This window comes from Triticum aestivum, chromosome 3D (genome assembly GCF_018294505.1).
Source record: "Triticum aestivum cultivar Chinese Spring chromosome 3D, IWGSC CS RefSeq v2.1, whole genome shotgun sequence".
Lineage (NCBI taxonomy): Eukaryota > Viridiplantae > Streptophyta > Magnoliopsida > Poales > Poaceae > Triticum > Triticum aestivum.
This window is the reverse complement of record NC_057802.1, coordinates 441,656,528-441,800,706: the sequence shown is the minus strand read 5'-3', so window position 1 is coordinate 441,800,706 and position 144,179 is coordinate 441,656,528.

Sequence of the window (144,179 nt, the reverse complement as noted above, 5' to 3'; positions counted from 1 at the left end):
TCTCTTGGCCAACATTCAGTACAGACTGAATGGAAAATTTGTTTGTGAAGTCTACAATTCCTCTTGCAAACGTAAGTGGTTTCACCAACAGCTGGAACCATGGGAATGAACCACACATGATGGAGGAACATCCACTGCAATATGATTTGGTCTTCTCTTGATCACACGGCGAGACTATTTTCGAAATACAAACTTTAACTTAGGCAAAATGATGCCCATTGTATAATCAGACCAAAGCAATGAAGCACCTAGTGTTGGCCAATAAATAGTACAGTACTACTTTTCTGCAGTCCATGAAGTGACTATCCAATCTTTCTGTGTCTATTTTCAAATGGCACTGCATGCAGTGACTATACATTCTCTTGTGCAGTTCAACCAAAATTGCGGTCACTTTGTGTGTTTGCTAAATAGCAATGGGCAGACATCTCTGTCTGCACAAATATCAAGCAGCTAGTAAACATATACCCCACCTTGTATTTTCAGTTTAAACATGTCTCTTCCGCTTAGATCTGTCATGTTTTGCACTAGACAATTTGATACAGTCATGTTTTGCCCTGGACAATTTCATACTGAATTGATTTGCTTGTTCAGAGCAGAAATATAGCGCCTATTCTTCATCAGACCAAGGATACCCATGTTCGCAGTGATGGAAGAGGTGAAATTGATACAACCAAAATTGAGCATCCAGTCATTGAATCATGTCCTGCACCTCCAATGTAGGTCCACCCTGCCAATAAATTCACATGCAAACCACTAGTATTACTATCTAATGACAGTACAAAAAGAGTAGCAAGATAGTAGCAAACCATGTACCTTCTTAATGAACAGCTCATAGTGCCACCAATTGGATATAAAAGTTTGGGAGAAAACATGCTCCTAATGTTGAACTAGTTGGACTTTTTGTGCAGTTCCACTAAACTCGAGCATCCCTGTTTGCATAGATATTGAAAGTGTGATTACTATAAAAGTGGCACTAGTTGAAGCATAGACTCACAAATATAAGCATTCCAATTTCTTAATGGGAAAAGGTAGCAAGACTGTTTCTAACCACCTTTTTGAAGGAATAAATAAGGCAACAGAGGCTGACGTCAGAAAGGCATATATAGTTCTTTCTGAAAGAATGATTGATTCCTGACCTTTCCTCTTCTTTTAAGCATATTTTGTGCAGTTCAACTAAAATAAAATTCCATCACCGCCTTGACAATTCAGTGACACTGTACAAAAGGAAATGACTTAACATTACATCATGATGTCAGGTATGTAGTCGACAGGCATTAGAGACAAACTTACAGACCTCCTCCGATAACATAATGAACATTAATTTTAACAAAGGTGTGACTAGCTTTACCGGGATAATTTGAGTGAACTCTATACCCTCTGTACCTTAATATAAGAGGTTTTTGCGGTTCAGTTTAAAGTACCCAAACATCTACTAGTATTTAGAAAAATAGGTAGTAGTTTTCTTGAGCACATATCTGGGAAAGCTTGCCACCCTTTATTTATGTCCATACGCTAATGCAACACCATTCGAAATTTCGAATACTACAAATATACACTAATCCAGTGGCTAGTGCAACAGTAGAGTAGTTATTTTATTACAGGGTACAGTACAATGGTTTTACTGAACAGATTTCAATAAACTCTGGCACTCGAAGATTTCTATAAGAATTAACAATACAAAATGTAAAGGTAACACGTTTCAGCATTGGTATACTAGCTGTGCATGAGCATTAACCAAATACAAAAGTCTGAAGGTAACTAGCATTATTAACTAATGACAGTATAAAAAAATTGCAAACCATGTACCTCCAAGGTAAATATCATTTCGAACTCGGGGGGACCTTAAAAATTGCTATCCCAATCTTGATAATCGATCAAACATAAAAACTTGATCGAACAAATCAAGAGAACAGCCGGAGGAGGAGGTGCCCACTCTTAACCTTTCCTCTTGTCTTCATAATTTTTTGTGCAGTTTAACCAAAATAAAATGACATCATCGGCTTGGCATTTTGGTGACACTGTACAAAAAAATTAACTTATCTCATGAAAGTGAGGTATGTAATCTATAAGCATTAACAGTGCAAAAATCTGAAGGTAGTAACAAGTTTCATCGTTGGTATACTGGCTGTGCAACATCATTAGAATGCCTTAGTTGAAAAATCTTTAATACATCCACAATCAATAGCTAACCCTGAAATAATCCAGTGACATTAAATGGCATTGCTTAAATTTATCGGTGGCATTAGACTGAGTGCGGCATTAGTTAAATGTGGCATCACTTTAGTAGTAGCATTGCTTGACTTGACTGTTGGCGTTATACTAACAGCAAAAAAGTTAGACTAAGAGCATGCGAGGCCCATTCGGACAGTGGGCGCACCAGTACGATGTACCTCCACGGACGCATAGAGTGGTGAGGGAGGTATGGTTTCCCAGAGCAACAAATATCCAGGCAGCATATGTGGATTACGTCCCATTTTTGTTATGTTTAGCCACCTTTTTCCTATGTGAGGACAACAAACCGATCGACCTGGTCATTCTCTATTGCGTTGTCATGCCTTTCTACCCTTCTTCAACCAAGAGACACGAGACTCGTTCCTTAGCTACTGATTTTCCCCTTCTCAACCTAGATGCGGGTTTGATGCCTACTCTCTTGGACAGTACAGTCTCCCTTCCTTTCCTTATTCAACCCAGACATGGATTAGTCTGCATGAAGTAGGGTTTCCTTTAATAGTGCAAATTAAGGTTTTCGTCTGCGTGACCAGCAGAGCAGAGGATAGCAAATTGGGAAGATGGTGGAGTGGAAAAAGATCCACATGCAGCGACATGGCAGATGGGGCAATAGAACAAGGGTATGGTTCAAAAAGAGGTAGCATACCTGAGGGTCGGCGGGAAGTGGCTTCGCTCGTGGTCATCGTCCTCCACATGCACTCTGACAGCAAGCTTGGGGACGGAGGCCATCCCGCGCGGGCGATAGGTCTGAGAGGACGGCCTTGTCGTCAGTGCGTGACCTCGCTCGCCGATGACGAGTGCGTCAACACTGCACGTCCTTTTCTTCCCTGGTGGATCTGTGACCACCGGTGAGGATGGAGAGAGAGGCCGTCTTTTTTAGATCTGGAGAGGGTGATAGTGTGAGAAGCAAGTGGGCAGCCCTTAGCAAGAAAGCTCTGAAGCTCCAGCCTATATATCTTTTTTATACTACTAGTACTAGAGGTGGAGTAGTGGTAGAGTAGTTTATATTTTCTCCGCAAACAGTACCAGTTAGTCGTGCTTCAAAACTGAACGACACGCCATTAAAAAAATAAAGTCGAGAAATAATGCGGCACCTCGGGCCAACGCGGCCAGATCGCATTTTGCACGAGAAATTACACATGATGTTTCGTTGACATGTGGTCCCGTTCCAACATGTCAGTGAGACGACGGCGAGTCCTTTTGTACAATTTCCGAAAGGACGTGTAGGCCGGGGCGCCTCTTCGTGTACCGTGGCAAACTGGCAACCGTCCATCGACTCTTCGCCTTCCCCTCTCGATTTGGAACTGTTGTCGCACGCTCTTCCTCCCTCCTCCATTTGCCTTCACCCTTCCTTCTGCCATTGTTCGATCGTCTTCTCCATGGAGGGAACTAGCCAGAAACGACCCCGTTATTCTTGCCCCGATCTGAAAGATGACATGGTGAGGGAACTCATTGATCGGTGCGACGTCATCACCTCGGCTAGCATGGCAGGTTCGTTCAAGCCCATTCTCGACTCAACTAATAACATCATTACAAGGAACCCAAGGGTACAGGAGCGGTTTGATCTCCCTTATCTTCTTCGCTATAAGCCTGTTCGCATGGGCGCGGACGACGGAGGCCTCGCCTTGTGCAAGTTGATGCCGCTTGATAATGATACGTGTGATGTCAAGATGCCATCGCTTAAGGGTAAGTCCTGGGCTGGCACAAATGGAGATTGGGTTGTTTATATTGGGTACAATTGCGAGTGGGAACTTGTGAATGTGTACACTCGTCAGCGGATTCCACTTCCAAAAATCTCCGAGTGCCCTGAGGTTGAGCACACAGGTGATCTACGTACGTTCAAATACGATCATGGTGACTGTCGTCTACTGAAGATAGCAATTTGTCGAGTTCCCAACTGCTCTTGGAATTACAAGAACTATCAAGTTGTTGCTATCTTCGACAAGCTTGTTGCCGTCCTTCGTGGTTCGACCGGATGGATATTGCTCAAAAATCAGTTTCTATACACGGATGTGTACTGTGATGCAATTGAATACGAGGATCTTGTGTTTGCTGCCACCACTTGTGGCACTGTTTTTGCATGGGATCCTCGTAGTTTCAGTACGTTTGTCTTCCACCGTAATTATAATTGTTTCATCCACATGCATGCGGGTTAGCAAGTTTCCCTTTACTAATTAACCTTCTTCTTGTGTTTCCAAGGTCCTGTGAACATTCCACCACCTATAATTGAAAAAATTTATAAGCAAGGGGGAGATGACGATGGTGATGATCACGAGCATGAGGAGGAGCAGAACTTATATACTCAGTGGCGCCTGGCAACTAATTCCGATGGATCACCTCTTCTTGTCTGTATACAGTGCACTCAGACTGTTACTACTGAGGAAGCAGGTGTTGTCTCCCATGGTCGCCCTCTCTTGACCTATTCCAACACCCGTTGCATGGTATTCAGGACGGATACTAGTGTGCTAGCACAAACACCTTCTCCCTGGTTCAGTATTGATAGTCTTGGAACAAACTCGCTCTTCCTTGGACCAAACTATCCAATGATGGTGAAAGGCGATCCAGCTGCTGTTGACACAACGTTACTACCATTTATGAGAAGCAACTGTATCTACACCTCGGACATTTCAGTGGTTCCCTACCCTGGTCCTGGTATATGCCACTTCAGCCTGGATGATCAGTCCTGCGTTGCTCTCGATATTGACAATAGCTGGCGCTTCCCAGAGCACCTATGGTTCAAAGCAAGCGTTTCCAACGCCGAGGATTGGTTGAGTTGAAGTTCATTTCATTGCTTGTTATTTGTTGTGTGATGAAAACTTTAGTATTTGCTAGAATGTTTTGTTGGAAATAATCTATAATCCAACATGTATCCTCGTTGTCGTTGTGTGTTGATGACTTGTTGTATTTAATGAATGGTACATTTCAGTTGTGAATGCATGTCATAGACTCAATTTATGGATGGTTTTCGAGTCACTTCTTGGAGTGTGAGTACCGTAGTAGTATAGCCAGCATCCGGTTAGTATATTAAGTTGCCACATCACATAGAGCCAACCTAATATTGGAGTATGCTAGCCCTCCACCGGCGCGCCGCTTCAAATGGCGGAGGAAGTGAGAGGTCGCGTCACCTTGTGTCCAGATCTAAGATGCCACGTGTACCAGATGAATGACTCCAAGTTCGACCACCGTGATGTTAGGTGCGAGCCCAGGAACACTGTTGGAGAGACCCCCCTCATAATATTCCTACATTGGTTGTTTGATTCATAGGATAGAATGCTATAGGATTTTTTTCCTATGTAATCATCTTTTAATTGGCAATCTAGCATCCACTCCAACTTTTTGTTTCACTTCCTTTGTTCCTACGAAGAGAGTACTTGCTCTAAATGATGTGCCGCTGCAAGAGCGGCCTATATTTATTAACCATGCTCTAAAAAGGTGGACCAGCTTTGGCTATAGTAGTACTGTACTAGGTTAGTAGGTGACCTTGCGCTTGGCTCTTCTCCTCTTCCGGAAGTCGAACAATAATGATGGTACTACAGTAGTACTTCTGGCAATCTGACACCAAATGAACTGCTGCACGTCCACCGCTTGTAAGCAAAAGTTTCTCCTCGTGCTGCGAGCCACCGCGCACGCGTTGGCGAGGGAGAAGGCGTAGTAAGCAAGCTTCTCGTCGTTCTGCGAGTTGATGGGACACATCAAAGTTATTTATTAGTACTCTTGGAGTAAACTCGCTCTTGGAGTAAACTCGCTCTTCCTTGGACAAAACTATCCAATGATGGTGAAAGCCGATCCAGCTGCTGTTGACACAATGTTACTACCATTTATGAGAAGCAACTGTATCTATACGTCGGACATTTCGGTGGTTACCTACCCTGGTCGTGATATAGTAGGCCGCTTCAGCCTCGATGATCAGTCCTACGTTGGCCTCGAGATTTACAATAGCTGGCCCTTCCCAGAGAATCACTTGTGGTTCAAAGCAAGCATTTCCAACACCGAGGATTGGTTGAGTTGAAGTTCATTTCATTGCTTGTTATTTGTTGTGTGATGAAAACTTTAGTATTTATAATCTATCCTCGTTGTTGTTATGGGTTGATGACCTGTTCTATGTAATAAAATGATATGCCTGTGATAAACTTACTAAATTTATGAATGGCTATCGAGTCGCTTCTCTGAGTGGGTGCTGCGACGAGGCAAAAAATATTTTCCGAATACATAATTGTACGTGCATTGCAACAGGTTATCGGATGAGGCCAATCAACAATAGTACACTATTTGTACTAGCTTCACATGCTGCACTATCTCTACGTCTACGTACGTAATACAACAATTTTTAAACTTGAGACCAACCCCCCATCCTCACAAAGAACACTTTTTAATCTAGCACAGACTCCAGGAAATTTGGCCACAGTGTGAGGTGGGCCATATGTTAATGTGTTCGCTGTACGTAACCAGCACCTCGAATCCTCGATACTACTACTATAAGTAGTACTAGGAGTAGTAGGGTGGCATGGGCCAGAACAAGCATTCACGTCCAGGAGTACGGCACACACCACCAGCACGACTTCCATCTGACACCATATTTCTTGGAGTCCGTGCTACAGCAATCTCTTCAACCTAGTCGTTTCTCTAACTCAGCCATCGCGCGGCGGGCGAGGTGGGGGTTTGCCGATAGTCGGTTTCCTCAACTGCGGTCCCACTTGTAAGGCCAACTCCAATGCACAACCCCAAACGGACCTCTGTTTTGCCCGGATTCTGTCCGTTTGGGTAGGGCAATGGGGTCGTGTCCGGGCCATTTCTCGGATGCAGTGGTCGTGCGCCGAACGCGCGACCGCATCCCGGCCGCGTACATTTTTCTTTGCAAACACATATCTTTTTTTCATCATTGATTTTTTGGTACATGGAAATACATCACCAAAATTTTGACTAGAAAAGCAAGACCAAAGAAAACAAGAACCACAAGAATACATTTTAGAAGATATCCAACTTCCATAACTGTTCCTGTAAGTTGGATTAGTGCCTTCTCGATGCATTCATTATTGATCTGCGGAGGCCCAATCTTGCGTGCTTCTTTCTTCTTCGAGTGTAAAGAAGTAGACGTGTCTAGCCTCTATTCTATCAACAAGTGCACTAGTCTCATCTCTAGCCTCTATGCTAGCTAAAAGTGCTAGAACATCTACTAAATTGTGCTCTATCAATATATCATTGTACTCTTCTTCCCAATGCCAAAACTTGCATCCATTCTACACAATAAAATTTTAAGTTAGCACAACTAGTCTAATCTGAGAGCACAACCGAAGATTTGCTTGAGTTCTTCCTCCTTTTGCCAACACGTGGGACATCCAGCATCCAGGTCGTGTCATGCAAGAAAATAGAGTGGTAGGTGAAGCCACGTGATGTGCATCTTGGGTTAAACTGTAAATATAATCTTACTACTCTTGAGTAACTCCAAAAGTGGCCACCGAAGATCTTTATTGGATTTGTTTTTCATCACCAGCACGTCGAGGTGAAAGATGTGCAGGTTCAGTGGGTCCTCTTGCGTTTTCACTGACATGTGGGACCGCATATGAGCAAACAGACGATGGGCTCCGCACGTTTGCTGGCTGGCTGAGAAGAGAGATAGAGGAGAGCCGAGCACGGACTCCAGGAAATTTGTTCTACGTACTCGATATAGTGGAGTAACCAGCACCTCGATATAGTGGGGTGGCATGGGCCATAACTAGCATTCATGTCTAGCAGTACGGCACACACCACCCACACGAGTCCCATCCGACACCAATTTTCTTGGAGTCCATGCTAGCTATAGCCATCTCTTCTCCCTCCTGTTTTCTCAACCATCGCGCGGTGGGCGGGGTGGGGGTTTGCTGATAGTCGGTTTGCTCAACTGCAGTCCCACTTGTAAGTGAAAATGCAACACAGCACACATTCCCCCTTGAGCGGCGTGCCAGACAAACCGTGTGGGGGTGCGACGCGAACACGGCAGGCTTTTCCTTTTGAACTTGTAACTTGTAAAATTTGGTTCTGCTCCATGGGGCGACCGATAGATAGAAATAACGATTTTCCCTAGAGTAATGAGAAGTTTGGTTCTGGCACGGTTCATGCATGTAGTACGTAGGAAAATTATGAAGTTGATGCAAAACGTAAGATAATTACTAGTAGTACCATATACTACTACATGGATTTGACAGAAAGATAAAGATACATACGGATCCATCAACGACATCCTCACGCCCTAGTGCACCGGGTCACTAACCGACGTGTGAGGAGCAGCGGCGTTGGCGGCAAGCTCAACGTGCTTCTAAACAATGTCGTCCAAGGTTGCCCTGCGGTCCAAGAAGGCCAGCGTCCTATCGTCCTCCTCTTGCATGTAGTAGTCCTTGTGGACGATTTGCGCGTAGACGTGGGTGATTATGTCGATGGTGTCTTGCTGTGCCAGGCGCTGCGCGGCGAGCGCGACCTCGAGGTGGACATTCTCCGGCGCGACGGCGAGCACTCGCAGGGCCACCAGTGCGTCGAAGAGGTTGTCACCATAGAGGCTGTTGAGGGTGGCAGGCATCGCAGAGCCTGGGCGCGTGGGCTGGAGGCGTATGTCAAGGTCGTCCGCGAGCTTCTTGACGACGATGAACTTGTCGAGGAAGCCGATGAGGACCTCGTCGAACAAGTGGACGAAGCTGTTGTCCAAGCGGCCCCTCGCCCTGGCGGCCTCAAGCACTACCTGGAGACATTCCTCGGTGCCAGGATCCAGGCCGGCGTCGTGGACCATCTGGCACAGCCGGCTGATGCTCGCGCTCATCGCCTCCATGGGTCTAGCTTCTAGTCAATTGATCTTGCGATTGGAGTGATCACTCTTGCCCTTAGGTGCGTAGGTGCGTAGGATTTCGTAGATTGGACTGGCCGGAGCCTTTATATGAGAAGTGCAGACTGCGTTGAATTCACGTGCGTGTTGGCCATCTAATCCTCGCCCCTCTACTGCACCTGCCTTTGGCTGTATGACAGGTTGGCCAGCCACCCGTTGGACCCACGTGTCATACACCCAAAGGCAGGTGCAGTAAGTCAATGAAGCTGCGTCCCCCTCCGTGCCCATGCATGCTTTCATTGACTTGAGACTACCAAACATCACATGCGGTGGTTAGTTCATTGCATGTAATCCTATTAAGTAGCAAAAAGACATTAAGTTACCTCGCCGATAGGAATAAAACAATACACCATGTATTTATTTACAAAGGGAGTATAGCCAGCATCCGGTTAGTATATGAAGTTGCCACATCACATAGAGCCAACCTAATATTGGAGTATGCTAGCCCTCCACCGGCGCGCCGCTTCAAATGGCGGAGGAAGTGAGAGGTCGCGTCACCTTGTCTCCATAAACTGAGATGCCACGTGTACCAGATGAATGACTCCAAGTTCGACCACCGTGATGCTAGGTGCGAGCCAAGGAACACTGTTGGAGAGACCCCCCTCATAATTTTCCTACATTGTCGACGACGAGGTGCCTATGGTGACTTCGTAAATTTCAAGATGATAGTGCCATGCGTGTGTGCGTTCATAGGGGTGAGTGTATGCGCGTGTATATGAGCGCTTGCATCTGTACTGTGTAAAAAACGTAAATGCGTGTCAAAAAGAGACTAGTCAGTATACTCAATATTGTGCACCTCGGAGAGGAAAGCGATAGAACTAGTACGTATTTATTTACGGTGCAGATTCACTCATTTTACTCCATATGTACTCCGTCTCGGTGTAGTCTAGTCACTTGTTGAAATCTCTAGAAGGGCAAATACTCCTTTCTGGTTTACAGGGCTATACTAGCAAGTAGTTGTACGTACTAGTACAATAGTGGGCTCACATAGCAATTTTGTCTCATGCAAGAGCCTGGCTATATGCGTGCTCCAATGTTCGCAACTGCAACGTTCGGTTTGCGCTTGGCTCTTCGCCTCTTCAAGAAGACGAACAATGATGTTACTACTACTGCTTCTACAGTGTCAAATCCACTGCTGCATGTCCGTCCACCGCAAGCGGGACGGATAGCTTGTTGTAGAAGTACTACTAAGCAAAAGCCTGTCCTCGTTTGCGAGCAACCGCGCGCATGGGTGAGGGAGAAGGCGTGTAGTAAAATCAAGCTTCTCCCCGTTGTACGAGTTGACGCGACACATCATAGCACTGGCCCCACATGCTTGCCTCTAAACTTGGCTGAAAGACCCGTAGTGTACAATATATTTGCTGCAACCTCTAACATTTACCCGCCACAAATTAAAATATATGTGGCCGTATGCATCGTTCTGATGCAGAGGCCGGGGAGTCCCCCCTTTTCAAAAATAACAAATTAAAATATATATTCCTGTCTTGACCAGATGAGCATGCAAACTACAATCACCAGGGTGTCAGGTAGGGCCAGAAGACTAATTTTTTTAAAAAAACTTCGAGACGGCCACATAGCATGGAGCCGACCCCAACGATTTTAAGCTTACAGGCACGGTACACGCTATCCTAGACTACTCTACACATGAAACTGCCACACGAGTGTCCGGGCTGCGCTTGGCTCTTCACCTCTTCGGGAAGTCGAACAATGATGGAGTACTACTGCACTGGAGGAGTACTACAGTACGCTTCTGGCCATCTGACACGGATTGAACTGCTGCATGTCCACCGCGTGCGGGAGGGAGAGCGTGTAGCGAAAGCTTCTCCTAGTCTTGCCAGCCACCATGCTCATGGGTGAGGGAGGGACGCTCCTGCCTTTGCGTGTATGACAGGTGGGCCCGACAGGTGTGTGGCCAACCTGTCATACATCCAAAGGCAGGTGCAGTTAAGTCCGTGAGAGAGCGGATAATCAAACTTGTCGTTGATGTACGAGTTGACGCGACACATCAAAGCACTGCACTCGATATATTTCAATAATTTGCGTTTACCGATGCATTAATTACAACGCATGCATGCATGCCGTGACTCTCCTTTTGATACTTGCATGTGTTAGTTTAATGCACCTTGAAGTAGTATAAAATATGTGATGGTAAAGCTTTGTAATACCCTGGCCCAAGTCGAGAGATGGTTGTGCACGAGGAGGGCGAGATCATGCAGACCGAACATGACCCGGCGATGGAGCTCTCTAAGGTCTCGATGGACCTCACCGTGCTCCACTGCCCCTTGTGCCTCCGCCCCTTGAATTGTGATTTCTCAACGAGTTGTGCTAAACTTCTTGTGAATTGTGGTGGTTTTCAATAATGAAAATAGGAAGGGGCAAGCCCTTCTTTGATCAAAAAAAAAATTAATCGTCCTTATATATTCACCAGTCTTGCTATAAGTCGCAGTAGATGCTATATAGGCCCGTCGGATCTTACATCAAGATCCGTGCTTTCAAATTTTCCTTTTTCTCTCTTAAATCTCAGTCGAGTGAGACATAGCCACGCCATTAAACAGAGGCTCGGGCGCCATTAATGGAGACCTTGGGAGAGAGGTGGACGGCAGATGGAGGTCAAAGGGCTCTCCTCCCGATAAGCACGCGCAAGGGTCTGATCGCACGCCTCTCGTACTCAAATAGCTACCCTGCACGGCGCCTCCTAGCTAATAAAAAATGGGGACGCGTGGCGGCACGTAAATGGTACTAGTAAGTAGAACGCCCACGGTTTCAATAATACTTGTGTTTCTGATTGTAACGTGACAACACTTGTTCCAAAATGACTTTGTTGATTGTTAATGTGTGCGCCTTCGCAAATCGGACTGCAAATTTACCACAGCATGTTGGTGCCATGTCATGGCACCAAGCCAAGTTTCATTATTTTCATGCGTGTTTTGGATTTACAGGAATTAAAAAACTAAGTTTCTCAATGTTTCCAACCCAGCCACGACGCCCAGAATTTTGAATTTGTTATTCCCATTTCTTGCATGGAACCTAGAAATTTACCCGAGGACACACATGTGATTTTTCAACCAACTTTGGTGCACTGGAACATGTGCTTGTATTTCAAATTTGAATTATGCACACAAAGGTGACACGTTCCCTCCCAGAACCACGAGCCTTCTTGAGAGAAGCTCTGATTTGCAAGAAGCTTATACCAAAAAAAATTCCTATTCGGCCATTTTTTTTACCACGGCATGGTACTGCCATGACATGACACCATGAGAAGTTTCATGATTTTAAAACCAAGTTTCTCAATGTTCTCGACCGAGCCACGATGCCTAGATGTTTGAATTTTATTCTCATTTTTTGCATGGGACCTACTCCCTCCTTCCATCTATGTAGGGCCTAATGTGTTTTTCAAGACAGCCTTTGACTATTGACAAGATTAATAGCACATGAGATGTATACTATGAAAATTATATTATTGGAAGCTCCTTTGACATACAAATTTGAAGGTATGCTTTGTGTAAGTTGCATGTCATATATTATTGCTCTAACGTTTGGTCAAAGTTAGCCTCGAAACATGCATTAGGACCTATATAGATGGAAGGAGGGAGTAGAAATTCACCCGAGGACACAAATGTGATTTTCAACCAACTTTGGTGCACGGGAGCATGTGCTTGTAGTTCAAATTTGAATTATGCACATTAAATGAACAAAAACTCAAATAATGTGTAAATAAGGCCAAACGAAGCCGGAATAATTCCAAAATTTAACAGGGCACTCATGTAGTTCTATGTTGCCTTTGTAAATAAACTCAGGGGGACAACTATATCGTTTCGCACTCAAAGGTGGCACGTTCCCTCTCAGAACCATGAGCCTTCTTGAGAGAAGCTTCAGTTTGCAAGAAGCTTATACCAAAATCTGTTCCTATTCGGCCAATTTTTTTACCACAACATGGTAGTACCATGACATGACATCCATGCCAATTTTCATGTTTTTCAGACGTGTTTTGGATTTTCAAGAATTTTAAAACCAAGTTTCTCAATGTTCTCGGCCGATCCACGATGCCCAGATGTTTTAATTTTATTCTCATTTCTTGCATGGGACCTAGAAATTCACCCAAGGACACAAATGTGAATTTTGAACCAACTTTGGTGCACGAGAGCATGTGCTTGTAGTTCAAATTTGACTTATGCACATTAAATGACCAGAAACTCAATTAATGTATAAAAAACGACAAACGAACCCGGAATAATTCCAAAATTTAACAGGGCACTAATGTAGTTCTATGTTGCCTTTGTTAAGAAACTCAAGGGGGGACAGTGTATATCGTTTCACACTCAAAGGTGGCACGTTCCCTCTTAGAACCACGAGCTTCCAAATAGGCCCAATTTTTTACCACAACATGTTAGTGCCATGACATGACGCCATGCCAAGTTTCATGATTTCCAGGCGAGTTTTGGATTTACATGAATTTAAAATCAAAGTTTCTCGATGTTCTCGGCCGAGTCATGACGCCCAGATGTTTGAATTTCTTTCTCATTTCTTCCATGGGACCTAGAAATTCAACCAAGGACACACATGTGATTTTTCAACCCACTTTGGTGCACCGGAGCATGTGCATGCAATTCATATTTAGATTATGCACATTAAAAGTCCAGAAACTCAATTCATGTATAAAAAGGCCAAATGAACCCGAAATAATTCCCAAATTTAACAGGGCACTCATATAGTTCTATGTTGCCTCTGTAAATAAAATCAGGGGGGAGGCAGTGTATATCGTTTCGCACACAAAGGTGACACGTTCCCTCTCGGAACCACGAGGCTTGTTGAGAGAATCTCCGGTTTTGCAAGAGGCTTATACCAAAACTTGTCCCAATTCAGCCAAAAATTATATGTATGAAAACATGGTTTAGATTATCCCAAACATCTCGCTACCTAGACCAATAATGTACTATGATTTGAATTCAACATAAAATGGATATAAATATTTGAATTGGAGAGCGCATGGTACATGTAGTTCATAGTGCAATATGATTACTGCTATATGTATGTTTTTTGTTATCAAGATAATATTTAAATTATTGTATAACTTGACAACAATCGTATTCAAATAAGGAAAATTGATTCAAATTTAGTCCATATGGTAGACGACAATATATATGTTCACATGGTGGAGTAAAATGTTCATATATGATGGAAGATCAAAATGTACGACTACATCAATTATAAACCGCAAGGTCACCTAACGATATATTTGAATTCAACATAACGTGGATTCAAAAATTGAAATTCGAGATCATGGCATCTGTAATCATATAAAAAGGGATATTACTCTTTGTTTGGTGGGAATTGATTTTTTTTGTTGTTGTTGAGGGAAGTGCGAATCGATTTGGTACTGTGCAGGGTAATCTTGTTCTCCCGATTTTTTTTACATTTTTCTTGTAGTTTTTTCAATGGCATCTATAGCAATATAGTAAAAGGGGACATGACTCTCTTGTGTCTTGTATGAATTGTTTTTTTACACGTTAAGTTTGTTCTACCGAACAAGGAATCCGCACCTTGTTATCCCGAAATTTTCAAGCTCGAGTATCTTTTGTCTCACCTGCTTTGAAACTCCCGCTTCTTCAACCCACGCCGCGCCTTGTTATCCCGAAATTTGGACGCGCGCGAGAACTCCCTCCTCATCCGAAATCGCTCCCGCAGCCCAGACACGTGAAATCCCCCTTCTACCCCTCAGCCGGAAATGAAGCTCCATGTCGCGGTGTCAAAACCGGTGGGGGTACGCTGGTAACTTACCCTACATTTCGGACAAGCGCGTCCCTAAGCTTGGCTCCCCCCTCCCCCTTCGCCCCCCATTCATACACCGAGGCCGCGAAAACCCGCGAAACCCCACGCTCCTCCGTCGGCCTCCCGACCGCCGCCCAGCCGGAGACTCTTCCTCGACTAAGTCGTCCACCGCAACAGCTCGCCGTCCCTCATCCACCGCACCGGATGAGGATCCGTTGTCGATCTCGTCGTCCCGCCGGATCAGCCGCCCCGTCCTCCACCTCCAAGGAGCTGCCCCGACGTTCGCCTCGTCTATCGCGCCACCTCAATCCCCACAACGCCGTCTTGACCTGCCCCACCGGAACCGCAGCACCCTCACCAATTCCTCCGATGAAGCCGAAGCCAACTCGGCGCCACCAAGGAGGTTCTGCACTCACCGCTGCATTTTATCTTTTATTCGATCTCACAGGGCTGCCGGTGCTCGATACCGAGCAGACATTGCGCGTCTCCATCGATGGCGCCGTCGCCGGCCACATCATCCACGGCGTCTCTCCCCCATGTCGTTGCTTCCTCGGCGGCGACTTCCACAACGGCACTAGCTGCAGCTGCTCCGGCTCTCGCTCGCACTGCGGCTCTGTTCTTGCTGTCGGTCGCGCTGCTGCACTGCTCCTGCTTTCGTTCGTGCTGCTGCTCTGCTCTTGCTCTCGCTTGCGCTGCTGCTGCTGCTGCACGACCTCCGGCAGCTACAGGAGTTGCTGCTTTAGCACTTGCTCGCGGTGCTACTGCACGACTTGCTCTCTGCTAGTGCGTTCCCTGCTCGAGCGTCTGCTGATTTAGATCACTGCTTCTCTGCTACTAGTGCTCGAACGCCCTAAACATCTATTGCAATGCTCTGTTACTAGTTCAATTGGTTTCGACAGTAAAATTCAGTTTCGGCTGTGAAGTTCATTTTCTTCAGTTAAGTTCAGAGTGAACAGTACTTACAACATCTGTCGGAGCGGCCGTGGCGCAGCTGATGCGTTTTGCATCTAGCACTTTTTGGTGATGTATTTTACATCATCTATTGCAGATGATATTAGGGTCCCACTTCAGATTAACGTTGTCTGTCTTGTCATGCTTCAGCCTCGTCGCCGTACACCTTAGCGGAGCTACTCCAACGACAGAACCGTCCATAACAGCGGAGCAGTACCCTCGGCGCCGTTTCCACAGGCCTCAGATCTTCTTCCCCGCCTCCGACAGTCACACCAGCATCATCACCATCCTCCACGTCCAACCCAATGATGCCGAGGTCCACAAGGCTATGCCAAAGAGGTTGTACACTCGTCGCATCACTTTGTTTCTCCATTCCTCTGTTCTTCCAATTCATGTGAGCCAAACACCTAGGTTGACTGAAATCCTATGTTTCCAAATGCTCTATTTTGCACGTGCATTCCTATCCCATTCCTGTGTTTTTCCTGTCCATGCGTTTATAGAATCCTCCAATTGTAAGGAGCCCTTACAGATTTACTTCATTTTCAGATAGGCGTCAAAGAAAACTCTGTGTGTTATGTCCTGCTCCTTCCCTGCCGTCATCCACCCCACCTGAGGTGCACCATCGACAGAAGCATTCACTGCAGCAGAGATCCCCCTGCAGACTTCCTTTCGCCGCCTCAGATCATCTTCCCCGTTGCCGGCAGCCACGCCAACTGCATTACCATCATCGACTGAACAGATGAACCTGAGGACTACACAGTTCCGGAAGAGAGGTCGCAGTCTTTCGTGTTTGCTTACGTTATACATCGGTTATTATTACCTGCTACTTTATCGTTCAATCTTGAGTTTTGAATTGCCCATGGGTCTCATATCGAGCCAGCAACGAATAGTATCTGTCTACTATCTGGTTCATCTGGGGTCTTCTATGTGGTTCATGTTGGGTGGGCAACAAACAATAGATGATCCATTGTCTATCTTTTTAAACTGAAGCTATAATCTACCTCCTATCATTAGTTTTGGATCCATCCACTCGTTTGCTACCATCAGTCTTGATTTTTGCATGCACCCCTTAGGCCTTACAAAATCTAACTATTTTTTTATTATGCATGTCAGATATTGTACACAATCGTACTGAACATGTAGAGAAAAAGAGAAGACCGTTGCGTGCGAATATAATGTCATGCAGACGCCGCTCCATGGTGGGCGAAGTGGGCCCCCCTCCTGCATTTCCAGATTGTATTTCAGAGGAAGATAACTGTTCAGATGGAGATTCAGAAGGAGCCGACCACGCCTGTTTACCACCTGAGGTGTTTGCTCTAACCTGGCATGCTGATGTTGGTCATATCATGCATATGGCGCCTTGCATTGCTTACATTATACATCTTATATGTCATCAGCTTAGTTTAGATTTGCTTTGTGTGAATGCCACCTGTTTGGTTTCTATATCATACTCCCACCATTCCTAAATATTTGTCTTGTAGAGATTTCAACAAGTGACTACATACGGAACAAAATGAGTGAATCTACACTCTAAAATATGTCTATATACATCCGTATGTGGTAGTCCATTTGAAATCTCTAAAAAGACAAATATTTAGGAACGAAGGGAGTATATGGGAATTATGCAATGCCATCTTCTTTAGCCAGGCACCATATACGTGAATCATGCAATGCCATCCTGTTTAGCCAGTCATCGTATATGTGAATTGTATTGTGCCATATTTTTTTCCATAATGTATTCCATTTGTCAACAATGTTTATACATTCATCTACTCTTCCTGTGCATCAGCCATTTGAGTCGGTCATGGGAAAATCTGGAGTAAAAACAAGGTCTTCTGAGCAGTCAGTGCTACCTGTCGATGCAGATTTCTTGCTGGTTACAGATAGCTCCTCAGAGGAGGATTCTGAGAGAGATGACCAATCGTATCCCCCCTGAGGTGCATGCTCTAACTTGGCTGGGTTATATTGCTCATATCATGCATATGGTGTCTTGCATTGCCATGCCATCTGCTTAGATTAGACATGCTTTGTGTGAATGCCTCCTGTTTGCTTTCTATATTAGATATGTGAATTATGCAATGCCATGTTTTTCAGCCAGTTATCATATATGTGAATTATGCACCGCCATGGAGCTAGGCATCATATATGTGAATTATCTCATGCCATCTTTTTTTTCATTACGTATTCCATTTGTCGACAATCTGTGTATATTGAACTACTCTTCATGTGTATCAGCCATTTGAGCCAGTTATGGAAAAATCTGGAGTGAAAACAAGGTCTTCAGAGCAGGCAATGGTACCTGTTGAAGCATATATCTCGATGGTTACAGGGAGCTCCTCAGAGGACGATTCAGAGATAGATGACCAGTCCTATAACCCACCTGAGGTGTATGCTCTAAGTTGCAATGTTTATATTTCTCATATGATGCATATGGTGTCTTGCATTGCTTAGTTTAGACATCATATGCACAATATTGAATTCTATCTGCTTAGTTTAGAGATCATTGTAAGTGCATCTAGTGCCCCTTAGTGATTTTGGTGTATTGAAGACTTATAGGTTAAGGGACTAATGCGTTTGTGAGTGTACACAGATCTATAAGTCTATGAGGAGTTTGATAATTACAGAGAATGTTGACCCCTAAAAATGAAATTCTTCGACTGAAGACTTTCTGAAGACTTTGAAAGTGAAGAAATTGGTGTGACCTTGAAGACTTGGTATTCATTTGAGGAACATGAAGCGTGAAGACTTTTGTTTTCGTAGTTTCATTCTCTTTCTTGAGTCATAGGAAACACCGTACTGTTAAAGGGGGTCGAGGAAATACTAAGGAAAAATTTCCATGTGATGCTCAACTCAAATCCTACACCTACCAATCCCTTCGAGTGAAGCCATTGGAAATCTCATACAGTTCAGTCATATTCTTCAGTGACAGAGACGAAGTTCTTCTGGTATCTGAGGAATTTCTTCTGACTGAGGAGTTAGGAATTCGCCAGTGCGGATTGCCTACACAGTGAGGAACATGATAGCCCTGAGGAATTTGATACTCAAATTTCCGACCGTTGCTGTGCTATGCGCCAGCTGTCCCAAAATATCTACCCACCTAACGGTCATATCATTGAAGGGCATTTATGTCTTATCATGCGGGCTGCTCCCTAGGCTATAAATAGCCGCCCCTACAACCACTAGCTGGTTGGCTGCTCCGAGAGAAACTGACACTTGTCATTTGAGAGCATCCCATCCTCCGAGGACTTTGAGCGAAAATCATCAAGTGAGGAAAAACCCCAAACCCAAACACCTACAAACCCAAAGTGATTGAGCATCACTGAAGAGATTGATCCTGCGTGGATCCGACGCTTGTTACCTTTGAAGACTGTGCTTCTTCCAAATGGTTAGGCGTCATGGTCTAGATCATCCAAGAGAAAATTGTGGATCGCCGACTGACCGAGTTTGTGAAGGTTTGGAAGTCACCTGAAGACTTACCACGAGTGATTGGGCGAGGTCTGTGTGACCTTAGTTCAAGGAGAATACGGTGAGGACTGTGTGTCCGGGACTGGGTGTCCTCAGGTTTAAATACCTAGCCGCTCCAACCAGACGTACAACTGAGACAACAGTTGGAACTGGTCTACCAAATCATTGTCTTCACCAAGCCAACTGGTTCTATTTCCTCAACTCTTCCATTTCCTCATTCCTGTGTTGTGCAATTGTTCATATCTGTGTTTGAAGACTTTGACTGAAGACTTTCTCAATTTCCTCAGTCTGTTTGTCTTCATCCTGTGTTATCCTGTGTTTACGCTTTCTGTACTCTGTGCTTGTTTTCATTTCATCATGATGACTATGCTTGTGCTCTGCTATGCATACTCTTGAGTACTTATTCCGCTGCAAGTAATTCTCTGCTTTCCTCACCCACAAATTCCTCAGTGAAGAATTTATTAAAATCACCTATTCACCCTCCTCTAGTCGATATAACGCACTTTCAATTGGTATCAGAGCAAGGTACTCCCTTGTTCTGTGTGATTTTGGTTTAACCACCTGGAGTTTTAGTTATGTCGACCATAGGTATGAAGAAAGTGACATGTCCCATCTTTGACGGTCATGATTATCCCAAGTGGAAGGCCATGATGAAGAAGCGCCTCATGGCGATGAACAGCGAGCTGTGGACCGTCACTGAGATTGGTCTTACCGATCTGTGCAAGACGGCGGAAGCTGATGACACTCGCAAGTACACTCTTCTCAACCTCACGGCGAAAGGCGTCATCTGCTCCTGTCTGTCTCAAAATCAGTTCAGGAACGTTATGCATCTCGATCAGGTGAAGCTTATCTGGGACCGTCTCTCTAATGTCTATGAAGGTCATCGAACCCGTCATGATCCTTGGTTTGAGGACTTCAAGGAATCTCTCAAATCAATGACATTCGAACCAGAATCATCATCCTCCTCACCATGCCTTATGGCAGATGGTGAAAAGGTAACTGAATGCTATCTGTCTGAATCTAGTGATGATGAATCTGATGATGAATTAGGACCCAGTTATGTCAAGCTTGTTTCCCTTGCTGCTAAACAACAAAGAGCTTTGGAAAAGGTTCAAAACATGCTTAGTAAGAGCGATGATATGTTGGGTGAAGAAATGGATCAGTCAAAAGCTTTGGCTGAAAGTCTTCAGAGACTTCATACTAAGTATGCCACCCTTCAAGATCAACATAACACTCTCTTATCTGATCATGAGAAGCTTTCTTATGAATTTCTTCAAAGAAAGCAAGATCTTGAGAAGCTAAGAGTGAGTTATGAAGATCTTCAGAAGGAGCGCGATTTATTACTTGCTCAACAAATCAGCGCTGCTCATGAAGAATTTGTTCCTCCATGTTTGAAATGCATTGAACGTGAATCTGCTAATTCTTCACCTGAATGTTCAAATGCTTCTAATGCTACAAATTCTTCAACTGTCTCTGCTATCACTAATTCCTCATCTGAGGACATTACTAGTATCACTAACGATGCAGGGCTGAAGGAATTGTACATGATAGGCATGTACAAAAGCCTCAAAGGGCATCAGACTCTTTGTGATGTGCTTAAAAAGCAGATCCTCAACAGGAATGGTTCCCTATGAAGAAAATTTGGGTTCCCAAAAAGTGCCTTGAAAGTCTTCAGGTGAATGTCCTCATGACACCACCTGTGAAGAAGAGGAACCTCAGATCAAATTCTTCATATGGACCAAATTCTTCATATGGATCCAGGTCCTCATACGGACAAAATTCCTCACGTGGATCAAATTCCTCAAAAGGATCAAAGTCCTCATATGAACATCATTGTGCTAACAACTCTGTTTCGCAGGGAAGAGCCAAGGGCTATGAATATGAGCATTATTCTTCTAATCATTATGTTCATAAGTCCTCGAAGAATTTCTCTGCTTATTCATATGCTTACCCTTACTCCTCTTATGTGAAACGAAATGGATTGGCCTCTATGCCACTTTTCTCGTATGGAGCTCGCAGAGTGATGAACTCTTTGTCACCCCTTCAGATGTGGGTGGTGAAGAAAAAGAACTAATCTCTTATGCAGGGTCAGGTCTCCAGATGTACTTTAACGTCTGAAGAATTTGCTGGGGACCTGACAAACTGCCTGAAAGGACGCAGGCTAATCCTGAAGAAATGAACTTTCATTTCTCACGTCCTCATACTGCTTTATCTGTTCTATTGCTTGATGAAATTGATCTGATGAATTGATGTCATATTCTTCACTAATGAAGTATATGAAGTTCGTAAGCTGCACTAATTCATCTGCAGGATGATCAACCCAAAGCCACTGAGTGGGTCCTCGATAGTGGATGTACAAATCACGTGACTGGTGACAAGAATCTATTGATTGATGCTCCCTTATCACCATCGCATCTGAAGCATATCATCTTCGCTGACAAAGGCAAAAGTCAGGTATTGGGTCTAGGTAAGGTTGCGATCACAAAGGATCGACACATGGACAAAGTCATGCTTGTCGAGTCCTTAGGATACAACCTCATGTCTGTCTCAATGCTTTGTGATCTTGATATGGTAGTTGTCTTTGGCAAGTATCGTTGTGTTGTGGTTATGGAAGCTGACAATTCCAAAGTCTTCGAAGGCTTTAGGAGAAGAGACTTGTATATTGTTGATTTCTCTACAGGACCGCAATCAGCCGTGTGCCTACTTGCAAAAGCTTCAGAAGGATGGCTATGGCATCGACGACTTGGTCATGCAGGCATGAGGAATTTGAACACGCTTGCGAAGAAGAAGCATGTCATTGGCATTGAGAATGTCAAATTCCTCAAGGATCACCTATGTGGAGCTTGTGAAGCTGGAAAGATGACCAAGGCTAAGCATCCAGCGAAGACTATCATGACCACTACTCGAGCATTCGAATTGCTTCACATGGACCTCTTTGGTCCTAACCATTACTCAGCTGTCACAAATGACGCATCTCTCTATGGCCTTTTTATTGTTGATGATTACTCTCCTTACACATGGGTACACATTGTTACTTACAAACATGAAGTGCAGGAAGTCTTCAAACGATTTTCCTCGAGGGCTTCAACCAACTTTGGTGTGAAGATCAAGCACATCAGAAGTGACAATGGAACTGAGTTAATTCTGGTCTTGATGACTATCTTGATGAACTTGGTATTACTCATGAGTTATCTGCTCCTTACACTCCTCAGCAAAATGTCGTCGTGGAGCGCAAGAACAGAACTCTTGTTGAGATGGCTCGCACTATGCTTGATGAGTACAAGACGCCTCGTCACTTCTGGATTGAGGCAATTTATACCGCGTGCCACATCATCAACAGGGTATATCTTCACAAATTCTTCAAGAAGACTGCCTATGAACTCCTCACTGACAAGAAACCCAATGTGAGTTATTTCAAAGTCTTCGGTGCTAAATGTTGGATTAGAGATCCTCATCACAATGCTAAATTTGCACCGAAAGCACATGAAGGTTTTATGCTTGGTTACGGAAAGGACTCGCACACCTACAGAGTCTTCAACACCGTTCTTCACAAGGTTGTTGAAACTGTAGATGTGCGGTTCGATGGAACTAATGGCTCGCAAAGAGAGCACCTACCCTCTGTGATAGATGAACCAGCACCTGAGGAAACTATCAAGTTCAAGGCTACTGAGGATGTCATTCCTACCGATGAATCTGCTGAAGAATTCATTCCAGAACATGAAGAACGTTGAGCTAATGCACCTGAAGAAATTGCTAAATAAAATGGTGCTGAAGAAAATGCTGATCAAATTCCTCGACGACAACCTACTCATCCTCGCGTTGCAAAAGAAGTGCAAGTTGAGAAGATCATCGATGACATTGAAGCACCAGGTCCTCTCACACGCTGAAAAGCTTCACATTTATCTAACTTTTGTGGGCACTATGCTTTTGTCTCTATCTCAGAGCCCACTAAGGTAGATGAAGCATTTCTGGAGCCTGAGTGGATTCAGGCCATGCAAAAGAATTACATCAGTTCAAGCTCAACAACGTTTGGGAACTGTTCAATCGTCCAGATCCTCGCAAACACAATGTCATTGGCACAAAGTGGATCTACCGCAACAAGCAAGATGAAAATGGCCTTGTGGTGAGGAATAAGGCACGGCTAGTAGCTCAAGGCTACACACAGGTTGAAGGAATTGATTTCGATGAAACTTTTGCACCTGTTGCTAGACTTGAAGCTATTCGCATATTACTTGCTTATGCTAACCATCATGATATCACCTTATATCAAATGGATGTGAAAAGTGCATTCCTCAATGGTAAGCTTGAGGAAGAAGTATATGTTGCTCAACCCCCAGGTTTTGAAGATCCTAAGCATCCTGACAAAGTCTTCAGACTCAATAAGGCCCTCTATGGCCTCAAGCAGGCCCCTCGGGCGTGGTATGATACTTTGAAGGAATTCCTCATGAAGAAAGGCTTCAAACCCGGTTCACTCGACCCTACTCTTTTCACTAAATCATATGATGATGAATTGTTTGTATGCCAAATATATGTTGATGACATCATCTTTGGCTGTACTGACCAACATTATAGTGATGAATTTGCCTATATGATGAGTGAAGAATATCAAATGTCTATGATGGGAGAGTTGAAATTCTTCTTAGGTCTTCAAATTCGTCAACAGTGCAATGGCATATTCATATCTCAGGGCAAATACCTCAAGGATGTACTGAGCAAATTCGGCATGCAAGAGTGCAAAGGCGTTAATATTCCTATGCCCACTAATGGCCATCTGTGCACTGATGAAAATGGTATTGACTTTGATCAAAAGGTATACCGCTCCATGATTGGTTCTTTATTGTACTTATGTGCATCTAGGCCAGATATCATGCTTAGTGTTTGCATGTGTGCCCGATTTCAAGCTACACCGAAGGAATCACACCATAAGGCTGTGAAGCATATTCTTCGATATCTAGCTCACACACCAACACTAGGATTATGGTACCCCAAGGGCTCGGCTTTGGATCTCGTTGGATATTCTGACTCTGACTATGCTGGTGATCGTGTGGATCGCAAGTCAACATTTGGTACATGTCATTTCCTCGGACGATCTTTGGTCTGTTGGTCCTCGAAGAAACAGAACTGCGTATCACTGTCTACTGCTAAAGCTGAGTACATTGCTGCTGGTTCTTGCTGTGCTCAATTGCTGTGGATGAAGCAAACTCTCAAGGATTACGTGGGTGATTAGATAAGTATATCGTGGGAAGCGGAACGGTTTGAGCGGCAAAGCCGAAAATTTGGATAAGATAAGTTAAAAGTTCTGTTCGCAAATTCTTCAGCTGACAAGGACACGGTGAAGATTTTGAACGAGTTTCAAATAGAACGCACATGAAGAATTTGTGAATAGATTGGGTTGAGTATAGCATAGAGGGGGAAGGGTCCGATCACATTCACTTAGCAGAAATAGCAACTTGAAGAATTAGCCATAAGTGAATGTTGTAGAGGACATAAACTCATATATATATCTATGTAGCCAATGAAGAGAAACGACGAAAACAGTGAAGATTTTGCAAAGTTGAAGAATATGAACAACTGAGGAATTTCAAAACTGAGGAAAAACTCAAATTGAAGATTTTCAACTTTTGTGGTGGCGTGACCCACCGTATAAGAATGATGATTTCAGACACCGCGTACAATTGTCGTAGGGTTCTGAGAATCAAATTCTTCATTAATTTCTTCACACTTAGAGTGTTATTCTTCATTGATTGAAGAAAAACGTTTCTTCATGTGTTGCACATCTAAGTCATCAATTTTGCATTAGTGTTAGGATGAGTGTCCTTTTCAAAGAACATTCGAAGATTCTAGGATATTTAGCTCACACCGCAACTTGCTAAATCTCTTCTCATCCAAGGGCTTTGTGAGGATATCGGCTAGCTGTTCTTCAGTCTTCACATGCTCAATAGCAATGTCGCCCTTCAACACATGATCGCGAAGAAAATGATGACGAATCTGAATGTGCTTTGTCTTTGAGTGCTGAACTGGGTTGTGGGCAATCTTGATGGCACTCTCATTGTCACAGAAGAGAGGCACATTCTTCACGTTGACGCCGTAGTCCTTGAGAGTTTTCTTCATCCACAGCAATTGAGCACAGCAAGAACCAACAGCAATGTACTCAGCTTCAGCAGTAGATAGTGATACGCAGTTCTGTTTCTTCGAGGACCAACAGACCAAAGATCATCCGAGGAAATGACATGTACCAGATGTTGACTTGCGATCAACACGATCCCCACCTCTCAGTACGTGGGTGACACATGTCATGCGAATGAGAAGGGTCAAGGGCACGTTTGTCCAATTTCTTCTGGCGAACCATTTTTCACCGTGGCTATAAATACCCCCTCTCCCCTTCCTCACTTCTTTTACTCCGCTCGACCTCTCTCCAAGCTCGACCTTCTCAAACCCTAGCACCGCCGCTACATCATCGTCGCGGTGAGGAAGAGCTTCACTGCCTCGACCTCGTCGCCGCCGTACTCATGCCGGCCGTGGAAATCTTCACTCCGCCGCCGCCGTAGCCGTCTTCCTCCGCCAAGTTAGGGCGTGGAAGATCTACACAGACGAGCTTCACTTCTCCTCATCCCAGTTCATCGTGTTATTTGTTTAGGGTAATTAAAAGTTACTTTTACTGCCCACTTTGATTCAAATGTTTACTACAAAATCTTCAAAGGTGTTTTTTCTTCAAATCCTCACACACTAAACACCTCACATGTCATCTGCTCTTGATTCGTATCTCTAAGCATCAATTTTCTTCAAGATTCCTCAATTGTGTGGATCTTCGATCTGTACAACTCTGGAACCTAAGATAAAGAACGCTTAGTGAAATTCTTCAAGACTCATCTGGTCAAATTCCTCAAACTTGTTCTTATTGAAAAACCTTCTGAGAACGCATATGACCTCTCCAAATTCCTCGCAACTATACTCTGTTCACAGGTACTCATGTCTGTTGCTGAATCACTAGGTTCTCATCAACTTAACTCATTTGCAGCGTTCCTTGAAGAAAAGTTGCATACTTCTTCAGAGAGTTCGATTGTTCAAATTCCTCAAGTGAAGAAAATGGCTAATGAAAAGAGGCCACAGAAAGGAGGAAAGAAACCTGAGGTCAATACTGCCTTTGAAATCCCTGAGGACATTTATGCAGGGTACTGCACACCCCCTGAGGAAGATAAAAACCAGTGCAAGGTACGCATTCAGAGGATAGAAAGGAGATGGGCAAAAGAGTGGAGGGAGTACAGGTATGTGACTCCAAAATACATGAAGAAATTCGCTGTTACTCCTCCATGCTCAAGACCTCCATTGGCACCTGGCCAAGAGGCAGATCCCACTAGCATCAAGTGCGGTGAGGATTTTCCTGAAGAATGGGCCAAGCGCCAAGCCAAGTTGGCCAAACAGGCAAAAGATGCAGTGAAGAAATTTAACGAAGATTCCACTGCTGCTGCTGCTGAGGCCTCTGTACGGCCGAAGAAATCCATGGCAAAGAAGCCTGCGCACAAGCCAAGTGCCTCTTCGTCAATGCCCTCACGGCCAATTTCCTCAGCTCAGCCCTCACGGCCAATTCCTCAAGCTGCTCCGACAAAATACTCAGCACCTGTGCATCTTGCCACATGCCAAAGGACTACAGGCATCTCTATTGCCTCAGGAGCTTCAGCTAGTTCCTCAGCTGCACCAAAGTCTTCAACAAGACCCTCTCTACTGAAGACAAAGACAACTGCTGGACGAGGCTCTTGCCCAAGTCTTCAGAAGAAGCAGGTCGCCTTCCAAGTACCGTCTGATGAAGACAAAGCTGATGATGAAGAACTTGCTGAAATCATCAGAGACAGGCAAGTCAGGGCCGCTAGAGCCAAGGGCACAGAAGTGCCACTGCTTTTGGATCCAAAGCTGATCCTCGACTATATTGATCTCTGGCACAAGGACCCAAACACTCCTATGCCTAATTTCAAGTTGACACCTGGCCAAAGTCACATGCTGACCCATTTCATCAGTGAAGAAAAATGGAAATATGAGAAGGCCAGGCAACTCAAGAAAGCACAGTACAGGAAGGAGAAGTTCCTGAAGAACAACGTTGTCTCTATGACAACTGATGAACTTGTAAAGCTCCAGTCTGAAATCAAAGTCCTCAACGATGATTTCAACGCTTACTATGCTGATTGGAAAGGAGCCAAGGTCAGGTTCGTCAATCTGACGAAGACACTCTGTCGGAGTAATTGGCCACGGGTAGCCTAACCGACTACCCCTGGCTCTTCAGGAGATTTATCAGGCCTTTGGGCCTTCAAGCACTCCCAGCATTTGGGCCGCCTTCCCCGGCGAGCTACCACTAAAGCCGACTCCCGGAAGGCGACCTAGCCTCACCGACTCCAAGAAGCCGGCCAAGAATGACGCCGACTTCTAGAAGCCGGCCAAGACCACAACCGCTCCTACATAACGACGACCTGACGGGGCATGGCCACAGCGCGGCCCACGACCCCCGAAACCCGAGGCAGGCATGGCTACAAGAGGCCGTACGGGAGGGATGTCTCCCGTGCGGCCCGGCACTGTAGCCACGCCAGCCGCGACGTCATCCACGACCCCCTCCTGTACGGCCCAAGGACCACGGGCCCCTTCAGCCAAAGAGAGGCGTGAAGGCGGCCCGGCTTTTCCTAGTCGGCCAGGAGCACAGCCGGCCTCCAGAAGCCGGCGACTCCCTTCCTCGAAGCAGGAGCCCCATTAAGGAGACAAGACGAGGTGAGGCTACAGTGATAGCCCCCGACGCAGATCACTGTAGCCACGCTTACCTTGACAAAGCCCTCATCATCAGAGGCGCGGCTACAGTAAGCAGCCGCCGACAAGACCCTAGGCGGTGGGGCCGGCCTGTCGACCGAGTAGCCGGCAGCCGGCGGGACCCACCAGCCGGCGGGACCCAGCAGCTGGCGGAGAAGCCGGCAGGCGTAGACACTGACGGCTAGGGCCAGTTCCCAGTCGGATTACCATTGTACCCCCGGGGGGTAGGCCTATATAATCCCCCGGAGCACCCATGCAAAGGGTTCGCACCTCTGCATGTTTGGCTCCCAAGCATAGCACACACACACACCATAGATAGAGAGAGGCAAGAGCTAGCCTTGTTCTTCCTCTCCCTTGATCCCAACAGCTCTAGGAGCGATTGTAGCTACTCTTTATCGATCTAGTGATCATGCGGAGACCCCGCAGAGCAGGACTAGGGGTGTTATCTCCTCGGAGAGCCCCGAACCTGGGTAAGATTCGCCGGCGTGCATGTCTTCGCCTTATCCCGTTTCCAGGCACCGGCGACGTTTTATTGGCTCCCATAATGATAAGCCATCCCTTGGCATATGTCGCACCAACCACCCGACATTTGGCGCCCACCGTGGGGCCAGGTGCACCGTTGTCCGGAGACCTGTTCTGGACGGGAACCCTCTTCCTTCCCCGCGAGCGCAGCCAGCCTGCTGCGCCCGATGGCGTTTGCCCCGATGCGCTGCAAGGCGTCGACGACGCCTGTGCAGCGAGCCGCCTCGCCGATCTGCTCGGCGAGACTCGCATCTCCGACGAGCCTGCGTCCGACGCAGGCACCGATTACCCCGAGAGCCGCCTCTTCAGCCTCCTCGACCAACTTCACGTCACCAGCGAGCCCGCTGCGGACATGGAGTCTGTCGGCTCCACCGACCCGATGCTCATCGACTCCGACACCGCGTCGCTCGACGCCTACCCCTCCGACGTGGTGGTCTTCGACGACCCACTCCCTCGAGCTGACAGCGGCAGCAGCGCCGTCACCGAAGTGCTGGTCATCAGCCACGTCTCCAACTCGGGCGGGAGCGCCCGCGACGTTCAGCAAGCGGCGATGCACGACCTCTCCATCCCCCTCCCGGCCGACGCCGACGCCGAGACCCTGGAGGCACGCCGCCTTGCCCTCATCGTGGAGAGCAAGAAGATAGCCTCGATGAGACGCCTCACCGAGGCCCACCAGCGCGAAGTCGACCGCGCCGCCTTCGGAACGCCGCCGCCCAGCGGTCCGAGCCGAGCCGGCTTCGTCCAGAAGCGCGGCGCAGCCGTTGCCAGCATGCTGGGCGCAGATCGCCCCGTCTACGCCACCCCGCTCGAGAATCTGCGAGCCGCCCAGGCGGCAGCAGAGGAGCTCAATGGGCTGGGAGCCGATGAGCTCCCCTACATGACAAGACGGATCCAGCAGCTGATCGACGCGGCTGCAGAACGGCACGAAGCCGGCGCCTGAGCTGATAGCCATCCCCCGCGCCGGGAACACGCCGCGACGTCCCGCTCGCCGACTGCGAGCGGCACGCGCCAGAAGAAGGACAAGGAGCCGGCTGCCAGCCGCAGCCGGACTCGCATCACTATCGAGCGCGACGCGGATGGCCGCCCTCGGGCGGTCGAACACCAAGGAAACCTACCGCCTCCCCCGCCTCGAAGAAAAAGACACCTCACTCCGCCGCCCATCACGCATCCGACTCTTGGCGACCGACTCGGCCGCCGAGAAGGAGTCGGCGAGAGTGACGCCCGCCACAGGATCGACCGCCTTGCTCAGTCCTTGGCGTTAGAAGAAGAAGACGATGTCGGCCCGCCATGCTTTGGCCCCCGCATCCGTGACGAGTCCTTCCCCAAAGGGTTCTCGCTTCCCAGAGACACACCCAAGTACAACGGCTCGGTGAAGCCAGAAGATTGGCTCATCGACTACTCCACCGCCGTCAGCATCGCCAACGGCAATCGGCGCGTCGCCATGAAGTACGTCCCCTTGATGCTGCAAGGGACGGCGCGCACGTGGCTCAACAGCCTCAAGCCGTACAGCATCAATAGCTGGCTGGACTTCACCGAGGTTTTCATCCGCAACTTCACCAGCACCTACAAGCGGCCTCCCAAGCCTCGTCAGCTCTCCCTCTGCGTCCAAGGGCCCAACGAGTCGACTCGCGACTACCTCACTCGATGGGCCGAGCTCCGCAACTCCTGCGAGGGAGTGCACGAGGTCCAGGCCATCGAGTACTTCACTGCCGGGTGCCGAGAGGGCACCCTCCTCAAGCACCGACTCCTCTGCGACGAGCCGGCCACCCTCGATGAGTTGCTGATCACCGCCGACAAGTATGCCACTGCCGACTCCTCCATGAAGACCGAGCTCCGAGTGGACGCCTCGGGGAAGGTAGTCGCTCCGGCTCCCAAGACGCCGGCTGGCGACCCACACCGGCGCCCCTACCAGAACGACCACAAGCGCAAGGGCCCCATGCCGACTTCCTCCAGTCGGCAGGTGGCCACAGTTGAAGACGAGCAGCCCGAGGAGCGGCCTGCTCCCAAGAAGAAGGGAGGCCGGCCGCCCTGGCAGCCGTCCTTCTCCTACGAGCAAGCACTTGATGCTCCCTGCAAGTTCCACAGCGGCGCGAAGCCGTCCAACCATACAACACGGAAATGCCACTGGCTCACCCGCATCACCAAGGGCGAAGGGAGGGTGTCGCCTCCGCCTCCCGGCCCGCCGCCTCCAGCTCCCCAGCAGCCGGCGGCCCGGCCGGCAGTCGGCGCCATCCAAGACGAGTTCCCCGAAGCGCGCGACGCCTACATCGTCTTCACGAGTCAAGTCGACGACAAGCGCAGCCGACGCCGGCAGCACCAAGAAGTAAACGCAGTCGTTTCTAGCACCGCCAAGTTCATGCATTGGTCGGACAAGCCCATCAGCTGGAGCCAGGCCGACCACCCAGAGGTGATGCCTTCGCCCGGCTCCTATTCTATGGTCTTGGACGTCACCCTTGCGACGGAGAGGCGAGCTGCCAGATTTTCCCGCGTCCTGATAGACGGCGGAAGCAGTATCAACATACTGTACCGCGACACCATGGACAAGCTGAACATCAAAGCCAAGCAGCTCATGCCGAGCCGCACTGTCTTCCATGGTATCGTACCCGGCCTATCTTGCTCTCCAATCGGCAAGATCAAAATGGATGTTCTCTTCGGAGACAAAGATCACTTCCTCCGGGAAGCAATATGGTTCGAGGTGGTGGATCTGGAGAGCCCCTATCATGCACTACTTGGCCGACCTGCTTTGGCCAAGTTCATGGCTGTGCCCCACTATGCCTACCTGAAGATGAAGATGCCGAGCTCGAAGGGGATCATCACGGTAGCCGGCGATTACAAGAAGTCCATCGAGTGTGCCATGGCCAGTAGCCGACTGGCCGAGTCCCTCGTGGTGGCAGAAGAGAAGAGGATGTTGGAACGGGTTGTGGCCATGACCGGCAAGCAGCCGGCCTTGTCCCCCAACCCCAAGGACTGTGATGCACAGGTCTCCTTCCAGCCTGCGAAAGAGACCAAGAAGATACCTCTAGACCCGGAACACCCGGAGAGGTTCGCCGTGATTGGGGCGAACTTGGACAGTAAATAGGAAGGCGAGCTCGCCGACTTCCTCCGTGAGAATCGAGACATCTTTGCATGGTCCCCAAAGGACATGCCGGGTGTCCCGAAGGATTTCGCCGAGCACAAGTTACATGTCCGAGCTGATGCGAAGCCGGTCAGGCAACCCCTCCGCCGACTATCAGAAGAGAAGCGAAGAATCGTGGGAGAAGAGATAGCCCAGCTCCTTGCAGCTGGCTTCATCATGGAAGTGTTCTTTCCAGAATGGCTAGCCAATCCAGTTCTGGTTTTGAAGAAGAATAACAAGTGGCGCATGTGTACAGACTACACGAGCCTGAACAAGGCCTGCCCAAAGGATCCGTTTGCTTTGCCACGGATTGACCAAGTGATAGACTCCACAGCCGGATGCGAGCTGTTGTGTTTTTTGGATGCATACTCAGGGTATCATCAGATCAAGTTGGACCCGGCTGACCGCCTGAAGACTGCCTTCATCACACCCTTTGGAGCTTTCTGCTACCTGACAATGACATTCGGCTTGAGAAACGCCGGTGCCACTTTTCAGCGTTGCATGCAGAAATGTCTCTTGAAACAACTCGGCAGAAATGCCCACGTCTACGTAGACGACATTGTGGTGAAGACAGAGAAGCGCGGTACCTTGCTGGAAGACCTGAAGGAAACATTTGCCAACTTGCGCCGATTCCAGATCAAGCTCAACCCCGAGAAGTGCGTGTTCGGAGTACCAGCCGGCCAGCTGCTAGGCTTCCTGGTCTCCGAACGCGGCATTGAGTGCAACCCTGTCAAGATCAAAGCCATCGAGAGGATGGAGATTCCCACCAAGCTGCGAGATGTGCAGAAGTTTACTGGCTGCTTAGCCTCCCTGAACCGTTTTATCAGCCGACTAGGAGAGAAGGCCCTCCCCCTGTACCGACTCATGAAGAAGTCCACTCACTTTGAGTGGAATGATCAAGCCGACCAAGCCTTCCATGAGTTGAAGAAAATGTTGACCACTCTGCCTGTCCTGGCCGCGCCGACTGAGAAGGAGCCCATGCTCCTCTACATCGCCGCGACAAGCCGAGTCGTCAGCACTGTTGTTGTGGTCCAGCGCCCGGAGGAAGGCCGAGCCCAGCTGGTCCAGAGGCCGGTCTACTATCTTAGCGAAGTACTATCTAGCTCGAAGCAAAACTACCCGCACTATCAGAAGATGTGCTATGGGGTGTACTTCGCCGCCAAGAAATTGAAGCCCTACTTCCAAGAGCACCCAATCACGGTCGTGTGCACTGCCCCGCTCGCCGAGATCATAGGCAGACGGGATGCATCCGGCCGGGTGGCCAAATGGGCCATTGCCTTGGCGCCCTACACGATCTTCTATCAACCCTGCACCGCCATCAAGTCGCAAGCATTGGCCGACTTCCTCGTCGACTGGGCTGAGACCCAGTACTTACCGCCGGCTCCCGACTCCACCCATTGGCGGATGCACTTCGACGGGTCCAAGATGCGCACCGGCTTGGGAGCCGGCATCGTCGTCACCTCTCCCAAAGGCGACAAGCTCAAGTACACGCTGCAGATCCACTTCGCCGCCTCCAACAACTGGCCGAGTACGAGGCACTCGTACACGGGCTCCGGCTAGCCAAAGAACTCGGCATATGCCGGATCCTGTGCTACGGCGACTCAGACTTGGTGGTCCAGCAATCATCGGGCGACTGGGACGCCAAGGACGCAAACATGGCAAGCTACCGATTCCTCGTCCAGCAGATGAGCGGATACTTCGAAGGGTGCGAGTTCCTTCACGTGCCAAGGGCCGAGAACGACCAAGCAGATGCCCTAGCACGGATCGGCTCCACCCGACAAGCCATACCGACGGGCGTCTCCCTCCAGCGCCTCCTCAAGCCGTCCATCAAGCCGTCTCCAGAGTCGGATTCCATCTTCGTACCGCCTGCGCCAGAAACAGCCGGATCCGGCTCAAGAAATCCCGCAGGCGGCGCGGGGACTTCGACGACTGCCCCGGGGACTGACGTAGTCGAACCCGGCCCAGGGACTTCAGAACCCGGCCCGGGGGCTGCAGCAATCGGCCCGGGGACTGCAACGACACAAGAAGCAGTGGACGACTCCAATGCAACACCCAACCCACCCACCCGAGTCATGGTGGCCACGTTAACAGCAGAAGAAGTCACAACTCCCTCATGGGCCTAGCCCATCCTCAAGTTCCTAGTCAGCAGAGAGCTGCCGGCTGATGAGATCGCAGCAATACTAGTGCAACGACGAGCCGCAGCATACACAATAATCAACAGGGAGCTTGTGAAGCGCAGCGTCACTGGAGTCTTCTAGCGTTGCGTCGAGCCAGAAAAAGGAGTGACAATCCTCAAAGACATCCACCAAGGCGAATGCGGCCATCACGCCGCCTCAAGATCCCTCGTGGCCAAGGCTTTCCGCCATGGGTTCTTCTGGCCGACTGCCTTGGAGGATGCTAAAGAAATAGTCAAGACCTGCAGAGGATGTCAAGTCTTCAGTTCCAAACAATACCTGCCGGCTTCTGCCCTCAAGACCATTCCCCTCACCTGGCCTTTTGCCGTCTGGGGACTAGACATGGTGGGCCCTTTCAAGACGGCCCGCGGCGGCTTGACACATCTACTCGTTGCCGTGGACAAGTTCACAAAATGGATCGAAGCAAAGCCGATCAAGAAGCTGAACGGGCCGACTGCCGTGACATTCATCACCGACATCACTACTCGGTACGGCGTGCCGCACAGCATCATCACCGACAACGGCACGAACTTCGCCAAAGGCGCACTGGCACGTTTCTGCGACACAGGGCATCCGACTCGACTTAGCGTCCGTTGCCCACCCGCAGTCAAACGGCCAGGTCGAGCGAGCAAATGGACTTATCCTCTCCGGCATCAAGCCCCGATTAGTTGTACCACTGGAGCGATCGGCCGGCTGCTGGCTCGAAGAGCTGCCGGCTGTCCTCTGGAGTCTGCGAACTACACCCAACAAGTCAACCGGCTTCACTCCATTCTTCCTTGTGTACGGTGCCAAGGCTGTCATCCCAACAGACATCGAGTTCGACTCACCTCGGATCACCATGTACACGGAGGAGGAAGCCAAAGAAGCAAGAGAAGACGGCGTCGACCTACTGGAAGAAGGCCGGCTGTTAGCCCTCAGCCGGTCCGCCATCTACCAGCAAGGGCTGCGCCGCTACTACAACCGCATGGTCAAGCCAAGATCCTTCCAAGAGGGCGACCTTGTGCTCCGGCTGATCCAGCAAACAGCCGGCCAGCACAAGCTCTCGGCCCCTTGGGAAGGCCCCTTCGTCGTCAGCAAGGCACTCGGCAACGACTCCTACTACTTGATCGACGCGCAAAAACCAAGAGCACGCAAGAGAGACGACTCCGGCAAGGAGTCGGAGCGACCATGGAACGCAAGCCTCCTAAGACGATTTTACAGCTGAAAAGCAGTATGTATCACGCTACCCCTTTTCTATTAAGTTACAAACCAACAGGCGCCCCGAACGGTACTCGGGGACTGCCTTTTATTTATCTATGAATGACGAGTGTCATATCCATGAATGTACTATTACATTTTGAACTCTTGTCCTGCACCGGGTCCGACTAGTCGGCCCGGGGACTGGCCGCCTTGAGCTATATTCTAAGTTGTTCCCGAAGTCAGCAAAGTAGTGTGCCGGCTCCCAAGTCCTCCCTTGTTGAAAGTCGCAGCTCAAAGAACTGACTGTCCAACTAGCAAGAGGAAAGACAGAAAAGACGCCCACACGAAAAACGGCTAAGGAACAACTAACCTATATAGCAAAGAGACGGCCTCCATATACGCCTGCCGGCTGTCACAACAGCCGGCTGGCCGGCTTCCTAAAAAGCTTAGCTTAAGTCTGACAGAGCTCAAAGTACTTCCCCCTCCCCAATCGGCCAGGCACTCCCCGGCTACAGTTTGTAGAACAACTGTTTGACTAGGGAGGCGGCAACCAAGGGAGGGCGGCAAAGGAAAAAAGCAGAAGGACAAAAAGCAAAAGTACAAGGAAAAGCCGATTGCATAACTTATATACATAAAGCCGCCTAAAGGCTGGCAACAGACTTGAGTTTCAATACACCCAGTGGGTGGAACTGTGCAGACTTAACCAAACATTGTTCCAAAGCAACAAGACAGGAAAACAAAAGAAAGAAGACCAAGGCATGACTTGGAGGCCGAGCTGGTCGGTGAAGGCAGCTCGCCGGCTGAGGGGGTGGCCGCCTAGCTGGTCCCGGCTTGACCGCCTCCCGCGACAGGAGACGCACTCGCACGCGACGTAGTGCTGGAGGCGCGGTCAGGTTGGCCGGCTACTCCACCAGCCGGCTCGGCGTCTTCACCTTCCTCCTCCTCCTCTTCGCCCTCGTCGCTGGAGTCGATCTCCTCCGCCGAGTCCTCGCCGTACGCCGGGTCCAGCCCGAACCAATCTTCCGGCTGGGCGACTCCATTGTCGTCCACCTCGGGGGCGAAGACGTTGGTGTCGGTGTACTCGGCGATCGCCGAAGCCCGCCGAATGATGGCCGGCCGCGCCGGCTCCAGCTCCGCGTCGGCTTGCTGCCGCCAGGTAGCCAGCTGGTCCAGATTCAGGCCTGGGTACCAGGCCTTGACGAACTCCAGTGCCCGCCCGGCTCCGGAGCGAGCCGCTGACGCCTTCCAAGCCTCGAAGCGGCCGACGGCCACCTCCAGCCAGTCGGCGGTCCGACTAGGAGTGTGCGGGATCACTTGGCCGGGCCAGAGGGCGGCCAAGACCTGCGACCCGGCACGCTGAAGCCGGCGGAGCAGCCGGTGAGCCGGCTGGATACGAGCCTGGATCGCCAGGAGCTGCTCCTCCAGCGAGCGGCCGGCGGTCGGCGAGATCTCTAAGCCGGCTGGCCTCTTCGCCTGGCGACGAGCTTCGATGGCCTGGTTGGCAGCAGTTGAGTAGGCAGGGAAGTACTCTGCGCGAAGAAGAAAAGAAAAGAAGAACCCCAAATCAGAAAAACAAGTCGAAGTAGCAGATGACAAGAGAGGATGAAGGGGTAGACGACTTACCGTCAACCAGGTCCTCAATTTGGCCATAGCCGGAGACCAGGGTCTGCCTGGCCTCGTCCCAGCCGGCCGCCTCCGTCTCAAGCTCGGCCTGGAGGGTGGCCTCGCGATCCTGCGCAGCCTTCAGCGCAGCCTTGTGGCTTTCCTCCTGGTCGGCCAGCTTCTTGGCCAGGCGGTCGCGCTCCTGCACCAAGGCGGCGAGCTCCGCGTCCTTGGCACGAAGAGCAGTCTGGGACTCCCCCAGCTGTGCCCTCAGACTGGCGTTGGCCGCTGCAGAGATAGAAGAACAAGAAGAACGATGAGAAGTTATCAAGGAAGATCCGAGCCGACTGCTCAGCAGTCGGCCCGAATCTCGGGGACTACACCCAGTGGGTGCGCTGACGCGCCCCCACATGAGCTAAAGAGCAAGTCACATACCTCGGCTTTCAGTGATATCGGCGGTCTTCTGCGTCAGCTCCCGAGCCTGGGAGTTGAAGGCGGCCGCTCGGAGGTTGTGATAGTCCTGCAAGATGGACAGAAGACCGACGTGAGAACAAAAGCAACGATGAGAAATCATCAAGGAAGATCCGAGCCGACTGCTCAGCAGTCGGCCCGAATCTCGGGGACTACACCCAGTGGGTGCGCTGACGCGCCCCCACGAGAGAAATCAAGAAGAAGATGAGAATACTAACCCGGATGGCGGCCCGCGTGGCGAGGAATTTGTCAGTGAACTGCCTCAGCGCCGCGGCCTGGCCCTGGAGCCGGGTCCGGACGTCTTGTGCAGCGATGTTCACCACGGCTGTCCCTCCGCCTGGCGTCCACCCTGAGGTAGCGCTGGCCGCCTCCGCGTCTCGGGCCGACGAGCTAGAGCCCACGGCCGGCCGTGGCTTCGATGCCGCTTTCTGCGGCTCCGACGCGGCCTTCCCTGCGCGCCGGCTTGGCGGAACCCGGACCGCCACCTCAGCTCCCGCGGCCGGCTCGCTTTCCGCCGACGGTGCGGGCGCAGGCTCAGTCTGGCCGCCTTGGGCCGCCCCAGTCGGAGGAGTCGGCCCCGGCGCCTCCCTCAAGAAGATGACGTCGTCGCCGCTCCCTCCCAGATCCGGCTGGGAACCGCTGGCTCCCCCTGGCAAGGGATCCGCGCCCCCGGGCGCCATGGTGCGCAGGGGGGTGACCATCAAGGTCTCCCCTGCCGCCGCTTCGGCCTCGGCCTCTGCCTGGGCCTTGGCTGCGGCCTCGGCAAGCGCCTTCGCCGCCTCCTCCTCCCGAGCTGCTTGGGCGGCGGCTGCCCTCCGTGCCTCCGCCTCCCGCGCTTCCTGCTCCTCCCGCACCTCCCGCGCGTTCCTTTCCGTCGCCTCCAGGAGGGCGGCGCGGGGATCTACGCGGCGGGTGGTGCTCCCAGAGCCCCCTGGCGACTCGACAACGGAGCCGGCAGCCGCCCGCTCGAGTGACAGTGGAGCTCTGATCAAAGAAAAGAAGACAAAGGTTCAGAAAACCACCCAAGAAAAGAAAGAAGGAGAATACACAGAAAGAGAGAAAGCTTACGCTGACACAGCCTGCGGCTGCTTCACCACTCTGCGGAAGCGAGCCGCCTTCGCGGCCGCCTCTTCCCGCCTGGTGGCCGCCGCCCCACCCCTGGGCTTCTTCGTCCGGCTCCCAAACATACCCTGGGTGGCGCGACATTTCTGGCCTCTACCCCGAGCAGGCTGCGCACCGGAGGAGCCCGCGCCGCGTCCGGACGCCGGCTGGCGATGCGGGACGGCTTCGGCTTCATCCTCGTCCGGCCAGTTCTCAAAGGTAGCGGAGAGCCCGGCGCCGCCTGCTTCACCGCCAGCCGGCTCGGTGGCGTCCTCCATATGGACTGCCCCCAGGTCGGGGTCCTCCCGGTCGTGCTCGGTCCGGTCGGGGACGAAACGGCGCTCCGCATCCGCCCCGCCGGCCGGTCGAAGCAGAGGACTCTGTCAAAAAGAGCGAGCCGACGGAGTTAGAGTCGGCCCGAAGGAACTCGGCGACAAAGCTGAGAGAGATAAAGAGAAAAAGAGAAAGGGAGCGTACCATAGGCGGAGGATTAGCGCGGCTGTATGGCTCCTTGCCGAATTGCCAGTCGTCGGGAAGCTGGCAGTTGGCGAGGTAGTTCACCATGTCGGCCGCGTCGGCCTGCGGCATCTCCTTGGTGCACATCCGGCTCGGATCGAGCTGGCCGCTCATCTGACTGATCAGATGAGGTCGGCTCTGGAGCGGGAGGACCCGGTGCGTGACGAACGCGGCCAGAAGGTCGGGCCCCGTCAGGCCCTCCGACTGGACCATCACCCGCAAACGGGCGATGGCGGCGTTTCCTACCGGCGACAGCGTTACCGCCCGGAAGGACCACTGGGGCAGCCTCCCTGCCGGCGGGCCGGCTACGTAAGCCGGCAGGTTGAGGTAGTCGCCTCGGGGAGCGATGTTCCGCACGTAGAAGTATGACTTCTGCCACTTCTTCACTGATTGGATCAGCGTGATGACCGGGAAGGGGTTATCGGCGCCTGATCTCCGCGACGCGATGAAGGCGTCGGTCTGAGCCGGCACGCCCCTCACACGCGTGCCCAACTTCGACTGAAAGAACTCCCCCCAGAGCTCGAGGGTGGGGAGGACGCCGAGATAGCCCTCGCACAGGGTGACAAAGGCCGACAGCAGCACCACCGCGTTGGGGGTGAGGTGATGCGGCTGGAGTTGATAGAAGTCCAGCCAGGAGCGGAAGAAAGCGCTCACTGGCAGACCGAAGCCGCGCAGGAAGTGCGAGCGGAAGACCACCCGCTCGCCCTCCTGCGGCGCCGGCCTGACCTCCTTCTCCGGCGCAAGGCGGACCTCCACTTTGTCCTTGCTGGGCAGACGCCGGGTGTCGCGGAGGAAGTCGATGTGGTCCTGGTGAACGATGGAGCCATCCCAATCCCCGCCAAGCTGCTCAACGTGGGGAGGCATAGCGGAAGCCAGCATGGCGGCGGAGGAGCGTGCGAAGGAAGAGCGCGGCGGCGTGGCGCTGACGCAAGAACAAGCAAGGCGAGAAGGCGAAGGGAGTAGGAGGAGCGTGCGAGGGTCTGCCGCCCCCCACCTCCCCCTACTTATAGCCTCACGCGGCCGAAGAGGCCGGACGTGGGGGGGCGTGGGATTAACTGCGCCCACTTCCCCCACGTCTCGCGTTTATTACGCATAAGCGCGAGCCGAAACTGCCTCACGGATCGTGCGGGCGGTTTCGGGATACGAAGGATCCGTGCCAGGGCCAGGGCGCGGACGTGGCGGGGCCCCTCCCTACGGCGATGTCCCGTCACACACGTGGGCTGGCAGGCTTTCCGGCCACATGGCACGCCAACGGCCCGAGGCCGGCCCGCGGCCCGGTGCGCGAGCCTGCGGGTTCCCGCCCCCCGACTCCAGGAGAATTCGACTAAGGGCGGCACGCCTGCACCAAGGCCGGCTCCTAGCTGCCGGCTTGTCACGATAGGAAGCTGATCGAGCTTCTCGAACCCCACTCCACCTCGAAGCCCCATCAGCTTCGGGGACTACTGTCGGAGTAATTGGCCACGGGTAGCCTAACCGACTACCCCTGGCTCTTCAGGAGATTTATCAGGCCTTTGGGCCTTCAAGCACTCCCAGCATTTGGGCCGCCTTCCCCGGCGAGCTACCACTAAAGCCGACTCCCGGAAGGCGACCTAGCCTCACCGACTCCAAGAAGCCGGCCAAGAAGGACGCCGACTTCTAGAAGCCGGCCAAGACCACAACCGCTCCTACATAACGACGACCTGACGGGGCATGGCCACAGCGCGGCCCACGACCCCCGAAGCCCGAGGCAGGCATGGCTACAAGAGGCCGTACGGGAGGGATGTCTCCCGTGCGGCCCGGCACTGTAGCCACGCCAGCCGCGACGTCATCCACGACCCCCTCCTGTACGGCCCAAGGACCGCGGGCCCCTTCAGCCAGAGAGAGGCGTGAAGGCGGCCCGGCTTTTCCTAGTCGGCCAGGAGCACAGCCGGCCTCCAGAAGCCGGCGACTCCCTTCCTCGAAGCAGGAGCCCCATTATGGAGACAAGATGAGGTGAGGCTACAGTGATAGCCCCCGACGCGGATCACTGTAGCCATGCTTACCTCGACAAAGCCCTCATCATCAGAGGCGCGGCTATAGTAAGCAGCCGCCGACAAGACCCTAGGCGGTGGGGCCGGCCTGTCGACCGAGTAGCCGGCAGCCGGCGGGACCCACCAGCCAGCGGGACCCAGCAGCTGGCGGAGAAGCCGGCAGGCGTAGACACTGACGGCTGGGGCCAGTTCCCAGTCGGATTACCATTGTACCCCCGGGGGGTAGGCCTATATAAACCCCCCGGAGCACCCATGCAAAGGGTTCGCACCTCTGCATGTTTGGCTCCCAAGCATAGCACACACACACACACCATAGATAGAGAGAGGCAAGAGCTAGCCTTGTTCTTCCTCTCCCTTGATCCCAACAGCTCTAGGAGCGATTGTAGCTACTCTTTATCGATCTAGTGATCATGCGGAGACCCCACAGAGCAGGACTAGGGGTGTTATCTCCTCGGAGAGCCCCGAACCTGGGTAAGATTCGCCGGCGTGCATGTCTTCGCCTTATCCCGTTTCCAGGCACCGGCGACGTTTTATTGGCTCCCACAATGATAAGCCATCCCTTGGCATATGTCGCACCAACCACCCGACACACTCACTTCAAGTGCCACTGCCCCTGTGCATATTGAAGTCACTCACTCCTGCTGAAGCATCTGCTCAGTAAACTGAAGAACATGCCATCACCGTTGATGACAATCAGGCTGCTGAAGATAATGTGAGTTCCAGGGCACCCACTAGCGGTGCACCTGAGGAAAATGAAGAGGTCAGGGCAACTGCATTAGTTGGGCCTGAAGAAACTACACCAAATTCCTCTGCTCCACCTGCGCCTACTCCAACTCCAATCCTTCCATCTACATCAGATGTGATGAAGACCAAGCTGCAGAGCGTGCAGCAGTGAAGAAAAGGAAAGCATTAGCTTCTTCAGATTCTTCTGCTCCGAAGAAAATGAAGCCTATGACCAGCTCTTTTGCGAACCCGATTGATGTTGTTCCAATCTCAACCATGCCATCAAAGGACCTTGTTCCTTTTGGTGAAGAATATGTGATCCCTAGCAGATCTTATGAAGAAACTCCTTCTGCTGCTACGTCAGAGCAGATGGATGAAGAAATTGAAGTGGATGAAATCCCTTCAACCCCAGTTGTTTCCTCGCCTGTGCCTCAGTTTACTGCTGAAGAGGCCGGCGTTGAAGAAATTGAAGATGAAGATGTGGACATTGGCTGTACCACACCTGTGATGAATGATTACTTTTGGGAAAGTCAGCACCCCAATTCTCCACTCTTCACTCCACTGCAGCAAATTCCTCAGTCCCCAGTCACTACAGTTCAAATGGGATCTGATGAAGCTCATGAAGACATTGCAGCCGCTAGTGCTGAAGAAACTGAAAATGAAGAATTCAAGAACCAGGCTTCCACTGAAGAGGAAGCAGAAATTCCTCAGCCTGAAGAACCTGAGATTGTGATTCCCGAGGTTGTGGGGCAACTCACTGACACTCCTCTACCCAAACCAAAGGATCCTTCCTCCAGGAAGCAAAAATTCAAGACTGATGCCTTCTTTGGCGAGCATGTATTCTTCACTGATTACAACCCTTATGACTCTGCTCGCATAAGGAAGAGGCATTTCTGGACTGCCAGCCAGGCAAATTTCTATTCCTCAGTGTTGTTCGACAAAGACAAAGTCTTCGATCATGAGCACATTCCTCACGTGGACATGGAATCTCTGCTATGCTTCGTGCCAGTCCTTAGTGTTCTTCACGATGCTGGACTGTTAAATTTCTGCACTGACATCTGTGATTGGAATGAAGAACTTATTCTTCAATTCTATGCAACACTGCACATCACCGGCAACTCTAAAGATGTGAATTCATGGGTGCTGGACTGGATGTCTGAAAACACTCACTACAAGGCACCAGCTACTGAATTGCTTTGTGCCTTACCTCTCAGTCCGCCCCTTGAAGGTGCTTGTTGCGTCTATAATGAACCTGAGCTAACCGACCACTACATGCAAGTGCTGATGAAGCCTTCGAAGCCAGGTCAGACCTCAAGAACAAAATTCCTTGTGAAGGAATTGCTGTATGTGCCTCGGACTGTCTATCGCATTCTGACGAAGACATTGAGTCCAATCAAGGGCCACGACTCAAATGAAGAAGAAGTCGTTGGCATCGTGAAGAATCTGCTTTTCAATATCATTCATGGCATTCCCATAAACTTCCATGATTTCTTCATGAGGACTCTGGCTAATGTCGCCATGTCACCATTTGTGTTGAAGCCTTATGCACCTTGGATTATGAGATTCATCAGGACAAGGTCTTCACTCAACTATAAAGCTGATACACTGAACCACTGCAGCTACTTGCCCCCAATTGAAGTCCTCAAACGGACATTTTCCTCAGCTGATGAAAAGGGCAAGGCTACTGCTGTAATTGTTGAAGGCAGTCGTCCATTGGATGGACAATTTCGCAAGGCTGCATCCTACTCCACCAATGATGACTCTGCCACCCATGACTCTGCCGCCAACGCACCCAAGCAAAATCCTTAAGGCACAGCACCCAGGGTGACGACTGACCGTGAGCTTCTCCTCAGTCTTCACCAGAAGGTTGATCGCAATCATAAATGGGTCAGCGCCAGTTTGGTTCAATTCTTCACAACATGACTGCTACCCACAATGCAGTGAAGAAAAACCACTACTACCTTCATGAAATCCTCAACCGCACCTGGGCTGTTCTGTCTCAAGTCTATAGTGAAGAAGATCTGAAGACAATGGGTCTCAAGGACGATCTTGACTGGGCTGCACCTCCTCCGAAGAAGTACAAGAAGGTCAAGGTTCCTTCCTTGGTGGCCAGCTCCTATTCTTCCTCACGTGACACTGATGAACATGAAGATTTGGATGACACTGCGGCAGGCCCTACTCCAACAACCGACCCCAACAACGCTGACACTCCTTCATCACCTTGATATTCTTCAGGGGCGTTAGTCCTCATTTTTGACCCTTCTGGTCATTTGATGACAAAGGGGGGGGATTTGAGTTAGTCTTCAAGCGGGTCTATTATATGGGCGTTTTTTTCTAAGTTGCAACTCTCGTTCTTTTGAAGACTTTGCTGGATCAAGTTGTAAACTTAAACTCTATGGTGACCTGTTACTTTTGCTGTTTCTTCTGCATGCTTACTCCTCATTAATGTTATTGCACGCATGCTGAATTACATCAGTCACCATATTTCATCATGCATTTCAAATTCTTCATATATTATGTCAAATGCGTGTATGAATTACAAGATATAGGGGGAGATCTCCATGATTCAACTCTTCAAGTGTGCATTGCTTCAAAAGCAAATTCCTCACTATGCACATCTTCAGGGGGAGTTCTTCTATATCTTGCAATCAAATTCCTCAATATCAGTATTTACACTTCATATATTTATCCCCGTTGAAAACTTAACCTATATTGTCATCAATCACCAAAAAAAGGGGAGACTGTAAGTGCATCTAGTGCCCCTTAGTGATTTTAGTGTATTGAAGACTTATAGGTTAAGGGACTAATGCGTTTGTGAGTGTACACAGATCTATAAGTCTATGAGGAGTTTGATAATTACAGAGAAAGTCGACCCCTAAAAATGAAGTTCTTCGACTGAAGACTTTGGATTTCTGAAGATTTTCTGAAGACTTTGAAAGTTAAGAAATTGGTGTGACCTTGATGACTTGGTATTCATTTGAGGAACATGAAGCGTGAAGACTTTTGTTTTCGTAGTTTCATTTTCTCTTTCTTGAGTCATAGGAAACAACGTACTGTTAAAGGGGGTCGAGGAAATACTAAGGAAAAATTTCCATGTGATGCTCAACTCAAATCCTACACCTATCAATCCCTTCGAGTGAAGCAATTGGAAATCTCATACAGTTCAGTCATATTCTTTAGTGACAGAGACGAAGTTCTTCTGGTCTCTGAGGAATTTGTTCTCACTGAGGAGTTAGGAATTCGCCAGTCCGGATTGCCTACACAGAGAGGAACATGATAGCCCTGAGGAATTTGATACTCAAATTTCCGACCGTTGTTGTGCTATGCGACAGCTGTCCCAAAATATCTACCCACCTAACGGTCATATCATTAAAGGGCATTTATGTCTTATCATGCGGGCTGCTCCCTAGGCTATAAATAGCCACCCCCTACAACCACTAGCTGGTTGGCTGCTCCGAGAGAAACTGACACTTGTCATTTGAGAGCATCCCATCCTTCGAGGACTTTGAGCGAAAATCATCAAGTGAGGAAAAACCCCAAACCCAAACACCTACAAACCCAAAGTGATTGAGCATCACTGAAGAGATTGATCCTGCATGGATCCGACGGTTGTTACCTTTGAAGACTGTGCTTCTTCCAGACGGGTAGGCATCATGGTCTAGAGCATCCAAGAGGAAATTGTGGATCGCCGAGTGACCGAGTTTGTGAAGGTTTGGAAGTCACCTGAAGACTTACCACGAGTGATTGGGCGAGGTCTGTGTGACCTTAGTTCAAGGAGAATACGGTGAGGACTATGTGTCCGGGAGTGGGTGTCCTCAGGTTTAAATACCTAGCCGCTCCAACCAGACGTACAACTGAGACAACAGTTGGAACTGGTCTACCAAATCATTGTCTTCACCAAGCCAACTGGTTCTATTTCCTCAACTCTTCCATTTCCTCATTCCTGTGTTGTGCAATTGTTCATATATGTGTTTGAAGACTTTGACTGAAGACTTTCTCAATTTCCTCAGTTCAATTTCCTCATTCTGTTTGTCTTCATCCTGTGTTATCCTGTGTTTACGCTTTCTGTACTCTGTGCTTGTTTTCATTTCATCATGATGACTATGCTTGTGCTCTGCTATGCATACTCTTGAGTACTTATTCCGCTGCAAGTAGTTCTTCGCTAAGGAATTTCCTCACCCACAAATTCCTCAGTGAAGAATTTATAAAAATTGCCTATTCACCCCCCCTCTAGTCGATATAACGCACTTTCAATCATACATGCGAGTGCCAGCTGCTTAGTATATGAATCAATTATGTCAATTATATCATGCCATCCTGTATACTTAGATAACATGTATGTGAATTATTTCATCCCAACCTATTTTAGAAAGACATCATATAGTTTTGTCATGTCATCCTGTTTAGGTACTCATCATATGTTGAATTATGCCATTATATCCTGTTAAGTTATCCATCATATATCTGAAACTGTGTCATGCTATCCTGTTTAGTTAGGCATCATATATGTGAAATTGTGTCATGCTGTCCTGTTTGGTTAGACAACATATATGTGAATTACCACATCTGTCTATCATACAATGTCTGTACGTTCAATTTCTTTTCTTGTTTATCAGCCATTTGAATTGGAGGGGGTGATGATAGTATCTAAGGGAGCAAAAACCCGTTCTTCACAAAAGACAGTGCTACCCGTCGATGCAGATAGAACCATGGTTGTACTGGGCCACAAACTAGCCCCACCACACATAATCGGGACTCTTCCAGATTGCACACTTACATCGTTGGGCAGAGAACCAGCTACAACCCATCTAACCGCAACCCCAGCGGATAGTAACCCACTTATAGTTGACAAAGCACCATGTTCACCACAGAGTACCCCCACACGAGTTGTTTGTAAAGCTACTGCAGTGCCCAAAGCACGAAGACCACCACAGCTAACCCAAACTCCATGTTTAAAGCAGAAGAGCAACTGTTCTCAGGTCAGATTCCGTAGCTATGGTCCATACTCCTTTGCTGTTGCATCACTGTATTTACTCATACCAACTACTTTCGAATTTGAAGGATCTAATTGAAACTCCAATCGCACAACAGGTATGTTTTAAACCTATTTCTTTAACTGGATTGCTGTTCTAACTTGTTGCTCTATGTTGATTTCAGTTTAAGTTGTATAAACATTTATGTTCTCATGTGATGCACATTACAAGTGCTGCCAATGCTGTGTAGTTTCTCACACTTATATTATGTCTATGATGTTGTGTCTTAAAAATATTTGAGTTGAACTGTGTCTCTATCTTGATTAGGGAACATAAACTAGAATGATATGGACAATACAGTGACCATAGTACATAGATATATGTTTGTTTCATGCTGTTATCCTGTCCACCTTACTACTGAACTGGTTTACCAAAATGAGTTTCGTATACTACAAGCTAAACCTGTGATGTGTCTGCTTGTTTCTCTTGTAGTATGCAAACATAATATTGGAGAAGAGCACCCCACTATGCAATGGTAGAGAAAGTAATGCAGATAAGGTTCAAGATAGTGAGACAACCCTGTTGGTCTCCAAGAAAGGTGATAAAAACGATCTTGTAGACAGTGAGAAAACCCCACAGCCCTGCGTTGATGTAGTGTTCGAGTTAATGGCCAGTACCGCTGGCACAAGCTCTTCGAACTCGCTGCCTGAATCACTTCGGCTTCTTCAGTCTCAGCTACAAGCTGAAAGGCATTAGTCAGTTGTGCTGCGGCAAGAAGCCAAAGGACTGAGGAAGTCCCTGCAGAATTCAGATGCGTACTTTCTTGTGCAACAGCAAGCGCTGGAGGATTTAAGCGCCAAAGAAGAGAAAGTTAATAAGCTTGCTAAGAATCTTGCCAGCATTATGGGTACCCAGGATATTGTTTCTCGAACTCTTCTAAAGTGGTTTCAGTTCTGGACTTGTTTTGCTGCGGCGTTTATATGCTGCTTTGTTCCCTATATTTGCACTGGTGGCGAACTTTGATGCCCAGTGGATGTAATATGTGTAATAGCCGTGATAGCCTAGCATAAGTTGCTTGCTTATTTATTTCCTTGTTGTCTTGTTTATTTGTTTGCTTGTAGTCAGTGCAGTTCTTTTTCCGCGGTTTGCTAGTGGCTGCAATAACCTATTTTTTAAAACTAGGCCACAATAACCATGGGCTAATATTTACTGTAGTGACAGTGGGCCTCCTACGGGCCGTAGAAATAGTGGGCCTTCTACGGGCCGTAGAAACAGTAGGCCTTCTACGGGTCGTAGAAACAATGGGCCTTCTACGGGCCGTATCATCAATGGGCCTTATACGGGCCGTATGATCGATTGGCCAAACATGGGCCAATAACAGGCCGCATTATGGCCGTAAACGGGCTAGAGTTGGAATCGTCCGTTCATGGGCCGGCCATAACGGGCCATCATTAATAGGCCGTATTTGATGACGCTATGAAAACGGCCCAACGTATTAACGGACCACAAACGGACCGACTGTAACCACGGGCTGAATTTGGCCCACAGGCAGAAAATGACAGTAACGGGCCGTAAGTAAACGAATGCTGGAAATGAGCCCAAGAATAAATGGGCTCTGAGAAGGCCGAAAGATAACATGGGCTGGAAATGGCCCAACGGAATAACGGGCCGTTAATGGGTATAAAGTGATACACTGTTCATTACGGGCCAGTTTCACCACGGGCCGTTAATGGGTGTAAAGTGATACACTGTTCATTACGGACCAGTTTCACCACGGGCCGTTAATAGGCCAAGAGTTACATAGGGCCTCATATGGTCCGAAAGACGTCATGGGCCATACATGGGCCAGAAGTGAAAACGGGCTGGAATCATATTGGATGGCCCAGATGACGCTACTGGGCCTAATTTGGATAGGGCGTAACGGGCCTTGGGTTAGCGGGCTGTAAATGGGCTATATGTGAACATGCCGTTAACAGGCTTTCCATGGGCCGGCCCGCCACCTTTTGACCAAGTCAAACGGGCCGGCCTTTTCACAGGAATGGGCCTCTGTTGGGCCGTGCCACGTGTCCACGTATCATAGGCGCCTTCTGTCCAATGAGTGGATGACATCTGTCCCAACGATGAGCCAACACGTGTTTCCTCCAGCCAATGATGATTTTACACGTGGAAAATCCCCATTGGTCGGGGCTGTTAACGGGTTATCGGATCCAAAACCCGACCCGATAGCTTAACGGCGTTCCGTTACGGTGGATGCCACGTGTCGGTCACCCTTGACGAAAGCACTTCTGTGACGTGTGATTTATCGTCATGGAAGTGGACACTTCCATGATGATAATTTTGGTAATGTCATGGAACACTTCTACGACAGCACAGGTATGACTATCTTCATTCTGTCATAAATTTGTCATGGATGTACATGCATGACAAAAAACGCGACCTACTGTGACAAACACGTATCATCACGGAAGTGTATTTTTTTAGTCCATACAATAAGAACAATTCGGGCTCATCCAGCCTGGACCGCATACTCGATCGTCCGTGCTAGATACATGGCACCCCAGAAAAACCAGCCAACCACACCAACAGAGATTGTTGGGTTTTCAAACAAGCCGGCAAGTTAAATGCCGAGAACAAGGAGAAGGGGTCGCAGAGCAAAGACGATGACGAGGAGCCTCGGCCACCAAACACAGGGGGACAGAAGAAGTTTCCCCCTCAGGTCAAAACGATGAACATGATATACGCTACCCACACCCCCAAGAGGGAACGCAGGCGCGCACTCAGGGACGTCTATGCGATGGAGCCAGTCGCCCCAAAATTCAATCCATGGTCTTCCTGTCCGATCACCTTTGATCGCAGAGACCATCCGACCAGTATCCGTCATGGCGGGTCAGCCGCACTGGTCCTCGACCCAATCATAGATGGATTCCACCTCACGCGGGTCCTAATGGACGGAGGTAGCAGCCTGAACCTGCTTTATCAGGACACAGCGCGCAAAATGGGCATTAATCCCTCAAGGATCAAGCCCACCAAAACTACCTTTAAAGGAGTCATACCAGGTGTAGAGGCTCGCTGTACGGGCTCAATCGCACTAGAGGTTGTCTTCGGATCTCCGGACAACTTCCGATGCGAAGAGTTGATCTTCGACATCGTCCCCTTTCACAGCGGCTATCATGCACTGCTGGGACAAACTGCATTTGTGCGCTTCAACGCGGCGCCACACTACGCTTATCTTAAGCTCAAGATGCCCGGACCACGCGGCGTCATAACAGTCAACGGAAATACAGAACGCTCCCTCCATACAGAGGAGCACACAGTTGCGTTAGCAGCAGAAGTACAGAGCGGCCTTCTCAAACAGAACCTTAATTTGTCGGCCGAACTCCCGGACACTGTCAAACGAGTTCGGACTACTCTGCAGCAGGACAGCGCAGCTCGTCAAGAGCTCGATTAGCAATTTGGCCTCCGTCCCAGTTCCAGCAAAGTGGTGGCATTTGCACCACGCGTACATAACTACGCACTCAAAATACCTTGGGCATAGATGGAGGCATAACTAGCTTGTGATCCACAATACGGCTCGACCGCTCCTAGATACACATACTATCACTGTTTCCTTTTTCTCCTTTTCAGGTTTCTTTTTCACAGGCCTTCCTTGATGGCCTGATCATAGGTCCTTTCAAAGGATAAATGCACCAAGACGGCAGTAAGCATGCACGTATAGGGAAATTTCTAGGTGGTCTCTTTAACGACCACTCTACCTGTTCTCAGGACCCACACGCAGCTCTCCCTTGGTTGTGGCATGTTAAATAGCCTTTTGCTTATTGCACTATTTGTACAAATGCGCTTTGACATATTACCAAATTATAATGGAAACAGTTTGCGGCCCAAACTCTACGGCTCTAGCTTACTACCCTTTATTCTTTTCCTTTTTGATAACTTTATCAAATAGCACCCGTACACTTTGGTACGTTTCAATTTGCCAGGGGCTTCATAGTGCCCCGCAATACGGCAACAAAGTCTGAACACCTTTGACAGTATAGTTCGGCACCCTGAATTTAGCACTATATGCATTGGCTCCGAATCATGTCTTTGGTCAATAGTTGGGTTGCCCGGCTCCTGTGCTTACTACCTTACGTTCTGCTATATCGGCTAGGGTAGTAAAGGGAGAACTACTGCGATTGTGTCCTGGTTTATCCGGATGAGCACCTCAGTAGAGAAAGCCGAAAATTGACTGTCATGATGCGGCGAGAGCCGGTCAGCTCTTCGGAGGTTCCAAATCGTTAGAGGTTTTTCCGCATTACGCGAGGGATCGGTACGTACCCAATCAGGTGTTTACAGCACCCTAGTTCGGATACTAGGGGCTGCGCCTGTATTTTTTATTGTCAAACTCCTATGGCTAAGTGAGGGTGCAAAAGCCGCATAGTCCGATTGCCTGGTTCGTTGCGCTAAACACCTCCTTCAAGGATCAAACAATTGGATCAAGAGTGTTTAGATTACATCCTGAACACCCCCGTCATTCCTACGTGGGGGCTGAAGCCGATGACTGGCCAACTCTCAGATTTCACACAAAACGGCCGCACGGGAGGTGAAATTTTTCAACAAACATTACATTGCATAACGACTTTGTTTCATCATACAAGGCAGAGACAACACGAATGTATTCATTCAAGAATAATGTCTTGCGAACATTGCGTCGCCACAATACGAGACCCCTCCAGGACGTCTTCAAAATACCGCTCGAGTGTGCGGTGCTCCTTGCTCTCAGGCGGTCCCTCGGTCACAAGCTTGACGACGTCCATCTTCGCCCACCACACCTTGACCCGGGCGAAGGCCATGCGCGCGCCCTCGATGCAGACCGACCGCTTGACGACGTCCAGCCGAGGGCAGGCATTCACCAACCGCTTCACGAGTCCGAAGTAGCTGCTGGGTACAGCTTCGGCAGGCCACAGCCGGATTATTAAATCCTTCATGGCTAGTTCGGCCAACCGATGCAGCTCGACCAGCTGTTTTAGCTGGTCGCTAAAGGGCACCGGATGTTCTGGCGCAAGGTATTGCGACCAGAACAGCTTCTCCGTTGAGCTCCCCTCTTCGGCTCGGAAGAATTCCGCAGCGTCACAAACACTGCGCGGTAGATCCGCAAACGCCCCTGGAGAACTCCAAATCCGGGTTAGTAAGAAATACTTCTTCTTCACATACTTGCTTTGCATACTAAACGCCTTACCCGCTGCGATCTTCTTCGCCTGTTGGATCTCCTGGGGGCGCTTTGGTCTTCGGCCTGGGCCTCTTGCGCGCTTTGGCGAGCCTTAGCGAGTTCGGTCTATTGAGCCGAAACATCGCGTTCCAAGGACTCACACTTTTTCACGGCATCCTGGAGTTCCTGCTGGACCTCATCAAGCCTAGCCTCGTGCTTCTCACGAGCGGCTTGTTCCTTGGCAGCTTTCTCCTTGGCCTCGGCTAGCGCCTTCTTAAGGACCTCTACCTCGATCGCTGCTCCTACAAATATCATGGCACTTCGGTTAGCACACATCATTTACTCCTCTCGAATATACATCAAGCCACCACATACCCTGCTTGTCCTCAAGCTGCCTTTTTACAAGGCCGAGTTCTTCTTCGGCCCGCTCCAGACTCTGGTTTAGTCCGGAAACCTCCGCATCATGAGAGGTTGCGGCCAGCAACAACGCCTGTTTATATAAGACATCTTTTAGTTAGTTCCTTGCGAAAATAAATTGATCCTCTGTTCGGCTTTTCTTTCCGAACACCGGACAGTGTTCTCAGGGGCTACTGTCTATACTAGGACTTTTTCTTTTGTGTCGCTTACCTCAAAGCCGGTCAGCAGGCTGGTGCAGGCTTCGGTCAGTCCGCTCTTGACGGACTGAACCCTCTCAACCATCGTACCCATAAGGATATGGTGTTCCTCCACAATGGAAGCACCTCGTAGAGCTTCTAGCAGATTATCCGATGCCTTTGGTTGGACAGAGGTCACCGGTGGGATAGGCACACCTCCTTCTCTCGAAGGAGGCTGCTCGCCGGATTCTGGAGCCGTATAGGTCTCCGGAACCGTCTTCGGCTGGGGGCTGAACTGAACATGGCCCCCATCGCCAGTCTCCATGGGAATTCGCTCCCCCATGTGTCCAGTGGCCAAGGTTTCTGTCGGTGTCAAAACCGGCGGATCTCGGGTAGGGGGTCCCGAACTGTGCGTCTAAGGCGGATGGTAACAGGACGTGGGGGACACGATGTTTACCCAGGTTCGGGCCCTCTCAATGGAGGTAATACCCTACTTCCTGCTTGATTGATCTTGATGATATGAGTATTATAAGAGTTGATCTACCACGAGATGGTAGAGGCTAAACCCTAGAAGCTAGCCTATGGTATGATTGTTGTTGTCCTACGGACTAAACCCTCCGGTTTATATAGACACCGGAGGGGGCTAGGGTTACACAGAGTCGGTTACAAGGGAGGAGATCTACATATCCGTATTGCCAAGCTTGCCTTCCCCGCCAAGGAGAGTCCCATCCGGACATGGGACGAAGTCTTCAATCTTGTATCTTCATAGTCCAACAGTCCAGCTAAAGTATATAGTATGGCTGTTCGAGGACCCCCTAATCTAGGACTCCCTCAATAGCCCCTGAACCAGGCTTCAATGACGATGAGTCCGGCGTGCAGATTGTCTTCGGCATTGCAAGGCGGGTTCCTCCTCCAAATATTTCATAGAAGATTTTGAACACAAGGATAGTGTCCGGCTCTGCAAAACAAATTCCACATACCACCGTAGAGAGAATAATATTTCCACAAATCTAATCTACTGACACATTCGGCAGCATGACATCACACCACGGCCTGGTCATTATTCGAACCATTTTTCTCAACCAGCTACTGCACATATTGCGAGGCGGTTTCCTTGGCACATCTTGTCGAAGCAGAGATCGTGTCCCCTTATCACGGGATTCTCATCAATACGGGTGTGGGTAACCCAATCTTGCCTGTTGGTATGACTCCTCGATTTTAGGCAAGTCCCAAATGGCCACGCGGAGGACGCTTGATATTCGCCCTCTTTATAAAGGGGCCAAGGCCTGTCCCTTTCTTCTCGCGCTCAATCGAATCCTTCCCCCACCTCGAGTTCCAACACTCAAGGCTCAGGCTAGGCGCTTCGGACCATCAATCATGTCCGGATCCAACCTTCAAGGTCGGTGGATGCCCTCCTTCGTCACAGAGGAGGACATCAAGAAGCTAAGAGAGGCCAGGTATTTGACCGCCGAAATCTCGCACAGGCTGCCTGCTCGAGGGCAGGTTGTTCCCACTCCCGAACCCAGCGAGAGTGTTGTATTCGTCTCCCACTTCCTCCGAGGGCTAGGCTTTAGTCTAGAACCCTTTATAAAGAGGGCTCATGTTCTATTACGGGCTCGATTTCCATGATCTGGCCCCGGATTCCATCCTTCACATCTCGTCGTTCATCGTCGTATGTGAGGCCTTCCTCCACATCACCCCACACTTCGGCTTATGGCTCTAGACCTTCAATGTGAAGCCAAAGATGATTAATGGGCGGCACGCAGAATGCGGAGGTGCCATAATAAGCAAAGGCGCCGATGCTCCATGGCCAAAGGGTTCCTTCCTGGAGGTGTCCAGCTTATGGCAACGGGAGTGGTTTTACATCACAGCTCCCCGGGGTACTAAGTGGGTAGCCGCCCCTGCCTTCCGCTCGGGCCCCCCCGCCGCTACTGGCATCATGGGTCAACAAGGGGCTGGACTGGGGGCCAGTAAATGATGTGCCGACATTGCAGATCCGCATCCGAGATCTCCTCGAGATAGATGTCAGCCTTGTCAAGGTAATGCAAGTCATGCTAGTTCGTCGAGCCCTGCCTTGCAAACGTCGACCTCTCCGTATGTGGGAGTTCAACCCGGAAGGACCGCGAACTATTCAACACTTCTTCGGCATGACGGACGAAGAGATGTATGGATTGTTTTTCGGATCACAAATAAAGTGTCCTGACACCACCGAGGATGCGGGTCTGAGCTGCAATTGTCCAGATACCCAAGTAAGTAATTCTTCGGCCGAACATGCTGTCTCTTTATTTATCACAACATCATTCTGAAAAGTCGCTCTTTGACCAGGACTGGGTAAAAAAGGCGAAGATGATCAGGTGTTCGGCCCCCCTTCCCGAAGGCTCAATGGATCCAGTACTGGCCAGAATGCTTGAGCTCGCGCCTTATCAAGCGCCATCAGGGGAAGATAAAGGGAGGAATAAAGAAGCTGAAAGCGGGCCTCACTCATTATTCATCCAAACCGGGGGAATTAGTGCCTCCATGAAGGAGGATAACCGGGGAGAAGGATCAAAAATACCCTCTCCTCAAGGAAGGAAGAGGGCCACCTCTGAAGACTTGGAAACAATGATTTCCAAACAAGGGAAGAAATCTTTGTCAGGGGGCCCTACCCCGGAGGGTGTCCTTACCACACAGTGCCCGCAAGGGGAGCAGCCCTCCACCGAGCTGTAAGTAAACAAAAGTACTCCATAGTAAACATATCCTGCTTTATTTCCGAGGACAATAACCGAGGCGCATGTCTTGTAGTTCGAATCGTAGCCCTTCTCGACAGAGTTCATCTTCGGGGGATCTTCCGGAAATGATGGAGAGAGAAACACCTCCCCATGCCTCCCCGGCTCATGAGGCGGGCGACCCAGAGGTGTCGTCACAGAGGATTTCTCCTGATCCGCCAAGGCCAAAAGGTAATCCTTCGGCCTCCCAAAGTCTGGAGTATTCGGCTCCTGAAGGGAGGAGCAGAAAAAGTCCGGAGCTGTTCGGTGCACGACCGGACGCATTGATGAGTCTTCTGGAGCAAGCGGCTATCTCAGAGGCGCATCGTACGTTAATGGGTACGGTAGTCGAGAAGATTTCATCCGCCGAAAGTGGGTTGCATGAAGCTTTTATGAGCCTGCTGAGAGGCTTTGAGGTACGCAAAGTAATATGTATATTTTTGGCGGTACCGCACACGCCAGGTGTGCCCTATGCAGATAGTAGCCCCTGAGACTCCGGTTGCTGTCGAAAAAGGCGGCAAACAGAGGATCATAGTCCCAGGTAATAATCATGCCGCCTTCATGTGCAGGTGGCTGAGGGTCCGGTGGCTAGCCGGACTGGTGAGTTTGCCGAACTGAAGCGGCAACTTGATGCGGCAGATGCCGACATCGTGCTTGTAAACAAGTGGCTTGACGAGGCACAGGGTATGTATTTCCTCCAGTGATCAACACATATTAAGAGGAGCATGATGCTAGTATCTTTAATATGCTGTGACTGCAGATGGAGCTGCCGCCATGGAGACCCTTCAGGCGGAACTTGCCCGAGCCAAGGAACAAGCCAGGAAGAGTGATGCTGCTGCCCTAAAGGCGGTCGAAGAGCTGAGAGCCAAACAGGCTGCGCATTGCCAGAGCAAAGAGAAAATAGCCAAGACGGCTGTTGAGCTAAAAGATGCCGCCGACCGTTATGAGCTTCTTGAAAAGGAAAGCCGAACGAAGACGGCGGACCTGGAGAAAGCCATGGTAGCAGCCAAGGAAGCCCGCTCTAACATCAGAGCGGCGAAGGAGGAGCTACGTCAGGCCGGAGATATCACGGCTGGGAAGCCCTTTTTGTTGCGGACGAAGTTCGGAGATCCTAAGTATGCCCTTCTGGATCAATTATGGAGTTCTGCGCACGCGTACCTGGATTTGGCAGCGAGTGCTGCTGATGCGACCAAGTTTTTCGAAGATAAAAAAGAACACGAAGTGGAGAAGTTGTTCTGGTCGCAGTTCAATGCTCCAGCGCATCCGCTGCTGTTAAATGAGCAAATGACCGAGTGGGCCAAGCTCCATAGGTTGTCCGGGCTTGCCATGAGGTCTGTTGTGGATCATCTTTGGCCGGAAGGACCAAGGCCGAATAGTTATTTTGGCTTAGTGCAACGATTCCTTGGTGTTGTGCCGCATATCAACGCTATGAAGAGGTCGGCGTGCATAGAGGGTGCGCGGATGGCTCTTGCCCGTGTCAAGACATACTGGACAGAGATGGAGGCCACCGCTATTGCAACCCCGAGTTCGGCCGAAGGCCGGGTATCGGCCGAGCACTATTTTGAAGAAGTCCTAGAAGGCGCTTGTTTAATAGAGGCTCAGTGCTCGAAGAGTATCAAGTTCTAGTGACATGTATCCCAATTGTAAGAAGAATTTTATTTGAATTATAAAGGCTTTGTTTATACTTTTGCCTAAAAGTATTATTATGCCTCCTGTGCGGTCATTTATGTATATATATATATATATCCTGAAAGTTTGCAGTCGTCGGCTTCAGCCCCCACGCATATAATGCGGGGGTGTTCGCAAAAGCGCGTCGTCACACTTGATCGAACGTCTTGGTCCATTAAGGAGGTGGTAGCGCGGCGAACGAGGCAATCGGACTATATTGCTTTAACACTTTCACTTAACCATAGGAGTTTGACAGTGGGGCTACTATATAGCCCCTGGTATTTCCGCGGCTATCCGAATACGGTGCGCGTACGTACATGACCGGGAAAACCGGCCCTTCGTTAATGCGGAGGAATCCCGAAGATTCCGTTAAGTCATCGAGTGGTTGACCAGTCTCGCGCTTTATCATGACAGTCAGTTTTCGACTTTCTCTACTGAGGTGCTCATCCGGATGAACCAGGGCACAATCGCAATAGTTCTCCCGGTGCCACCTTAGCCGATAGAGCGGAACGTAAGGTAGCAAAACGCGGGAGCCGGGCAAACCCAACATTTGACTAAAGACATGATTCGGAGCTGATGCATATAAGGCCAAACTCGCGACGCCGAACACTCCCTAAGGTATTCGGTCTTTACAACATATACGAGGCTGAGTAACGCCCTTGATAATGAACCCCGAGTGTCCAGGTACGTGCATTATTCTGACGTGGCGAAATGCCAATAACGTCAGCATCCCTCTCGGTTATACTGAGTATCCGGAGGATGTGAAGCAACAAGAGACAGTAAAAAAGGTTTACACATGGTCTTAATCTAAAAAGAAACCTTTGAGCGGGGCCCTGCTGCACGTCTGCGCCTGTGTCTCCGTTGTGCCATATCCTGGAAGGGTGTAACACGATTATCATCTGCAAAATAGAAGAACTTAAGTGAAAGTTGTCGTGCGAAAAGTTGGTTATTCCTGATAAACCATTAAAATTCAAGATAAGTAAGGTCGAGCCGAACTGTAGTCCTTTTTACATGCGGGAAGCCCCTGGTACCGCCTATGGGCGTATATCCATCAAACCAATCTCAGGTTTATCTAAGCTGTTACAGCTAGTGATGCGCCAGACTCGTCTAGCCGTGTCCGCGGTCTTGACGACCGATCATTTATTCTGGTTGGAGAGGCCGTTTAGTGTTCGGCTGCTAAAGCCGCCACACGTTCTTCCGCGCGCAAGGAACGCTCAACATTTCCGCTAATTGTGATGATTCCACGTGGACCGAGCATCTTAAGCTTAAGAGAAGCGTAATGCGGTACTGCATTAAAACGAGCGAAAGTTGTTCTTCCGAGTAGTGCTTGATAGCCGCTTCGGAATGGAGCGATGTCGAAGGTTAACTTTTCACTTCGGAAGTTGCCGGGAGAACCGAATACAACCTCTAATACTAGGGAGCCCGTGCAGCGGGCCTCTGAGCCTGGTATTACTCCTTCAAAGGTAGTATTGCTTTGGCTGATTCTTGTCGGGTCTATCCCCATTTTGCGGACTGTGTCCTGATATATCAGATTAAGACTACTACCGCCATCCATGAGGACTTGGGTGAGATGGTATCCATCGATAATTGGGTCTAGCACCAAGGCAGCCAATCCTCCGTGCCGGATACTTGTCAGGTGATCCCTGCGATCAAATGTGATCGGGCAGGCCGACCAAGGGTTGGACTTAGGGGTGACGGGCTCTACGGCGTGTACGTCTCGGAGTGCATGTTTGCTTCCTCTCTTCGTTACATGAATTGTGTTCACTGTTTTGACCTCTGGTGGGAACTTTTCTGTCCCCTAGTGTTTTGCTGGCGAGGCTCATCCCCTTGTGTTCGGCGTTTAACTTGCCGGCCTGCTTGAAGACCCAGCATTCTCTGTGGGTGTGATTTGTAGGTTTATCGGAGGTGCCATGAATCTGACATAATTTGTCTAGAATCTTGTTTAGGCTGGACGGTCCATCTCTGTTGCCTTTGAAAGGCTTTTTCCGCTGACCGGGTCGAGAGCCCCTGAATCCGGCGTTTACCGCCGTGTTGTCTGGGCTGTCTTCGTTATTTCGACGCTTGCTTTTACTGCGTCGTGGTTTTCCATTACCATCCCTGACTTCAGATGTGCCTGGGTCGCTGGTGCTACTACGTGCCAGCCAGCTATCTTCGCCCGCGCAAAAGCGGGTCATGAGGCTTGTTAGGGCTGCCATTGTTCTTGGCTTTTCTTGGCCGAGGTGTCTGGCGAGCCATTCGTCTCGGACGCTGTGTTTGAAAGCTGCTAAGGCTTCAGCGTCCGGGCAGTCGACGATTTGATTCTTCTTAGTGAGAAATCTGTTCCAAAGCTTTCAGGCTGACTCTCCTGGCTGTTGAATTATATGACTTAAATCGTCTGCATCCGGAGGTCGGACATAGGTCCCTTGAAAGCTAGCCCTAAAAGCATCCTCAAGCTCCTCCCAACTTCCAATTGAATTTTCGGGGAGGCTCTTCAGCCAGTGCCGATCTGGTCCTTTCAGCTTGAGGGGCAAGTATTTGATGGCGTGGAGATCGTCTCCGCGAGCCATATGGATATGGAGGATAAAGTCCTCAATCCAGACCCCAGGGTCTGTCGTCCCATCGTACGCCTCTATGTTCACGGGTTTGAATCCCTCTGGGAATTCGTGATCCAGCACCTCATCGGTGAAACATAGGGGGTGCGCGGCACCCCTGTATTTGGATGTGTCATGGCGTTCTGAAGGTTGTAATGTTCGGTTTTGATTATGCGCTGGAGCGCGCTTCCTAGATCCGTAGATGGATCTGGTCACGCCGGCCTTTTGATGCAAGTCCTTGCTTGGATAGTGTGCTGACTTATGTGCGGCCTCGTCAGCCGCCCTATCGCGGCCACGAGGTGGTCGATCCGACCGGTGGGCCATTTTATTTTTCGGTTGTGTGGGCTCTAAGGCCTCATCATCGAATTCAGGCAACAGCTTGCGCTTTGGATAGCTCTTTATGTGGCGACTACCACCATACTTTTCTTCAATGTCAAGCACTTTGTTCCATCTACTGTTGAGCGTATTCTGTGCGGCCTTAAGCCTTTGCTTCTGCTTCTTCAGGCTCCTTGCAGTGGGAATAAGCCTTTTACGGAGGTTCTCTTATTCCAAGTGCCTTTCCGGGATGATGTGTGCATCATCGTCCGGACTGTTTTCCTCTCTGGAGAGAGGTTGATGAGATTTATCCTCGGCGTCGCCGTGATCGGACAACGGCTCCGTACTATGTTCGCCGTCCGCTGGTTCATCCTGTTTTGTCGCTGGGTCAATGTGGTCGTCGTTTCCTCTAGAGTCGACCGGGGTGTTATTTTTTCTTGCGCCGTTATCTCTGTTTTTGCCGAGGCGGGATTTGGAGCGGCGCCTACGCCGTCGCTTTGGTTGCTTCTCGAGGGAGCTATCCTTCGCTGCATCCTTCCGTTCCTCGTCATTGTTTTCTTTGGGTGTATCCACCATATATACATCGTGTGATGAAGTGGCTGTCCAGCGCCCTGTGGGCGGTGGTTCCTTTTCCTCTCCTGCATCGTCGTCCATACCGTCGATGTCTTCGGAGTCGAAATCGAGCATGTCGGTTAAATCGTCGACAGTGGCTATTTAGTGGGTGGTGGGTGGGGAACGAATTTATTCGTCGTCCGCTTCCCATTCTAGTCGGACATAGTTCGGCCAAGGGTCTCCTGACAAGGAGAGAGACCTCAATGAGTCTAGCACATCGCCCAGTGGTGAGTGCTGGAAGATATCCGCGGAGGAAAACTCCATGATCGGTGCCCAATCAGATTTGATAGGCACGAACGCAGGCGGTTTGGAGCCCGTGGCCGGGGACGAATCCAAATGTCCGGAAACACGGGTCTCATAAGAGGTGAAGTCAGTATTCGGCTCTATCGCCGCTGAGTGTGCGGCCTCCGTGGCGTGGTCCATCCACCCGTCCTCGGACGGTGTAATCTGCTCCGGATCGAGGGCCGGAGTAGCTGCAGGTGCGATCTCCCGAACACTGTCCGTTGGTAGGGCTAAGTCATGCCTGTCGTGACTGTGCAGCGCACCTGACATGGGCTCGAATCCGTCGAAGATCAAGTCTCCGCGGATGTCAGCAGTATAGTTCAAGTTTCCAAACCTGACCTGATGGCCAGGGGCGTAGCTCTCAATTTGCTCCAGATGGCCAAGCGAGTTGGCCCGCAGTACGAAGCCGCCGAATATGAAGATCTGTTCGGGGAGGAAAACCTGACCCTGGATCGCATCGTTGCCGATGATCGAAGGAGCCATCTAGCCTTACGGTGACAACACAGTGGAACTCTCAATGAAAGCACCAATGTCGGTGTCAAAACCGGCGGATGTCGGGTAGGGGGTCCCGAACTGTGCGTCTAAGGCAGATGGTAACAGGAGGCCAGGGACATGATGTTTACCCAGGTTCGGGCCCTCTCGATGGAGGTAATACCCTACTTCCTGCTTGATTGATCTTGATGATATGAGTATTACAAGAGTTGATCTACCACGAGATCGTAGAGGCTAAACCCTAGAAGCTAGCCTATGGTATGATTGTTGTTGTCCTACGGACTAAACCCTCCGGTTTATATAGACGCCGGAGGGGGCTAGGGTTACACAGAGTTGGTTACAAGGGAGGAGATCTACATATCCGTATTGCCAAGCTTGCCTTCCACGCCAAGGAGAGTCCCATCCGGACACGGGACGAAGTCTTCAATCTTGTATCTTCATAGTCCAACAGTCCGGCTAAAGTATATAGTCCGGCTGTCCAAGGACCCCCTAATCCAGGACTCCCTCAGTTTCGCCCTCTGGCGCCACCCTGACAGACTCCTGAACCTCTCCCTAGCCTGGGAAGGTCCTTTGGGACAGCACCTCGTCGTCGCCCTTGGCCTTGGGTGAGTGAGCGGCCGGCGGTGACTCGCTGGCCATCACCTTCGAACCAAGCGAACCCCCTGACGAGGATCGCTGGGAGCTGTCGTGGGCCGGACTGCAATAGCATAATTTAACATATTAATACCATGAAGAGGAGAGGCCGGATACATGGATGTATACGGGTCTTTAGTACTTACGATGCGGCCAGGGGCTTGCTTCGGGGGGGTCGCTCGGGGCTGCTGTCAATGTCCCATGTGGAGTTATCCGCAAGGGGGCCCTCCCCCCTCTTGGGCGCCTCCGCCTCCAGATTTCTGGAGGCCGCCCTCTTCTTCCTTCCCCCATCAGGGGGAGAGTTTCTTTCTTCCTCCTCCTCATCGTCGTCTTCGGCGGCGGAAGAGTGAGTCTTGTCTTCGGACGTCACGTTCGAAGTGCCCTTGCGGCGAGGGCCACCTTTGGCCCCCTTGGCCTTCTTCTTGGCCTTCTTCTCTGGTGCCTTGTAGGGCACCGGAACCAGCATCTTCACCAGGAGAGGGATGACTGGTTCCTCAGGCAGCGGAGCCGAACACCGAATCCGCTCCGCCTTCTCCATCCATACCTGGAAAAATAAATAGTGAGGTTTTAGACATCTTCCTTGAACAAGCAAGTAGAGGATGCACCTTGAGACGAGAAAAGACTTACCGCACTGGCAGGATGGGCAAGATCATGCCCGCGGTCCGAGTCGATGTCCGGCGGCGTCTCGTTGCCCTTAAAGAGCAACTTCCAGACATCTTTGTGAGTAGTTCTGAAGAGTCTTTCCAAGGTTTGGTGCTTCTCCGGATCAAATTTCCATAAAGGGCATGCTCGGCTCTGGCATGGAAGGATCCGGCGAACTAGCATCACCTGGATCACGTGGACGAGCTTGATGTTTTTATCCACCATGCTTCGGATGCGCGTCTGCAGCGCTATCAGCTCGTCCGACGAAGACCAATTTGGGCCCTTCTCTATGCAGGAGGTAAGCCGCATTGGAGCTCTGGATTTGAACTTGAGAGTTGCAACCCAGGTGGCCTCGCGAGGCTCTGTGATATAGAACCACAGCTTCTGCCACTCCTTGACCGGCTCCACAAATGTACCTTTGGGCCATGTGACATTGGGCATCTTGCTCACCATGGCACCCCCGCACTCCACGTGTTGGCCATCCACCACCTTCGGCTTTACGTTGAAGATCTTGAGCCATAGTCCGAAGTGGGGAGGAATGCGGAGGAAGGCCTCGCACATGACAATAAATGCCGAGATGTTGAGGAAGGAGTTCGGGGCTAGATCATGGAAATCTAGCCCGTAGTAGAACATCAGTCCGCGGAAGAAAGGGTGGAGTGGAAACCCTAACCCACGGACGAAATGAGGGATGAACACCACCCTCTCGTTGGGCTTCGGTGTGGGGACAACTTGCCCCTTGGCCGGAAGCCGGTGGGCGATTTCTTTCGCCAGATACCCGGCCTCCCGAAGCTCGGTGATGTCCTTCTCCTTAATGGAGGAGGCCATCCACTTGCCTTGCCCTCCAGATCCGGACATGGTTGAGTGCTTTCTTGAGGCGGAAAAGATGAGAACTTGGGCGCTGGAGCTCAAGAATGGAAGGCCAGAGAAGGAGAGAAGGCGTGGGGGAAAGAAGGGAGTCCTTATCTCCTTATAAAGGCAGTGAATATCAAACGCCTCCCCACTCACCTTAAAACTCGCCTATTCCCAAGGGCTGTGCAAATGGCACGGTTGGATTACCCACGCCCGTATTGATGAGGATCCCATAAAAAGGGGACACGATATCTGCTTCGACAAAATGTGCCAATGAAAACTGCGTCTCGAAACGTGGAACAGCTGAAGAAAACGGTTCGAAATAATAACCGGGCAGACGTGATGACACATTACAAAAAGTTGTCAGCGGATTGGACTCATGGAATATTATACTCTCTGCGGTTATCTGTGGTGCTAATGTTACAGATCCGGATACATTCTTTGCCTCCGAAGACTATTTTGAAGAAGGGAACCCGCCTTGCAATGCCGAAGACAATCTGCGCGCCGGACACCTCGTCATTGAAGCCTGGTTCGGGGGCTACTGAGGGAGTCCTGGACTAAGGGGTCCTCGGGCGTTCGGCCTGTTGGACATGGGTCGGACCGATGGGTTGTGAAGATACGAAGGCCGAAGACTCTACCCGTGTCCGGATGGGACTCTCCTTGGCGTGGAAGGCAAGCTTGGCGTCCAAATATGAAGATTCCTTTCTCTGTAACCGACTTTGTACAACCCTAGTCCCCTCCGGTGTCTATATAAACTGGAGGGCTTAGTCCGGATGGGGACAATCATAATCGTAGTCATACAGGCTAGACTTCTAGGGTTTTAGCCATTACGATCTCGTGGTAGATCAGCTCTTGTAATACTCATATTCATCAAGATCAATCAAGGAGGAAGTAGGGTATTACCTCCATAGAGAGGGCCCGAACCTGGGTAAACATTGTGTCCCCCGTCTCCTGTTACCATCGACCTTTGAAGCACAGTTCGGGACCCCCTACCCGAGATCCGCCAATTTTGACACCGACAGTGATCCACTAAGTGATGCCCAAGGTCATGTTCCTTCCACCGAGCAAGTTCATGATCAAGAGCAAGCTCAATGTCACATCCCTAGTTCTGACAATGCCTAGTGCTAGCATCTGGTGTTGCATCATGTTTAAATTTTCCAGAAACTTGAAATGGGGATGATTCAAAACCCCCAACACCAACTAAACCAACTAGGGTTACTAAATAATTTTCTCAATGACCCAGAATGCCCTTTGGAAATGTTCATGATTTCTGATAAAGGTGAAAACCTCTGCCAAAAATGATGAATATATTTATAGGTCATTCCTGGATTTTTGAGTTAAATCATAATGTATTTGAATTGTGGCATTTGAATTCTATATATATTTTAGAATGCTCCAAATATTCTTGAATAATTTGTGGGCCTTTGGAATAAACCAACTAGTGCCCACAATTTGTCTCAGGAGTTTTAAAGATGAATTAGCATTTTTACTAATTCAAAACAGAGGGATAAAAATAGAAAACAAAAACAGAAAACTGAGAGAGAGGGAAACTCACCTGGCAACCCACCTGGCAGGCCCACTGGCCTAAAGCGGTTGTCTTCAACCTCTGCCAGTAGGCAGAGGCGTGTCGACAGCGCGCGCGCCCGAGTTCCACCTCCTGCTTGCCACCGAGGCGCCCCCGACTCGTCTGGAGACGCCCCGCAGCCCCCTCTGCCTCTCCCCTCACTCTCTGCTCTCTCCCTCGCCCTCTAGCCCCTTCCCCGAGCTCACCCAGGAGCGACCGCCACCGTACCCAGAGCCACCCCCTCACCCTTCCGCCATGCCCAAAGGCTCCGCCTCGACGCCACGGAGCTCCAAGACAAACCACGCACCCGGGGGACGCCCGAAGCGACTCCATCATCTTCATCTTCGTCGTCGGCCACATCTCCCTCGCCGCCCCGCTCGCTCCAGCCTCTTCCCGAGCTCGCCAACCCCTCCGTTCGATCCGTTGTGAGCTTCTGCGTCGATTCCCCCCTCTCCTGGCTATTTCCCTCCCGCTAACACCGTTGCCCGTCGCGGCCGAGAGCTCGGCTCCGCCGGCCATGTCGCCGCCGTGGCCACTATCACATAGACCTGCAACCGAGCACATAGCCGTGGTCAGCGCAACGCCAGAAGCCCAAAACCCCCTCCAGCTGCTCCTGACGTGCTTCGCAACACCGAAACCGCCGAGACCCGAACTCCGGCCGCCGCATTCGTGCTCTCTGCCGTCGACTCAGACCACCCCAGCTCCTCCCGCTTGGCCTACCAGATGCGCGCGAGCCCCAGCTACGCGTAGGACCAAACCGCGGCCGATTTGGTCGACCGTGGGCAAATTCCGAGCCCCTTCACCGTCTCGGGCTTCACTGGCGATGAGCCGTGGACCAAGTCCGGCGGGTTTGACCCTGCTTGACCAAGGTTTGACTTCTCCCCTGACCCACTGACGTGTGGGCCGCCCTTGTTAGTTATTAGTTAGTTTAGTTTAGCGCTAATTAACCTAGATTAGTGCTTAACCTAACACTAACTAACTCTGTTAAGTTAGTTATGACACTGACACGCGGGACCCACAGGTCAGGTTTGACCTGGACCGCCCCCGTTGACTTGCTGACGTCACAGTGACATAGTGCTGACGCAGTAACTCTTTTTCTGGATTTATTCTTATACAGGAAATTCCAGAAAATAGCCAAAACTTCTAAAAAATCATATAAAATCAACCGTAACTCCAAATGAAATATTTATATATGAAAAATTATCAAAAAATGCAATCTATCCATCTGTACCATTTTCATGCATGTTGGAACAACTTAGAGTTGCTGGTTAGGACAATTCTATTAAATGGCATTAAGAAAGCACATATGGAGTTTGAATTTGAACCTAGTGTTCAAACCAACTCCATTTAACTTGTTGCTAGTTGCATTAGGCCAATCAACAGTATATTGCCATGTCACATTCATGCATCATTTTGTTGCATGGCATTGATTGTGTTTCTTCTTGTTTGTCGGTGGTTGTTCCCTCTCGATAGACGTGATTCGACGATGAGTTCGATGACACCGATGAAGAACTATATTATCTTCAGAAGTGCCAGGCAAGCAAAACCCCCTTGTTCATTCCGATACAATCCCACTCTCTCGCTCCTGCTCTCTTTTACTGCATTAGGACAACATCGATTCAACTGTTACATGCTGCGGTAGCTGAACCCCTTTTCCTCTGCATGACCTATCATTGCCACAGTAAATAGATGAAACCCACTAGCATGAGTAGGAGTTGTTTGAGCCCTGATGTGCCTACTCATTCATGCTTGTTTGTCATGCCTGCTACTGCTTAGAGTTGAGTCAGGTCTGATTCATCGGGGATGAATTGGAATGGTGATGAACATGTCCTACTGGGTGTGAGCTAAGTGTGTGAACACGATTTGGTAAAGGTATCGATGAGAGGCCATGTAGGAGTACATGGTGGGTTGTTTCATTGGAACCGTCCTTAAGCACTGAGATCTGTATGTGTGATTTAAGGTTCAGCTACTACCATGCATTGGGCCCGAAACCAATGGACCCTCTCGGCTTCTTATCCACTCTTGTCCTCTGTCCAGGAGTTGCAAGTAGTTTCTGGTGTTTGTAGTATGCGGGAGGCCGTGCGCAGCGCTGACCCGAGGGGTGGGCTGTGATGCGGTACGCACGTGGCTGGGCATGCCGGGCGCCCGTTTGGTGTCTCGGAACCCCGTACACATCGTTCGGGGCCGTATGTGGAAACCTCGGCCGGACTCCCTGTGGATGGAACCTGAATAGGCGATAAACCTGGACTACAGGCTGTGACACCCAAGTTTTTATTTGGATTTTTCAAAAGATTTCTATTTGACTTGAGGGGAGTGATTTAATTTTTTTCCTTTAAAAGAACTCTCCCTCACATATAATTTTTCCTTATGGCAAAAGTTTTGTTTGGATTAACCCAAGATCTGCCATTGGTCTTGGAAGTTTTTACTTTTCATTTGACTCAAGACAAAATGTTTTTCATTTGGGAAAATAACTTCTGAAAATCTTTTTGAATTTGCACTATGGCTTTTGGAAAGTCCTTTGCCACTTTCAACTATTCCTTCTTGCCATGGCATTAGTGCAAATTTTCTCCCCAAATCCTTCCTTCACCTTTGGATCATGTTTTACACCTAATCCAGCAAGTTGAACCTCCCCATGTGATTATCTCCATTCAAATTTCATTCAAACAAATTTTCTGCCTTCTATTCTACCACTTGGGGATTTACAAAGGAACTCCTTTTTCTGTTTTGACTTTTGCCACCAAACCTCTTTCCCCTCCTAGTCCTTTGAACCCTCAACCTAGAACCATGAAGATCCACTGGTCTTCAGTTCAAAAATTTCAAACTACACCTGCTGCAAGTTTGCACCAGATTTGGCAAATTTGGTGAAATTCATTCAAAACCTTCCCCAAAAATTCCAAGTAAATTCAGGCAGCCCCTGGGTGCTTTGAGTGATCATCTCACCAAGTTACAGCTCCAGAAAAATTTATCCCATAGCCAAAACCTTTTGTCGAACACCTGCAGTGCATGGTCATTGTCAAGTTCAGAAGTTTCAGAGAATCAGTTCAGTGCTCACTGTCGTTTTCTTCAGAGATGGACATCGATCTCGCCAGTGCCACCGCGTCGCCTTGCTCCTCGTCCTCGCCCCCTTGTTCCTGCACCGCACGAGTGCCTAGCACCTTGCGGGCGTCGGCGACGAGCAGCAGAAGGTGCGCCGCCCCGTGACCGACGCCGGCAGCGGCTTTGCGGGCGCCAGCGGGAGACACGGCGCCGACGACGCCACCCAGCGCCGCCCAAACCACCGGAGCTCGCCGCGTGGCCTTCCACTCCCCCGAACGCGCTGCCGCTCTCGTCGTGAACCGCAGGGCGCGGAGCGCGCTCTCTGCCGCCGTTGAGCCCGTGCGGTCACCTCACCGTGGACCGACGCCATTACGCCAAGACCGACCCCGTTTAGCTGCAAAACGAGTCCAGTAACATCTACTGATGCTGCCCGACCGCTCAAACCCTCTGCCAACCCATTGCTCCGCCGTAATCGCTCGCCGGAGATTCACCGTTCACGGCCATCCCGTCGATCTGCCTATAAATAGGGGCCCTGAGCTTCAACTCGAGCACCCACCATCCCTGCACTCCCCCTAGAGCACGCCTAGCCTCTGGAAGAGCCCCGAGGAGGTCTCCTTCCTCGGCTCCGGCCGCCGCGGCCCGCCACGGGATCCAGCCCGATTCGCCCCCGTGTGTGCTCCTCCGCCTCCATTCTCTTGCCAGTAGCTTCACCATGCATCCTTCTTTCTGACCCGCACTTCAATTTGAAGCCTGCAGCCCTCCACCGGAGTTCCCCATCCTCACCCAAGCCGCCGTCCGCCGGAGAAAGTGTCGCCGTCGACGTGGTGCTCCCCGTTGGACGAGTCCACCACCCACCGACGCGGAAGAGGACGCTGAAGCTCTTGGTACCCTCCGTTTCTCCTAACTCGCCGTGGTTCGACGCCGGCGTCCACCGCAGTCTTCGGGCGCCGGCGAGCTTTTCAAACCTGACATGTGGACCCCGCATGTTAGCCTCTGTTCTTTTATTCGCGAACCGTTTTCTGTTGGCGCCTTCGGGCAAAATACGTCTCCTCCTTTGCGCTTGCGCATTCCCAGCCGAAGCGTTTTCTGTTTTCTCAGTTAAAACCCTGGAACTTTTCTGTTTCATTACAAATAAGTCCCTGGACAGAAACCTTTATAACTTTTTAATAAAAAGGTATTTTTTGAGTGATTCTTTTTCTGAAAATCTTCAAATTTTGTCTAGTTTTTTATGGGATTTATTTGAAAAATATTTGGAAAAGTTTCTGTGTATGTGTTGGTTTTCACGATAGTACCCGTTTCGTGATTTGCCGTAGGTTCCGGGAGGGGTGACGGAGCCGCGAACTTCGCCGAGCTAGACTCCGACATCTCCGAACCAGGCAAGCTTGTTTGAACATTTGATATGGCAGATGTTTTGCATGTTCACGTGAGAGTTTGTGTGTGGCATAGGAGTGTTGGTAAAAACCTCGTTGCTTGTACGGCAACGACCCGGTTGTCCCAAAGTTGCGATGACATCTGTTGAGAGGTGGCCTAATCATGTGGTGACATGAAGGGCAGCAAGGTGGTACTGTTGTAGCATGCCAGCCTTGCGTCATCCGACTTTCTTCGACGTTAACGTGGTTGGAGCCACGTTAACGATCCTTTCCCGCATGTTCCAAAGTTGCGATGATCTCTGATGAGAGAAAGCCTAATCATGTGGTGACATGAAGGGCAGCAAGGTGGTACTATTGCAGCATGCCAGCCTTGCGTCATCCGACTTTTCCGACGTTAACATGGTTGGAGCCGTGTTACCGTCCCTTCCCCTTTCCGTGCTACCACATGTCTCATTGCCAGGATGCGGTTTAGTAAGTTGGTAACCTCTTTCCGTGTACACACCAAACAGAGAGGCCGGGATGATGGTACCTTGGCCCAGGATTAAAGCCAGTCATCCGGTCAGGGGGCATGGGTGTTTCCGGTTGGGACCGAGAGGGGGGGCACCCCCTTAGAGCGCGCGTATATAAATTTGATCCCATGCTACGCGAGGTTGTAGCCTCCCCGTCTCAAGGTTTTTCTTGAACGTCGCCGAGGGTGATCCCTGGCTTCGGATGGTTGAATTGGGTGTGTACTGGTTAGACGTGTTTCTTCCAAAACACCGTAGACGGAACTAGTCCCCGTGACTACTGAAATCCGTTGGCTGTGGTTAAGTACAAACTCTACAGAGTCAATTCTTTCCAAATCATCGTATCCATGATCAGTAGTGTAAACATTATATCCATATCTATCCGTGTGAAAAACTTGTCCCCGGTGAACAAGCTCAAGTGGTAAAATTTCAGATTTATTGTTATTCCAGTGGATTGTAGCTATTTTCTGTTGGTCATCATATATTTATGACATGACTACTCAGAATTTTTGCCTACTTTTGTAGATGGCTGGCAGCAGCTGTGAGAATCGAGTGTTCACCAACGTGCCCGAGGGGTTTGTCAAGCTCCTCGTCTCCATCACCAAGCTCGCGATCGGGCCAGCAGCTCGCCCGGAGTTCACACTCTATTAGCACAAGCTCAGTGACGACGTGTCTATGCACCAGGCTGTGGTGCAGTTCAAGGGAGGACGTTCTGCTGCTCGTCACTTCCGTTTTACGGGAAGGGCCATGCCTACGGAGAGGCATGCCATGCAGATGGCTGCCCGTGAGGCGATAGCTCGCCTTCGGGACATCCTTCCTATGATGAAGACTCGTCGCTACCGCTACCTCCCATGCCATGTGCCTTACACCAGCCACTATGCGTTCGCCTGCCATCGGGGGGAGCGAGATGAAGCCATCGAGATGGTTGTGGAGTATCTCAAGGCGCTGGAGGAGTCTTTCGACAACCTCGTAGATGATCTTGTGGCTGCCCGCATGGACTTAGTCCGGGGCGGTCCTGCCAATAGGAAGGAGCTTCTTCACACAGCGCCGCCTCTGACATTCGTCTCGTCTTCAGCCTCGTATGCACCGGCCGTTTTCGCCACTGCTCGCCGTCTGCCTACCACTGAGGAGTTCGACCGAGTCATCGCTCCTACTCCAGTCAGAGCCGCTCCGCCTGCCACACGCGCTCTACCACCAGTCGCCCCCGCACTGTCACCGCCGCGCAGCGTCACACGCCAGGAGCCAGCTAGAGAGGAGGAGGTTGATTCTCCTGGACCGCTGAGTCTTGCCATCGGCAAGGGGAAGGAGATCTTCACCATCTCCGACTGAGAGCACCAAGTAGCCGCGTGTTATGCCTGCTTGTATGATGTGTTGTTTTTACCTGTACGCTAGTTTGTGTTGGTGTGTTTGCTGCCTTCCGGAGTAGTACGCTAGTTTTAAATAACATGTCAGGATTGTGTACGCGCATCCTGAGTGCTGTATCTTGTGTTTGCTTCCGCATGTAAGATTTGTGTTAAGCACTGCTTCTCCGTGAAAATCATTTGTGTTTCTTTGAAAACCTTGAAGCTTTTTTTATTACCTTTGCAAGAGTTTTCCCTGAGCTACACAGTTTTTCTCATGGGTTTTGCAAATGATACCCCAGATTGGAAAAATGTCTCGCCCTTGGACTCGATCTATGCCCAATCAGCCAGAAGAAGTTTACGGAACGCAGACCAGCAACAATTTCACTCAGGGTCAGTCCAGCCAACAGGACAGCGAAGCGGCGCTATCTCAAGTATGCCGTCTCTTCGAGCAAAGCCAGCAACAGCACCAAGAGATGATGAACCATGTCATCAACATGGGAAACCACCGTGAACCCTATCAACCACATTCCAAGTTATCTGAGTTACAGAAGACTCGCCCCTCAACTTTTGCCCACACCGACAGGCCACTGGAAGCCGACGATTGGCTTCGTGAGATTGAAAGGAAACTGATTATCGCTCAGTGCTCGGATCATGAGAAGGTGCTTTATGCACCACACTACCTTATTGGAGCAGCCGCAGCATGGTGGGAAAACTTCCTACATATGCACCCCAGGGAACACAACATCACCTGGGAAGAATTCAAGGAAGGCTTCCGTGGGGCACACATTCCCAGGAGCATCCTAAAGATCAAGAAGAGAGAGTTTGATGACCTGAAGCAAAGAGGCATGTCCGTCACAGAATACAACGGCCAGTTTACCCAACTGTCTCGTTATGCCTACGACAAGCACATGACAGAAAACAAGAAGATGGAAAAATTCCTGGACGGCCTGGCACCAACATTAAGATGCCAACTGATTGTACACACCTTTCCAGATTTTAAGACGCTGGTGGACAAGGCCATCACCCTGGAGAATGAGCGCCGTAGCCTGGAAGATATCCGCGAGCAGAAGAGGGATAAGACGACTCTTGCCCGCAGCAACCGAGGCAAGACTGAGGTCCCAAGGACAGACACGAGGAGATCCACGACTACTGAGCCAAGACCCGTCGGACAATTTCATGCCAGAGACAAGGAGTTCACATACCGTCCAGGGGTCACCTGCTATGCTTGTGGTCAACAAGGGCATTATGCTAAACAGTGCCCGAAGCCAAGAGACACGGCACCCAAGCCGAACAATGGTGGGAACAATCCAGCCCCCAAGCGCAACAACTTCAACCCCAGCACCAACCACAGGAAGGGTCACCTGAACCATGTGACCAGGGAAGAAGCGCAGAATGCCCCAGACATCGTGCTCGGTACGTTCCCTATCAACACAGTACCTGCCACGGTTTTGTTTGATTCTGGAGCTTCCCATTCGTTTGTTTCGAAGAGTTTTGTTTCACAACACGGTTTTCCGATACTTCCCTTGGAAAAATCTATGATCATCAAGTCCCCCAGAAATGAGCAAATTGCTCAGGGTTACTGCCAAGGAGTGGTCATTGAGTTCGAAGGACTGCAATTCCCCGCGAATCTCATCGGGTTGGAAAGTAAAGGACTGGATGTCATTTTAGGAATGGACTGGTTAACCACCAACAAAGGATTCATCGACTGTTTCAATCGGACAGTGATTCTCACTCACCATCACGGCAAGACAATAAGAGTTTCCGCTCAAGAAAGGCCGCGATCGCAGAAACCAAAACTGAACAAAATGGACCTTGCAGAACTGAGAAAAGTTCCAGTGGTATGCGAGTTTCCTGATGTGTTCCCAGAAGAACTACCAGGCATGCCACCAGACCGAGAGATCGAATTCAGCATCGAACTAGCACCTGGCACCGCTCCCATTTATAAGAAGCCGTATAGAATGGCACCCTCAGAATTGGTGGAGTTGAAGAAGCAGATAAAGGAATTGTTAGACAAAGGATTTATTCGAGCCAGCTCCTCACCTTGGGGTTCGCTAGTGTTATTCGCCAAGAAGAAGGATGGGACTTTAAGGCTGTGCATAGACTATCGAGCCCTCAATATGGTCACCATCAAAAACAAATATCCGATGCCACGAATAAATGATTTGTTTGACCAGCTCGCACAGGCCAAGGTATTCTCTAAAATTGATTTGAGATCGGGATATCACCAACTGAAGGTACGGACGGAAGATATCCCCAAGACAGCTTTCACTTCCAGATATGGGTTATACGAGTTTACAGTAATGCCTTTTGGACTAACGAACGCCCTCGCATATTTTGTCCACCTCATGAACAAGGTGTTCATGAAATTCATGGACAAATTTGTGGTAGTGTTCATTGACGACATTCTGGTTTACTCAAGGACACCAGAAGAGCATGATGAGCACCTCAGAATTGTTTTGGGAGAATTGAAGAAACATCAGTTATACGCCAAATTTAGCAAATGCGAATTTTGGCTAAGACAAGTTGGTTTCTTGGGCCATATATTGAACCAAGAAGGCGTGGCCGTAGACCCAGAAAAAGTCAAGGCCATACTAGACTGGAAGCCACCCGCAAATGTTACGGATGTGCGGAGTTTCCTAGGAATGGCCGGATATTACAGAAGATTTATTGAAGGATTCTCCACTGTGGCAAAACCTATAACACAGTTACTCAAGAAGGACAAGAAATTTGTATGGACAGAAGCATGCGAGCAGAGCTTCCAAGAACTCAAGAAGAAGCTAACAACCGCACCAGTCTTAACTGTGCCAGACATACACAAGAGCTTTGAAGTGTATTGTGACGCGTCCCGAAAAGGTCTTGGATGTGTGCTAATGCAAGATGGCAAAGTTGTCGCATATGCCTCCAGGCAACTGCGAAAACATGAGGAAAATTACCCAACACATGACCTGGAGCTAGCAGCAGTTATACATGCACTCAAGGAGTGGAGGCACTTTCTGTTGGGAAATCGCTGTGAAATATATACGGACCATTAGAGCCTCAAATATATTTTCACACAGCCAGAGCTGAATTTACGCCAACGACGCTGGTTGGAACTGGTCAAGGACTATGACGTCGGTATTCACTACCACCCAGGGAAAGCAAATGAAGTGGCCGATGCCCTTAGTCGAAACCCCAGCCCAGACAGTGACGGTCAGCAAAGTTTGAGGCCTGAGTTTCAGCGAGAGTTCACTCGGCTCAACATGATGTTAGTCTCTGAGGGCACCATATCGAACCTGGAGATACAACCCACCCTAGTGGAACAAATCAAGAAGGCTCAACAGGGACATCCCAGTATCGAGGGCATAAAGAAGAAAATGAATCTTAGTAAGACTTCAGAATTTGTCACGGACAGTGAAGGAACATTATGGTACCGAGACAGGCTTTGCGTACCTAACATTGAGGGACTCAAGCAACAGATCTTGACGGAAAGCCACACCGCTCCATACTCAATCCATCCTGGAGGAACCAAAATGTACAAGGACATCCAGGAAAGATTTTGGTGGCACGATATGAAAAGAGATATAGCCACATTCATCGCTTGTTGCGATTCATGTCAGCACATCAAGGCCGAGCACCAAAAGCCAGCAGGGCTACTCCAGCCTAACAGGATACCGGAGTGCAAATGGGATGAAATCGGAATGGACTTCATTGTCGGGTTACCCCGATCACAGCGTGGAAATGACGCCATCTGGGTCATCACAGACCGACTAACCAAGGTTGCTCACTTCATTCCCGTGAAGACTACCTACTCCACACAAAGACTGGCAAAACTCTATCTCTCCCGCATAGTTTGCTTGCACGGAGTCACAAAGACTATAATATCAGACCGAGGCACCCAATTCGTCTCCAAATTTTGGGATCACCTACAACAAGCGCTGGGCACACAACTAGCTTTCAGTACAGCATACCACCCTCAGACTGATGGACAGACGGAACGTGTGAACCAGATCCTAGAGGATATGCTAAGAGCCTGTGTGCTCACCTATGGATCCAGTTGGGAAGAGAGTTTGCCATATGCCGAATTTGCTTACAACAACAGCTACCAAGCCAGTTTGCAAATGGCACCCTTTGAAGCGTTGTACGGACGAAGGTGTCGTACCCCATTGAATTGGTCAGAAACCGGTGACAGCCGTATCTTTGGCCCAGACATGCTCAAAGAGGCCGAGGAGAAAGTTAAGCAAATCAGGGACAGACTCAAGACAGCACAGAGCCGCCAAAAGAGCTACTATGATCAGAAGCACCGTGAGGTCAGCTTTGAACCCGGTGATTCCGTATACCTCCGAGTATCTCCTATGAGGGGTCTACAACGGTTCAAAATAAAGGGGAAGTTAGCCCCAAGGTTTATTGGACCATTTTGTGTAAAGGCACGAAGAGGCACGGTGGCCTACCAACTAGACCTCCCCAAGGAGCTGTCAGACGTCCATGACGTGTTCCACGTCTCACAGTTAAGAAAATGTGTGAGCAATCCAGAAAAACATGTACCTCATGAGGACATTGATATGCAACCAGATCTCACCTACACAGAAAGGCCAGTAAAGATTTTAGAAGAGTCCGAACGGAGGACCCGTCAAAAAACGACAAAGTTTTTCAAAGTTCAGTGGAGCAACCACACTGAGGATGAAGCCACATGGGAAAGGGAAGATTTCCTCCGAGCAGAGTACCCATATCTATTTGAGGATCAGCAGAAATCTCGAGGACGAGATTTTTCCTAAGGGGGTAGGTGTTGTGACACCCAAGTTTTTATTTGGATTTTTCAAAAGATTTCTATTTGACTTGAGGGGAGTGATTTAATTTTTTTTCCTTTAAAAGAACTCTCCCTCACATATAATTTTTCCTTATGGCAAAAGTTTTGTTTGGATTCACCCAAGATCTGCCATTGGTCTTGGAAGTTTTTACTTTTCATTTGACTCAAGACAAAATGTTTTTCATTTGGGAAAATAACTTCTGAAAATCTTTTTGAATTTGCACTATGGCTTTTGGAAAGTCCTTTGCCACTTTCAACTATTCCTTCTTGCCATGGCATTAGTGCAAATCTTCTCCCCAAATCCTTCCTTCACCTTTGGATCATGTTTTACACCTAATCCAGCAAGTTGAACCTCCCCATGTGATTATCTCCATTCAAATTTCATTCAAACAAATTTTCTGCCTTCTATTCTACCACTTGGGGATTTACAAAGGAACTCCTTTTTCTGTTTTGACTTTTGCCACCAAACCTCTTTCCCCTCCTAGTCCTTTGAACCCTCAACCTAGAACCATGAAGATCCACTGGTCTTCAGTTCAAAAATTTCAAACTACACCTGCTGCAAGTTTGGACCAGATTTGGCAAATTTGGTGAAATTCATTCAAAACCTTCCCCAAAAATTCCAAGTAAATTCAGGCAGCCCCTGGGTGCTTTGAGTGATCATCTCACCAAGTTACAGCTCCAGAAAAATTTATCCCATAGCCAAAACCTTCTGTCGAACACCTGCAGTGCATGGTCATTGTCAAGTTCAGAAGTTTCAGAGAATCAGTTCAGTGCTCACTGTCGTTTTCTTTAGAGATGGACATCGATCTCGCCAGTGCCACCGCGTCGCCTTGCTCCTCGTCCTCGCCCCCTTGTTCCTGCTCCGCACGAGTGCCTGGCACCTTGCGGGCGTCGGCGACGAGCAGCAGAAGGTGCGCCGCCCCGTGACCGACGCCGGCAGCGGCTTTGCGGGCGCCAGCGGGAGACACGGTGCCGACGACGCCACCCAGCGCTGCCCAAACCACCGGAGCTCGCCGCGTGGCCTTCCACTCCCCCGAACGCGCTGCCGCTCTCGTCGTGAACCGCAGGGCGCGGAGCACGCTCTCTGCCGCCGTTGAGCCCGTGCGGTCACCTCACCGTGGACCGACGCCATTACGCCAAGTTCCGACCCCGTTTAGCTGCAAAACGAGTCCAGTAACATCCACTGATGCTGCCCGACCGCTCAAACCCTCTGCCAACCCACTGCTCCGCCGTAATCGCTCGCCGGAGATTCACCGTTCACGGCCATCCTGTCGATCTGCCTATAAATAGGGGCCCCGAGCTTCAACTCGAGCACCCACCATCCCTGCACTCCCCCTAGAGCACGCCTAGCCTCTGGAAGAGCCCCGAGGAGGTCTCCTTCCTCGGCTCCGGCCGCCGCGACCCGCCACGGGATCCAGCCCGATTCGCCCCCGTGTGTGCTCCTCCGCCTCCATTCTCTTGCCAGTAGCTTCACCATGCATCCCTCTTTCTGACCCGCACTTCAATTTGAAGCCTGCAGCCCTCCACCGGAGTTCCCCATCCTCACCCGAGCCGTCGTCCGCCGGAGAAAGTGTCGCCGTCGACGTGGTGCTCCCCGTTGGACGAGTCCACCACCCACCGACGCGGAAGAGGACGCTGAAGCTCTTGGTACCCTCCGTTTCTCCTAACTCGCCGTGGTTCGACGCCGGCGTCCACCGCAGTCTTCGGGCGCCGGCGAGCTTTTCAAACCTGACATGTGGACCCCGCATGTCAGCCTTTGTTCTTTTATACGCGAACCGTTTTCTGTTGGCGCCTTCGGGCAAAATACGTCTCCTCCTTTGCGCTTGCGCATTCCCAGCCGAAGCGTTTTCTGTTTTCTCAGTTAGAACCCTGGAACTTTTCTGTTTCATTACAGATAAGTCCCTGGACAGAAACCTCTATAACTTTTTAATAAAAAGGTATTTTTGTGTGATTCTTTTTCTGACAATCTTCAAATTTTGTGTAGTTTTTATGGGATTTATTTGAAAAATATTTGGAAAAGTTTCTGTGTATGTGTTGGTTTTCACGATAGTACCCGTTTCGTGATTTGCCGTAGGTTCCGGGAGGGGTGACGGAGCCGCGAACTTCGCCGAGCTAGACTCCGACTTCTCCGAACCAGGCAAGCTTGTTTGAACATTTGATATGGCAGATGTTTTGCATGTTCACGTGAGAGTTTGTGTGTGGCATAGGAGTGTTGGTAAAAACCTCGTTGCTTGTACGGCAACGACCCGGTTGTCCCAAAGTTGCGATGACCTCTGTTGAGAGGTGGCCTAATCATGTGGTGACATGAAGGGCAGCAAGGTGGTACTGTTGTAGCATGCCAGCCTTGCGTCATCCGACTTTCTTCGACGTTAACGTGGTTGGAGCCACGTTAACGATCCTTTCCCGCATGTTCCAAAGTTGCGATGATCTCTGATGAGAGAAAGCCTAATCATGTGGTGCCATGAAGGGCAGCAAGGTGGTACTGTTGCAGCATGCCAGCCTTGCGTCATCTGACTTTTCTGACGTTAACATGGTTGAGCCGTGTTACCGTCCCTTCCCCTTTTCGTGCTACCACATGTCTCATTGCCAGGATGCGGTTTAGTAAGTTGGTAACCTCTTTCCGTGTACACACCAAACAGAGAGGCCGGGATGATGGTACCTTGGCCCAGGATTAAAGCCAGTCATCCGGTCAGAGGGCATGGGTTTTTCCGGTTGGGACCGAGAGGGGGGGCACGCCCTTAGAGCGCGCGTATATAAATTTGATCCCATGCTACGCGAGGTTGTAGCCTCCCCATCTCAAGGTTTTTCTTGAACGTCGCCGAGGGTGATCCCTGGCTTCGGATGGTTGAATTGGGTGTGTACTGGTTAGACGTGTTTCTTCCAAAACACCGTAGACGGAACTAGTCCCCGTGACTACTGAAATCCGTTGGCTGTGGTTAAGTACAAACTCTGCAGAGTCAATTCTTTCCAAATCATCGTATCCATGATCAGTAGTGTAAACATTATATCCATATCTATCCGTGTGAAAAACTTGTCCCCGGTGAACAAGCTCAAGTGGTAAAATTTCAGATTTATTGTTATTCCAGTGGATGGACTAACTTTATTTTGTATCTCATGCTTGCGATAATTTATGCCTCCGAACCGTTGTAATAATGAGATGTGATATAAGCCCTTTAGGTGACGTCGCGCAGACGTCCGACTGTGGCGTGTGCTCGTTTCTCACTTTCAATATAAGCCCTTTATGTGATGTCGCTCAGACGTTCGACTGCGGCATGCACTGTCTTTACTTTCGATATAAGCCCTTTATGTGATGTCGCTCAGACGTCCGACTGCGGCATGCACAGTCTTTACTTTCTATTATAAGCCCTTTATGTGGTGTCGCCCCGACGCCCGACTGTGGCATTATTATTCTACATTTACCTCTCAAGGAGTCTTTCAGACACTCGTTTGGCACCCGCATTATTATTTCGCATTTTCCGCTCGAGGAGTCTTTCAGACACTCGTTTGGCACCAGTATTACTATTCTGCAGTTTCCGCTCGAGGCGTCATTCAGACCCTCGCTTGGCACCCAGTATTTAGTTTCTCTATGTCTGATCGCACTGGTTAACTTGTTCATATGTTTCATGTTTGCATTTGTTATATCTTATGTCCGAACTGTCTTGCGAGTACTTTCATAGTACTCACCTGGCTTGTTGATTTGGCCAGATGTTGACGAAGGCGATCTCTTGGATGAAGAGTTTGATAGCGCATCCGACGCCTAGAGGAGTCCCAGTCAGTCCTGCGCGATCCCGGATATTGGTCACTTATGTTGTCTACGCTTCCGCCACCCGCAATAAGTCTTCTCGAGCCTCACTCCGACGCTCGATGAGTTGTAGTGCTCTAGAATTATATCACTCGCTTTGCGATGATATTTCCACCACCATTATTATCGTGAGTTAGAAGTTTGCCACCCTATCCGCCGTAATGTTTTATCGGCGTGCCTGTAATAAATTGTTGGGCAGTCTCTGCTCAACCTTGTATTATATTTAGTACTCCTGGTATTTTTCTTCTGTGACCAAGATTATTGTCTACCAGTGAGAATAAATTCTTCTACGCTGGTCCGTAAAAGGGATTGGTCTCTCAATAATTATTTTATTGAAAAACCGGTCGTGATAGAGGCTTGAGTGTTTAGGTAGGCCGTGGCCGACACCCTCGCTGGGCTTCCGCTTGAAGGTTGCCGAGTACATGTCATGTAAACGGCGATAAGTGGTGAGAGCGTGTGTGAAGGAGTACACCCCTGCAGGGTTAACATCATCTATTTGAATAGCCGCGTCCGCGGTAAAGGACTACTTGGTTGCCTGTATAGTTCATAGATAACTTGAAGTGGATACTCTAAAAGGCGCAAGATAAGCGTGAGTGCTATGGATGGCGTTCTCGTAGGTAGACGGGAGCGGATCCATAGTGGTGTATTGATTGGTGAATATGTGGACTCGTGTGCGCCACCTCAAAAGAGTTGCTTGCAGTCGTAGTTCAGGTTAGCCACTGAGTCAAAGCTGGCTTGCTGCAGTTAAACTCCACTACCCCCTTTGTTGATACCAATGCATATGTAGTTAGTTCTGATGTAAGTCTTGCTGGGTACATTTGTACTCACGTTTGCCTATTTTATGTTTTTGCAGAGAGACGTCAGTCTCGCTAGTAGTTCCGCGTGGACTTCGACGTTTAGCTTGTTACCTCAGCTACGATCTTGTGCCCTCGGCAGGGTCTTGTAGATAGTCAGGCTTCTTAGCCTTCTTCATTTGTAGTTGTCTGTACTCAGACAAGTTAAGCTTCCGCATGTGCTTGTTGCTTGTATGCTCTGTATGTTGGGGTCATGAGACCCATGTTTGTAATACTTGGCTCCTCGGAGCCTAATGAATAAATACTTGAGTCGTAGAGTTATGTTGTGATGCCATGTTGTATTTACGCATATCGAGCATATTGTGTGTATGATTGAAATGCTTGGTATGTGTGGGATCTGACAACCTAGTTGTTTATCCTTGGTAGCCTCTCTTATGGGGAAATGTAGTCTTGTGCTTCCACGAGCCATAGTAGTCCGCTACAGCCCGGTTCACCGGAGTCCTGCTAGCCCAGCACTACTGCTCCGGAACACTTGACTGGCCGGCATGTGATTCACTTCGTTCCTGTGTCTGTCCCTTCGGGGAAATGTCACGCGGTGACATCCGGATTCCTGCCTAGCTTGCTACAGCCCGGTTCACCGGAGTCCTGTGAGCCCAGTGCTACAGCCCGGATTCGCACGCTGCTGACTGACATGCTCGCTGTTGATTCATGTATGCTTGTCCCCGTAAGTTGGTGCCACTTTGCGTTCAAGACTATTCATGTCGGCCCAGGTTCTCTGTCATATGGATGCTAGCGACACTATCATATACGTGAGCCAAAAGGCGCAAACGGTCCCGGGCCATGGTAATGCAACACCCGTGGGAATACCGTGCGTGAGGCCGCAAAGTGATATGAGGTGTTACCGGCTAGATCGATGTGACTTGGAATCGGGGTCCTGACACTCAAGATCAAGAACAAGCTCAAGACGACGCTCAAGATGATCAGGTTGCCGCCCCTCAACTCTCTCTTGAGGAGGAATTGGAGCGTCGTGCCGCCAAGATTGCGTCCAAGCTCACTACCAAAGATCATCTCATGAAAATGTGCTTGGAAGCTTAAGAAAGGGGCTAACCACTCGTAGACAATTAACAAACTATTGTGAACATCACGTGTTTGTTTCTTGTGTTGAACCCCAAAAGGTCTATGAGGCGCTCGAGGATCCGGATTGGCTTAATGCCATGCATGAAGAACTCAACAACTTCGAGCACAACAAGGTCTGGATATTGGTGCCAAGGCCAAAGGAGAACCATAATGTTATTGGAACCAAATGGATATTCAAGAACAAGCAAGATGATCATGGGATTATCGTTCGCAACAAGGCTCGTTTAGTGGCACAAAGCTACTCCCAAGTCGAGGGTATCGACTACGGTGAAACCTTTGCTCCCGTTGCTCGCCTTGAATCTATTCGTTTGTTGATTGCTTATGCTTCTCATCATAACTTCAAGTTGCAACAAATGGATGCGAAGAGTGCTTTTCTTAATGATCATATTATGAGTTGGTATATGTCAAACAACCCCCGAGGTTTGAGGATCCCGAGTTCCCCAATCATGTGTATCAACTCGATAAGGTGCTCTATAGCCTTAAATAAGCCCCACGTGTGTGGTATGAGAACCTTACTGAGTTGTCGTCGGAGTAAATGGCCACGGGTAGCCTAACCGACTCCCCCTGGCTCTTCAAAAAATTATCAGGCCGTTCAAGCCTTCAAGCATCCAGAGCATAGGGCCACCTTCCCCCGGCCGGCTATCCCCAGGGCCGACTATCAGAAGGTGACCCAGCCTCAGAAACCTTCCCAAAGAAAGCTACGAGATGGCTGACTCCAGGAAGCCGGCCCCAAGAGGACCGACTCCTAGAAGCCGGCCATGAAGAAAGCCGACTCCCAGAAGCTGGCCAAGACTGCACCCACCAAGACTGCATCCACGTGACAGTGATAAGATGGGGCATGGCCGCAATACAGCCCACTACCCCCGAATCCCGGAACAAGCATGGCCACAGATTGACGTACGGGTCAGCCATCTCCCGTCCAGCGCGGCACTGTAGCCGTGTTGACCTCGATGTCACCCACGACAGGCGCCAGTACTACCCGCGGGCGGCGGGCCCCTTTAGCCAGAGAGACGCTCGAAGGCGGCCCGGCCTCCCCTAGTCGGCCGGGGGCGTAGCCGGCTCCCAATAGTCGGCTACCTCCCTCCCTTGAAACATGTGCCTCATTAAGGAGACAAGACGAGGTGAGGCTATGTGAGAGCCCGCAAGACGGCGGCACTGTAGCCACGCTTACCTCGACAAAGCCCTCGTCATCAGAGGCGAGGCGACAGTAACCAGCCGCCGACAAGGCCCCCAAGCGGTGGGGCCGGCCTGTCGGCCAAGAGACCGACAGCCGGCGGGACCCACCAGTCGGCGGACCCCAATGGCCGGCGGACAAGCTGGCGAGCACAGACACTGACGGCTGGGACCCGCGCCCAGCCAGATTACCATTGTACCCTTGGGGGGTAGGCCTATATAAACCCCCCGGGACACCCATGCAAAGGGTTGATCTCATAGAGTTCACACACCACATAGAGAGAAAAGGAGAGCTAGCCTTGCCCTTCTTCTTCCCCTAGCCAAACAGCTCAAGGAGCACTTGTAGCTACTTGTATTGATCTAGTGATCATGCAGAGACCCCGCAGAGCAGGCCTAGGGGTGTTATCTCCACGGAGAGTCCCGAACCTGGGTAAGATCCGCCGGCGTGCATGTCTTCGCCTTATCCCGTTTCCAGGCACCGGCGATGTCTTACTGGCTCCCACAATGATAAGCCACCCGTTGGCATATGTCGCACCTACCACCCGACATTTGGCGCCCACTGTGGGGCCAGGTGCACCGTCGTCCGGAGACCTGTTCTGGATGGGAACCCATTTCCTCCCCCGCGAGCGTAGCCAGCCTGCTACGCCCGATGGCGTTTGCCCTGACACGCTGCAAGGCGTCGACGACACCTGCGCGGCGAGCTGCCTCGCCGACCTTCTTGGCGAGACTCGCATCTCCGACGAGCCCACGTCCGACGCAGGCACATACTACCCCGAGAGCCGCCTCATCAGCCTCCTCGACCAGCTTCACGTCTCCAGCGAGCTTGCTGTGGACTTGGAGTCCGTCGGCTCCACCGACCCGATGCTTGTCGACTCCGACACGGCATCGCTTGACGCCTTCCCCACCAACGTGGTGATCTTCGACGACCCTCTCCCTCGAGCCGAAAGTGGCAGTAGCGCTGTCACTGAGGTGCTGGTCATCAGCCACGGCGCCGACTCGGGCGAAAACGCCCACGACGCCCTACAAGCGGCGATGCACGACTTGTTCGTCCCCATCCCGGCCGACGCCGACGCCGAGACTCTGGGGGCACGCCGCCTCACCCTCATCGCAGAGGGCCAGAAGATAGCCTCCATGAGACGCCTCACTGAGGCTCCCCAGCGCGAAGTCGACTGCTCCGCCTTTGGTACGCCGCCTCATGGCGGGCCGAGCCGAGCTAGCCTCGTCAAGAAGCGCAGCGCGGCCATCGCCAGCATGCTGGGGGCAGACCGCCCAGTCTACGCCACACTACTCGAGAATCTGCGAGCCGCTCAGTCAGCCGCAGAAGACCTGAACGGACTGGGGGCTGATGAGCTCCCCTACATGACAAGGCGCATCCAGCAGCTGATCGACGCGGCCGCAGAACGGCATGAAGCCGGCGCCCGCGCCGAGAACACGCCGCGACATCCCGGTCGCCGACTGCGAGCGGCGCCCGCGCAAGGAAAGACAAGGAGCCGGCTGCTAGCCGCAGCCGGACTCGAATCACCATTGAGCGCGACGCAGAAGGCCGCCCCCGAGCGGTGGAGCGCCAAGGCAATCCGCCTCCTCCCCCGACTCGTGGGGAGAGATATCCCACCCCGCTGCCTGTCACACATCCGACTCTCGATGGCCGACTAGGCCACCGCGAAGGAGTCGGCGAGAACGACGCCTGCCACCGGATCGACCGCCTAGCATGATCCCTGGCGCTAGAAGAAGAAGACGATGTCGGCCCGCCATGCTTGGGCCCCCGCATCCGCGACGAGCCTTTCCCCAAAGGGTTCTCGCTCCCCAGAGACACGCCCAAGTACAATGGCTCCGTGAAGCCGGAAGATTGGCTGATCGACTACTCTACCGCTGTCAGCATAGCGAACGGCAACAGGCGCGTAGCCGTGAAGTACGTCCCTCTCATGCTTCAAGGCACGGCACACACCTGGCTGAACAGCCTCAAGCCCTACAGCGTCAACAGCTGGCTGGACTTCACGGAAGTCTTCGTCCGCAACTTCACCAGCACGTACAAGCGGCCTCCCAAGCCCCGCCAGTTCTCCTTGTGTGTCCAAGGGCCCAGCGAATCGACTCGCGACTACCTCACGCGGTGGGCCGAGCTCCGCAACTCCTGTGAGGGGGTGCACAAGGTTCAAGCCATAGAATACTTCACCGCCGGGTGCCGAGAGGGCACCCTCCTCAAGCACCGACTCCTCTGCGACGAGCCGGCTACCCTCGACGAGCTGCTGGTCATAGCAGACAAGTATGCCACGGCCGACTCCTCGATGAAGACCTAGCTCCGAGTGACGCTTCTGGAAAGGTGCTCGCTCCGGCTCCCAAGACGCCCGCTGGCGACTCCAACCGACCAGCCCGCGAACCCATGACCACAAGGCCCCTATGCTGCCTTCCACCAGTCGGCAGGTGGCCACTGTCGAAGACGAGTAGCCCGAAGAGCGGCCCGCTCCCAAGAAGAAGGGCGGCAGGCCGGCTTGCCAGCCGGCCTTCTCCTACGAGCAGACTCTCGATGCCCCCTGCAAGTTCCACAGCGGCGCGAAGCCGTCCAACCACACGACCCGGAAGTGCCACTGGCTCACACGGATCTCCAAGGGCGAGGGGCTGGTGCCGCCTCCGCCTCTCGGCCCGCCGCCTCCAGCCCCCCAGCAGCCGGCTGCTCGACCAGCAGTCGGAGCCATTCAGGATGAGTTCCCAGATGAGCATGCCGCCTACGTCGTCTTCACGAGCCAGGTTGAAGACAAGCGCAGCCGGCGCCGATAGCACCAAGAGGTCAACGCAGTCACCTCCAGCAACCCCGAGTTCATGCATTGGTCTGAAAGGCCTATCAGTTGGAGCCGGGCCGATCACCCAGAGGTGATGCCGTCTCCTGGCTCCTACGCATTGGTATTGGACGTCACCCTCGTGACAGAGAGGCGAGCTACCCGATTCTCCCGCGTGCTGATTGATGGCGGAAACAGTATCAACATACTGTACCGCGACACCATGGAGAAGTTGAACCTCAAGGCGAAGCAGCTCATGCCAAGCCGGACCGTGTTCCATGGCATCGTACCCGGCCTGTCATGTTCCCCAATCGGCAAGATCAAGATGGATGTTCTCTTCGGAGACAAGGATCACTTTCGCCGAGAAGCCATCTGGTTTGAAGTAGTGGACCTAGAGAGCCCTTACCACGCCTTGCTTGGCCGACCTGCCCTGGCCAAGTTCATGGCTGTGCCCCACTACCCTACCTCAAGATGAAGATGCCGAGCTCGAAGGGGATCATCACTGTAGCCGGCGACTACAAGAAGTCCATCGAGTGTGCTGCAGCCAGCAGCCGACTGGCCGAGTCCCTCATGGTTGCAGAAGAGAAGAAGGTGCTGGAGCGAGTTGTGGCCATGGCCGGCAAGCAGCCGGCCCTGTCCCCCAACCCCAAGGAATATGATGCTCAGGGCTCCTTCTAGCCGGCCAAGGAGACGAAGAAGATACCTCTGGACCCGGAGAACCCGGAGAGGTTTCCTGTCATTGGTGCAAACCTGGACAGTAAATAGGAAGGCGAGCTCGTCGACTTCCTCCGTGAGAATCAAGACATCTTTGCATGGTCCCCAAAGGACATGCCGGGTGTTCCGAAGGATTTCGCCGAGCACAAGTTACACGTCCGAGCGGACGTGAAACCAGTCAAGCAGCCTCTCCGCTGACTGTCAGAGGAGAAGAGAAGAATCGTAGGAGAAGAGATAGCCCGGCTCCTGGCCGCCGGCTTCATTATGGAAGTGTTTTTCCCAGAGTGGCTTGCCAACCCGGTCTTGGTGTTGAAGAAGAACAACAAATGGCGTATGTGTATAGACTACACTAGCCTCAACAAAGCCTGCCCCAAAGATCCGTTTGGCCTACCACGGATTGATCAAGTGATAGACTCCACAGCCGGATGCGAGCTGTTGAGTTTCATGGATGCCTACTCAGGATACCACCAGATCAAGTTGGACCCAGCTGACCGCCTGAAGACCGCCTTCATCACACCATTCGGAGCTTTCTGTTACCTAACTATGACATTCGGCTTGAGGAATGCCGGTGCCACTTTTCAGTGTTGCATGCAGAAATGCCTCCTCAAGCAACTCGACAGAAATGCCCACGTCTACGTAGACAATATTGTGGTGAATACGGAGAAGCGCGGCACCCTGCTGGAAGACCTCAAAGAAACATTTGCCAACTTGCGTCGATTCTAGATCAAGCTCAACCCCGAGAAATGCGTGTTCGGAGTACCAGCCGGCCAGCTTCTAGGCTTTCTGGTCTCCGAACGCGGCATTGAGTGAAACCCTGTGAAGATCAAGGCCAGTGAGAGAATGGAGATTCCCACCAAGTTGCGAGACGTTCAAAAATTCACCGGGTGCCTGGCCTCCCTAAACCGCTTCATCAGCCGGCTAGGAGAGAAGGCTCTCCCTCTGTACCGACTCATGAAGAAATCCACCCACTTCGAGTGGAACGACCAAGAAGACCAAGCCTTCCATGAGTTGAAGAAGATGCTGACCACTCCACCTGTCCTGGCGGCGCCGACTGAGAAGGAGCCCATGCTCCTCTACATTGCCGCGACTAGCCGAGTGGTTAGTACAGTCATCGTGGTCTAGCGCCCAGAAGAAGGCCGAGCCCAGTTAGTCCAGAGGCCGGTATATTATTTAAGCGAAGTACTATCCACCTCAAAGCAAAACTACCCGTACTACCAGAAGATGTGGTATGGAGTTTACTTCGCCGCCAAGAAGCTGAAGCCCTACTTTCAAGAGCATCCCATCACGGTCGTATGCACCGCCCCACTTGCCGAGATCATAGGCAGCCGGGATGCATCCGGCCGGGTGGCTAAGTGGGCCATTGCGCTGGCTCCTTACACAATCTTCTACCAGCCCCGCACCGCCATCAAGTCCCAAGCATTGGCCGACTTTCTTGTCGACTGGGCCGAGACCCAGTACCTACCGCCGGCTCCCGACTCCACTCATTGGCGGATGCACTTCGAGGGGTCCAAGATGCGCACCAGCTTGGGAGCCGGCATCGTCCTCACCTCTCCCAAAGGCGACAAGCTCAGATACACGCTGCAAATCCATTTTGCCGCCTCCAACAATGTGGCTGAGTACGAGGCACTCATACACGGGCTCCGGCTAGCCAAAGAGCTCGGCATACGCCGGATCCTGTGTTATGGCGACTCGGACTTGGTGGTCCAGCAGTCATCTGGCGACTAGGACGCCAAGGATGCAAACATGGCGAGCTATCGATTCCTCGTCCAGCAGATCAGTGGATACTTTGAACGGTGCGAGTTCCTCCACGTGCCACGGGCCGACAACGACCAAGCAGATGCCCTGGCACGGATCGGCTCCACCCGACAGGCTATACCAACCGGTGTCTCTCTCTAGCGCCTCCTCAAACCGTCTATCAAGCCGTCTCCAGAAATCGGACTCTATCTTCGTACCGCCCGCCCCTGATGCAGCCGGATCCGACTGGAGGAACCCAGCAGGTGGCTCGGGGACTTCGACAAGCGGCCCGGGGACTGCCGTAGTCGCACCTTTCTCAGGGACTTCAGAACCCGGCCCGGGGACTGCAGCAGTCGGCCCGGGGACTGCAGCGACACAAGAGGCGGTGGCCGACTCCAACTCTCCACCACCCAACTCACCGACCCGGGTCACAGTGGCCGTACTGACAATAGAAGAAGTCATAGCTCCATCATGGGCCCAGCCCATCCTCAACTTCCTAGTCAACAGAGAGCTGCCGACTGATGAGATCTCGGCAAGACTAGTGCAACGCCGAGCGGGAGCATACGCAATAATAAATAGAGAACTTGTCAAGCGTAGCGTCACTGGAGTCTTCTAGTGCTGCGTTGAGCCAGAGAAGGGCATAGCAATCCTCAAGGATATCCACCAAGGCGAATGCGGCCACCACGCAACCTCAAGATTACTTGTCGCCAAAGCTTTCCGCCATGGTTTCTTCTGGCCGACTGCTTTGGAAGATGCCAAGGAATTAGTCAAATGCTGCAAAGGATGCCAAGTCTTCAGTTCCAAGCAACACCTGCCGGCTTCTGCACTCAAGACCATCCCCCTCACCTGGCCCTTTGCCGTTTGGGGGCTGGACATGGTGGGCCCATTCAAGACAGCCCGCGGCGGCATGACACATCTGCTTGTCGCCGTGGACAAATTTACCAAGTGGGTTGAAGCGAAGCCGATCAAGAAGCAGAACGGGCCGACTGCCGTAACATTCATCGCAGACATCACTACTCGGTATGGTGTACCACACAGCATCATCAGCGACAACGGCATGAATTTTGCCAAGGGAGCACTGGCACGTTTCTGCGCGACACAGGGCATCCGACTGGACTTAGCATCCGTTGCCCACCCGCAGTCAAACGGCCAGGTCGAGCGAGCAAACGGCCTCATCCTCTCTGGCATCAAGCCCCGACTGGTCGTACCACTGGAGCGTTCGGCCGGCTGCTGGCTCGATGAGCTGCCGGCTGTCCTCTGGAGTCTGCGTACTACCCCAAACAAGTCAACCGGCTTCACTCCGTTCTTCCTTGTATATGGTGCCGAGGCTGTCATCCCAACTGACATCGAGTTCGACTCGCCTCGGGTCACCATGTACACGGAGGCGGAGGCCAAGGAAGCACGAGAAGACGGTGTCGACCTGCTGGAAGAAGGCCGGTTGTTAGCACTCAGCCGATCCGCCATCTACCAGCAGGGTTTGCGCCATTACCACAACTGGAAGGTCAAGCCAAGATCCTTCCAAGAGGGCGATCTTGTGCTCCGGCTGATCTAGCGAACAGCCGGCCAACACAAGTTCTCGGCCCCTTGGGAAGGCCCTTTCGTCGTCAGCAAGGCCCTAGGCAACGACTCCTACTACCTGATCGACGCACAGAAGCCAAGAGCACGCAAGAGGGATGATTCCGGCAAGGAGTCGGAACGACCATGGAACGCCAACCTCCTGAGAAGATTTTACAGTTAAAAGAAGTATGTATCATGCTACCTTTTTGTATTAAGTACGAAACAACAGGCCCCCCGAGGCGCACTCGGGGACTGCCCTCCTTTATCTATGAATGACGAGTGTCATACCCATGAATGCATTATTACATTTGATTTTCTATCTGGCACCGGGTTCGACTAGTCGGCTCGGGGACTGGCCGCCTTAAGTTATATTAAAAGTTCTACCTGAAGTCAGACAAGTAGTGTGCCAGCACCCGATCCCTCTCTTGTTGTAAGTCGCAGCTCGAAGAACCGACTGTCCAACTGGCAAGAGCCAAAGGCAGAAAGGATGCCCACACGAAAAATGGCTAAGGACTAACGAACTTATATAACACAAGCCGGCCTCCAACCACGCCTACCGGCTGTCAAAACAGCCGGCTGGCCGGCTTCCCAGTCACTTCGCTACAATCCAACAAAGCTAGAGTACTTGCCTCCCAACCGGCCAAGCACTTCTCCAGCCACAGACTGCAGAGCAGCTGTCCGGCTGGGAAGGCGGCAACCAAGGGAGGGCGGCAAAGGAAACAGCCGAAGGATGAAAAGCAAAGAACAAGGGAAAGCCAAATGCATGCATGATTATATTTACACATAAGGCCCTCAACAGGCCGGCAGTCAATATAGTTCGAATACACCCCCAGTGGGTGGAACTGTGCAAACTTAACAAAATATTGTTCCAAGAGTAATAAAACAAGAAAGTAGAGGCAGCAGACTAAACTAAGGGCGCAGCAGGGGAGCCGGGCTGGTCGGTGGAGACGGCAGCGCCGGCTGGCGAGTCTCGGCTTGATCATCGCCAGCTGCAGGCGGTGCGCTCGCACGCGCCTTGTTGCTGGAGGCACGGTCAAGCTGAGGCTGACCGGCTGCTCCACCATCTGGCGCGGCGCCTTCACCCTGCTCCTCCTCCTCCTCGCCCTCGTCGCTGGAGTCGATCTCCTCCGCCGAGTCCTCGCCATCTGCCGGGTTCAGCCTGAACCACTCCTCCGGCTGGGCAACGCCGTTGTCGTCCACCTTAGGAGCAAAGGCGCTGGTGTTGGTGTAGTCGGCGATCGCCGAGGCTCGCTGGATGATAGCCGGCCGCACCGGCTCCAGCTCCGTGTCGGCCTCGTGCCGCCAGGTGGCCAGCTGGTCCAAACTCAGCTCGGGATACCAGGCCTTGACGAACTCCAGCGCCCGCCTGGCGCCTGACCGAGCCGCAGAAGCCTTCCAGGCCTCCAAGCGGCCGGCCGCCACCTCCAGCCAGTCGGCAGTCCGACTGGGAGTGCGGGGAATCACCTCACCGGGCCAGAGAGCGGCCAGCACCTGCGCCCCAACACGCTGAAGCCGGCGGAGCATGCGGTGAGCCGGCTGGAGGCGGGCTTGAATCGCCAAGAGCTGTTCCTCCAGCGACCGGCGAGCGTTCGGCGCGATCTTGGCACCAGCCTGCCTTTGCGCCTTGCGGTGGGCCTCGACGACCTGGTTGGCGGCAGTAGAGTAGCCAGGGAAGTACTCTGCGCAAGAAAGAAAGAGAAAGAAGAGAAAAATACCAAGTCAGAAAACGAACCACACGGCAAGCAGCAAGCAAGGGACGAGAAGAGGGCGGCCTACCGTCAACCAAGTCTTCGATCTGGCCGTAGCCGTTGATCAACGACTGCCTCGCCTCGGCCCAGCTCGCCGCCTCCATCTCATATTCGGCTTGGAGGGCGGCCTCGCTATCCTGCACCGCCTTCAGGGCCGCCTTGTGGCTCTCCTCTTGGTCGGCTAGCTTCTTGGCCAAGCGGTCACGCTCCTGGGCCAAGGTGTCAAACTCGGCTTCCTTAGCGCGAAGGGCGGCCTGAGTCCCACCCAGCTACTCCCTCAGTTTGGCGTTGGCCACTGCAGACATGGCAGAGAAGAAAGAAGCAATAAGGAAGAAGTCTTCAAGAAAGATCCGACCCGACTGCTCAGCAGTCGGCCCGAATCTCGGAGACTACACCCAGTGGGTGCGCTGACGCGCCCCCACGTGAGATAAAAGATGAAGCACTTACCCCGGCTCTCAGATAGATCAGCATTCTTCTGGTCAGCTCCCGAGCCTGGGAGTTGAAGGCAACTGCACGGAGGTTGTGGTAGTCCTGCAAGTCAGGCAGAGAAGCGAATGAGAACAAGATAGCAAACAAAGCCCGCTAAGAAGTTCCAAGCCGCCTGCTCAGCAGCCGACTCAGAACTCGGGGACTACACCCAGTAGGTGCGCTGACGCGCCCCCACTGAAGAAACCAATATCAAAAAGCAAAAATGGGAAGACTTACCCGAATGGCCGCTCGCGTCGCGAGGAACTCGTCATTGTATTGCCTCAGCGCCGCGGCCTGGGACTGAAGCCGGTTCCGGACTTCTTGCGCCGCCACATTCACCACGGCCGTCCCTCCACCCGGCGTGCACCCCGAGCTGGCGCTGGCCGCCTCCACGTCCTGGGCCGACGAGCTGGAGCCCGCGGCCTTCCGCGGGTCCGAAGTGGCCTTCCCGCGCGCTGGCGCGATGGCGACTGGACCACCAGGTCCGTCCTCGCAGCCGGATCGCCCCTAGCCGATTGTGCAGGCGGCACGTTAGGCCGGCTGCCTTGGGCCGCCCCAGTCGGCGAGGACGGTGCCGCCTTCCTCTCCGGGACGACGATGTCGTCCTCCCTCTCCAACCCCGGTAGGTCGCCGCCGGCTTCCTCCGGCGGGGGCTTCGGGACCTCGGGTGCCGCGACACGCAGAGGGGTGACAAGCAAGGCCCCCTCCGCTGTTGTCGCGGCCGCAACCTCTACCTGGGCCTTGGCCGCCACGTCGGCACGCGCCTTCGCCGACTCCTCCTCCTCCTATACCGCCTTGGCGGCAGCCGCCCTCAGCTCCTCCGCCTCCCGCTCCTCCCGCGCCTCCCGCGCATTTTGCTCCGTCGCCGCCTGAAGCTCGGCGCGGGGGTCCACACGGCAGGTGCTCCTGGATCCTCCCGGCGATCCAACCACGGAGGCGACAGCAACCCGCTCAAGAGAAAGCGGAGCCCTGATTTTTGAGACAAGACAAGGGTTCAGAAATCGACAAGAACAGAAGAAAGAGTATGCAAAAGAATATACACTTACGCTGACACCGTCTGCGGCTGCTTCACCACCTTGCGGAAGCGGGCCGCCTTCGCGGCCGCCTCATCCCGCCTGGTCGCCGCCGCCCCGCCCTTGGACTTCTTCGGCCGACTGCCGGACAAGCCCGACGCTTCTGCCCGCCGCCCCGAGCAGGCGGCGCGGCGGAGGAACCCGCGCCATGGCCGGACGCCGGCTGGCGGCGTGGGACGATTTCCGCCTCGTCGTCATCCGACCAGTCGTCGAAGCTGACTCCAAGCCCGGAGCCGCCTGCTTCGCCGCCTCCCGCCTCGGTGTTATCATCCATGGCGGCCGCCCCCAAGTCATGGTCCTCCAAGTCATGCTCCGCCCGGTCGGGAAGAAATCAGCGATCCGCCCCCAACCCGGCCGCAGGTCGAAGGAGAGGGCTCTGCCAAGGCGTGCCGACTGGTCAGAGTCGGCCAAGAAAAACTCGGCGACAAAACTAAGAGAAGAAAGGATAAAGCGAGCATACCGTAGGCGGGGGATGAGCACGGGAGTACGGCTCCTTGCCAAACCGCCACTCTACGGAGAGCTTGCAGTTCGCAAGATAATTCACCATATGAGCCACCTCGTCGTGAGGCATGTCCTTGGTGCACATCCGGCTCGGATTGAGTTGGCCGCTCATCTGACAGATCAGATGAGGGCGGCTTTGAAGCGGAAGCACCCGGCGCGCGACGAAGGCGGCCAGCAAGTCGGACCCAGTCAGGCCCTCCGAGTGGATCATTACCCGGAGTCGGGCGACGGCTGCGGCTCCAGCCGGCGACAGCGTCACGGCCCGATAGGACCACTGGGGCCGCCTCCCAGCCGGCGGACCGGCTACGTAAGCCAGCAAGTTGACGTAGTCACCTTGCGGGGCGACGTTCCTCACGTAGAAATACGACTTCTGCCAGCGCTTCACTGACTGGATCAGCGTGATGACGGGGAAGGGGTTGTCGGCCGCCGGCCTCCGCATCATGATGAAGGCGCCGCTCTGAGCCGGCACACCCTGCATGCGGGTGCCGACCTTGGTTTGGAAGAACTCTCCCCAGAGCTCGAGGGTCGGGAGAACGCCAAGAAAGCCTTCGCACAGGGTGACGAAGGCGGACAGCAGCACCACCGTGTTCGAAGTGAGGTGGTGCGGCTGGAGTTGATAGAAGTCGAGAAAGGAGCGGAAGAAGGCGCTCGCCGGCAAGCCAAGGCCGTGCAGGAAATGCAAGCGGAAGATTACCCGCTCGCCTTCCTCCGGCGCCGGCGTGATCTCCTTCTCCGGCGCGAGACGGACCCGCACCTGGTCCTTGCCGGGCAACCGCCGCGTCTTGCGGAGGAAGTCTAGGTGGTCCATATGGACGTTGGAGCCGTCCCAGTCCCCGTCGTACTGCATGATGGCGAGGAGCTGGCGAGAAAGGATGCGGCGGTGGAGGAAGCACGGCCCCGCGGCGGCGAAGCTGCGGGGTGGTGCGAAGTTTGGTGGGACGGCGCGACGGCGAGACACTGCGGCGATGGAAAGGAGGAGGAAGAAGATGGCGGAGAGAAGAGGAGCGTGCGAGCGTCTGCCGCTTCCCCTCCTCCCCCTACTTATAGCCTCGTGCGGCAAAGCCGATGGGCGAGGCGTGGGGGGAACGTGGGATTAACTGCGCCCACACCCCCACGTCCCGCGATTATTACGCCCTAACGGCGTGCGGAAACCGCCGCCGAAAGGCGTGCGGACAGCTTTGGGCCACAGAGAATCCGCGCCTGGGCCTAGGCGTAGGAGTGGTGGGCCCCCGGCCTGCGGGAACGTCCTGTCACACGCGTGGGTTGGCAGGCTTTTTTCAGCCGGAGGATGCCACGTGGTTCGCGGGCGGCAAGCGGCCGGCCCGCAGCCCGGCGCGCGCACCAACCGACTCCCGCCTTCAGACTTTAGAAATTTCGCCAAGACGGCGCGCCCAACCGAAGCCGGCTCCCAGCTGCTAGCTCGTCAAGATAAGAAGCTGACCGAGCTTCTCGACCTCCTCTCAGCCTCGAAGCCCAACCAGCTTCGGGGAATACTGTCGGAGTAAATGGCCACGGGTAGCCTAACCGACTCCCCCTGGCTCTTCAAAAAATTATCAGGCCGTTCGAGCCTTCAAGCATCCAGAGCATAGGGCCGCCTTCCCCCGGTCGGCTATCCCCAGGGCCGACTACCAGAAGGCGACCCGACCTCAGAAACCTTCCCAAAGAAAGCTACGAGATGGCCGACTCCAGGAAGCCGGCCCCAAGAGGACCGACTCCCAGAAGCCGGCCATGAAGAAAGCCGACTCCCAGAAGCTGGCCAAGACTGCACCCACCAAGACTGCATCCACGTAACGGTGATAAGACGGGGTGTGGCCGCAGTACAGCCCACTACCCCCGAATCCCGGAACAGGTATGGCCACAGAGCATCGTACGGGTCAGCCATCTCCCGTCCGCCGCGGCACTGTAGCCATGTTGACTTCGATGTCACCCACGACAGGCGCCAGTACTGCCCGCGGGCGGCGGGCCCCTTTAGCCAGATTGACGCTCGAAGGCAGCCCGGCCTCCCCTAGTCGGCCGGGGGCGTAGCAGGCTCCCAATAGCAGGCTACCTCCCTCCCTCGAAACATGTGCCTCATTAAGGAGACAAGACGAGGTGAGGCTATTGTGTGAGCCCGCAAGATAGCGGCACTGTAGCCACGCTTACCTCAACAAAGCCCTTGTCATCAGAGGTGAGGCAACAGTAACCAGCCGCCGACAAGGCGCCCAAGCGGTGGGGCCGGCCTGTCGGCGAAGAGACCGGCAGCCGACGGGACCCACCAGTCGGCGGGCCCCAATGGCCGGCGGAGAAGCCGGCGAGCACAGACACTGACGGCTGGGACCCGCGCCCAGCCGGATTACCATTGTATCCCTGGGGGGTAGGCCTATATAAACCCCCCAGGACACCCATGCAAAGGGTTGATCTCATAGAGTTTCACACACCACATAGAGAGAAAAGGAGAGCTAGCCTTGCCCTTCTTCTTCCCCTAGCCAAACAGCTCAAGGAGCACTTGTAGCTACTTGTATTGATCTAGCGATCATGCGGAGACCCCGCAGAGCAGGACTAGGGGTGTTATCTCCACGGAGAGCCCCGAACCTGGGTAAGATCCACCGGCATGCATGTCTTCGCCTTATCCCGTTTCCAGGCACATGTCGCACCTACAACCCGACAGTTGTTGCAAGATCGTGGGTTTGAAATTGGGAAAATCGACCCCACTCTTTTTACTAAGAAGGCCAAATGGGAGTTGTTTGTATGCCAACTATATGTTGATGATATTATCTTTGGTTCTCCTAACAAAGCGTTCAATGAGGAGTTTGCCGCTCTCATGACCTCGAAGTTCAAGATTTCCATGATGGGAGAGTTGAAGTTCTTTCTCGGGTTCGAAATCAAACAAAGAAGAGAAGGAACCTTCATCAACCAAGCAAAATACACTCAAGACATCCTCAAGAGATTCAAGCTAAGTGATGTCAAGCCGGCCTCTACTCCAATGCCCGTCAAATGCCAACTTGACATTGATCCCAATGGTAAAGCGGTGGATCCAAAGGTATATCATTCTATGATTGGCTCCTTGCTTTACCTTTGTGCATCTAGACCGAATATCATGTTGAGTGTGGGAATTTGTGCACGGTTCCAAGCCTCACCTAAGGAAAGCCACTATGTGGCGGTCAAGCGAATCTTTTGATATTTGGCTCATACCCCAAACTTTGGCTTATGGTACCCTAGAGGAGCAAACTTCAATCTCGTGGGGTTTTTGGATTCGGATTGGGCGGGAGACAAAGTGGATAGGAAGTAAACTTCCGGAGGGTGCCAATTTCTTGGTTGCTCTTTGGTGAGTTGTGAAGGAAATATGCCCTAGAGGCAATCATAAAGTTGTTATTTATATTTCCTTATATCATGATAAATGTTTATTATTCATGCTAGAATTGTACTAACTGGAAACTTGATACATGTGTGAATACATAGACAAAACAAAGTGTCCCTAGTATGCCTCTACTTGACTAGCTCGTTGATCAAAGATGGTTAAGTTTCCTGACCATAGACATGTGTTGTCTTTTGATGAACGGGATCACATCATTAGCAGAATGATGTGATGGACAAGACCCATCCGTTAGCTTAGCATAATGATCGTTAAGTATTATTGCTATTGCTTTCTTCGTGACTTATACATATTCCTTTGACTATGAGATTATGCAACTCCCGAATACCGAAGGAACACCTTGTGTGCTATCAAACGTCACAACATAACTGGGTGATTATAAAGATGCTCTACAGGTGTCTCCGAAGGTGTTTGTTGGGTCGTCATAGATCGAGATTAGGATTAGTCACTCCGAGTATCGGAGAGGTATCTCTGGGCCCTCTCGGTAATGCACATCATAATAAGCCTTGCAAGCAATGTGACTAATGAGTTAGTTACGGGATGATGCATTACAGAACGAGTAAAGAGACTTGACGGTAACAAGATTGAACTAGGTATGAGGATACCGACGATCGAATCTCGGGCAAGTTACATACCGATGACAAAGGGAATAACGTATGTTGTCATTGCGGTTTGACCGATAAAGATCTTCGTAGAATATGTAGGAATCAATATGAGCATCCAGGTTCCGCTGTTGGTTATTGATTGGAGATGTGTCTCGATCATGTCTACATAGTTCTCGAACCCGTAGGGTCCGCACGCTTAACGTTCGATGAGAATTTGTATTATGAGTTATGTGTTTTGGTGACCGAAGATTGTTTGGAGTCCCGGATGAGATCACGGACATGACGAGGAGTCTCGAAATGGTCGAGAGGTAAAGATTGATATATTGGACGATAGTATTCGGACACCGGAATGGTTTCAGAGTGGTTCGGGTATTTTTCGGAGTACCGAGGGGTTGCCAGAACCCCCGGGGAAAGTAATGGGCCACTATGGGCCATAGGGGAGAGAGGAGGCAGCCCACAAGGGGTGGCCACACGCCCCCCTCCCATGGGAGTCCTAATTGGACTAGGGGAGGGGGCGGCGCTCCCCTTTCCTTCTCCTCCTCCCTCTCCTTCCCCCGTTTCCCCCTCCATGAGACGGAATAAGAGGGGGGCCAAATCCTACTAGATCTGGGAGTCCTAGTAGGACTCCCCCACTTGGTGCACCCCCTAGGGCTGGCCTCGTCCCTCTCCCTCCTTTATATACGTGGGGCAGGGCACCCCTTGGAGACACACCAATTGTTCCAAGCCGTGTGCGGCGTCTCCCTCCACGGTTTACTCCTCCGGTCATATTCACGTAGTGCTTAGGCTAAGCCCTGCACGGATCACATCACCATCATCGTCACCACGCCATCGTGCTAACGAAACTCTCCCTTGACACTTTGCTAGATCAAGAGTTTGAGGGACGTCATCGAACTGAATGTGTGCTAAACTCGGAGGTGACATACGTTCGGTACTTGATCGGTTGGATCGTGAAGACGTTCGACTACATCAACCGCGTTAAACTAACGCTTCCGCTTTCGGTCTACGAGGGTACGTGGACACACTCTCCCCCTCTTGTTGCTATGCATCTCCTAGATAGATCTTGCGTGATCATAAATTTTTTTTTGAAATTGCTTGCTATGTTCCCCAACAGTGGTATCAGAGCTAGGTCTATGTGTAGATGATATGCACGAGTAGAACACAAAGAGTTGTGGGCGGTGATCGTCATACTGCTTACCACCAATGTCTTATTTTGATTCGGAGGTATTGTTGGATGAAGCGGCTCGGACCAACCTTACATGGCCACGTTCATGAGACCGGTTCCACCGACAGACATGCAACTAGTTTTGCATAAAGGTGGCTGGTGAGTGTCTGTTTCTCCTACATTATCTGAATCGAATTTGACTGCGGCCGGTCCTTGTTGAAGGTTAAAGCAGCAAACTTGATAAATCACCGTTGTGGTTTTGATGTATAGGTAAGAACGGTTCTTGCTAGAAGCCCATAGCAGCAACGTAAAACTTGCAACAACAAAGTAGAGGACGTCTAACTTGTTTTTGCAGGGCATGTTGTGATGTGATATGGTCAAGACATGATGTGATATACGTTGTTGTATGAGATGATCATGTTTTGTAAAAGTTATCAGCAACTGGCAGGAGCCTTATGGTTGTCACTTTATTGTATGAAATGCAAACACCATGTAATTGCTTTACTTTATCACTATGCATTAGCGATAGTTGTAGAAGCAATAGTTGGCGAGACGACAACGACGCTACGATGGAGATCAAGGTGTCAAGCCGGTGACGATGGAGATCATGACGGTGCTTTGTAGATGGAGATCAAAGGCACAAGATGATGATGGCCATATCATGTCACATATTTTGATTGCATGTGATGTTTATCTTTTATGCATCTTATTTTGCTTAGTACGGCGGTAGCATTATAAGATGATCCCTCATTAATTTCAAGGTATAAGTGTTGTCTCTGAGTATGCACTGTTGTGACATTTCGTCGTGCCGAGACACCACGTGATGATCGGGTGTGATAAGCTGTACGTTCACATACAACGGGTGCAAGACAGTTTTGCATGTGCAGAATACTCGGGTTAAACTTGACGAGCCTAGCATGTACAGACATGGCCTCGGAACACTGGAGACCGAAAGGTCGAACGTGAATCATATAGTAGATATGATCAACATAGAGATGTTCACCATTGATGACTACTCCATCTCACGTGATGATCGGACATGGTTTAGTTGATTTGGATCACGTATCATTTAGATGACTTAAGGGATGTCTATCTAAGTGGGAGTTCTTAAGTAATTTGATTAATTGAACTTTAATTTATCATGAACTTTGTCCTGATAGTATTTGCAAATTATGTTGTAGATCAATAGCTCGCGTTGTAGCTCCCCTATATTTTTGATATGTTCCTAGAGAAAACTAAGTTGAAAGATGATAGTAGCAATGATGCGGACTGAGTCCGTGATCTGAGGATTATCCTCATTGTGCACAGAAGAATAATGTCCTTGATGCACCGCTAGGTGACAGACCCATTGCAGGAGCAGATGCAAACATTATGAACGTTTGACAAAGCTCGGTATGATGACTACTTAATAGTTTAGTGCACCATGCTTTACGGCTTAGAACCGGGACTTCAAAAATGTTTTGAACGCCACGGAACATATGAGATGTTCCAAGAGCTGAACTTTCTATTTCAAACTTATGCCCGTGTCGAGAGGTATGAGACCTCTGACAAGTACTTTGCCTACAAGATGGAGGAGAATAGCTCAACCAATGAGCATGTGCTCAGAATGTCTGGATACTACAATCTCTTGAATCAAGTGGGAGTTAATCTTCCAGATAAGATAGTGATTGACAAAGTTCTCTAGTCACTATCACCAAGCTACTAGAACTTCGTGATGAACTACAATATGCAAGGGATGACGAAAATGATTCCCGAGCTCTTCGCGATGCTGAAGTCGATGATGGTAGAAATCAAGAAAGAGCATCAGGTGTTGATGGTTAACAAGACCACTAGTTTCAAGGGAACTTCAAGAAGAATGGCAAGCAAGTTGCCGCTCCCGTGAAGAAGCCCAAAGCTAGACCAAAGCCTAAAACTGAATGCTTATACTGCAAAGGAATTGGTCACTAGAAGCGGAACTACCCCAAATATTTGGCGGATAAGAAGGATGGCAAAGTGAACAAAGGTATATTCGATATACATGTTATTGATGTGTACCTTACTAATGCTCGTAGTAGCGCCTGGGTATTTGATACTGGTTTTGTTGCTCATATTTCCAACTCAAAACAGGGGCTACAGATTAAACGAAGATTGGCTAAGGACGAGGTGACGATGCGCGTCGGGAATGGTTCCAAGGTTGATGTGATCGTCGTCGGCACGCTACCTCTACATCTACCTTCGGGATTAGTTTTTGACCTGAATAATTGTTTGTTATTTGGTGCCAGCGTTGAGCATGAACCTTATATCTGGATCTTGTTTGATGCGAGACGGTTATTCATTTAAATCAAAGAATAATGGTTGTTCTATTTATATGAGTAATATCTTTTATGGTCATGCACCCTTGATGAGTGGTCTATTTTGTTGAATCTCGATTGTGGTGATACGCATATTCATAATATTGATGCCAAAAGATGCAAAGTTAATAATGATAGTGCAACTTATTTGTGGCACTGCCGTTTAGGTCATATTGGTGTAAAGCGCATGAAGAAACTCCATGCAGATGGGCTTTTGGAATCACTTCATGCTTGCGAACCATGCCACATGGGCAAGATGACTAAGACTCCGTTCTCCGGAACAATGGAGCGAGCCACTGACTTATTGGAAATAACACATACTAATGTATGCAGTCCGATGAGTGTTGAGGCTCGCGGCAGGTATCGTTATTTTCTGACCTTCACAGATGATTTAAGCAGATATGGGTATATCTACTTAATGAAACATAAGTCTAAAACATTTGGAAAGTTCAAAGAATTTTAGAGTGAAGTGGAAAATCATTGTAACAAGAAACTAAAGTTTCTACGATCTGATGGCGGAGGGGAATATTTGAGTTAGAGTTTGGTCTTCATTTGAAACAATGTGGAATAGTTTCGCAACTCACGCCACCTAGAGAACACAGCGTAATGGTGTGTCCGAACGTCGTAACCGTACTTTATTAGATAAGGTGCGATCTATCATGTCTCTTACCGATTTACCACTATCATTTTGGAGTTATGCATTAGAGACAACTGCATTCATGTTAAATAGGGCACCATCTAAATCCGTTGAGACGACACCGTATGAACTATGGTTTGGAAAGAAACCTAAGATGTCGTTTCTTAAAGTTTGGGGTTGTGATGCTTATGTGAAGAAGCTTCAGCCTGATAAGCTCGAACCCAAATCGGAGAAGTGTGTCTTCATAGGATACCCAAAAGAAACTGTTGGGTACACTTTCTATCATAGATCCGAAGGCAAGATATTTGTTGCTAAGAATGGATCCTTTCTAGAGAAGGAGTTTTCTCGAAAGAACTGAGTGGGAGGAAAGTAGAACTTGATGAGATAATTGTACCTTCTCTTGAATTGGAAAGTAACTCATCACATAAAACCATTCCTGTGATGCCTACACCAATTAGTGAGGAAGCTAATGATGATGATCATGAAACTTCAGATCAAGTTACTACCGTACCTCGTAAGTCAACCAGAGCACGTTCTGCACCGGAGTGGTACGGTAATCCTGTTCTGGAAGTCATGTTACTAGACCATGACAAACCTATGAACTATGAGGAAGCGATGATGAGCCCAGATACCACGAAATGGCCTGAGGCCATGAAATCTGAGATGGGATCCATGTATGAGAACAAAGTGTGGACTTTGGTTGACTTGCCCGATGATCGGCAAGCCATAGAGAATAAATGGATCTTCAAGAAGAAGATTGACGCGGATGGTAATGTTACTATCTACAAAGCTCGACTTGTCGTGAAAGGTTTTCGACAAGTTCAAGGAGTTGACTACAATGAGACCTTCTCACCCGTAGCGATGCTTAAGTCTGTCCGAATCATGTTAGCAATTGCCTCATTTTATGATTATGAAATTTGGCAAATGGATGTCAAAACTGCATTCCTTAATGGATTTCTTAAGGAAGAGTTGTATATGATGCAACCGGAAGGTTTTTTCGATCCTAAAGGTGCTAACAAAGTGTGCAAGCTCCAGCGATCCATTTATGGACTGCTGCAAGCCTCTCGGAGTTGGAATATACGCTTTGATAGTGTGATCAAAGCATATGGTTTTATACAGACGTTTGGAGAAGCCTGTATTTACAAGAAAGTGAGTGGGAGCTCTGTAGCATTTCTAATATTATATGTGGATGACATATTGTTGATTGCAAATGATAAAGAATTTCTTGATAGCATAAAAGGATACTTGAATGAGAATTTTTTAATAAAAGACCTTGGCGAACCTGCTTTTATATTGGGCATCAAGCTCTATAGAGATAGATCAAGACGCTTAACTGGATTTTCACAAAGCACATACCTTGATAAAGTTTTCAAGAAGTTCAAAATGGATCAATCAAAGAAAGGGTTCTTGCCTGTGTTACAAGGTGTGAAGTTGAGTCAGACTCAATCCCGACCACTGCAGAAGATAGAGAGAAAATGAAAGTCATTCCCTATGCCTCAGCCATAGGTTCTATCATGTATGCAATGCTATGTACCAGACCTAATGTGTGCCTTGCTATAAGTTTAGCAGGGAGGTACCAAAGTAATTTAGGAGTGGATCACTGGACAACGGTCAAGAACATCCTGAAATACCTGAAAAGGACTAGGGATATGTTTCTCGTTTATGGAGGTGACAAAGAGCTTGTCGTAAATGGTTACATCGATACTAGCTTTGACACCGATCCGGATGACTCTAAGTCGCAAACCAGATACGTATTTATATTGAATGGTGGAGCTATCAGTTGGTGCAGTTCCAAGAAGAGCGTCGTGGCGGGATCTACGTGTGAAGTGGAGTACATAGCTGCTTGGGAAGCAGCAAATGAAGGAGTCTGTATGAAGGAGTTCATATCCAATCTAGGTGTAATACCTAGTGCATCGGGTCCAATGAAAATCTTTTGTGACAATACTGGAGCAAGTGCCTTAGCGAAGGAATCCAGATTTCACAAGAGAACCAAACACATCAAGAGACGCTTCAACTCCATCCGCGATCAAGTCAAGGAGGGAGACATAGAGATTTGCAAAATACATACGGATCTGAATGTTGCAGACCCGTTGACTAAGCCTCTTCCACGAGGAAAACATGATCAGCACCAAGACTCCATGGGTGTTAGAATCATTACAATGTAATCTAGATTATTGACTCTAGTGCAAGTGGGAGACTGAAGGAAATATGCCCTAGAGGCAATAATAAAGTTGTTATTTATATTTCCTTATATCATGATAAATGTTTATTATTCAAGCTAGAATTGTATTAACCGGAAACTTGATACATGTGTGAATACCTAGACAAAACAAAGTGTCCCTAGTATGCCTCTACTTGGCTAGCTCTTTGATCAAAGATGGTTAAGTTTCCTGACTATAAACATGTGTTGTCATTTGATGAACGAGATCACATCATTAGGAGAATGATGTGATGGACAAGACCCATCCGTTAGCTTAGCATAATGATCGTTAAGTTTTATTGCTATTGCTTTCTTCATGACTTATACATATTCCTTTGACTATGAGATTATGCAACTCCCGAATACCGGAGGAACACCTTGTGTGCTGTCAAATGTCACAACGTAACTGGGTGATTATAAAGATGCTCTACAGGTGTCTCCGAAGGTGTTTGTTGGGTTGGCATAGATCAAGATTAGGATTTGTCACTCCGAGTATCGGAGAGGTATCTTTGGGCCCTCTCAGTAATGCACATCATAATAATCCTTGCAAGCAATGTGACTAATGAATTAGTTACAGGATGATGCATTCCGGAACGAGTAAAGAGACTTGCCGGTAACGAGATTGGACTAGGTATGAGGATACCAACGATCGAATCTCGGGCAAGTAACATACTGATGACAAAAGGAATAACGTATGTTGTCATTGCGGTTTGACCGATAAAGATCTTCGTAGAATATTTAGGAACCAATATGAGCATCCAGGTTCCGCTGTTGGTTATTGATCGGAGATGTGTCTCGATCATGTCTACATAGTTCTCGAACCCGTAGGGTCCGCACGCTTAACGTTCGATGACGATTTGTATTATGAGTTATGTGTTTTGGTGACTGAAGATTGTTCAGAGTCCCAGATGAGATCATGGACATGACGGGAGTCTTGAAATGGTCGAGAGATAAAGATTGATATATTGGACGATAGTATTCGGACACCGGAATGGTTTCAGAGTGGTTCGGGTATTTTTCGAAGTACCGAGGGGTTACTGGAACCCCCCGGGGAAAGTAATGGGGCACTATGGGCCATAGGGGAGATAGGAGCCATCCCACAAGGGGTGGCCGCGCATCCCCCCATGGGAGTCTGAATTGGACTGGGGGACGGGCGGCGCCCCCCTTTCCTTCTCCTCCTCCCTCTCCTTCCCCCTTTTCCCCCCTCCATGAGAAGGAATAAGAGGGGGCGAATCCTACTAGGACTGGGAGTCCTAGTAGGACTCCCCCCACTTGGCGCGCCCCCTAGGCCCGGCCTCCTCCCTCTCCCTCCTTTATATACGTGGGCAGGACACCCCTTGGAGACACACCAATTGTTCCAATCCGTGTGCGGCGTCTCCCTCCACGGTTTACTCCTCCGGTCATATTCACGTAGTGCTTAGGTGAAGCCCTGCGCGGATCACACCACCATCACCATCACCACACCGTCGTGCTGAAGAAACACTCGCTCCACACTTTGCTAGATCAAGAGTTCGAGGGACGTCATCGAGCTGAACGTGTGCTGAACTCGGAGGTGTCGTACGTTCGGTACTTGATCGGTTGGATCGTGAAGACGTTCGACTACATCAACCGTGTTAAACTAACGCTTCCGCTTTCGGTCTACGAGGGTACGTGGACACACTCTCCCCCTCTCGTTGCTATGCATCTCCTAGATAGATCTTGCGTGATCGTAGGATTTTTTTAAATTGCATGCTACGTTCCCCAACAAGTTGGTCTTCAAAGAAGCAAAGTTGTGTGTCTCTCTCCTCCACCGAGGCCGAGTATGTGGTCGCCGGTAGTTGTTGTGCTCAACTTCTATGGATGAGCCAAACTTTAAAGGATTACAGTGTCATTTGTGACAAAGTGCCTCTTTGGTGTGACAATGAAAGTGCCATCAAGATTTCTCTCAACACGGTGCAACACTTCAAGACGAAGCATATTGAGATTCGGTATCACTTCATCCGGGGTCACATTAGGCGAGGGGAAATTGAGCTCAACTATGTCAACAGTCATGATAACCTTGGAGATATTTTCACGAAGCCTTTGGATGAAGCAAGATTTCTTGAGTTAAGGCATGAGCTAAATATCATTGATTTGAGCAATGTGGCTTGAACCTTTGCACACCCCACCATACTCATCTTGATGTCTTTTTTAGGTGTAGTCATGGACATAGGGGGAGTATTGTTCTCTCAATGAACTCTCCCTCCCCCCATTATGCATAAATTGATCAACTCTTTCACATTAGCCATTGTTGATGGTACTTGTGCTTCAAAGACGAGTTTTGGTCATGGGCCCAAGGATAATTCTTTGCGGTGCCATACCAATTGACTCAAACATAGGTGGCTCCGGCCACCGCCCTCTCTTCTTGAGCGGTTTTGGTTTGTTGTTTGGTCCTCTCTTTATCCGTGCTTTTCATTTAGTCCTTGTTCATGGTTTAGTTGTTTCTTTTAGTGCTCTTTTTGTGTGTCCTTTTGCTTGAAGTTTGTATTGCAAAGGCCTTCTTGCTTATTTTGTCAAAACTTGCACTTTCCTGGGTGTAAGGTACTACTGTGGCAAGCCACGATACTACTGCTGGAGGTGGGTGGCTCCTGTGCTTGCACAGCTGTGCCCACGGCATGGTACTACCGCCTCCATCGTGACAGTAATTTTTTACTGCCGCTGGAGGAGCAGTCCAGTGTGCGGTACTTCCGCCCGGGCGGTACTACCGCGATGTCGAGGCCGCGTGGGGGTTAGACGCGGGCAGGGGGTTCCAACTCCCCCATACCCATTCATCTCTTCCCCTCACAGCATCTCTCTCTCTCCTGCCCAAGAACGGCGCCGGAGGACCTCGCCGGATCTCCGTCTCCGGCCACTCTCCTTTCATTTCAACCGATGGGATCAATCCCCACCTCGCCCTCTTTCCATGGACCCCAGTATCTCCCCTTTTCCCTCTCTCTTTGCCTCGTTCTTGTGCTTCTAGGTTTTGGGAGATGCATGTGTAGGCCTTGTGATTTTTGGCTAAATCTTTGCAAGAGGAGATTGTTGGAGAGTGATAGTGCAGTAGATATGCTATTTGGTGAGATACAACAACGTAGTTTTGATCGACGGTAGTACCGATTCATCCTCACGGATGTTCTCAGATGTGTTTTTACCAGATCCGCCCCGTGCGGTGCTACAGCCCCGCCGGAGCGGTACTACCGCCCGTTGCGGGCCCCATACAGTACTACCACTCCACTGGAGCTGTACTACCACCCGTGGCACGGATGTAAAAAATTACTTCCGCTCTAAGTGCGGTACTACCGTGCCACCCCGGTGTTGTACTACCGCAGTCAAAGCAGAAGTATCTTTTTACTTCCGCATCCTGTCACAGTACTACCGCTTGACTTAATATTGCGTTGTTTTGTCATGACTAATCTCATTTCTATTTGTTTCCTTCGGTTTTGGCCTTGGTCTTTGCAATAATCCTTCTCGCTCTTCTCGTGTGTTTGCGTTGTGTGTCATCGGTGGTGGCTCCGGTTCCGGTGCTAGGCGCTCGAATCCCAACCGTGATACAAGCTCAAAGCGCCTTCGCAACCAAGAAGCCCCTGAGGGCTCCAATGCCCCTCAACGCAACGTCAAGACCACAACTACCAAGATCAAGGAGCCAACTATCAATATGATGAAATGCCTCAAGCAGAGTTTCTGATTCAAAGAAAGCTCAACCCGTATGTGAAGCCAAGGGAACTCAGCAGGGGCAATGACCTGTTTTGGACCAAGCAACAAAATCTCATCTACCTAGATGTGATCAAGGCCAAGCAAAACATCTACGTACCCGTCCAATGGATTGACATGGAACATCTGAAGAAGAACCGGGCATATTACCCAGAGATTGTGGCTCAGTTCTTCGCTTCTGTCCATTTCCACACGGATGAGAAGCGGAGCATGACTTGGATGACAAAGGGAAAGAGGATGTCTGCTGAGTGGAAGGAGTTCATGGATCTGTTGCACGTTCGTGATGAGGGGCTAGAGGTGCCCGTTGGTGTCTTCCCTCATGCCAACCTAGAGTCTGCTTCCAAGAACAACCTTCAACCCTACCTTGTTGAGAAGACTCTACCCAGTGGAAAGAAGTCTTTTGTGCTGAACCCATTTCTTGACATCATGTACCGGATCTTCCGCAACTCTCTTTTTCCTCGCATAGGTGACAAGGACAAGGTGCATTCCTATCTTGTGGACATGATGCTTATTTGTGAGGAAGCTCGTCTTCAGCAACCTGGACCACTTGATGTCTGTCATATCATGCGGTGTGAGCTCCAGTTTGCTTTGTTCCATCGTAAGGTGCCCATCTATGGACCTTATTTGCAATCTCAAAGACTTGGGAGAAACTCTTTCCGGGTGAAGAGTTTCTTGCTCCCAACTGGATTCGCCATGAGCCCATCAAGCTGCGCCAGAAGAACAAGTGGGCTAACACCACTACCCGGGCTGAGGCTGAGGCTGCAACAATGGATGTTGATGATGATGAGATTGAGGAGGAGGAGGAGGTGGAGGATAGTTCTGAGGGGTACGCCCCTCCCATTGCTGAGCCATCTTGGGCTAAGAAGCTCAAGGCCGAGATGAAGGCTCTGTTCTGCATGCAGGCCAAGGGGCGGTACCAGACCCACGTTGCTCAGAAGGAGAGTCGCCAGCGCGACAAGAGGATCTTTAGGAAGCTTGGCAAGCAAGTCTCAAGCGGGTCAGAGAAGAACATCACTCCTGAGGCTACCCGGATGACGAAGCAAGGCTATCAGTGGGCTGATTGCGGCTTGAAGCTACGTCGGTATTTCCCCAAAGAGGAAGGGATGATGCAGCACAATGACGGTAGGTATTTCCCTCAGTGATGAAACCAAGGTTATCGAACTAGTAGGAGAACCAAGCAACACAACGTAAACATCACCTGCACACAAATAACAACTACTCGCAACCCGACATGTAAAACGGGTTGTCAATCCCTTTCGGGTAGCGGCGCCTCAAGATAGGCAAACATATGTGAATAAAATTGTAGTAGATTGATAGATCAAATGCCAAATAAAATAAATAAGAATAAAACGCAGCAAGGTATTTTTGTATTTTTGGTTTAATAGATCTGAAAATAAAAAGCAAAGGAAAATAGATCAGAAAGGCAAATAATATGAGAAAGAGACCCGGGGGCCGTAGGTTTCACTAGTGGCTTCTCTCGAGAAAAATAGCAAATGGTGGGTAAACAAATTACTGTTGGGCAATTGATAGAACTTCAAATAATCATGAACATATCCAGGCAATGATCATTATATAGGCATCACGTCCAAGATTAGTAGACTGACTCCTGCCTGCATCTACTACTATTACTCCACACATCGATCGCTATCCAGCATGCATCTAGTGTATTAAGTTCATGGAGATACGGAGTAATGCAATAAGAACGATGACATGATGTAGACAAGATCTATCTATGTAGAGATAGACCCCATCATTCTATCCTTAGTAGCAACGATGCATACGTGTCGGTTCCCCTTCTGTCACTTGGATCAAGCACCGTAAGATCGAACCCACTACAAAGCACCTCATCCCATTTGTCGGATCTAGGGTTCTGGCAAAACCCTTAAGGTTTGAACTCTGGGGTGCGCACGAAGATCTCCCCTACCGATCCAAGTCCTAGCTTTGCTAAGATCTCAAGGGCTAACTCAACGAACTCGCAACACAAAGAACACAAGATTTATACTGGTTCGGGCCACCGTTGTGGTGTAATACCCTACTCCAGTGTGGTGGTGGTGGATTGCCTCTAGGGCTGAGGATGAACAGTTACAAGGGGAAGAACAGCCTCCTGAGGTTGAGATGTTCTTGTGCTCGGTGTGTGGCTAGGGATTGGCTCCAGATCAGATGCCTGAGGCTTAGTTCTAGACTCAGTTGGCTCCTACGGTGGTGGCTAGTCCTATTTATAGAGGCCTTGGTCCTCTCCCCAAATATTGAGCGGGAAGGGATTCCACAACGGCCAGTTTGAAGGGAGACAACTAGTACAGCTTATCCTGACAAAAGTAGTCTTCGCCTGCCAAAGGCTCTGGTGGTGACGCCGCCTTGGGCTCCATGGTGACCTCCGTCTTGCCATCCTGCTGGTCTTGGTCTCGTTGCACTGATATGAAAACCTTTGCTTGACGCCTCGGTACTCCGCGCATGCGCTTGCCTCCTTAGCACCAAAGAGGAAACAAGGACACTGTGCACACTGGCGCCCGCCTGGTCTCGGTCGTCATGGCTCACGTCACGAGAACCTCGTGAGGTTTGCCTTGCCTTGATCTCTCCGCCCCTCGCGAGCCAACCTGGTGAGGCCGCTCCTGAGGAGGTCTTGTGTCGTCCGCCTCGCGAGGGTCTTGAATGCTTGTTGGCGAAGATGGGCCGTACGGGCCCACCAGTAGAGCCACGCCGTGGGCCGCAGGCAGGCAAGTCTGGGGACCCCGTTCCCAGAACGCCAACAGTAGCCCTCGGGCCCAAGGCGCGCTCAAGCTTGGCTTCGAGGCGAAGCCAAAGGCTAAGTGTGGAGCGCCGCGGGACCCAATAGCCTGCGGCCTTGGTCGACGCGTGGCGGTTGATTGGATGTGGGCGTCTCCGCTTCCCCAGGCTGCCTCGACAACTGCCAGCTTGACAGGTCCCTGCAACATGCAAGGAAAAACCATCATTACCTGTGATCGTGGGGGGCGCCGGTTGGCCTTCTCTTGCTATAAATTGGGAGGGGGGCAGAGCCCCCATCGCCCATCTCTTCCCATTCCGCTTGCTTCTCCTCCTCTGCTCCACCGCCAACACCAATGGCGCCGTCGAAGAGGTTCTCTACCGCGGAGAAGGGGAAGGCCCCTCGCGAGGGGCCCGGCTCCCCGGTGCCCAAGCGTGGACGCGGCCGTCCCCGCAAGCACACCGCGACCCCCGCCGCGGCCCCTTGCTCCCGCGGTGGTGCCGCTGCGCGTGGCAAGGGTCATTCCAGTCGTGGCAGCCCTGTCGATGAAGGGAGACGTGCCATGGTTTCACGGCCTCCCCGGCCGCGCTTCCACTCGGCGGGGGTGCTGCTAGAATTTTTCGTCTGGTCGGAGGACCCAGCCGGCAACTGGCTTCAGCTCCCGCGCTTCTTCGCCGACAAGCTGCCAGCCTCCGGTCCAGGTGGGCTCTAGCTGAAGGCAGACGGTTGCTACAGCAGGGCTTCTTGGGTTGCGGTCGAGGTCTACGTCACAGGCAACATAGCTCTAGCCCGCGGTTGGCAAACGTTCGCCCGCGCGCGCGGCCTGGGCAGGCGGTGCACCCTCCATTTCAAGTACGACAGTGATGCGAGCCTCTACATGAGGGTGTTTGGGGAAGATGGTCGCCGCACCGGGTGCTGCCCCGAGGTGAATGACGGCGAGGAGGTGCTCGGTCTTGGCGATGGTCGGGACGAGGAGGAGGGCGAACCCGCCCTTGGTGCCGACCGCATCTCGTCCAGCTACGGTGGCTCTTCCCCTGGCGACAGCTCCAGCAGTGGTGGCTACGACCAGCCGCCGCGCTCGCTTGAAAGGTGGCAGCGGGTCGTCTCGTCGCCGCGCCTCCGTGAAGCGCGAGGAGGGGTCCGGCTGAGCTCAGGACGTCGCAAGAGCCCGTCCTCGTGAACCACTATAGGGGCAGGCGCCACTTTTGTATTATTCTTCCTTTTCTTCCTGTATCAAAAAAGAAACCAGTATGGGCCCCGGAGGGGCGTGTATCGAACTATGATTCCTCAATCACTATGTTATGCTTATCGTTTATGTGTTGTGCCGTTGTTTTGCATAGAGACGACTTAGATTAACATGCTTGGGTAGCCTCCTCTTCACGAGGCACTTGTTTCTTGGCGCCTGTCAAGGCCTTCCTTGACTCGGTGGGTGCTTAGGAACTGCAAAAAATTCGTTAGGAAGCTCGCTAGGAGGCTTATTGTCCACCCAGGCCTTGACCCAGCGCTTCATATCGCGGTACCCGAGGGGCACGGATCAGGAGAGATTCGCCAGCTTGTGGGCTCGAACGAGGGTGCCTCGCGAAAAAATAGACAGAAGGCAGAGAAAAGGAAAAACGCTCGCGAGGGCACCTGCCTAGCCCCCTCGCGAGGAATGCGAGAGAGAGAACAGCTTAAACCGGAGTTGAAAATAGCGGCAAAAGGCGACGGAACCAAATCAGCAAGGAACACCAGAAGCAAATTTCGATTAAAAGGAGACGAGCCAACTACGGAAAGCAAATGAAAAGACGCGTCCGGCACCTAGTCTAGTCTTCAAGTCTTCTCACCAGCGCGGAGCTAAGTGCTGCCACTAAGACATGGGAGGGAGCCCCCGAGGCCCGAGGGCGGCACTCCTGAGACTCCGGGGCGTGTACAGCCCCACTCGTTATTACGTGAGAGTGTCACGGGCGGCGATTTTCACAGGCACTGGGCCTTCTTCACAGGCACTGGGCCTTTCTTCATGGGTAGAACTTCCGGAGGTGCTGGATGTTCCAGGCGTTCTGGATGGGTACCTCGTCCTGTGTCTCCAGGCGCGCGGTGCCAGGCCTCGAGACATGGATGACCTTGAACGGGCCCTCCCACATGGGTGAGAGCTTATGCAGCCCTTCCCTGGAGAGGACCCGCCTCAGGATGAGGTCACCCACCTCGAGCGTCCTAGAGCAGATGTTGCGGCAGTGGTATCGCCGCAGCGCCTGCTGATATCTTGCCGCCCGTAGTGCGGCTTCGCGGCGGCGTTCCTCCCCCAGCACGAGGTCCATCCCCCGCTTGGCGTCCTGTTGCGCTTCATCAAACGCCAAGACCCGTGCGGAGCAATTCTTGACCTCGTGAGGAGGACCGCTTCTGCTCCGTAGACGAGGAAGAACGGGGTCTCGCCCGTTGGCTTGGTGGCGGTGGTGCAGATGGACCACAGCACGGACTGGAGCTCGTAGTACCAGCCCCTGCCGTAGGCCTCGAGCTTCTTCTTGAAGGTCCTGGTCTTGAGGCCCCTCAGGACCTCTGCGATGGCGCGTTCGGCCTGACCATTGCTCCTGGGGTGAGCCACCGAAGCGTAGCAGATCTGCGTTCCAAGGTTACCACAATACGTCTTAAAGAGATTACTAGTGAACTGCGAGCTGTTATCAGTGATGATGCGGTTGGGGACCCCGAAACGGCTCACGAGACCCTTGATGAACTTGACCGCGGAGCCCGCTGGGATGGTGCGCACGGCTTCCACCTCCGCCCACTTGGTGAACTTGTCAATGGCGACGTAGAGGTAGTGGTAGCCCCCAGGCGCTCGAGGGAACGGGACCAAGATATCCAGCCCCCAGACCGCGAACGGCCATGTGATTGGGATGGTCTGGAGGCCCTGAGCCAGCTGATGGATCTGCTTGGCGTGGAACTGGCAGGCTTCACAGGACTTCACCAACTCGGTTGCGTCGTTGAGCGCCGTGGGCCAGTAGAATCCGCTGCGGAATGCCTTGCCGACGAGGGTCCATGATGACGAGTGGTGCCCGCAGTCCCCAGCGTGTATGTCGGATAGCAACTCCTTCCCCTGATCCCTGGAGATGCAACGCAGTGAAACGTCATTTGGTCGCTTCCTGTACAACTCACCGTCCCGAATGCAGTATGCCGTGGCTTGCCGGGCCATGCGCTCCGCGTCCTCCTCCTTCTCCGGTAGCACCCCTTGCATCAGGTATTCCTTGAATTCCTTGGTCCAGCATCCCTCCTGGGGCTCGAGCACCAAGAGTAGGCGCGCTCCCAAAGTCGGGCCACAGGTTGGGGCTCCTGCGGTAGGCGGCTGCAGGAGCTCCTCCCAAGGCTGAGCTGTCCTTGAGAGCGGTGGTGTCGCCGATGGCTTGAAGAGCCGCTCCTCGAAGACGCCAGGCTCTTGTGGCTGCCGCTTGGATGCCCTCCTGGCGATGTCGTCAGCTTCCTTGTTGGCGCCGCGGGGCACGTGCTGCAACTCCAGGCCCAGGAACTGCTTCTCCATCTTGCGCACCTCCACGAGGAACGCCTCCATGTGCTCGTCCTTCGGCTCGTATACCTTGTTGGAGAAGTTGACGAGGAGCTGCGAGTCGCCCCTAACAGTGAGGCGCTTCACCCCCAGAGTTGCCGCAACTTTCAGGCCAGCTATGAGGCCTTCATATTCTACGATGTTGTTGGAGACCTTCTCGCCCCGCTGAAAGTAGAGTTGCACGGTGTAGTAGAGCTTGTCTTGGGTGGGCGAGATAAGTACTACTCTAGCCCCCGCGCCCTGGTGCACAAAGGCACCATCGAAATACATGACCCATCCATCTGGCGCCTCACTTCCCGGCGAGGTGGACTGGTCCTCGCCTACTTCAAGCGTCGGGGCATCCGTCCATTCTGCCACGAAGTCAACGAGTGCGGCTCCCTCGATGACCCTGGTAGTGCTGAACTCCAACTGGAACGCCTGCAACTCGATGTTCCACTCAGCGACCCTTCCAGCAGAGTTGGGGCTCCTGAGCACTCTCTCCAATGGGTAGGCTGAGACGACCTTGATGGGGTGGCCCTGGAAGTAGTGCCGCAACTTGCCTGAGGCCACCAAGAGCGCGAGCAAGAGCTTCTGAGGCATGGGATACCGTGCCCTTGCGTCCCGCAACACCGTGCTGACGAAATACACCGGGTGCACGACGAGATCTGGCGCGTTGGTGAGGATCGTGTCCTGCGGGAGTCGGGGCATCTCCTGAGGTAGTGGAGCTCCCGACGCTTGATTGCTTGCTGGGGCCTCAGCGGCGTCGTCCTGCCGAGCATGGTCCTCTGTGGATGCTGCTACGGTTCTTGCGGCGCCTTTATGATCTTGCGTCGTCTTGGCTGGCGGCGTAGCTTGGCGTGACGCGCCCTTGGCTTGGCGCTCCTCCCGAACCGCCACCAGAGCCGCGCTGGCAGAGTACGGGGTGCCGGCAAGATAAAGCACTAGGGGCTCGAGGGGCCGTGGCGCCACCATCACTGGAGGGCTGGTCAGGTATCTCTTGAGGTCTTGAAAAGCTCGGTCGGCCTCCGGGGTCCACTCGAACTGGCCCTTCTTCTTCATCAGCTTGAAGAAGGGCAGGGCGCGCTCCCCCAGCTTGGAGATGAAGCGCCCCAACGCAGTCACCCGACCAGCCAGCTTCTGCATTTCCTTGAGGGTCTGCGGTGGGCTCATGTCTTCAATGGCCTTGATCTTTTCTGGGTTCGCCTCAATCCCTCCGTGGGACATGAGGAAACCCAGCAGCTTGCCGGAAGGGACACCAAACACGCACTTCTCCGGGTTAAGCCGCAAGTTCACCTGGCGCAGGCTCGCGAAAGTCTCCTCCAGATCTTGGATCAAGGTTCTGGCCTCCCGAGACTTCACCACAATGTCGTCGACGTAGGCCTCTGCGTTTCTCCCGAGCTGCCGCCCTAAGGCGATGTGCATCAACCGCTGAAAGGTTGCACCTGCGTTACACAGTCCGAAGGGCATGCAAGTGTAGCAGTACACCCCACACGGGGTCAGGAAGGTTGTCTTCTCTACATCTTGTACCGCCATCTTGATCTGGTGATACCCCTAGAACGCATCCAGGAAGCACAGCAGGTCGCACTCGGCGGTGGAGTCGACGATCTGGTCGATGCGTGGGAGTGGGAACGGATCTTGGGGATAGGCCTTGTTGGGGTTGGTGAAGTCGACGCACATTCGCTCCTTCACGCCTTTCTTCGGCACAACGACGGGGTTTGCCAGTCATTCGGGGTACCGAACCTCACGAATGGCACCCGCCGCCTCTAACTTGCGGGTTTCTTGGACGATGAAGGCCTGCTTCTCCGTGGACTGCCGTCTCGCCCGCTTCTTCACATGGCGTACATTGGGGGACACCCTCAAGTGATGCTGAATCACCTCTCTTGGGACCCCCACCGGCTGCTTGGGTTCCCATGCGAATATCTCCTTGTTCGCGCGCAAGAACTTCACCAGTGCTTCCTCTTGGCTTGGGTCGAGGTCGGCACCTATGGTAAAGGTGGCTCCTGAGGACCCGTCCTCATCGACCGGCACCTGCTTGGTTTCTGCCTTGTCTTGGGTGAACAGCTGCTTCTTCTTGGTTGGTGCAGCTCCCTTGGCCTCGGAGGTGCCTGTCGGCATTCTGGGAACGGGGGTCCGCAGGCTTGCCTGCCTGCGACCCACAGCGTGGCTATACGAGCAGGCATGTACGACCCATCTTCGTCAACAAGGCATTCAAGACCCTCGCGAGGGGCCAAGCCTCGCGAGGCGGACGACGCAAGACCTCCTCAGGAGCGACCTCTCCAAGCAGGCTCACGAGGAGCGGAGATATCAAGGCGGGGAAAACCTCATGAGGCTCTCGTGACGTGAGCAATGACGATCAGGATCAGACGGGCGCCAGGCGGGCGCCAGCGCGCGCAGCGTCCTTGTTTCCTCTTTGGTGCCAAGAGCGCAAGCGCAGGCGTGGAGTACCGAGGCATCAGGCAAAGGTTTCCATATCAGTGCAACGAGACCAAGACCAGCAGGCCAGCAGGACGGAGGTCACCGTGGAGCCCAAGACGGCGTCATCACCAGAGCCTTTTGCAGGCGAAGACCGCTTTTGTCAGGATAGCTTGTACTAGCTGTCCTCTTTCAAAATTGCCCGCTGTTGTTGGCTCCCTTCCCGCTTAATATTTGGGGAGAGGACCAGGGCCTATATAAGTAGAGCTAGCCACCACCGTAGGAGGGGACTCAATTTCAGAGGCATCTCACCCACACAAGTTAATCGAGCACAAGAACACCTCAACCTCAGGAGGCTGGTCTTCCCCTTGTACTGTTCATCATCAGCCCAAGAGGCAATCCACCACTACCACACTGGAGTAGGGTATTACACCACAACGGTGGCCCGAACCAGTATAAATCTCGTGTCTTTCTGTGTTGCGAGTTCGTCGAGTTCGTCCACGAGATCTTAGCGAGCTAGGGCGTAGATCGGTAGGAGGGAAAGAGCTTCGCGCGCACCCCAGAGTTTGAACCTTAAGGGTTTTTCTGGAACCCGAGATCCGACATTTGGCGCGCCAGGTAGGGGTGCGCTGTAGCTTCCCTTCCGTCGATCGGCGCTCCGTCGCTCCGTCGTCTCCATGGCGGACGCTCACCGCGCTCGGGCTGAGCGCCGGGCTGCCCTCACCGCCCGCGTTGCTCAGACGGCTCCCGTCGGCGGGCCACCTCGTCGTTCCCCAATGCCTGCCGCCAACGCCGCCACCGGCCCGACGGGGAACGAGCAGCAAGCGTCCTCGCTGCACCCCTCGGTGCGGCAGGACAGCGGCACCGCCACTCAATTGCTGACCCCGGCCGGTTCCTCGTACCACGCACGTCGCGCTCCCATGGACGCGCAGGCCGTGCTCCTCATGGTGAACGAGCTCCTACGCTACCGCCCGGTCGACGACCTCTACAAGGACTGGCACGACCGTGTCGCCGAGCTCGTCCGCGCCGCAGGGGTCTCCCCGACGCCGTCCCTCTCTCTGCCTCGCCCCCCGCCAACCACGGGCGACGTGGCTCATGGAGCACCTCCACCACCTCTACCCCAAGACGGTGCCTTGGCGCCAAGGCGCGCGGCCCCACAGCGCGATCCACCACGCCCGGTGCCCGCGCGCGAAGAGAGAAGCTGCCAAGAAATTCCTCGGCCGCGAGAAGCTGCACCTGTGCTCCCTGCGCCGCCTCGCCAACACCGCGCGCTACCTGCGGTGGCGGCATGCGGGCCTCATCAAGACCAAGCTCAACCTTCGAGACGGGCCCCGGCAACCACAGCTGGCTGCCGCACCTTCACCCCCGAGCTGCGTAGCGTCGCCTGGCCGGGCAAGTTCAAGTCGAATCTGCCTCCTTGCTACGACGGCACCCTCGACCCCGCGGAGTTCATGCAGCTCTACGAGCTGAGCATCGAAGTGGCCAACGGCGACGAGAAGGTCATGGCGAACTCGTTTCCTATGGCTCTCAAGGATGGTGCCCGCTCCTGGCTCCTAAACCTGCCGCAAGGCTCGATCTCCTCCTGGGACGAGATGCGCGACCGCTTCGTCGCCAACTTCCAAGGCACTCGCGACCGCCCGCCGGCCGCGGGTGACCTGCGTCGCATCAAGCAACAACCAGGAGAGACCCTCCAGAATTACATACAGCGCTTCAACAACACTCGCCTCAAGATCCCCAAGGTCACAGACGAGGCCATCATCTCCGCGTTCTCTGACGGCGTCCGCGACATCAAGATGAAGGAAGAGCTCGCTATCCACGAGGAGCTGTGCACATTTCAGGAGCTGTTCAACCTGGCGACCAAGTGCGCAAGAGCTGAGGAGGGGCGCCTCTCCCTCCTCGAGCTGCCAGCTGCAGGCGCAGAGGAGAAGAAGGCCAAGGCCAAGGACATGAAGCGCAAGGAAGCAGCCGTGCTCGCAGCGGAGCCGGACACCAAGCGAGGCCGGGACCAGCCCGAGTCATCCAAGGGCAGCCGACCGTTCTGCGCCTTCCACAACCTGAACACCCACAACACCACTGTCAAGAACTCAGAGCCATTCGCGAAGGACACTTCGGTCGACGCCCCGAGCGCAGCGACCGGGGCTACGTCCGAGGAGGAGGACGTGGAGGCGGACGCTGGGACGACCACTGTCGGATGTGGGGTTCCGGCAAACCCTTAAGGTTCGAACACTGGGGTGCGCATGAAGTCTTTCCCTCCTACCGATCTATGCTCTAGCTCGCTAAGATCTCGCGGACGAACTCGGCGAACTCGCAACACAAAGAGACACGAGATTTATACTGGTTCGGGCCACCGTTGTGGTGTAATACCATACTCCAGTGTGGTGGTGGTGGATTGCCTCTTGGGCTGATGATGAACAGTACAAGGGAAGAACAGCCTCCTGAGGCCGAGGTGTTCTTGTGCTTGTGTAGATGAGGATGATCTCAATCAGCTCGAGATCAGTTGCCTCCTACTGTGGTGGCTAGTCCTATTTATAGAGGCCCTGGTCCTCTTCCCAAATGTCGAGCGGGAAGGGAGACAACAACGGCAGGCAAATTTGAAGGGGGACAGCTAGTACAAGCTATCCTGACAAAAGTGGTCTTCGCCTGCGAAAAGCTCTGGTGGTGACGCCGTCTTGGGCTCCACGATGACCTCCATCTTGCCATCCTCCTGGTCTTGGTCTCGTTGCACCAATATAGCAACCTTTGCCTGATGCCTCGGTACTCTTCGCCTGCGCTGGCCTCCATAGCACCAAAGAGGAAACAAGGACGATGCGCGTGTTGGCGCCCGCCTGATGCCATGCGTCATGGCTCACGTCACGAGGGCCTCGTGAGGTTTTGTCCGCCTTGATACCTCCGCTCCTCGTGAGCCTGCCTGGCTCGGCCACTCCCGAGGAGGTCTTGCGTCGTCCGCCTCGCGAGGCTTGGACCCTCGCGAGGGTCTTGGATGCCTTGTTGATGAAGATGGGTCGTACGGCCTGCTGGCTTAGCCATGCTGTGGGCCGCAGGTAGGCAAGTCTGGGGACCCCCGTTCCCAGAATGCCGACAGTAGCCCCCCGGCACAAGGTGCGCTCGGGCTTGGCTTCGCGGCGAAGCCAAGGGTCAAGTTCGGAGCACCGCGGGCCCCTGCGACCTCGGTTGACGCGTGGTGGTTGGTTGGACGTGGGCGTCTCCGCTTCCCCATGCTGCCTCGGCGACTGCACGACTTGACAAGTCCCTGCGACATGCAAGGAAAACCATCATTACCTGCGATCGTGGGAGACGCCGGTTGGCCTTCTCTTGCTATAAATGGGGAGGGGGGCGGAGCCCCCGTCGCCCATCTCTTCCTCGCAATGCCTCCGATGGCGCCACGAAGGAAGTTCTCTGCCGCCGAGAAGGGGAAGGCCCCTCGCGAGGGCAGCGGCTCCCCGGCACCCAAGCGCGGTCGCGGCCATCCGCGCAAGCACGCCGCGACCCCGCCGTGGCCCACCATCGAGGCGGCGCCACGGCACGCGGAGGGGATCGTCCCGACCATGGCGTTCTAGTTGACGAGGTGAGGCGCGCAATGGTGGCGCGGCCTCCCCGCCCGCGCTTCCATTCAGCGAAGGTGTCGCCGGAGTTTGTCGTCTGGTCGGAGAACCCGGCCGGCAACTGGCTCCAACTTCCACGCTTCTTCGCCGGCGAACTGCCGGCCTCTGGTCCAGGCGGACTCTGGTTGCAGGCGGATGGCTGCTGCAGCAAGGCCTCTTGGGTTGCGGTCGAGACTTCCGCTGCGGGCAACATAGCCCTGGCCCGCGGCTGGCAGACATTCGCCCGCGCGCGCGCCCTGGGCAGGCGGTGCACCCTCCACTTCAGGTAAGATGGTGGATCGACCCTCTATGTGAGGGTGTTTGGGGAAGATGGTCGCCGCGCCGGGTGTTGCCCTGAGACGAACGACGGTGAGGAGGTGATCGGCCTTGGTGATGGTCGCGACGAGGACGAGGGCGAGCCTGCCCTCGGCGGCGACCGTGTCTCTTCTAGCTACGGCGGATCTTCCTCCGGTGACAGCTCCAGCAGCGGTGGCTACGACCAGCAGCCGCGCCACCGTGCCCGCTTCGAAGGAGGCAGCGGGTCATCTCGTCGTCGTGCCTCCGTGAAGCGCGAGGAGGGGTCTGGCTAGGCTCGGGGCATCCCTGAGGGCCTGCCTCCACGGATTGCTGCAACGCCGCTTTGTTTAGCTTTTTCTTTTTCCCTGCATTAGAAAATGAAACCAGTATGGGCCCAGAGGGGCGTGTATCAAACTGTGGTTCTTTGGTCAATGCATTGTGCGTGTTATTCCCATGCCGTGTTGTTATTTTGCGCAAAGATAACTTAACCTGCCGTGTTTGGGACGCCCTTTCCCTCGCGAGGTGTCTGCGTTGCTCAGAAACTGCAAAAAATTCGTTAGGGGGTGCGTTAGAGGATTTGCCGTCCACCCAAGCCTTGATTTGGCGCTTTGTATCGCGGTAACTGAGGGGCACGGATTAGGAGAGATGTGCCAGCTTTCAGGCTCGAATGAGGGTGGCTCGCGAGAAGGCGGAGAGAAGAAAAACTCGAACGAGGGTGGCTCGCGAGAAGGCAGAGAGAGGAAAAATGCTCGTGAGGGCACCTGCCTAGCCCACTCGCAAGGCATGCGAGAGAGAGGACATGAGCAAACCAGAGCCGAAAAATGCAGTAAAAAGGCTAGGGAATCAAATCAGCAACGTACACCAAGAGCAACTTCGATTAAGGAAAAGCGAGCCAACTACGGAAAGCAAATGAAAAGCCGCGTCCGGCACCTAATCTAGTCTTCAAGTCTTCTCACCGGCGCGGAGCTAAGTGTTGTCCACTAGGCGTGGGAGGGAGCCCCAGGGCCTGAGGCCGGCGCTCCTGAGACTCCGGGGCATGTACAACCCCACTCATTATTACGTGAGAGTGTCACGGGCGGCGATTCTTCACAGGCACCGGGCCTTCTTCACAGGCTCTGGGCCTTTCTTCTCAGGCTCTGGGCCTTGCTCCTCAGGCTCTGGGCCTTGCTTCTCAGGCTCTGGGCCTTGCTTCATGGATAAAACTTCCGGAGGTGCTGGATGTTCCAGGCATTCTGGATAGGTATCCCGTCCTGCGTCTCCAGGCGCGCTGCACCCGACCTGGAGACATGGACGACCCTAAACGGGCCCTCCCACATGGGCGAAAGCTTATGCAGCCCTTCTCTGGAGAAGTTGACGAGGAGTTGCGAGTCGCCTTTGATGGTTAAGCGCTTCACCCCTAAAGCCGCCGCAGCCTTCAGGCCAGCTATGAGGCCTTCGCATTCTACGATATTGTTGGAGACCTTCTCGCCGTGCTGAAAGCAGAGTTGCATGATGTAGTAGAGCTTGTCTTGAGTGGGCGAAATGAGCACTGCTCCAGCCCCTGCGCCCTGGTGCGTGAAGGCACCATCGAAATACATGACCCAGCCGTCTGGAGCCTCGCTTCCTGGGGAGGTGGACCGGTCTTCTCCTTCCTCAAGAGCCGGGGCATCTGTCCATTCTGCCACAAAATCGGCGAGCGTGGCTGCCTTGATGACTCTGGTAGTGCTGAACTCCAACTGGAATGCTTGCAACTCGATATTCCACTAGCCGACCCTTTCGGTTGAGTTAGGGCTCCTGAGTACCCTCTCCAATGGGTAGGCTGAGACGACCTTGATAGGGTGGCCCTGGAAGTAGTGCCGCAGCTTGTGCGAGGCCACCAAGAGTGCGAGCAGGAGCTTTTGCGGCATGGGGTAGCGCGCCCTCATGTCCCGTAGTACGATGCTGACGAAGTACACCGGGTGCTTGACGAGGGCTGGCTCACTGTCGAGGCTGGGGTCCTGCGAAGATTGTGGTATACCCTGAGGCGGTGGGTTTCCTGAGACCTAACCGTCCTCAGGAGCTTCTGCAATGTTGCCCTGCTGAGCTTGGTCTCCCGCCGCTGATGGCTTTGCTGCGCCTTCCTGACCCTGCGCTGCGTCAACTCTGGCCTGGCACGGCGCACCCTTGTCTTTGTGCTCCTCCCGAACCGCCACCAGCGCCGCGCTGGCAGAGTACGGGGTGGCAGCAAGGTAGAGTACCAGAGGCTCGAGAGGCCGCAGTGCCACCATCACCGGGGGGCTGGTGAGGTATTTCTTGAGGTCTTGGAAGGCTCGGTCGGCCTCCGGGGTCCACTCGAACGGGCCCTTCTTCTTCATGAGCTTAAAGAAGGGTAAGGCGCGCTCGCCTATCTTGGAGATGAAACGCCCTAATGCGGTCACCCGCCCCGCTAGCTTCTGCATCTCCTTGAGGGTCTGTGGTGGGCTCATATCTTCGATGGCCTTGATCTTCTCCGAGTTCGCCTCGATCCCTCTGTGGGATACAAGGAACCCCAGTAGCTTGCCGGAGGGGACGCCAAACATGCACTTCTCCGGGTTAAGCCTCAAGTTCACTTGGCGCAAGCTCTCGAAGGTCTCCTCCAAGTCTTGAATCAACGTCCTCGCCTCGCGAGATTTGACCACTATGTCATCAACGTAGGCCTCTGTGTTTCTGCCGAGCTGCCGCCCCAAAGCGATGTACATCAACCGCTGAAAGGTTGCGCCCGCGTTGCGCAGCCCGAAGGGCATGCAGGTGTAGCAATACACCCCGCATGGTGTCAGGAAGGCTGTCTTCTCCACATCCTCCACCGCCATCTTGATTTGGTGGTAGCCTGAGAATGCATCCAGGAAACATAGCAAGTCTCACTCGGCGGTGGATTCGATGATTTGATCGATGCGTGGAAGTGGGAACGGATCTTAGGGGCAGGCTTTGTTAAGGTTTGTGAAGTCGACGCACATCCATTCCTTCCCGCCTTTCTTTGGTACCACGACGGGGTTCGCCAGCCATTCGGGGTATCGAACTTCTCGGATGGTACCTGCCGCCTCCAGCTTGTGTGTCTCTTGTACGATGAAGGCCTGCTTCTCAGTGGATTGCCGTCTTGCTCGCTGCTTCACGAGGCGTACGTTGGGGCACACCCTTAGATGATGCTGGATCACCTCTCTCGGGACCCCTACCAGCTGATTGGGCTCCCACGCGAATATCTCCTTGTTCGCACGCAAAAACCTCACCAAAGCTTCTTCTTGCCCCGGGTCAAGGCCGGTTCCTATGGTGAAGGTGGCTCTTGAAGACCCGTCCTCGTTGACCGGCACCTGCTTGGTCTCCGCCTTGTCTTGAGTGAACAACTGCTTCTTCTTGGTGGGCGCGGTCTCCTTGGCCTCGAGCGTGCCGGCGCCGGCTGGCTGTGCTGCTGCCGCGGTCTTGAAGGCGAGCCTGAGCGCCGTCACGGCCTCCTTAGTGTCCCCCTTGATGGTGAGGACACCCTTGCTCCCTGGCATCTTCATGAGGTTGTACGCCGGGTGAGTCGCCGCCATGAACTGAGCGAGAGTCGGGTACCCGAGGATGGAGTTGTATGGGAGACCGATGCGGGCGATGTCGAAGTCCACCAGCTTAGTGCGGTAGTTGTCGCGTGTGACGAAGGTGACAGGGAGGCGGATCTGCCCCAGAGAGTGGGCAGCTCCACCACCCACTCCCAAAAAGGGCTTGCTGAGGTTGAGCCGCTCGGGCGGCACGTGGAGAAGGCTGAAGGCTTCTACGGAGAGCAAGTTGAGGCTGGCACCACCGTCAATGAGGGTCTTGGTAACGACCACGTTACAGATGGTGGGCGTGCAGAGCATCGGGAGCATCCCGGAGCCGGCGATGGAGTCGGGATGGTCTTCCGAGCCGAAGGTGAGGTCAGCCTCCGGCGCAGCCCAACCCGGCGGAGCCCCCGGGTGCTTGGAGGCTGCCCCAATTTGACGGAAGAAAGGTTTGACGTGGCGATCTGAAGGCGGTGCTTGAGAGCCACCAAGCAGTGCCGCGACTGCGTGGTGCGCCGGAACCGCGTAGCGCGAGGTGAAGAGGTTGTGGAGTTCCCTCCAGGATGCCACCGTGGATCCCGGGAGGTTGAGCAGCCAGGCGCGCGGCTCGCGGGCGAGGGCCATGGGGAACTAGTTGGCCATGATCTTGTCGTCGCCTCCGGCTTCGAGGACGGCCTCCTTGTATGCCAGCAGGAACGGCGCCGGGTCTGCCGCACCGTCGTAACGCGGCGGCATCTCCAGCTTGAACTTGGTTGGCCACTGCACTCGCCACAGGGCGGGGGCCAGGGCTCGGTACCCAGACTCCCTGCTGCTGGTGTCGGCCGCAGAGGTGGGTGGCGGGGCACCTGCCATGGGAGCGTAGTGTGGCGGTACGAGGCGCAGGTTGGTGGAGAGGAGCTCCGGCGCACCCCTACCGAGCGCGCCAAATGTCGAATGTGGGGTTCCGGCAAACCCTTAAGGTTCAAACACTGGGGTGCGCGTGAAGTCTTTCCCTCCTACCGATATACGCTCTAGCTCGCTAAGATCTCGCGGACGAACTCGGCGAACTCGCAACACAAAGAGACACGAGATTTATAGTGGTTCAGGCCACCGTTGTGGTGTAATACCCTACTCCAGTGTGGTGGTGGTGGATTGCCTCTTGGGCTGATGATGAACAGTACAAGGGAAGAACAGCCTCCTGAGGCCGAGGTGTTCTTGTGCTTGTGTAGATGAGGATGATCTCAATCAGCTTGAGATCAGTTGCCTCCTACTGTGGTGGCTAGTCCTATTTATAGAGGCCCTGGTCCTCTTCCCAAATGTCGAGCGGGAAGGGAGCCAACAACGGTAGGCAAATTGAAGGGGGGCAGCTAGTACAAGCTATCCTGACAAAAGTCGTCTTCGCCTGCGAAAAGCTCTGGTGGTGACGCCGTCTTGGGCTCCACGATGACCTCCGTCTTGCCGTCCTCCTGGTCTTGGTCTCGTTGCACCAATATAGCAACCTTTGCCTGATGCCTTAGTACTCTTCGCCTGCGCTGGCCTCCTTAGCACCAAAGAGAAAACAAGGACGCTGCGCGTGCTGGCGCCCGCCTGGTGCCGTGCGTCATGGCTCACGTCACGAGGGCCTCGTGAGGTTTTGCCCCGCCTTGATATCTCCGCTCCTCGTGAGCCTGCCTGGCTCGGCCACTCCCGAGGAGGTCTTGCGTCGTCCGCCTTGCGAGGCTTGGACCCTCGTGAGGGTCTTGGATGCCTTATTGATGAAGATGGGTCGTACGGCCTGCTGGCTTAGCCACGCTGTGGGCCGCAGGCAGGCAAGTCTGGGGACCCCCGTTCCCAGAACGCCGACAACCACGGCCCGCGCCAGGAGTGGCGCGACAGGCCTCATGAGGACCGCTGGCAAGACCATCCTCGCGAGGGCGCCTGGAGGGACCAGCCATGTGAGGATCGTCGTCAGGGCAACGCCGGTCTTCCCCCGCTGCCGCCACCACCAAGAAGGAATGATGACCACCATCAAGACGAGGGGGCTGTGGGCTTCCAGGAGCCGCGTGCAATCGCCTGCATCTTGGGCGGCGCTCAGGCCCCAGCCTCGCAGCGTATCTTCAAACAGTTCGCTCGCGAGGTGAATGCAGTCCTCCCCACGCTCGAGGCCACGCGCCCGCTCAGGTGGTCCCAATGCGCCATCACCTTCAACTGGGCAAATCAGCTCAAGTGAGCAGCCACCGCTGGTGCCCTCCCGATGCTTGGTTCACCAGTCATCAGCAACGTGCAAGTTACCAAGACGCTCATCGACGGCGGCACAGGGCTCAACGTCCTGTCCGTCGACACGTTCGACAACCTCCAAGTGCCATATGAGCAGCTTCATCCTACCAAGCCTTTCTCAGGAGTGACCAGCGGTTCCACCACACCGATAGGGCGGGTCTGCCTCCCTGTCACCTTTGGGGAACGCAAGAACTACTGCACCGAACTCATCAACTTCGACGTCGCACACATCCGTCTGTCGTACAACGCTATCCTCGGATATCCAGCCCTGGCCAAGTTCATGGCGGTGACACACCACGGCTACAACGTCCTCAAGATGCCAGGAAGCGGCGGAATCATCACGGTCCCGTGCGAAGAAAGAGATGCGGTGTGCTCCCTCGAGCGTGCCTTTCAAGCTGCCACAATCGACGACCCCGATAGCAAGAGCGAGGATCCTCCCGAGGCCATCCCCAAGAAGAAGAAGCAGCTGCGCCGTGCCGGACCTCAGGAGGGTGGCGTCGCGGCTGGAACCTCGTCAGGATCAGCGCCCGCCCCAGGGGCGCCTCCCTCCATCGCATAGGAAGGCGTGCCCGGTGCCCTCCTCGGGCAGGGCTCGGGGGCTCTCTTTTGGAGGGCCTCAGACCTTGCCAACATCATGAGGGAGGCACTCTGTCACCACTTGGAGGCGTGCTTCGCGGCACATTTCCCTTAGGAGAGTATAGGGCAAGGAGTGCCCACTACTCAGGACTTCATCACCAAGACCACTCAGGAACTGCAAGATGCAAGGGCCATGTGCGGCGACCGCCGCTCACGAGGCGCAGCTCCCCATCCAGGCGAGGATGCCGGGCTGCGCATCTGCATCGACGTTCCAGGGCTCAACAGGGCCGCTTCTCAGGAGCTTTTCTGGCCTTCACGCATGGTCCAATGCGAGGGTCCACCGCACAGCTACGTTCGCATGCCTTTTGGCTTGCCGAGCGTGCCGTTCGTTTACCAGTGCAACTTGTGGCGTGCCCTGGCGGCTCAGGAGGCCAGGCACCGCGCCGTCCTGGCGAAGATGAAGACGGTCCTCATGGAACCGCCTGAGCGCCCAGAGCCTCCCGAGGCTCAGGGCCCCGATGGCTCGTAAGGAACGACCCCTTCGCCGCATGCCTTCAGCTGCCCCGACATCTCTTCGTCAACACAACCAGGTGACATTTTCCAAGTTCGTTTAGCTCGGAGCGCCACTCGGGCTGCAATATTCCCAGGCCGCGTGGGTCCATCCCTGTGGCGTGTATCCTTTTCTTATGTCTTTAGCTTACCTTGCTGGGGGCGCCCCTCGGGCTGCATCATCCCCAAGCCGCTTGGGCCTGACCCAGTGGCATGTATCTTTCTGCATTTACTCAAGCTGATTTGCCTCCCATGCTTAATCTGCCCGATTACCACCTGCTCGATCATCGCCTCCCACGGGGCCTCCTCACACTGGCATGGCGCTGGTGCATGGGTCCGTCCCTGCCACGTCGAAAAACCTGAGCGGTCGAGCTCTGGCTCGCGGCACACCCCGCGCACGTCACCTCATCAGGCCCTCAGTGCCTTCACCTCCTCACGGAACAACCAGCGGCAGGCTGGCAACCATAACGGCAAAACCGTGTTTATCCTTGTGCTGGCTCGCAGGAACATCACGAGGATAGCACCAGGAGGCATCGCAAGCTCCCACCTCTTCCAAGTAATCCACTTGCGAGCATCGTGACTCAGGAGCTCTTACTGGCTCTCCAGCCCTCACCCCCTGGCCTTGACCACGGCATCGTGACCTGGCATACCAGCGGCGGCTGAGCTCGCTCGAGGGCCGGGACCTGAGGACGTAGAGCACGAAGGAAAGCATTGGAAGGGGGAGGACCCGTACGGGCCTAACCTAGCTACGTTGCGGATGATTGCGCACAGGTCTGGCGCAGCGCGGAGAATTGACCCCGAACTGCCAAGATAAGTCACGAGCTCGAAACAACTAAGTTGTTGGAACCTAGGCGTTACGCTCGCCGCATTCCTGTTGCGGCCATGTCGCATCCCTTTCCTGCCTTACCATAGCTGCTTGAGTGCTAAGGGGGACCTCCTGAGCATCGCGCCTCAGGGGCTCTTACTAGACCTCGGGCTGCTCACCTCCTGGCCTTGACCACGACACGCGACCTGGCATACCAGCGACGGCTGCAGCCTGCCTGGGGACCGGGACCTGTCAGTGTAGAGTGACAAGCTATTGCAAGGATGGAAAGGGGAGACCGAGCCTGAACAGGACATGCGTTCGCAAATATTCATAACAGGGAATATATACGCAAAAGACCTTACAGACCCTTCACACGCCCCCACGTGGTACTTCATGATTCTTCGCAGGGAACAAAAGCGAGAACTAAGAGGAATCCCATCTACACCCTCCCGCGGCAGACGCCATCATCAACAGTGGGCCACAGGAGGCCGGCGCCGACCCCATCCAGATCAGCAGCGGCTGGACGCCGCGGCCCTGCTCCGAGCCCGGCGAGAGCTCGGGGGCACGTAGCTATCGTCGCTCGTCTCCGGAGTCTCGTAAAGCTCAGGAGAATCGCTAAACTCCCAGGGGCTGCTTCTGCTGGAGTTGCCACGAGCGAAGCGCACGTCAGACTGGCGCTCCCCTCCAGGGCAACACTCCAGGCGGCGGCCCTCCGCGTCGTAGACCTTGAAGAAGAGCGTGGTGATGTCGTCGAACTCAAAGTGGATCGTGAGGGCGCCTTCCGCATGGAAAACCAGCGCAACCTCGCCCCAGCTGCGGGTCATGAAGATCTTGCCGGTGGGGACCGCTTCGATCTCTGCTCCGGTCACCGGAGCGTTGCAGTCGGCATGCTGCAGCCAGAGCTCGAGAGCCCCCCTCAGTGGCATCATGTCGGAGAAGAACCGCGGGAAGCGGATCCAAGAGCTTGGGGGCATCGGTGCCCATAGCACAAGCTCGCGCGAGGAATCCGCGCCGTGGATTCCAGGAGCAACGGCACGCATCGCCATCGCGCGGCGACCACGGGCGCGGCACGGGCAGCGCTGCTCATCGCTCCGCCCTCCTAAGCCCTCTGCTCGAGCGTACAAGGGAATCGGATACCCTGGAGGAGGCCGGTCGCACCAAGCCCTCGTCATCACCTGCATCGCCGCTTCGTCGCAACGATGGACCGGCCTCTTCTTCGGTGGAAGCGGCCCTGGATCATCGCGGGGGGCCTTTCCTTTCTCTTCAGCGGAGAACCTTCGGATGGGCTCCATTGCTGCTAGCGGTGGAGCAAGAAGGAAGAAGGACTTGTCAAAGCGAGCAATTGCCGAGGCAGTGTGGGGAAGTGGAGACGCCCACGTCCAATCAACCGCCACGCGTCGACCAAGACCGCAGGCTTTTGGGGCCCGCGGTGCTCCGCGCTTGACCTTTGGCTTCGCCTCAAAGCCAAGCCCGAGTGCACCTTGGGCCCGGGGGCTATTGTCGGCATTTTGGGAACGGGGGTCCCCAGACTTGCCTGCCTGCGGCCCACGGCGTGGCTATGCGAGCAGGCCTGTACGGCTCATCTTCGTCAACAAGGCATTCAAGACCCTCGTGAGGGGCCAAGCCTCGCGAGGCGGACGACGCAAGACCTCCTCAGGAGCGACCTCTCCAGGCAGGCTCATGAGGAGCGGAGATATCAAGGCGGGGAAAACCTCACGAGGCTCTCGTGACGTGAGCCATGACGGTCAGGATCAGACGGGCGCCAGGCGGGAGCCAACGCGCGCAGCGTCCTTGTTTCCAGTTTGGTGCCAAGAGGGCAAGCGCAGGCACGGAGTACCGAGGCATCAGGCAAAGGTTTCCATATCAGTGCAACGAGACCAAGACCAGCAGGCCAGCAGGACGGAGGTCACCGTGGAGCCCAAGACGGCGTCATCACCAGAGCCTTTTGCAGGCGAAGACCGCGTTTGTCAGGATAGCTTGTACTAGTTGTCCTCTTTCAAAATTGCCCGCTGTTGTTGGCTCCCTTCCCGCTCAATATTTGGGGAGAGAACTAGGGCCTATATAAGTAGAGCTAGCCACCACCGTAGGAGGGGACTCAATTTCAGAGGCATCTCACCCTCACAAGTTCATCGAGCACAAGAACACCTCAACCTCAGGAGGCTGTTCTTCCCCTTGTACTGTTCATCATCAGCCCAAGAGGCAATCCACCACCACCACACTAGAGTAGGGTATTACACCACAACGGTGGCCCGAACCAGTATAAATCTCGTGTCTTTCTATGTTGCGAGTTCGTCGAGTTCGTCCGCGAGATCTTAGCGAGCTAGGGCGTAGATCGGCAGGAGGGAAAGAACTTCGCGCGCACCCCAGAGTTCGAACGTTAAGTGTTTTGCCAGAACCCGAGATTCGACAGTGCCCGCCGCGGCGGTCTTGAGGGCAAGCTTGTGCGCCGCCAAGGCCTGCTTGGCGTCCTCCTTGATGGTGAGGACGCCCTTGCTTCCAGGCATCTTCATGAGGTTGTAGGCCGGATGAGTCGCTGCCATGAACTGGGCCAGAGCTGGGTACCCGAGGATGGCGTTGTACGGGAGGCCGATGCGGGCGATTTCGAAGCCGACCAGCTCGGTGCGGTAGTTGTCGCGCGTGCCGAAGGTGACAGGAAGGCGAATCTGCCCCAGGGAGTGGGCGGCGCCGCCGCCAACTCCTGAGAAAGGCTTGCTGAAGCTGAGCCGCTCGAGCGGTACTTGAAGAAGGATGAAGGCCTCCACAGAGAGCATGTTGAGGCCAGCACCGCCATCGATGAGGGTCTTGGTAACGGCCATGTTGCAAATAGTGGGCGTGCAAGGCATCGGGAGCATACCCGAGCCGGCGATGGTGACGGGGTGGTCTTCCGAGTCGAAGGTGAGGTCGGCCTCGGGCGCAGCCCAACCCGGCGGAGCCCCCGAGCGTTTGGAAGCGGCGCCAATTTGGCGAATGAATGGCTTGATGTGGCGATCTGAAGGCGGTGCTTGAGACCCGCCTAGTAGGGTCGCGACCGCGTGGTGCGCCGGTGCTGCGTAGCACGTAGTGAAGAGGCCGCGCAGCTCCTCCCAAGATGCCAACGTGGATCCGGGGAGGTTGAGCAGCCAGGCACGCGGCGCGTCGGTGAGAGCCATGGGAAACCAGTTGGCCATGACCTTGTCGTCGCCCCGGCCTCGTGGACGGCCTCCTCATATGCCAGCAGGAAAGCTGTCGGGTCCGCCGCGTCGTCGTAGCGTGGCGGCATCTCTGGCTTGAACTTGGGCGGCCACTGCACCTGCCGCAAGGCGGGGGCCAGGGCTCGGAGCCCCCTGGCCCCGTCGTCGGTGTCTGCCGTCGGAGCCGGGAGCGGGACGCCCACCATGAGGTTGGAGCACGGTGGTGGCGGAGCGCAGATCGATGGGAGGGAAGCCTCGGCGCACCCCTACCTGGCGCGCCAAATGTCGGATCTAGGGTTCGGGCAAAACCCTTAAGGTTCGAACTCTGGGGTGCGCACGAAGATCTCCCCCTACCAATCCACGTCCTAGCTTTGCTAAGATCTCAAGGGCTAACTCAACAAACTCGCAACACAAAGAACACAAGATTTATACTGGTTCGGGCCACCGTTGTGGTGTAATACCCTACTCCAGTGTGGTGGTGGTGGATTGCCTCTAGGGCTGAGGATGAACAGTTACAAGGGGAAGAACAGCCTCCTGAGGTTGAGATGTTCTTGTGCTCGGTGTGTGGCTAGGGATTGGCTCAAGATCACATGCCTGAGGCTTAGTTCTAGACTCAGTTGCCTCCTACTATGGTGGCTAGTCCTATTTATAGAGGCCTTGGTCCTCTCCCCAAATATTGAGCGGGAAGGGATTCCACAACGGCCAGTTTGAAGGGAGACAACTAGTACAGCTTATCCTGACAAAAGTAGTCTTCGCCTGCCAAAGGCTCTGGTGGTGACTCCGCCTTGGGCTCCATGGTGACCTCCGTCTTGCCGTCCTGCTGGTCTTGGTCTCATTGCACTGATATGGAAACCTTTGCTTGACGCATCGATACTCCGCGCCTACGCTTGCCTCCTTACAAAGAGGAAACAAGAACACTGTGCGCGCTGGCGCCTGCCTGGTCTCGGTCGTCATGGCTCACGTCACGAGAACCTAGTGAGGTTTGCCTTGCCTTGATCTCTTTGCCCCTCGCGAGCCAACCTGGTGAGGCCGCTCCTGAGGAGGTCTTGTGTCGTCCGCCTCGCGAGGGTCTTGAATGCTTGTTGGCGAAGATGGGCCGTACGGGCCCACCAGCAGAGCCACGCCGTGGGCCGCAGGCAAGCAAGTCTGGGAACCCCCGTTCCCAGAACACCGACACCATTGCAAGATAAATAGATCAATTTGGCCAAACAAAACCCAAATATCGAAGAAGAAATACGAGGCTATAAGCAATCATGCATATAAGAGATCAAAGAAACTCAAATAACTTTCATGGATATAAAAAGATAGATCTGATCATAAACTCAAAGTTCATCCAATCCCAACAAACACACCACAAAAAGAGTTACATCATATGGATCTCCAAGAGACCATTGTATTGAGAATCAAACGAGAGAGAGGAAGCCATCTAGCTATTAACTATGGACCCGAAGGTCTACAAAGAACTACTCACGCATCATCAGAGAGGCACCAATGGAAGTGGTGAACCCCACCGTGATGGTATCTAGATTGGATCTGGTGGTTCTGGACTCTGCGGTGGCTGGAATTGATTTTTGTCAACTCCCCTAGGGTTCCTGGAATATTGGGGTATTTATAGAGCAAAGAGGCGGTCCGGGGGCCACTCGAGGTGGGCACAACCCACCAGGGCGCGCCTGGGCCTCCTAGCGCGCCCTGGTGGATTGTGCTCCCCTCGGAGCACCCCGACGCGCTGCCTTGGCCCATTGGGTGTCTTCTGGTCCACAAAAAATCTCTGTAAAGTTTCGTTGCATTTGGACTCCGTTTGGTATTGATTTCTTGCGATGTAAAAAACATGCAGAAAACAGCAACTCGCACTTGTCACTATGTCAATAGGTTAGTACCAAAAATGATATAAAATGATTATAAAACATCCAATATTTATAATATAACAACATGGAACAATAAAAAATTATAGATACGTTGGAGACGTATCAGCATCCCCAAGCTTAACTCCTGCTCGTCCTCGAGTAGTTAAGTGATAAAAACAGAATTTTTGATGTGGAATGCTGCCTAACATGTCATCTCATATTTGTTTTCTTTATAGCATGGACATTTGGACTTTTATATTGTTCAAAGAAATAGTCTAGTTTTCTCATGACAACTTAAATACTCAAGCATATCAACAAGCAACCATGTCTTTCAATATATCGACGCTAAAATAAGTTATCCCTAGCCCATCATCATGCTCAATCATTGATCCATTCATGAAACACACTCGCATATTAGCTAAACCCAATACTCAAGTACGATCATATTGCCTCCTAGTTGGTGCTTTTATAAGAGAAGATGGAGACTCAAATTAAAAAATAAAAATTGCATAAAGTAAAAGAAAGGCCCTTCACAGAGGGAAGTAGGGATTTGTAGAGGTGCTAGAGCTCAAAGCGAAAAACTTAGAGATAAAAACATTTTGGGAGGTGTGTGTTTCCCACCAACGAAAACGACTTAGAGTTCCCAACACTTTCCATGCTAGATATATCATAGGAGGTTCCCAAACAAAAAATAAAGTTTATTCCTTTTTCCACCATACTTTCACTTTCCATGGCTAACCGTATCCACGGGTGCCTTCCATACCAACACTTTCCAAGGAATTTATTATTTGACAACATAAAGTAAATTCATTTTTCATTTCGGGACTGGGCATCCCTAATACCTTTGCCTTACTCTCGTGCAATGACAAGTGAATAAACACTCATCATGAGAATAACACATCTAGCATGGAAAATATTAGCCACCCCTCACCGCTCCGCGAGCGGTACAAACACACAAAAGAGAAGTTTATTTTGAAAATTAGAGATGGCACATACAAATTTGCTTAGAACGGCAAAAGAATACCACATATAGGTAGATATAGTGGACTCATGTGGCAAAACTGGTTTTAAAGGATTTTGGATGCACAAGTAGTGATCGTACTTAGTGCAAAATGAAGGCTAGCAAAAGATTGAGAAGCGACCAACCAACCAAGAAGCGACCAACCAAGAAGCATAATTAACACCGAATAATGCACCACAAGTAGGATATAATTTCATTGCATAATTATTGACTTTCGTGCTTGCATAGGGAATCACAAACCTTAACACCAATATTCTTACTAAAGCATAATTACTCTTCAACATGACTCACATATCACATCATCATATCTCAAAACTATTACTAAGAATCAAGTTTATTTTGTCCAATGATCTTCATGAGAATTTTTATTATATCCTTCTTGGATATATATCACTTTGGAACTATTTTTCATATGTTGCTTTTGTTAAGCTCAAACAAATATAAGTGAAGATCATGAGCATAATATTTCTTTCTCTCAAATTAATTTAAGTGAAGCAAGAGAGAATTTCTTGAAAATTTTAATAACTCTCAAATAAATCTTAGTGAAGTAAGAGAGTATTTCTTCAAAAATACTAAAGCACACCGTGCTCAAAAAGATATAAGTGAAGCACTAGAGCAAGCCATAAGCTTTCAAAAAAAACTAGAGCAAGCCATAGCTCATAAAAATTTAAGTGAAGCATAGAGAGCAATTCTAACAAGTCATGACATAATTTTGGCTCTCTCAAATGGGTGTGTCCAACAAGGAATCAAGGCTTAAAACACAAAATAAAACAAGCACAGACTCTTATCATACAAGACGCTCCAAGAAAAACGCATAGTATGTGACGAATAAAAATATAGCTTCGAGTAAAATACCGATGTTCGTTAGAAGAAAGAGGGGATGCCACTCGGGGCATCCCCAAGCTTAGTTGCTTGCTCTCTTTTGGATAATAGCTTGGGATGCCGGGGCATCCCCAAGCTTAGGCTCTTCTTACTCCTTATTTTTTGACTATTTACTGTGGAGCAACAACTCCACAGTCTTCTATTCAAATAAATAAAGAGAGGTCCACCTAATTACAAACTAGCAAAGAGTTGGATTAAAAAAAGGAAGAAACTTACCTACTTACCTATGAGACAAAGTACAACAATCTAAGGTAGGTTGTTAACCCAAGATAAGAATATAGGTTTAACACTCTCCCTCACTCTATGATACAACAATGAGACATCATGTACAAATTTACTCCTCCACACACCAAAACAAGCCCTCTCTGATCTGAAGATTTTCCCATTCCTGGTAGTCCAAATGCACCAGGCCGCAGTGAGCATAACCTCAAAGAAGAAAGGGTGCTGAAAATTCTTCTTGGCGTGCAAAAGGCATGAGGTTAAGTCCTGTCCCCCCATCCAGTCAATCTACAGATAAGACCATACCCGTTGACTGAAATTGCAATTGAAGAAAAGATGAAACCTATCTTCATGCAGGCGTGTAGGACAAAGAACACAGAAATTATCATCTTGGTCAGTCCTCCAGTGTCTCCTGAGAAGTAGGTCCCGTGTGTTTAGACTATCAAAGAAGAGCAACCAACGAAAAACCTTGATTTTCATCGTGCAGGAACATCTCCAGAGCCAAACACATGGAGTAATTGTCGGGAGGTGTGAGTGCATGATGGTGTAGAAGCTCTTAGCAGAATAACCAGACTTTGAAGGCCAAGACCACACATCAGGTACACTGGCATCTCTCTGCAACAAAGTAACCCAATGGAGGAGGTGCTATAATTCAGAAGCTGTTGTGCTCGAGATTGGTAAATGAAACATTGATGTCACATATCCAGATTCCAGAAAATCCATGGCAGAGATCTTATCATCTTTGAAAAAGGAAAATAAATGAGGCAGACGGTCTCGGAGCGGCCTGTTTGATTGTTCAATATCCAACTGTCGGACCAAAACAGAACAGAGTCACCTTGGTTAACTGTGGCTGAAGAAATTGCTCTGTAAGAATCAGCCAGCTTGAACACGTCCCTCCACCAAAAGGAGCCACACAACACCGTGGCTTGGGGGACAACACCATCATAATAGGTACTCCAGATAAGAGAGACCCAAGGGACATCTTCCTTATTGAAAAATTTATGGAGATGCTTAATGAGTAAGCCTTGATTCTGCAAGTGCAAGTTGATAATGCCAAGACCACCTTTATCCTTGGGCCTGCATACCAAATCCCATGCTGCAAGGGACTGCCTGGGAGTGTCAGAATTGCCGCGCCAAAGGCATTGTCTTTCAATTCTTTCAAGTTGCTTAATTATGCCAATTGGGATGTCCAAGGTACAGAGGAAGTAAATGGGCATGGAGGACAACACAGAGGTAAGCAGCTGAAGCCGGGAACCCTGATTCAGCATGGCAGAGCTTGCAGAAAGTCTTCTTTCAACCCTATCAACCAAAGGCATGAGATCCACAATCCTTGGCTTGGTAGTTCCCATGGGAAGGCCCAAATATGTGAAAGGAAGCGTTCCCAATGAGCATCCAAACACAGTAGCTAGCCTAGTGGCCTCATCAGCATCCACATTAAGGGGCACCATTGTGGATTTTTGGAAGTTCACCTTGAGGCCAGTTGAAGCAAAGAAGACATCCAACATTTCCTTGAGAGCAATGAGTTGGGAGTCCACTGCAGATACAATTAATATAGTATCATCAGCATATTGGATGATAGGAAAATGTGGATCATGAGAAGGTATTGGCAGGGTAAGGACTCCATCAGACAGCATTCTGTTGACCACTGATTGCAATAGGTCAGCTGCAATTACAAAAAGCAAAGGGGATAAAGGGTCCCCTTGCCTAACCCCACACTTGCACTGAAATTGCTTTCCTGGCACACCATTCAACAAAACCGAAGATGAACCAGAAGATCGAATTTCTTTAACCCAAGCTAACCACCTAGCATCAAAACCCTTGTGTTCCAAAATTTGCAAGATGGCATCATGTTCAATAGTATCAAATGCCTTAGCAAAATCCAGCTTCAAAATCAGGATAGGTCTCCGAGATTGCTTGCACTGATGAATGTACTCGAATGCCCACGCCAGGCAATCTTGAATGGACCTAGACTTCAAGAATCCATACTGATTCTTGTGGATGCATTTAAGTATCACTGTCTGCAGCCTATTGGCAAGTAACTTGGTTAAGAACTTGAGACATGTGTTGTTCAAGGAGATTAGTCTGAAACCTCCCAAGCCCTGAGGAGCAATCATTTTAGGTATAAGACTAATCAGAGAGCCATTGATCCCCTCAAGGCTAAGCGAGCCAGCAGCAAATTGCTCAATCAAGTTCAAAAAATCCTTCTGAATAATGGGCCAGCATTTCTTAACAAAAAGACCATTAAATCCATCAGGCCCAGGGGCCCTATCCGTTGGCATTTCCTTCAGAACCGTATCAATTTCAGCTTGTGAGAAAGGCCTAGAAAGATCATGCAGGCCATCAATGGGCTGGATGAGATCAGCCAAGCGAAAGCCCATTTGGATGCCCCTAGATTGGCCCATCCTTGATTTGAAAGAGTGCCAAAGAACTCCCGCCATTTGTTCATGATCATGAACAGTAACACCATCATCAGACACCAGACTGGCGATACTGTTTTTTCTAAGCCTTTCAGACGCCATTGCATGGAAAAATTTAGAGTTTTCCTCACCAACTTTAATGTAACGGATAGTGCAGCGTTGCTTCCAATAAATATACTGCAGCCGAACCAAATCCTCGTGGTGGAGCTTAACTATTTTCCTGAAATTAAACTCCGGAATGGTGAGGGGCCTGCATTCTTCCAGAGTATCCAAGCAAAGGATCACTTTAGAGCAGTTAAGAATAACTTTCTTGATTGAGGCAAGATTAATATGCCATCGCTTAAGATCACTCCTAAGTCGCTTGAACTTCTTAGAAAGAACAGCAGCTGCCGAACCAGAACAAGCTAGGGGAGCATTCCATGAGGCTGTGACACATTCCATAAAACCAGGTAAATCCACCGAGTAATTTTCAAGCCGAAAAACCTTAGCTCGTGGGATGGTGGTGTCAATCGAGACCAAACATGGGATGTGATCAGAGCTAGTGCGAGCAAGGGGGTGCACAACCGTGTTAGGGTACAGAGAGATCCAAGAACTAGTCGTAAAAAACCAGTCCAACTGCTTGAGCAGAGGTTGTTGCTGCATATTCGACGAAGTATAGGCCCTGCCCTTCAGCGGCAATTCCAATAAACCAAGATGCCCAATAATCTCATTAAACAGAAAGATATCATTGACGTTGCCACCTGGTAGATTCCTGTTGTCCAGAGACCTGATGAAATTAAAATCACCCAGCAACAGCCAGTTATCATCAACAGGTATTTGAAGGTGATATAACCATTGGACAAAATCATCTCGCAAAGGGCCATCGCATGGGCCATACACAGAAACCAGAGTCCAAACTTCAGAATTATGAACTGAAGTAAAAGATACCACGACGGCGAAACGCTGGATTTCTATGAGGCAACCAGAGAAAAAGGCTGAATTCCATACAACTAAAATGCCTCCAGAGGCCCCATGCGAGGGAGCAAATGCAAAATTATCGAATCTCCGCGGGCAAAATTGCCGGATAGACTTGAGATCAAAAGATTCACACTTAGTTTCCTGTAAGCATACTATGGAGCAATTACTTTCCTCAATCTTAGCACGAACATCCCTCGAACGTTTCTCAGAATTCAAACCACGCACATTCCAGCACAGAACCTTCCAATTACGAAATCGCGGGTTATCCATAAAGAAACAAGATGAAATAACGAAACATCTCTACTGCATAACAGATGAGATAGCTGTCGATAGAGTCATATAGGCAACTAGCTAAGAAGAGTTCAGACATAGACCAAGTGCTGACAACGCAAAGAACATGAGCAGACCACTGCTTAAGACAGCTAGGAACAGAGGACAGTTCAGACTGGAAATACAAAATAAAGAACTGACAGACACAGATCCCACAGCAAAAAAGGAATGACAGCGCATTCCCGCCCAACAGACTGCTTGGAGCTTCACTTGTCATCATGATCCTTGTGCTGGTCTTCCTTCTCTGGACTTGCCATAAGCTTGTCCTTAGTGAGCTTCTCGGGTGAAATCCCAATAGACGCCCCAATGTGTTGCATGAGAAGAATTGGGGTTGGTGGTGGGACTGCCGAGTCTGAACCATTGTCGTGCTCCTCCGCAGCAAACGAGCTCTCCTCCTGAGAGACAGAACCATACCTAGGCTTCCTAGCCCATGGACGCCGTAGAGAAGACGGCTTGTTGGGAATTGCAGTGGTAGGTTTGAAGCCAGATTTCTTGGCGCAACTGCGTGTCATTCGCCTGGTGGAAAAATCCTCTGGAGAACGAACCAGCTTGGTTCCCTGACGAAGGCCACGTTTATGTTTGCCTAACATGGAGGGAGTCTTGGAGGTGAACTCAAAATCATCCCGCTGAACATAATCCACCGAAGAAACCAGAGGTAGATCCATCTGGGTTGCAGCTACTTCAGATGTGCCAGCAGAATCCTTGCCAATCAGAGACTGTAAAGATTGCTCAAGCTCTTGTGGCCAGATCCTCATGGGCAAAACAGCCGGTGGAAGCACCGAGAGACAGACATGCCTGTGTATTTTCTGAACTTCAAATTCAGGCAAGAGGTTTCTAAAAGATTGCTCCCACACCATGGCAGGTGGCAAAACCGGGCCAAACACCACCCTGACAATACCCAGATGGATTGGATCAAGGTTAACAACTGGTGGATGGCTAGCTGGAGGAATGTAGGGGACAATTGCTCTTTCCTAGTTTTCCTGAACCACAACCTGCTGGATGACTTCAACATCTGCTTGTTGGCTATCAGAGGAACTGTTCGACCCCATGGATGGATTTAACACCATGGAGTTCTGATCCTGAGCACCTTGAACTTCAGGCTCATGCAGTTGAGCATTCTGAACAGCCACAACCTCATCCCAAGGCCCCCATCCATCAGCATTTTGCTCAGGCTCATGCTGTTGCTCAGGTTGGTCGGCGCCCCAAGCATGGTGTTGCTCTGGTTGATGCTGAACATTTGCAGGATTAGCGTCCCAGCCCAAAGCAGGATAAGGTGACATTCCCCAAAAGGGCTGTGGTTGCACATGACCTGGCATAGGATGAGGATTTCCATCAAGGGGCATCGGGTCTTCATCAGCACCCAACATAGCTTCCGCAAAATTGTCAGTGAGGATATAAACAGCAGCAGACCACGAGACAATAGTACCTCCCCAGTTTGCATACTCATGAAAAACCACTGATCGAGGCACCATAATATTATCCGGAAAAGAAGCATAGATCAAAGACCGAACAAGACGCCGATCCGGCTCATCCCAATAATGAAACTGACCAAAAGTACTGACAACATCAGACAGGTATTGGGTATTCCTGTAATCTAGCGGAACTCCAATGAACATTAACCAACCCGTTCTGTGCCCATGAATAGCCCTAAAACCCTCCCCCTGGTTGTGTGGTATGAAACGCACAAAGAACTCATGGCCATCTTCATCTAAACCCATGGGGAAAGGAGGATGCCGAGTAAACCAAGATCTCATCACAGGACTAGCCACCTCAAATAACCCAACCCCCTGGAACCAGGTCTGAGCAGAGCGAACAATCACCTGGAGATCATCTTGCAAGTTGAGCACTTGCTCCCGTCTGATGGCCACAAGATGCACCGGTGGCAGAGGCTCGACAATGGCCACAATAAACTGCTCATGAGATCTTGGGGGGGGCCTGCATCGGTGTGTAGAAGGTTCGTGGCAGGCGCTCTGCCCCTCCATCGATGATGTCATGGCCAGCAGGAAGAAATCGCCGGGGATCAAGCTCATAGACAGCCATTGGTGGAGTATCAGCTGCAATCGGCGATGGCGGAGGCGATTGGGGTTTTTGGGCAGATTGGTTCTATGGAGGAGGGGAGGAGGTGGGCGGTGGAGGCGGCAATACCGAAGTGCCGGGGAGGGGTTCTGTCAAGGCACGAGGCTCAAAACCTGGCGACGGGACTTTAGGTACCCAAACAGTGGAACCAGCATTAATACCAGGGCAGTCTTTCTTAACATGACCGGACCGAAAACACAATCTGCAGCGTACACGATTCGTGCACGTATCGGAGAGGTGACCCATACCCAAACAATGCTGACAATCCCAATATTTGACTGCCAAATCCTCAATCATCTCATTAAAACTCTGTAAATCATCCACAATTTCTTTTGGTGATGGAAGACAAGCCAGAGATGGAGTGCCAGATGAATCGTCATCAGATAACATAATTGGGTTGTCCAAGGAGGATCCATGGGCCGTGTCCAAAACACGTGGGGGAGTGCAAGGACTGTCAGCGGAGGGTCTATGGGCCGGGCCTAAAGCACATGAAGGAGTGCTGGGGCTGTCTGAAAGGAAAGTAACCACTGGAATGGGCCCAGGAGATTTTGACATCCCAGGAGATTCGGGATTACCGCTCAGCCATCCAACCGATCCCGGAGATGGAGGAAAAGATCCAAACTGAATTGACACCAGCGGCGAGGTTGGGCTGGCCGGAGACGATGATGGTAACGGAGAACTGCCCGGTGTTGTGGAGGCCGGGTTTTCAGGAGAGTCAACAACATAACCAGCCTCGCGGATAGTCAAAACTTCATCAGTAGTGGGACAATAACGATAACCCTTACAAGCATCATACTTCATGAAAGTAGCAAATCTTAGCCTCATAGCAGGGCCAGACCTAGAAGTAGAGCGAAGAGAAGACTTGACAGGTGGTTTTTTCATGGCTAATAAACCTAAATTAGCACGACGCTTAGATGGACTAACCACTGTCCACTCCTCATTACATTCAATCTGCCATAGACGAAATTCCTTCATCCAATCCGGCCCACCATGGCCCCAGAGATGGAAGAAACAATTAAACTGAGGGCAAACAAAGCTACGCTGATGCAGAATTAAAAAACCCAACTTCTTTGGAGGAGACATGAAAAGAGAAAACCTGATCACGTAGGCATGAAACCTTGAGCTGAGAACAATATCCACCAATTGCTGATTCCAAAGCCAGTGCCACATTCTCCTCAGATAACCTGAAAGAATGCCTAGCGAACGAGACAACCATGATGAAGTGGCCAGAATCTTCCGATGGATGAACAGAACGATGAAAAGAGCGCCAGATCTCCTAAGCCAAGCCCATCCCTGGGTTGAAATCAAACCCTAGAGAGATGGACGCATGAATAGCCATTGAGATGACAACGAGGGGCTTCGGGAGAGGATGCCGGAGACGATGAGCGGATCAGATGGCAAAAACCACGGCTAGACATGGAGATCGCCGGTGGGGTGGCGGCGGCTGAGGGTTAGGGTGGGTGGGAGGTGGGAGTCGCCATTTCCCTTCTTACTCCTTATTCCTTCATCCATCGTAAGATAACCCAAAACTTGAAAACTTCAATCACACGAAACTCAACAAAACTTTCATGAGATCCGTTAGTATAAGAAAGCAAATCACTACTATAAGTACTGTAGTAAACCAATTCATATTTTGTTCTTGCATTATATCTAATGTATTCCAACTTTTCTATGGCAAAAACTCATCAAAGAAAACCATAGAGCCATCAAAATAAGCACACAATGCAAAAAAAACAGAATCTGTCAAAAACAGAACAGTCTGTAGCAATCTGACTATTTCGAATACGTCTGAAACTCCAAAAATTCTGAAAATTTAGGACGACCTGAGCAATTTGTATATTAATCTTCTGCAAAAAGAATTGGCATTTTATCACGCTCTGGTTAAAAAATAAGAATTGTTTTCTTTAGTGCAAAATTTCTATTTTTCAGCAAGATCAAACAACTATCACCCAAGAAGATCCTAAAGGCTTTACTTGGCACAAACACTAATTAAAACACAATTATAACAGTAGCATAATTGTGCAAACACTCAAGAACAGAAAGGAAAAAGCAAAAATAAATTTTATTCATTGGGTTGCCTCCCAACAAGCGCTATAGTTTTACGCCCTTAGCTAGGCACAAGATTTCAATGATGCTCACATGAAAGATAGTAATTGAAACACGAAGAGAGCATCATGTAACATGTGAAAAAAAACATTTAAGTCCAATATAGTTCCTATGCATAGGCATTTTATAAGCAAACAAATTATCAAGACAAGAAATTTCTAGCATATGCAAGGTAGAAGAATAAAACGTTGACGATCTCAACATAACGAGAGGTAATTTAGTAACATGAAAATTTCTACAACCATATTTTCCTCTCTCATAATAATTACATGTAGGATCATAATCAAATTCAACAATATAACTATCACATAACATATTCTCTATATGATCCACATGCATGCAAAGTTGACACTCTTCCAAAATAGTGGGATTATCATCAAATAAAGTCATTGTTGGAAATTTGCCCTAGAGGCAATAATAAAATGGTTATTATTGTATTTCCTTGTTCATGATAATTGTCTATTGTTCATGCTATAATTGTATTAACTGGAAACCGTAATACATGTGTGAATACATAGAGCACAACATGTCCCTAGTAAGCCTCTAGTTGACTAGCTCGTTGATCAATAGATGGTTATGGTTTCCTGACCATGGACATTGGATGTCATTGATAACGGGATCACATCATTAGGAGAATGATGTGATGGACAAGACCCAATCCTAAGCATAGCACAAGATCGTGTAGTTCGTTTGCTAAGAGCTTTTCTAATGTCAAGTATCGTTTCCTTAGACCATGAGATTGTGCAACTCCCGGATACTGTAGGAATGCTTTGGGTGTACCAAACATCACAACGTAACTGGGTGGCTATAAAGGTGCACTACAGGTATCTCCGAAAGTGTCTGTTGGGTTGGCATGAATCGAGACTGGGATTTGTCACTCCGTATGACGGAGAGGTATCTCTGGGCCCACTCGGTAATGCATCATCATAATGAGCTCAATGTGACTAATGAGTTAGCCACGGGATCATGCGTTATGGAACGAGTAAAGAGACTTGCTGGTGACGAGATTGAATGAGGTATTGGGATACCGACGATCGAATCTCGGGCAAGTAACATACCGATAGACAAAGGGAATTGTATACGGGATTGATTGAATCCCCGACATCGTGGTTCATCCGATGAGATCATCGTGGAACATGTGGGAGCCAATATGGGTATCCAGATCCCGCTATTGGTTATTGACCGGAGAGGTGTGTCGGTCATGTCTGCATGGTTCCCGAACCCGTAGGGTCTACACACTTAAGGTTCGGTGACGCTAGAGTTGTTATGGGAAATAGTATGTGGTTACCGAAGGTTGTTCAGAGTCCCGGATGAGATCCCGGACGTGACGAGGAACTCCGGAGTGGTCCAGAGGTGAAGATTGATATATTGGACGAAGGGTATTGGAGTCCGGAATTGTTCTGGGAGTACCGGGTGACGACCAGCGTGACCGAAAGGTGTTTCGGAGGCCCCGACAAGCGTTGGGGGGCCTTATGGGCCAAGGGGAGGGGGCACACCAGCCCACTAAGGGGTTGTGCGCCCATCCCAACCCCTCTCACGTAACGTGGAGAGGTGGGGGCGCCTCCCCTAGGGCAGCCACCCCTCCCGGCTTGGGGAGCAAGTTTCCCAGGGGTGTGGGCGCCCAAACCCATCTAGGGTTTCCCCTGTGGCCGCCGCCCCTCCCCTAGGGAACCCTAGGGCGCCTCCTCCACCCCCTTCCCCCTATATATAGTGAGGGAGAGAGAGGGCAGCCGCACCACTTGCCTGGCGCAGCCCTCTCCTCCTCCAACTCCTCCTCCTCCTCCGTAGTGCTTAGCGAAGCTCTGCCGGAGAACCACGAGCTCCATCGCCACCACGCCGTCGTGCTGCTGGAGTTCTCCCTCAACTTCTCCTCT